The 121896-nt window shown below is 39.7% G+C and overlaps 8 protein-coding genes and 1 long non-coding RNA gene across 19 annotated transcripts in view; 4 read left to right on the top strand and 5 right to left on the bottom strand.

Annotated features, from left to right (window-relative positions):
• The window catches only part of cfi (complement factor I), a 16854-nt gene extending 1774 nt beyond the window's left edge, over positions 1 to 15080 (top strand). Inside the window, exons 2-17 of one of the 3 annotated variants that reach the window (XM_080868935.1) lie at positions 3191 to 3387; positions 4373 to 4526; positions 6940 to 7003; positions 7097 to 7253; positions 7399 to 7595; positions 8453 to 8554; positions 8640 to 8762; positions 9441 to 9476; positions 9567 to 9587; positions 10166 to 10314; positions 10999 to 11102; positions 11365 to 11469; positions 11934 to 12109; positions 12920 to 13021; positions 13093 to 13241; positions 14386 to 15080. In XM_080868935.1, the coding sequence (XP_080725061.1) occupies positions 3191 to 3387; positions 4373 to 4526; positions 6940 to 7003; positions 7097 to 7253; positions 7399 to 7595; positions 8453 to 8554; positions 8640 to 8762; positions 9441 to 9476; positions 9567 to 9587; positions 10166 to 10314; positions 10999 to 11102; positions 11365 to 11469; positions 11934 to 12109; positions 12920 to 13021; positions 13093 to 13241; positions 14386 to 14454 (1905 nt within the window). In that variant the 3' untranslated portion in view covers positions 14455 to 15080. Of the gene's footprint in view, positions 1 to 3190; positions 3388 to 4372; positions 4527 to 6939; positions 7004 to 7096; positions 7254 to 7398; positions 7596 to 8452; positions 8555 to 8639; positions 8763 to 9440; positions 9477 to 9566; positions 9588 to 10165; positions 10315 to 10998; positions 11103 to 11364; positions 11470 to 11933; positions 12110 to 12919; positions 13022 to 13092 lie in introns of all 3 variants that reach the window. The other 2 variants (XM_080868934.1, XM_080868936.1) reach the window with 2 other exon arrangements.
• On the bottom strand, positions 12289 to 41883 carry LOC308388471. Its single transcript, XR_013970108.1, has 4 exons — positions 41767 to 41883; positions 40138 to 40363; positions 39853 to 40030; positions 12289 to 12427 (listed from the first exon to the last, which is right to left on the bottom strand). It is a non-coding gene; the product is annotated as an uncharacterized lncRNA (long non-coding RNA).
• Positions 41884 to 47433: 5550 nt separating this feature from the next.
• On the top strand, positions 47434 to 50850 carry LOC308402407 (dickkopf-related protein 2-like). 4 transcript variants are annotated; one of them, XM_080891224.1, is made up of 5 exons: positions 47434 to 47604; positions 47774 to 47943; positions 49536 to 49692; positions 49770 to 49922; positions 50004 to 50850. In XM_080891224.1, the coding sequence occupies exons 2-5, from the start codon at positions 47776 to 47778 to the stop codon at positions 50336 to 50338; spliced, it is 813 nt and encodes a 270-aa protein (XP_080747350.1). In that variant the 5' UTR covers positions 47434 to 47604; positions 47774 to 47775; the 3' UTR covers positions 50339 to 50850. The 4 variants fall into 4 exon arrangements, with proteins under 4 accessions (XP_080747350.1, XP_080747351.1, XP_080747348.1 ...); XM_080891225.1 differs by having other exon boundaries at positions 49800 to 49922; XM_080891222.1 differs by having other exon boundaries at positions 49770 to 50850.
• A 4500-nt stretch (positions 50851 to 55350) lies between these two features.
• Positions 55351 to 58130, top strand: LOC308402420 (GTPase IMAP family member GIMD1-like). Its single transcript, XM_080891270.1, has 3 exons — positions 55351 to 56724; positions 57433 to 57689; positions 57813 to 58130. Exons 1-3 carry the CDS (start codon positions 56559 to 56561, stop codon positions 58083 to 58085), a joined length of 696 nt encoding a protein of 231 aa, XP_080747396.1. The 5' UTR covers positions 55351 to 56558; the 3' UTR covers positions 58086 to 58130.
• A 138-nt stretch (positions 58131 to 58268) lies between these two features.
• On the bottom strand, positions 58269 to 70366 carry aimp1b (aminoacyl tRNA synthetase complex interacting multifunctional protein 1b). Of its 2 annotated transcripts, XM_080891204.1 has the most exons (7): positions 70212 to 70365; positions 64073 to 64167; positions 63772 to 63885; positions 61176 to 61361; positions 60891 to 61090; positions 60366 to 60537; positions 58269 to 58542 (listed from the first exon to the last, which is right to left on the bottom strand). In XM_080891204.1, the coding sequence occupies exons 1-7, from the start codon at positions 70241 to 70243 to the stop codon at positions 58376 to 58378; spliced, it is 966 nt and encodes a 321-aa protein (XP_080747330.1). In that variant the 5' UTR covers positions 70244 to 70365; the 3' UTR covers positions 58269 to 58375. The 2 variants fall into 2 exon arrangements, with proteins under 2 accessions (XP_080747330.1, XP_080747331.1); XM_080891205.1 differs by lacking the exon at positions 63772 to 63885 and having other exon boundaries at positions 70212 to 70366.
• A 4660-nt stretch (positions 70367 to 75026) lies between these two features.
• sgms2b (sphingomyelin synthase 2b) lies at positions 75027 to 84100 on the top strand. Of its 5 annotated transcripts, none has more exons than XM_080885559.1 (7): positions 75027 to 75135; positions 79174 to 79908; positions 80524 to 80641; positions 80723 to 80780; positions 81591 to 81686; positions 81851 to 82017; positions 82561 to 84100. In XM_080885559.1, exons 2-7 carry the CDS (start codon positions 79391 to 79393, stop codon positions 82732 to 82734), a joined length of 1131 nt encoding a protein of 376 aa, XP_080741685.1. In that variant the 5' UTR covers positions 75027 to 75135; positions 79174 to 79390; the 3' UTR covers positions 82735 to 84100. The 5 variants fall into 5 exon arrangements, with proteins under 5 accessions (XP_080741685.1, XP_080741686.1, XP_080741689.1 ...); XM_080885560.1 differs by having other exon boundaries at positions 75049 to 75125; XM_080885563.1 differs by lacking the exon at positions 75027 to 75135 and adding an exon at positions 75175 to 75270.
• Positions 84101 to 84601: 501 nt separating this feature from the next.
• LOC308405677 (uncharacterized protein) lies at positions 84602 to 88039 on the bottom strand. Its single transcript, XM_080896376.1, has 8 exons — positions 88023 to 88039; positions 87371 to 87413; positions 87167 to 87276; positions 86428 to 86585; positions 86207 to 86330; positions 85925 to 86032; positions 85784 to 85833; positions 84602 to 84792 (listed from the first exon to the last, which is right to left on the bottom strand). The coding sequence occupies exons 1-8, from the start codon at positions 88035 to 88037 to the stop codon at positions 84771 to 84773; spliced, it is 630 nt and encodes a 209-aa protein (XP_080752502.1). The 5' UTR covers positions 88038 to 88039; the 3' UTR covers positions 84602 to 84770.
• A 2137-nt stretch (positions 88040 to 90176) lies between these two features.
• On the bottom strand, positions 90177 to 113350 carry LOC308405667 (uncharacterized protein). The gene is made up of 10 exons (XM_080896368.1): positions 113021 to 113350; positions 112601 to 112669; positions 111882 to 112021; positions 101865 to 101973; positions 101407 to 101642; positions 98423 to 98490; positions 95469 to 95554; positions 93860 to 94095; positions 93417 to 93523; positions 90177 to 91598 (listed from the first exon to the last, which is right to left on the bottom strand). Exons 1-10 carry the CDS (start codon positions 113265 to 113267, stop codon positions 90308 to 90310), a joined length of 2589 nt encoding a protein of 862 aa, XP_080752494.1. The 5' UTR covers positions 113268 to 113350; the 3' UTR covers positions 90177 to 90307.
• Positions 113351 to 114655: 1305 nt separating this feature from the next.
• LOC308399689 (uncharacterized protein) lies at positions 114656 to 120159 on the bottom strand. Its single transcript, XM_080887058.1, has 7 exons — positions 119806 to 120159; positions 118829 to 118897; positions 118535 to 118667; positions 118243 to 118325; positions 117799 to 118040; positions 117168 to 117274; positions 114656 to 116005 (listed from the first exon to the last, which is right to left on the bottom strand). Exons 1-7 carry the CDS (start codon positions 120047 to 120049, stop codon positions 114880 to 114882), a joined length of 2004 nt encoding a protein of 667 aa, XP_080743184.1. The 5' UTR covers positions 120050 to 120159; the 3' UTR covers positions 114656 to 114879.
• Between the last annotated feature and the right edge of the window lie 1737 nt (positions 120160 to 121896).

A 121896-nucleotide genomic window follows, 5' to 3' on the forward strand; every position in this document is an offset into this window, starting at 1 on the left:
TCAGGTTTGGAAAGGTTGTGTGTGTTTAAGGGGCCAAACCAAATGAACCTTTATTAGCAGTCATCCAGTAGCAGCATAAACAAACAACATAAAGGGGGTTATAGTCCACAAAAGAAGGGCATGGATTAGTTACTGTGGGTTGTAGTGCGGGAGAAAACATTGAGATTGGGATAAAAAGTCTTATCCCCAGAATTATTGTCCAGGACAGACCTGCTGGCCCCACCCCACAGGTCACTCAACCCCAGTGACTATCTTTGCAAGTTGCCAACCCCTCTGGAGATCCATTTTTATTTTTGGGGTTTTGCCCAGTCCTGCCTGAGCCCCAGGAAAGGGTTTCAGTTGCCTGCTTGTGAACAGGGTTATCTAGCTACAAATTTTGTGTCACTGTGGGTTTTTTAAAAAAACAAAACAAAAAAACAAAACAAAACACTTAAACATGCAGACATGAGGCTGGAGCAGTCAGGGAACCACTAACCTTCCAATTAGTGAATGACCTGCTCTTTCCCTGAGCTACAGCCACCCCAAACAAGGAGAATGAGGAGTACAACCTGCATCTCTACATCATGACATTGAGGCGGTCAGGCATCTGATCGGGATGCCTCCCTCCCTTGGCAGGTTTTCCAGGCGCACAAAACTGGAGGGAGTCCTCACTGGGTGGCTGTCTCTCTGGAGTTAGAGCAGGTCATCTACTAACCAAGGCTGGTTGTTCGATCCCTGCCTGCTCCAGTCTCCTTTTGCAAGATACTGAACCCCCAAACTGCCTTCCAAAGTGTTCATCAGATTGCAAATCTGTGTGATTATCTTGAACAAGTGCAAGATAATAGATGAATTAATGGATTTGTAGTAGGTTTTCCATACATTCATAACATTTACACTCAAAGTACAACAAATGAAGACCCTCACTGAAATAAGGTTATGACCAAAGACAAAGTTTAATCCATCTTTGAAAAACTGACTCTTCATTATTTAGTGATGTAGCCAAGAAAACTTTAGGGACAATGTTGATGACTAACCAGTATTAAATACCAATAGAACCATCACAAGTTTAAGACCAGCAAACCAGTTGGGGGGCACCAATCTACACTTTTGAGGGTAGGGTAGTTTGACTGGAATATACTGAGAGGAGACCCAGCTTTTCAGTGATATTTCCAACCTTGGAAAATTTGGAGCATTATAAAGGTCATAAAGGTAAAATACAGGGTCTATAAAAAGAATCACCTGATTCCAAAGAGTTTTAACTTCACAGCCGTTCACCACTCATTGAAAAACGTACTTTTAGAAAAAGAAGTTTTGTGAGTTTCATGTAGTTGTCACAGTCTGGCTGAGGCAGACTGATTCTAAAAAGGGACTGAAATGCAGAACAAAACAGAATGTGAAATGTGACATGGATTAACAAAAAACAAGCTGTTTATTAAGGCTGGCAAAGAAGTACAAAACAAAAGGAAAAGGCGAAACTAAACAATAACCTAAACTGGGTGAACTAAGATTAAAGCATGAAAAAACCTTGAACATGGGACCTGGCATGGAGACATGGAAAAAAAAAACCATGACGTGAACATAGCAGACAACCTGACTATGGCTGTATCCCAATTCAGGGTCTGCAGCCTTAAAGTACGCAGCCTCAACAATCCTCAAGGCCGCGTACTTAAAGACCGCTAAGGCCGCAAGTGCGAGGCTTGTGAAATGGGACGGTCTAGCCTCCGTTGCGCTGCCCAGGTTGCCTAGCAACCATGATACTAACAGCTGGAAACGTGTCATACAGCTTTGTTTGACAGACATGAAGGAGAAAATCTTTTGTTCATTTGTTTGTTTGTTTCTACATGAGCTTTGATCATTCTCTGTAAGATTAAGCTCAGCTATTGAACGGCGTATATTTTAAAGTAAAGGCTTTAAAACCAAGTTAGTACAAACGTCACTAACGTCACTAATGTCACATGACTTTGCCGACATGTTGCCAACAGTAATGTTTAATGTTCTTCGTTATTAAACATTTGCACATAAATAAGTGACATCATATTCAGTACTTACTTAAAGTTTACTCTTCGGGCGACCCTCGTCCACCATTTTTTTCGGCAAAATTATCCACACCCATCGCTGATAGGTTTGTAGCTTGAACCCATCCGCTGGAACGTTGAAGACAATATAATTACACTGCAAAGCAAGACACAAGTAGGCAAGCTTCTTCATGTTTCTCGTGCACGGGAGAGAACCGGACAGGCACCGTTCCTTCGCTTGACCCCAGTTGCTCTCGTCCGTTCTCCCGTACCACTGTTCTTTTATTGAGGTTACATGAATATGCATAAGTTCATTAACATATGACGTCTACATACACACAAAGAGTACCTTGCCTGTGTGTGTGTGTGTGTGTGTGTGTGTGTGTGTGTGTGTGTGTGTGTGTGTGTGTGTGTGTGTGTGTGTGTGTGTGTGGACTGCTGATCAAAGGGTCAAACATCCTTGGTCAGGAAGAGGGTAGCCTCCCCCTCACCCTAGATGGTTCATCCTAGATAACACGGTGAGGAAGTCCTGCAGTTCATCTAAACAAAGAGCACTTAGACTAGAACAGACGCAACTACGTTAATCCTACCATAAAACAATAAGACACGGTATGACCTCTCATGCTCCCAAAGTGCTGTCTAATACACACAAAGTTTGCAGACTATCAAGGATCAAAACCTCTACCAATCTACAACTAATTACAAAACTCTAAGCATATATAAGTAAATATTTCTAAGCATAAATGACAATCAACAATACAAACCTAACAATCGCCGTGCTATGCATTCTGGGATATGTTGGGTCACGAAGTCTACAGGGAAGAAGTAAAACTGAACACACTGACAACAGACTGGGACTATCAAAATAAAACGGGAAACAAATCACAAATACACAGACCTTACACTAAGAGGCAGACCGAAAGAATATAACACATGGAACTCAAACTATACTAAACATGAGACACCACCGAAAAACTAATCCCTCACCAAAAACATGACTTATTTATAATCATGATCAAAGCACCAGAGAATAAGAAAATAATCCATAATGCAAAAATAAACCAAAACATAAGAAATTCAAAAAGCTGGGTCGAAACGACCCAGAACCGTGACAATTGAAATTTTTTATCACCCAGTGTTGCTTTGGGTAGATACTACCACAGTATAACTATACTATGGGTTTTTTGCTTTACCAGGTAAAACCATCAGACAAAAGTGACCGAGCACACGTAGATGATCAGCCCCATGTGACTGAGCAGATCGAGCAGACTGAGCAGACGGATCAGAAAATCCAGATACCAAACTTACCAACCCCATTTCCCACCCTACTGGCTACTACCAAAGCCCCAGAGACACCTGAGAGCAATGAGTATCTGGAATCATTTCAATGTTGGTATGTGGACTTGTGTGCTTAAGTGATTTAATTTCACCTTGGTTGGAGTTATCTTTTGCGGCTCACCTGCAGTGCTTTCCTCTCTTGATTTTTTAAGGCAAATGTGACCATAAACAAATGAAGACAAAGGAATAATCCAATTTAAACAGCTGTGCTGTAGAAGATTTGTTCTGTAGACTGAAAACATATTTATTCCTCCTGTAAAAGTTGAACATTTTAACATGGGCTGACTCCCTTTTGGAGCTTAAAGTGGACTTAAAGTGGAATTAACCTCCTAGGACCTGCGTCCACATATGTGGACATCACATTTTGGGTTATTTAGACTAAAATACTCAATTTTGCTCTACAAGGGCCTGATATCCACTTACGAGGACATTATACTGCTACTGTTCTATCACAATTTTAAACGAATATCCTCATATTTTTCTTAAAAACAAAAGTAAGGTAAAAAAAAAAATCTGGTAATTCTTTGTTTTTACATTCATCAGGCCCCAATCCGCCCAAATATCAAAGAGGAATTAAAAATGCTGTGGAAGAGTTCAGGTCTTAGGAGGTTAAAGTGGAATTAAATTTTTTCCAGTGATTGCAGATGGGGCACTTGGTTTTACTGTAGCTACTTATTCCTAGGACAAGCCATTTTTATTTTAAATGTTAATGTTAATTTTTCAGCCCTGGAGATTGTGAGATTATTTATTTCTTCCTGATATTCTGTGTGTGTGTGTGTGTGTGTGTGTGTGTGTGTGTGTGTGTGTGTGTGTGTGTGTGTGTGTGTGTGTGTGTGTGTGTGTGTGTGTGTGTGACGTTTGAATGCTCTTGATAGAAAGATAAGCAAAATAAAAGTGACATGAAGGAAACACAAAAGGTTATTCTGTTATTCCATTCAAAATGTGATTATTGTGTGACTGCAAATCACACAATAATCACATTTTTGCATGATTATTGTGTGATTTGCAGTCTGCCTGATCTGTTGGTCTACATTTATTAGGAAGACTCGTGCATCATGTGATGTGGCTTTTTGCCTTCCATGGGAGCGTTGCGTTGAAGGAAAGTGCACATGTAAACCTCCTTATCTGTGCCCCGTTGAGAATGTGAACCCAGTTTGTGGCCATGACAACAGGAACTACCGATCCTACTGCCAGGTAACTCATTATAGTCCAAGGTATGACTGCTATATCTTCAGTCAGGAACCAGTCAGGAACTAAACTAGCAGACACTGATATTAGACAAGAAGGCCTGGTTGTTAGTCCCCGCTCTAAATCATCCCTAAGGTCTTCTATCAGGTTGAGGTCAGGAATCTGTGCATACCAGTAAACCATACCGGTAATGGAAACCCATTTGATGAAGCTCTCCATGTTCCTGAGCTGGTCTGAAGGCCAAATGATGGTTGGAGGTCTGTAGCTAATGAATCAGCAGAGAATTTGCACACTATGCATCCACTGACCCAGCTTTGTGATTTTACAGGACCCAGCATTTTGAGTTGCTCTCTTCCACTTTGTTATAATACCACTAACAGGTGACTGTGGATCATCAGGTGACCAATCTTTCACAAATGTTTTGTAGAAGCAGTCTGCATGCCTAGGTGCTTAATTTTATACACTGGTGGCCACCTGAATTCCATGATTTGGATGGGTGAGTGGATACTTGGCAATACAGTGTACATGCAGTGAGACAAAAACTGGTTCATCCCAAAGACAAAACTCCTAAACACAAACTTAACAATGTACTGTATGGCATACAGCGAGGAATGCCCAGACCTCTACATCGGAGAGACCAAACAACCACTTCTTAAATACATGGCACAACATAGAAGAGCCACCTCCACGGGGCAAGACTCAGCAGTCCATCTGCATATAAAGGACAAAGGACACTCTTTCGGAGATGCTAATGTTCACATTTTGGACAGAGAGGACAGATGGTTTGAAAGAGGAGTGAAAGAAGCCATCTATGTCCACTGTGAGCGACCATCTTTGAACAGAGGCGGGGGTTTACGACACCAACTGTCTGCCATCTATAATCCAGTTTTGAGATCCTTTCCCAGACGCCTTAACGCCCACTCACATCCTGGGCCATCTGACCTCACGAAATCACATGATAAGGTGGGGCCAGGTTTCACAATGAGCTCACCCAAAACCCTGGCTGATTGTGACCCACACCCATTTTCACACCTTGGCTCATGTGATTAGACAGACGATCAATAGGGATCCATGACCGTCGTGGGGACACACCCATAGGGCTTAAAATCTGTGGCTCTTCACCAGGGCTGGACTGGGACAAAAAATCGGCCCGGGCATTTTGACTGGTGACCGGCCCACCAGGTATTACAGGAAAAACCATAAAGCCTTTGAATGAAAACAAACGCTGTTGTCACAGTGATGTACACTGTCTTGTTGGTGTATATGTATCAGTCTAATAAACTTAAACCTACACCATCCTCCCTATTCTGGTATTTTAAACAGTACCTGAAAGTAGACTGCTTGGTTGAGTTTACCTCCTAAACTATCTAGAACACATGGTGAAAACCTGAAATTAAGACAGAGAAGACTAGAGGTGAGACATGATCATTACTGATTACTGATGACAGATTTAGATATATTTTCATAAAGCATTCATTTACCACATCAATAAACAGCATGGCAGGGCAAAATATTTTTTCTAACATGGCAACCTTTAAAAAGTGAAAGGAGAAAGGACAAAATGTTCCTTTTCACCTCAATACGAGACGACTCCGTTTTTTACGGGACAGTTGGAAACTCTAATAACTAACCTTACAAATAAAATAAGATAAAACAAGTTAACATCATAGCACCCGCCCGGCAGTATATAAACTCCGTCATGCTAGCTAGCACGCAGTACGAGTTATTGTAACTGACTGTAAAAAGTCAGCATAACGAAAATAAACTCCACCTAAACTTGGTTTATATCTGACCCAGATAGACTGCAGGTCATAACTTCTTACCTGAAGTTCAGTTCACCACCTCGGGTCTCTGCTCCTCCTGCCTTTCCGTCATCCACCTGCCAGCGTGTTGCATCTGCTGGCCTCCACCACTTGCTAATGTTACTGAATCTGTGGAAGATCCGCAATAGCCACCACCAAACAACTGAGTTATTTTACACATCTCCCTTCATCTGGCCAATCCACCACTTTTCAGTGTTTATACCGTTACGGAAAAAAAACGAAAAACCACCATCGGGCATACCGGTCAAATGCCTGGTATGCCCGATGGCCAGTCCAGCTATGCTCTTCACCAATTGCTCTTAGAACTGAAGAAGCTTCTCGTATGAGCAGTGAAACGTCTTCAAGAAACTCTAAGAAGTCCAGACACTTATCCTTCCAAGCTCTTTAGACTACAATGACCTGGATGACTGAGAACCTTCACAGACATGCATTTTGTTTTTAAGATTTCCTAAGATTTCCTAGCTAAAAATCAAAATTAATCCTGACCTAACCAAGACACAGTCGATCTTCTGTATGTTACAAGTTTACAGAACATTAGATTATATTGCACATTTAGGTGCCACTATTTTTAAATTTCTATTTAATCTCTTTTCCAGGTGATGGCGCTCTCATGCCGGACCAGGAAATCCCACATGTCCCACTTTGGGGATGACTGTGATGGTTCGCTCTTTCTGATGCATTCAAAGCTTTGTGATTCTTTCTGAGATTCCTACAAATTGTTTATGTTACTTTAACCTCTTTTTCTCACAACAGTAAATGGTCCAAAGTTCAGAACTTCAATAGATGAGGAAACCGGATTAGTCAAGTTGTTTGTTCCTGACAGCAATGGTGGGGAGGAATTACTGGTGTGTAAGAAGATGTGGAACATGGCTGCTGCTAATGTGGCTTGCAAGGAACAGAAGAAACCACTGTGAGAGAAATTACACAAACTAAGAATATTAAAGCATGAACATATAGGATAAATATACATGTTTATCATCTGCTAGTCAATCAAAATTTAATTCAGCAAATAACCACAGTATTAGAGTCAGACACTTCTAACATTGTGTGTACAGGGGTGCAGCATCCAAAAACACAGTGGATTACAACACCTTGACAGCTTCCACACAGCTTCCACACAGATGTGTTAGTGTCTACTGCCAAGGTTATGAAACGTCCTTAGCTGAGTGTGTTATCTACGACAAAGTGGAGGTTACAAAAGGATCGTTAGTTGCTACTGCAACCTGTTACCAGGAATCAACAGCACCAACAGGTCAGTATGTGGTAATTCTACTGTATTCTTGTCTGTGGTTAGAAAACAATGTACTCCTACAAATTTGTAATTGGTAAATTTAAACTGTAAGAAGGTTTTCAGGGTGCTCTTAAGCTACTTGTACTTATCATAAATGCATTTAGAAATAACTTAAAATTGTTCCGAATCAACACTATTAAGAGAATGTGTATGAATTAATGTCTAAAAGTAAAAGTTTATCAGACCGTTATGCCTTCTGCCTGCCTTCGGTGTTAGGTGCTTCGAACTGGTTCAAATATAAGGAGACCACAGAGCTGACCTAACACATTTTGCAGATATAACACCTCTCTTGGAAACCTTTCAGTGTCCCCCACCAGAATAGCTCGAAAAGGTGCCTGGGAAGAGGGACGTTTGGGTGTCTATGTATAGACTATGCCCTTGCAACCTGGACCTAGACAAGTAGCAGACGATGAATGGATTGTTGGAAAATTCAGTGGAACTTCTAGAATAAACTAATTAACTGAAATAAAAAAAAAAACTCACCTCAAACGTCGTTAGTCCTCTGCAAGTGCAACTGCACTCAGCAGGGACTTCTTGTTGGGTATAAATTTGGATCTTAGACATTTATTTGAGCTTTCTCAAAAAAATTTAGTTGCTAAATAAACATTTCTGTATTCACAATCTAAACTGTCAACCCATCTTTCAGCTTCTGAAACCCAACATGAACATTTTTATCATCATCAGGCTCATATGACTCCCTGAATTTGAAAATTTGGAGACAGTGATGCTCAGTCTTCATTAAAAAAAAATTTTCTTCAACAGAATCTAATATTTTCTCATCTAGTCTAAAAGAAGTTTGTCTCTTCTGTCTGTTTTAGACCATCCCTTCACCTGTGTGAATGGAAAGCGTGTGGCTCAATACCAGACGTGTAACGGAATTGATGATTGTGGTGACCAAAGTGATGAGATGTGCTGCAAAAGTAAAACTACACAAACACAATCAGAAATTATCTTACCTTAGCTTTGTGCCCCAAGTTTTACAATGTGAATCATTGTATTTATCAGAGTGCAGAAAAAATGCTTTCCACTGTAAAACGGGAGTGTGTATTCATAAAGAAGCACTCGCTGATGGCAAGATCGACTGCCTGGATGGCGAGGATGAATCAAACAAATTTAAGTCAAAGCAAAGTAAGGCACAACATATCTTTACTTCCACACAGTTTAAGAAAAACAGATGTTTGCTCTTAGAAAGTTGTTTTGTTTTGTTTTGTTGCAATTTAGTTTCTTCCACTTGTAAAACTGGTTTCACTTGGGTTCCTGATCTACCCAAACTTTGGCAATTACATAAAGGCTAGTTACATCTTGGAACAAAATTGGTCCAAGAACAGTATACCAGCAGAAATTCCTACTATAACTTACTGCTACTTACACAGCCAAGTTTAACATGGACCTTTCTTGAATATGTCAGCAGTATTCATCTGACTTAGGTAACTCAAAAGTTTATGTTGTGACACAGTGTAAGTCTGGAATACAAGTTGCGAAAATGCTCCTGTAATCTGAAAGCTCCTTATGATTACTGTAATATACATTTTTGCTAAATTTATATTACGTTAAACTAAATTTAACTGTGTCATCTAATCTTTTACGTTTAAGTAAAAGATTAGATTAGAAAGATTAGATTTAACACCTGTTCACACTGATAGTGTCATGTGGTTTGCTTCATATAACTACAATACAAATAGTTGTCACAGTTAGAAAAACGCTAACTTCTGGTGAATGACTTTCATAGCTGAAAGTCCACAACCATCAGGTTTTTTTTTTCCATGCACCCGAGTCCTTATAGCAATATGTTTCTGTTTTCTGTAGAATCACTTTCACTGAAAGGTCTGCCCAAAAATTCAGGTAAATGAAATCCTCACAGCAGCTGTTTGAATATTTCACTGTTTTAATTAGTGATGATGACAGTAATTATTTTTTCTTCCTGTATTTCAGAGTACATCTCTCCAATGAATGGTATGTAGATTAAAAGTGACTTATCAGAGGTGGTGGCACATCTTATTTTATATACAATGATTAGATAATCTTGATGCTATAGTACACAATGACATTTTTGACAACAGTTTTCTTCTAGCTACAGTTTAGGAGACCTTTAATCATTGGCATAAGAGAACCTCAGAAGTTTACATGGATTCCAAAGCTTCATCTAATCCAGTTGGGATACACTGGACAGCCAACTGCAATACAGAATTAGTCACTAGTATTAGTGTGTAACCCCCTCACATACTATATGATTAGAACAGTAGGAAGTCTACCTATTGCAGAGGTTCCCAAAATGTGGGCTGAGCCATTGCAGGGGGGCGCAGTATGAAAAAATAGTCACGAAGATTTTTCTTTTAAAACAAACGGGGGCCTAGCAAAAACAGTTTAGGAACCTCTGACCTATAGTAACCCTCATTTCAATTTGCACATGTTCTTTAAATCAGTCCTGAGGGTACAAGATCACCTTATATACAGGTATATCTAGTCCCCAGGGTATGAATTTCAACAAAACTCTGCGTTATATAGCTTTGTGTGTTGTTAACTTTGTCCAGAAACAAAGGCCAACAGAAAAGCCCTGGAGGCCAATCTGGTCTGTGGCATTCCAAATGCTACCACAGTGGATGATGAGGAAGTGGTGCAACGAGGAAAGAGTACCCATGGAAGAGTCAAGAGGGTAGTCGGGGGAGTACCAGCAAAGCCGGTGAGCTGGAATCAACATAACTTTTTGAGTACAGTTACCGTTCCTGCTGCTACTATGTGGTTTTGTTTTGTTTTGTCATTCTTACAATGTAGCATAATGATCTCCCTCTGATGCTAAATACCCAAAGGGATTTTTAAGGTCCTGTAGATCCTCAGATGCTCCACCTGTTTGAAGCCCTAGACCTCTTGCCTAGTGTATGATAGTGTATGATAGCCCTGTTGGTTAAATCCAAAATGCTATGTCATGGCATGCCTACCTTGCTTAGACATACAAATTTAAATCAAAACATGATATACTCCCAAACCTAACCAAATCACTTTGGTGGCTAAAACTAACCAAACAACAAGTCACATAGACTAAAAGAAAAGAAAAGAAACCCCAGTTTCTCTCTTGACAGTTCTGTTACTCTAGCAGACGTCCACAAATTCAAATCCCAGCTGAGTATCATCACACGGAGTAAATTTGAAACCATTGGGAACATAATGAAGAATTCCATTACCGTTCCTCTCAAGAAAGAGGATAATGTCATGTCTGTTTCTGTGATGACATTGTTTTCATAGAAGGTCTTGATTATTTTAGCACGAAAATGCCACACCCCATTTGGCACAACTGAATGATAACTGTCATCATAAGTAACAAGCAACACATGAATAACCTGCCACATATCTTCCTGTTGGTGTGTAGACCCAAATCCAGTGGCAGGTTGCTCTGGAGGAAAACAAGAGGATTGACTGTGGAGGAGCTTATATCGGAGGCTGCTGGGTCATCACTGCAGCTCACTGTGTCAGGTCGGACAAATCTCTCACACCACTCCCCCTTCCTAACATCAACACATTGAAGGTTTTAAAACACTTTTTTAAGACTAGGCATTGCTTTGAAAGTCCTCACACATTAGGTTTTTTCTCTCCTGGTACCTTCACTTTCAAAAGTAGTGTAAATTTGATACAATTTCCAGAAAGATTAAGCCCATGCTCTGGTCAGTGCAGTTAAAAGTCATGCTGTGCCTTGGAAGTCAGCAATAACCATATTTTTCTCCCTTGCTGTTTACAGACCCAACCCCCGTGCCTTCAGAGTGAAGTTTTCCCTCTGGAAAAAATCTCGAGCTCAAGACACAACTGACATTGTTCCTGTTGAGGACATCATTATCCACCCAAAGTATGAACAACACTATCTATACATAAATGTACTCCATTCATTTACAGGTACATCTTTTTCTTTTTTCATTCTAATAAAGCAGTTTTGAATGATCCACAGTTAGAAATACCAATTTTTCTTATACTGGGTCTTAGTTAGGACACTCAATTCATCCTCTATCAGGCAACTTCCCCTTTATTCGGTGGGTAGGTAGGCTTCTGCACCTGAGATGACCGTATTTGGGATTCCCATTGTGGGTAAATGATATCATAAAGATCCAATGACAGAAGAAAGCTGAGTGAAACTGAATGTTGAGAGAAGTCTGAAGTCTGAGCTCATGACTCGCTGAGATTACTCGTATTTACATATGAACATCCATCACTGGAACAGCAGATATATCACAGAAATAAGAAAATGCTAAATATGTTTACTTTATAATCAAATATGTGTAATAAAATAAGAACAATTTTTTTAATGTCTCACAGTTATGTTGCCAACACATATGAAAACGACATCGCTCTGGTAAAACTCCAGAAGCTTCCATTCACAAAGAAATGTTTGGTGGACAATCCAGCAATAAGCGCAGTCTGTGTTCCCTGGTCCACACACCTCTTCCAGCCCAACCACACCTGCAGTATCTCTGGGTGGGGACGAACTGCAGGTATGGATAAAAAATCATATTTTCCTGTTGCAAGAAGAACAGTAATGTTGTTCAATCCAGGTTAAAAATGAAAGGGGATCATCTTCTTGATGCATTCTCAATCATCCAGGTAAGTAAATCTCCGGAAGCTGATTCTGTTCATCTGGACGTAGCGTTTTGTGGGAGAAACGTTTCGTCACTCATCCAAGTGACTTCTTCAGTCTCAGCTGACTGCAGGTTTCCCCAAATCCAACTCCAAGTCCAATCCATTAAAAGCTCACTCGTTCACATCCACTCAGGGTCCACAAAGCAGGATAACAAGCAGGGGTCCGGGGAAGCCTGTAAAAGGAGAGGAGATAGATGTTAGATAGAAGCAGTAGGAAATACAAAGAAATCACTAAGCAAGCCGGAGCTACACTGACACAGGTTAGCCCAACGATCCCTTGAAGAAACAGACACCATTAATGCTGAAAGGTATATCGGCATATATATGCTTTAGAGCAACATGCTCTCTCATTCAGGTTCCATCTTTTTCAGGAAAAATGTACAATTTACCAAAACAGTGCCAAGCAGAACCCTGTAGCTATTACAACAGCTTGGCTTCATTGTAAAACAGTGCAGGTGCTAAATTGGCCTGCTGACAGTCCAGATCTTACACAAGCTGAATATATCTGGAACATCATGAAGTGAAAAACAGGACAAAGAAGACTTTTATCAGACAAGAATGCAACAGTATTGATCTATATCTCCATCTACTTTGTGAAGTTATGTTTTCCCATCAGCTGGTTTGATTAATGAGCAAAGATGAAATATTCCTGTCGTTGTGTCCAGAGGGGAGGTCAGCTTCCGTGTTGCTCTGGGCCAACGTTTCTCTGATCGACAATTGCGGCAGATTCTATGGAAACCGCTTCAAACCAGGCATGATGTGTGCAGGTGAGTGATCTATGCACAGCCGGACTACTGCAACCTGGACATAGTACAGATGGAAATGTGTTTATTTGTAGGTGATGTGGAGGGCAGCGTGGACTCCTGTCAGGGTGACAGTGGAGGTCCTCTGGTTTGTGTGGATGAGTTAGGCGTTTCCTACCTGTGGGGCATCGTCAGCTGGGGTGAGAGGTGTGGACAGCCAGGATTCCCTGGAGTTTATACACAGGTACAGTACACAAAGACAATACTATACTATACAAAGGAGAAATTTATTACAAATACTGTGTACATATGCTGCAAGTGTCAGGGATCAGCTGTGTGACAACCCGGATTTGGACTTGAGTCAGAACACAATAAAGACTGACTCAGTATATAAATTCACGGGATGATGAGGAAACAGGCAACAAGTGGAGACAAGGCTGAAATCAATAACTGACTAATCAGAGGAACACAAGGCACACAGGACTTGAGAAATTTGACAGGAAATGACTAACACTGAGACCTGGACTAAAACATAAGAACGTCACTCAGAGCCAAAACAACAATAACAGAGACAAGACAGGAAGGACAGAATAGAAATACAAAAGTAAACAGGGAACTAACAGCGTAGTAAATAAAATGCTCTACCCAGAAGATGAAATAATACAGAATATCGAACCGAAATGGAAGTTCTGGGTCCAAACATTTACCGTATGTGAATTCTTTTATCTGAATTTAGAAGCATAAAATTAGAGGTCTTTCCAAATTTTATGTCTTCAAGACATTTCTGTAGTTTAACTAACTGGTGTGTGTTATCTGGCTTCATGCACAGATAGAGCTGGGTGTCATCTCTATAGCAGTGAAAATGAACCCTGTGCAACTCCATAATTAACCTTTGTGTGAAGAGATCCCTACATTTACATGAACAAATCGGAGTCTATTAGAAACATCAGGGTTTTGTTTTTGTGGTCAAATAAGCCTGAAGTGTAATTTTTGTAATTGGCTGTAAACATGTTTATTTCTGCTGTAAAATTTGACTTTTTAAAACTGGAGTCAATGGGTTTGACTCATTTTTAGATCCTCACTTAGACGCTTGAAGAACTGTAGCTTTTGACTATTTCAATTGTCCATGACCTTTTGTTTTACTATTTTTTAATGGTGTGTTTCTTTAATTAGATACAAATGCTTTGTATAACGCCAAATAGTTTTGACAGTTTGTTTTATTTTTAGAGCATTATAAATAGTTACTTTTCTTTTCTTTTTTTCATGTATAGTTATTGTTGATTTAGTGACTGTTATGTATTGTGGTATATTTTGTATGACTTGTATAGTACTTATTTCACATTTTAGGATTATTAGAAACAGTAACATTGTGTGTCTCTGTCTGACAGGTCGCACATTACTTCGAGTGGATTAGGCTTCACATAGGTTGGTCTGCAGTCACCAAATTCAACTCATAATATGGAAAACCCACAGCATGTGGCCACATTTCAATATAGGTGTGCCATTTTATTTTGGTTAAAACTGCTCAGTGAAAGATGGTAAAAGACGCATTCACTGTTTGATGTTACTGCTTGGACCTACTGTTTGTATTGGTATTAAAATACTACGTTCTATCCAGTAAAACACCAATAAAATCTGCTTGTAAACATACTAATGAGACTTAATCTTTACTTGTAAACATCTCTAAACTAAATTTGAGCCTTAACACACACTTGCTGAGGTTTACTCAAGTTTCTGGAATGTCTGATTGCTCTAATAGCATCTTGTTCTTAAATGGGAAAACAATGTGGAAAGATAAAAAAGAGAATAGAGCAAAAAAATAAAACACAAGGGGCTGCCAACTGCACAGACAGAGAAGAACTGAACAGACACACAAACAAATATGTGTATGTGCATTTATCATGAAGTAACAGGGACTCCACAGATGGAGCAAGCACAGGGCCCAAGGTACCTGAGAATCCCACCTGGCAAAACACCTAGTAGAACACCCCCAGCCTCGACCACAACCCCCAAAGGAGCACGTCAGGAAACATGCCAAAACATCCAGCCGTGTGCCCTTGCACCACCAAGCATCACCAAACCCTGGATAACATGATATAGATTTCCTTTTTATCCCTTTGTAATACAGTTCAGTTTTTTCTATATCTGATGCATATCTGGATTTTTTCAAATGGGTTTTTACATGTGATAAGTGAAGACTTAAAAGATATTTTTTTAAATTCCCACCAAACTGCCAAAGAGCTGCTTTTGCTAAGGTGTTTAAAGCAGGCGTGATGCTTAATACAGGAGCTAATATAAAGCAGATCGCTTTTTCACTGAGTGCTTGCTTTATGTCCAACCATGAGGTGTCTAACAAGCTTACACAACACAGAAACACAGTAATCTGTTTTATAAGAAGAGTGTTAAAACTCGTTCATGATGGGGGTGGGGGGTGTTTACATAAAATGTTTTTAAATGCTTGAGTTTACTGACTTATATCAAGCCGTAAGGGGTTTATTCGGGATCAGTGAGAACATATAGTTGAATTTCAGCAGAACACTGCACTAAGGTCTAGCAGGACAAGCACAGAGATGAGTCCACTGTCAGAGGCCATAAGAAGATCATTTGTAACCTTCACTAAAGCTGTTTCTGTGCTGTGATGAGCTCTGAAACCTGACTGAAACTCTTCAAATAAACCATTCTTCTGCAGATGATCTGTTAGCTGTTTGACAACTACTCTTTCAAGGATTTTTGATATGAAAGGAAGGTTGGAGATTGGCCTATAATTAGCTAAGACTGCTGGGTCTAGAGATGCTTTTTGAGTAAAGGTTTAACTACAGCCAGCTTGAAGGCCTGTGGTACATAGCCGATCATTAGAGATAGGTTGATCATATTTAAGATCGAAGAATTAATTAATGGCAGGACTTCTTTGAGCAGTTTTGTAGGAATGGGGTCTAAAAGACACTGATGGTTTGGAGGAAGTAATTATTGAAGTTAACTCAGAAAGATCAATTAGAGAAAAAGAGTCTAACGTAACATCAATGGTACTAAGAGTAGCTGTAGATAATATTACATCTGTGGGATGATTACTGGTAATTTTTTCTCTAATGATAAAAATTTTATTTGTGAAGAAGTTCATGAAGTCATTACTAGTTAACGTTAAAGGGATGGTTGGCTCAGTAGAGCTCTGACTTTTTGTCAGCCTGGCTACAGTGCTGAAGAGAAACCTGGGGTTGTTCTTATTTTCTTCAATCAGTCAATCGGCTTCCGATTGACGTAACCAGGTGTCATTACTGCCGACGTGAATTATAATTTTACTGAATTTACGTTTACCCTTAACCAGCAGTTTTACGTTTCCCTCAGTGTCGCCTGCTCTGGCCCCTGCTGGTGTCTCTAGCTTCAACATGTCTGAGAACAGAATCGCCAATTACCAGAGTTTGACCCCCAGTGGGTTTGTCGCTGAGTGGGGAAAAATGGTTAGACACATGAACAGGTTGGTGGTGTGCCTGGGGCTTCTGTTTAAGACTATGCTTCCCCCTCACCGTTTTTCCGATCATTATAATATAATTCTGGTTACTCCAAGAACCGTTTTTTAACAATGTTATGATGATCAAACTGATGATGGTATCTAATACAACTGCTGATCTACCCCAATTCAGCTGCTATATACGTGGGGAAAAGAAAGTTTTCAGGGTATATACGTGAGTAAAATGTTATTCATACATCACCTATCAAGACAAAGATCACAAAGTGATTCTCAACAACAACAAAACATTAAGAAGAAGAAAAAAAGAGTTCACTACAACCAAATCTGAAAAGATTAGTTTTTAGTTGCTTCTTAAAAGAGACCACTGAGTCTACAGATCTCAGGCTCAGAAGGGAGAGAGTTCCTGAGTCTGGGGTAACACGATGAGTGAAAAGTTACCCCAGAGTTCGTGACAGCGGATTTAGCAAATGTTGCAAAATGATCTTGAGCTTATAAATCTGCCACTGACACAAGCAAGTACTTCCTTTTTTTTCTTCATTTAATTGGAAAAGTTGTGAGCCATCAAACTTTTAAAGGAGTCTAAGCATCTACTCAGAATCTGCAGCTTTAGGTTTGCAAAATTGTATCTTAACAAACCGCAAGACCTTTGGAACAACCACCAGACAGGCAATACCAAAGTGGAGATATTTGCCTATAATACACAGCACCATGTTTGAAGAAAACCAAACACAGTATATCAGCACAAACACGTCATACTAACTGTCAGGACAATAGTGGAGACATGATGGTTTGAACTTGTTTTGCCCCCACAGGACCCTTGCACATTGCAGGCAACCATCAATTCCTCTGTAGTATTCTTAAGTATTCTAGAATCAAATGCGATGCCCTCTTTCTGACAGCTAAAGCTTAGCTGAAACTGGATGATAGTAATCCCAAGTACAGCAGCAAATCTACAACACAATGGCCACGATGACCTCAACCTAATTACAATGCTACGGTGGGACCTTAATACAATAAAAATGTCTGCAAACATAAATTAGCAAAGAAAACTGGGCCAAAATTCAGAGAGACATAGGGAAAGTCATAAAAAAAAGAATTAGTTAAAGCTCTTTCTGTTAAAGGTGGTTCTCCAAACTACTGAATCATGGGCTATACTAAGTTCTTATTAGTTTAGTCCCAACTGATGGCCTTTAAAAAGATGTCTCATTCCCCAGCTGTCACATACAACATATGGATTGCATTGGTTACAGATGAATTTCTAAACTACTGAATGTTCCAGTAGGCACTGCTGGGGCAATCATCTGGAAGTGAATCAGACCTGGAACTAGCAGGTACAACAGTTTCAAATAAAACAGCAATGCAAGTATTGCACTCAATCACAATGGTCTGTATGGACGCTCACTACGCAAGACCCCATTGTTAAAGAAAAAGCATGTTGAAAGTTGGTGCTTATATAATTGAAGGAAGGATGAATGGGCCAAAGACTGTGTCACTCTATGATTAATGTTCACATTCAAAGGGACTCGCCACACATAACATATCCAGGTAAATTCTGATGTGGGAACTGATCTCATGATCTTTAGTTTACAAATTCAAATACAAATTCAAATTTTATCTGTCACACACACACAACCATACACAGTATGACATGGGGGTGAAATGCTTGTAGCTGTACAATGCCCGACCATTAAATGACAGAAGAAAAGTTTTACAATATTTACAATTTACAGTTTACTACAAAAATTACAAATTAACTTAGGAATTTACAGTTAAGAATGTGCAAATAGAAGAAGAGATTATAAAGATTATAAAGATTATAAAGTATAGGAATTATAGGATTATAGGAAATGTGTGGTGGTGCGTGTGGTGACGTGTGTGAGAGTCCAGTCTTATAGTGACGTGTTTGGGAGAGTCCAGTCGTACACCTGGTTCAGGCCCCGAATAGCCTGGGGGAAGAAGCTCCTCCTCATTCTCTCTGTTTTGGCCTTAAGGGAGCGGAAGCGCTTCCCAGACCTCCATTGTTGGGATGGGAGAGGTCCATCATAATCTTCCTAGCTTTGGACTTGCACCGCTTGGTGTAGATGGACAGCAGGTCAGGGAGCTCTGATTGAATGATGCGTTCGGCTGAGCGCACCACTCTTTGCAGATCTCGTCTGTCCTGCTTGGTGCTGTTCCCAAACCAGGTGCAGATGTTTACAACCCTAACATTGATGCAAGTCTCAGTGAGTGCTTAGACTGGTCAGTCAAATTAATAATAATGGATTGCATTTATATAGCGCTTTTCTAGGCACCCAAAGCACTTTACAATTCCACTATTCATTCACTCTCGCATTCACACACTGGTGGAGGCAAGCTACTGTTGTAGCCACAGCTGCCCTTGGGCAGACTGACCGAAGCGAGGCTATTAAATGCATAGAAAAATGAATGACCACTGCTAGTCATTAAAATTAGGTCAAATTAATTCACAAGTCTATCCAGTTCTTGAAAGATATTGTGCATCTCTTCTCTGTTATTAGGTACCTCATTATATGACATCAGTCCACTAGTATAATAGTCCTACTCCAATACTAGACTAAAATCCTTGTTTGTTTCCATTCTTAGCATGGAGCCCCATTCAAGATTACAGGAAAGGTATGAATGGGGTTTGAACCCATGAGCTGCGATTTACCAAAGACCAATGCCTTATCACTTGGCCACCATGCCTCACTACACATTCTGCTTCACATACACTTGCACCCATATATAGACTCCTTCCCTTGAAATTTTAGCATCTCAGATTAAATCGCAGGCCAGTGACACGTGAACATGACACTGAGTGTGGGGATAAACATGGGGACAAGATAGACTGGGGAGACAAAACGACAAAACACAGAGAGATGAACATGGGAACAGGAAGGGAGAAACCATAAGCCCCTTTTCCATTAGAACAGTTGAGGCAAAAATTATTAGCCCCCCAGGACTCCTAAAACTCTTCCCAATGTTTGCAACATTGATGAAACTTGATATAATGCAACATTCACCAGTGCTATTTAATAGCTTTTGGTACATTTTGTAATATAAAATGTATTCTTAGGCTTGCTTGACATCAAATATAGCAAAAGAAATGCAGTGTTCAAAAATATTAGCCCCATGTGAATATTTTCTTTCAAAACACACCTACAGTAACCTACAGAAACCACACCTGTGCAGTCAATTGGCTTCCTTGCAACATTCAGTCAACATAAAAAGGAACGGGACACTTTAACACATGAGAGGGACTACTGTTATTCACCGTGCCAGAAACAAAGGAAATAAGTCTGGAGCTCAGAAAGAAGGGAAGGCTACACTGGCATTTCCAATTGATTCACAGTGTCTAGAACTGCTATACGTTGCATCATTGCCAAGTACAAGGAGAAAAATTCTGTAAGAAACAAACCTGGCTGTGGCTGTAAGTGCAAGATTTCAAGAACTCTGGATTCAGAGATGTCAGCAAGTGTAACAAATGCGTTAAATACTTGTGAATTTGACCCAAAACACCTTTTCTTTAAAATTAAATATTTCATTTTGCATCTCAATCTCCTACCTATGTTATCTGAGTCTGTGTGTGTTCGTGTTTTTGTGTGCTGCGTGGTGACGTAGGCGCGTGCACGTGTGTCCCGGTCACAGCTCCTTTCAGCGTGGCCGGAGGTAAGTCACTTGCCACGTTGCTCTCAGCTAATTAAAGTTTGTTTAGACCCCAAGCTGCAATGTGAATATAGCCGAACTGCTACGTTTTGTTATTAAGAGACTCGTTCGGGGAGAGGTGTCCTGGCAGGCGCGTGACACAAACAGCTCAGACCTTTACTTCTGTGTTGCAGATGTGCAGTAAAGAGCCAAAGGCCCAGTGCTGTCTCCTGCCTCTTACTTTCACGCCAGAACACAACGCATTGACAGGCGTAACACTTGCAGACCGGTTACACAAGGAATCCTGTACATCTGCCAAGACCATTGTTGCTGACCTGGCCGACTCTTGCTGACTCTTCTGGAGTTGTTTCAAGGAACACAGTTGTGAGGGCTCTTCATGGTGGTGGGTTTCAGGACCATCAGTCCAGAAGAAGTCTAGGCTTAGGTTGTCGCTGAGTCTTCTAACAAGACAATAACCCAAAGCATACACCAAAATATTCCAACAGTTCCTCAAGGATACCAAAACCAAGATCCTGGAGTGGCCCACACAGAGCCCAGACCTCAATCCTATTGAGAATCTGTGGCGAGTGCTCAAAGTGAATGACCGTGCTCGGAAACCATGCAATCTGGACCAGCTAGAAGAATGTGCAATGGTGGAATGGGCCAAAATATCTCAGGAGACCTGTGCCAACCAATCTCTAAGATATTGTTGTCAGTTGTAGCTCAGAAAGGGTACAGTATCTTAATAGCCATGTGGCTACTAATTTTGGATGTCTCATTTTTGCCCTTTTTTGTTTCAACTCGGCGTATCAATAAAATATCCTGATTGAATTTAGGGACATTGTTATTTTGGAAACAGATACACTATAAGAACGCTCTCATTGTTAACATTTTCATATTGAAATCAAGAGTGTTGTCCAATGTCATGAGGGGGGATAATAATTTTGGTCTCAACTGTACCTACTCAGATCGACTCGGCATGGTTTGCCACTATTTTCAGGGTTTTCCATTAGGTTATAGTACCTGATATCAAGTACTTTTTAATACTTGCTCACCTCGGGTTCCAACTGATCCGAGCAAGTACTAAAATGTGACGTCATAGACTGAATGCCAGCGATTGGCTTACCAGCAGCATCACTCGATAAGTCATGAGGGCATCTCGTTCATGAAAATTAACACCGTCCTTTTTTAAACCTGGCAACAGGGGAAATGACTATATGGCTATAGGGACAGTACTACAAATTTATTAACTGAACAAGACAGGGAAGGCAGACAGCCAGGAAGACAGAACACAAACACAGGACTCACAGTCCAATCCCAGACTATATGAGTCTTCTAACATTATGTTTCTCAACATAAACTTTTTTCATGTTTGATAAACATCGCAGTCACTCAAAATAAATATTACAACTACATTAATGTTTAAAATTATAACTATACAGTTTGGGGTTTTTTGCAGGCCAATAAAAATGCCATGGGGAAAAAACACTCTGAGGCACAGCATCTTGCACATAAGCAAATTTGTTTGAGTAGACCTTTGCTTTTTCCCTCTTTTGAATATTTACTATTAATCATTAAAAAGCATTTCTTATCTGATTACTTGACTGAATAATTGATACTAAATTAGAATAAACTCTTCATAGCACATAGAGTTCATAGCAGGGGCCCACAGAACTTTCAGGATCTGAAGACTGTTTGTGTAAGAATGGGCCAAAATGACACCTGAGCCACACAAGTCGATGCCAGTTCAGTAGACAGCAGTTTCACACTTGACCTCAACACCTTAACAAATTTTGTAATGTGGGATTGTATTTTCTAGCAGCATTACAGGAAACATTACAGATAACATTCAAAACTACAAGTAAAAGACCTGAAGTATTTTCAACTATCAATTATCAAGTTACAGCTGACTCTCAGACAGTCTCAAATGTGAATACCATGGTTCAGCATATTGCATCTTCACATCTAATTCTTAAATATGTAATTATGCGACTTATGCCTAACTTAATTTCTCAAACAAAGAACTAGGGGTGGGCGATATATCAAATAAACTCGATTTATTGCAAGTTTTTTCTATGTACGATGGTTTAAATCAGCGGTCCCCAACCCCTGGGCCACGGAACGGTACCGGTCCGTGAGTCATTTGCTACCGGGCCGCGAGAGTGAGACTCGGATGTTAAATGTATGGTTTTCAGGGTTTTTATCGGATTTTAGCGTTATTTTGTTATCGTTTTTTTTCCGTTAACTCTGTTTTCCCGGGTCTTTTCATGTGTGTTATGAATAAATCTTATTTTTTTGGGTACCGGTACTAGTTTTATTTTGTTGTATTTATCCGCGACACCTTAAAGGCCGGTCCGTGAAAATATTGTCGCGCACAAACCGGTCTGTAGCGCAAAAAAGGTTGGGGACCGCTGGTTTAAATGGCTTTATCGCAGCCATTAATTATAAGTCGCCATGGAAATATAAGCCGTCTTGGGTCAACAGACACAACAACACTGGACTCAGTGGTTGCTTTTAAAAAACAGCTAAAAACTCATCTTTCTAAACTTGCTTACTTTTACTTACTTACTTACTTTTGCACAGATATAACCAGAGCCTTGTTGTCTCCTCTCTATATATACTGTACTGTATAGTTTGTATAGTGTGCTTCTTTTTAAGTCAAGCTACTAGAGGTGAAGTGACTGTTCCCTTAAAGTTTGTTTTCCCTTCTATCTTATATCTGTATTTTATCTGTTTTGATTTTATATACTGTTTTGTTTGTTTGTTTGTTTGTTTGTTAATTAGTTAGTTAGTTTATTTGCTTGTTTTAATCAATTTTAAATCATGCTTTTTAGTTGTTCTTGTTTCTAATGTCTCTGTAAAGCACTTTGAATCACCTTGTTGTTGAATTGTGCTATACAAATAAACTTGCCTTGCCTTGCCTTGCCTTATACCCAGGGACTGCTCTGATCCTTTCTATTGAAGCTTGATGGATTAAAGCAGGGGTGTCAAACTCAAATACACAGTGGGCCAAAATTCAAAACTGGAACAAGGTCGCGGGCTAACATTAATATTTACTGAAAAAAAAAATCTTCCTCCAGATTTAAGAATGAATCTCTTCTTATGGACTCAAACAAGTTTTTCTGAAAAACTGAATATGGAACAAGCAAAGCTTAATACTAAACAATATATATATTAGCTGTATAATACCAGTAGGCCAGCTCTAATAATAATTTGGTATGGCTTCGCGGGCCAAATGTAATTAGGCTGCGGGCCAAATTTGGCCCGCGGGCCAGAGTTTGACACCTATGGATTAAAGACACAGGGAGCAGAGCTGCCTCAGAGAAGAAGGGGGTGCAGGGAGAGTACAACCTGCAGTTTGGGAATTAAAGAATAATCTTCTCCTGTGTCTTCCAGAGAATTATATCATGCCTTATATAGATCCTTTGTACTCTACTGCAGCACTCAGAGCACTTTATACATTACATGTGTGTTCGCAGGTCAATAAAAAATGTACATAGGACAGTAAAATCCTGAGGCACACCATCTTACTTTTCAGCAGCAACAATTTTGTGCATCAAAGCATACTATTGCTAATTAATAAAATCATTTTTAAAGGAACAATTGATACTAAAATATAAGAAACTGAGAACACAAAATCCTGAGCTCATAAAATGGCTCAAGGAACCAGATCTTAAAAAATTGACCAAAATCAAACCTGAGCAATGCATGCGACCAGGGATGGAAATTACCACATGCCACTGTAAATTTATGAAGTGGTGTTTAACGTCTTAATGCATGCTCAATCATCCAGGTCAGTAAATCTCCAAAAGTTGATTCTGTTCATCTGGACGTAGCGTTTTCAGTGTAGCTGGATTGGTGGTTTTTCGTTTTTATGGGCCGATGGGGTTTTTTTTTTCGTTTTTTTCTTCCGTAACGGTGTAAACACTGAAAGGTGGTGGATTGGCCAGATGAAGGGAGATGTGTAAAAATAACTCAGTTGTTTGGTGGTGGCTATTGCGGAGCTTCCACAGATTCAGTAACATTAGCAAGTGGTGGAGGCCAGCAGATGCAACACGCTGGCAGGTGGATGACGGAAAGGCAGAAGGAGCAGAGACCTGAGGTGGTGAACTGAACTTCAGGTAAGAAGTTATGACCTGCAGTCTATCTGGGTCAGATATAAACCAAGTTTAGGTGGAGTTTATCTTTGTTGTGCTGACTTTTTAGTCGTACTGCGTGCTAGCTAGCATGACGGAGTTTATATACAGCTGGGCGGGTGCTATGATATTACTGATGTTGAACTTGTTTTATCTTATTTTATTTATAAGGTTAGTTATTAGAGTTGCCAACTAAAAAATGGAATCATCTCGTATTGAGGTGAAAAGGAACATTTTGTCCCGGACTTCAGCTACAATGAAAAAAACACACAAAGCTGGAGTTATTCTGTGTCTTTGCTGCACAGCTGCCTCTTCTTCTCTCATTCTCTCCCCCCTCTCCCTCCTGTTTCTACTTCAATCATGAAACTGATCAATGATCAGCTGATCGGCTTTTCTCTCTTGTTTGTTTATCTCCCACTTTGCGCCAGAAAGAAGAAACCAGCAGATGTCGCGCTAAACAACAGCAGCACGTTTAAGCTTGATCAGCTGTTGTTAGAATTTATTTAATATTAATTTCTACTATCAGCTGATGTTTGATGGAGCCACAGCTGTAAAGCTGTTGGTCATGATGTCGGTTTGGTTATCTGGTGAGAGGGAAACATGAAGATGAAACCAGGAGATGTCCTTACTGGATCATCAGAGCTGTGATGGAGAAACAGGTTTACCTTTTAGGTCACATGAATGAGTTGAAGGGAAGTTATGAACTGTTTCTGAGAGACAAATAACACCAGGATCCTTTTCTAAGTAGCTGACAGCTGGTAACTGTGCAGGGGCGGGTCTAGCAAAGCGTTGCCAGGGGTCCATGTAGGGAATTAAAAGGGAAAGGTGGGCACAAAGAAATACTTTTCTTTGTTATGTCATTTAAAAACTTTGAATAAATAATTGTCTGAAAACAAATGTTTTCATCTGATGTAAAATATAGAAATCCATTATTGTACATAGTAATGTTTTTGAGGGTCCCAACATAATTTCTTCAGAACTAAGTACTGGATATGATGCCAGTATTTTCCCACATTTTCTAGATACTGCACCAGTACTTTGTGTAAAATGCCATCAAAAAGTCAATTAAGTTTTATTCTTTCTTACCTGTCTTTCTGTCTCCTTTCACTTTTTAAAGGTTGCCATGTTAGAAAAAATATTTTGCCCTGCCATGCTGTTTATTGATGTGGCAAATGAATGCTTTATGAAAATATATCTAAATCTGTCATCAGTAATCAGTAATGGTCATGTCTCACCTCTAGTCTTCTTTGTCTTAATTTCAGGTTTTCACCATGTGTTGTAGATAGTTCAGGAGGTTAACTCGACCAAGCAGTCTACTTTCAGGTACTGTTTAGAATACCAGAATAGGGAGGATGGTGTAGGTCTAAGTTTATTAGATTGATACATATATACCAACAAGACAGTGTACATCACTGTGACAACGGCGTTTGTTTTCATTCAAAGGCTTTATGGTTTTTCCTATAATACCTGGTGGGCCGGTCTCTAGTCAAAATGTCTGGGCCGATTTTTTGTCCCAGTTCAGCCCTGGTGTACACGACTACCCAAATGAGTCACCCACTGCTATGTTTAGAAAAAACGTACAAAGGATTGATGTACTGACCTGATTTTCTGGACCCAAAGACTACCTTCAACTACTAGACCATGTACAACAACAGCCACATAGAAAATATCCTTTCACATGTAGCATGTGTAAGTTTGCCCCATGAATACTAAAGGTATGGATCAGGATTGAAGACCTAGACCCACGCCTTTTCACTTGGCTGCCATGCCACATTTGGCTTTACTGCAGTCACATAGTGACAGTCATGGAAGTGCTTCCTGAGGCCTACAGCTATCATTGCTCCTCCTGTTTGGTCATCAGGAAACTAGCCTGTCTACAGACATCAACTGCAGATTGCACAGTCTTTAATTCAGTGTACTGTTAGGCTCACACAGGGATCACATATGCAGTGTAGTATGCTATGATTTCCTTCAATATTTTGACCCAAAACTCGTAATATAAACACGGCAACTCAACTTGTGTAAAGTACTTTCGACTGGGCGTTGTGCACCTGGAGTTGAGTTTTTTGACCAATGCATGAAACCATGTATTAAAAAATGTCAGCTATTATCATCGTAGAACTTTATTATATGGCACCCGTTCTTATGTTCTTATGTTTGAGTCTAAAGGCTAATTTTTAGCACAGGAGACTCCTTTTTCCTTCTGATTTGTAAACTCTCTCCATAATCTTTAAATATTACTTAGTGGCAGAAGACTTTTGCTGCATCGATGTCTGTGTTTAATATCATCATCCAATATAATTTTTTCATATCGCACAGATCACGGTTTCATTTCCTTCCATTTTCCTTGTTTGTCAGTTGAGACCTTTTTCTGGTCATCAGTTCTTCCTGCGACAACTGCAACACATCTGAGGGGTATTTTCACTATCAGCTCTTTTTCTTAGTTATAACAGAAGGAGGACTTTGCCTCAAGTGTCTCTGAAAAATGTTTGCTATCTTGTTTGAATTTTCTTCCACAATTTATAAAGTATTTATGAAAACCCTTGAATGAGTCTGTGTCTCACTCACTCGCGAATATATTGTTTTGAAAATAACTGACCAATGGAGCAGCAGAGAGGAACTGCAACATGCAAACAGAAAATAACAATATGTAAAGAACAAACTAACCTCACAACATTTATATGCAGCTGGGGCTTCCTGTTTGAGACACCTGACTAAAACTGAAACCTCTTTTGGTTTTGAGAAACTTCTGCAGCACAGCAGCTTCTCACTGACTCTAAAATATCTGACAATGTGAGGACAGTGAACTTTGTTTCTGAGTCCCAATTGAACCACCCTACCATGTTTTACTAGGGACTCTCCCTCTGACTCACTGTTGTTAACGGTTAACTTAGCAGGTCGTGAGTCACTTCTTCTTCCCTGTTTGACAGCATGGAATTACCTCAGTACCAAAATACTTTTTTCTTTGCAGTAAAATCTAGCATTTCAGTAAGCTGTTATTACAAATGTAAAACATCAAAAGTATCACTGACACACACAATAAATGTTGCCTTAGATTTTTTCTAAAAATGTGACACAAACACTCTCTCTATCAAGTAGATGCCAAAAAAGGCAAATAAATCTACAAGAAACTGGACAAGTGAAGGACAAAATAATTTTGAGGCCTAAAAGATTAACTACCGTAATTGTCGGGCTATAAGCCGCTACTTTTTGCACAAGCTTTGAACCCTGCGGCTTTTAGTCAGGTGCGGCTTTTCTATGGATTGTCCATGATTTTTGTCATATCGTAAGACGATTTGTTTTGTTTGTTCCGCTGTTGTACGGCACTACGTTGCCTGGCAGAAGGATCGGGGTTCAAGAGTGGTATGTTGGTCACATGTCCATCCGCCAGGCAACATAGTGCCGTACAAGTAGCGCGAAAAACAAACTTCAAAGTAGCGCTACGCGTTCAGCGGGAGTCGTGGATGATGAACGGCGATAAACTTGCGAAAAGCAAGTTGTGCTCAACTCTACCGGTGGATTCTGACAGCGTGGAAAAGTGTGCAAACATCCACGATCACCAACGGATTTCGAAGGGCTGGACTGCTGCATGATGAAGAGGAGGACACCGCCACGGCCCTTCAGAGGGTGTTCGACTCCGACACTGACAATGACAATGAGGATTATCTTTGGTTTTGAAAGTGACAACGAAGGAAAGAAGCTGAGAGTGGATGACGAAGCCATCCTGAGCCTGTTCGTTTCCGACACTGGAGAAGAGGACTTTGGTGGTTTTAGTGCGCAGGAAGATGGTGGTGAATGACTGACTTTTCTTCTTGTTAAAGCCGTGTCACTGCACCTGAGCCTAAAAGGTAGTCCGAATCTATTTTTCTGGTGTGCTGTAGGTTACTGTTATGTACTACATGTGCAAATATGTACCCATAACTTGTTTTTCAAAATATTAATAAAAGGGGTGTGTCTCCAAACAGCCATCTCTTTCCTGACAATTCGCTTTGTGCATATTCTCTTACATATGATAAGTCAATATTGAAACACCTGGTGCGGCTAATGTATGTACAAAACAGGATTTTCCCCTGATTTTAGCTTGTGCGGCTAATATTCAGGTGCGCTTTGTAGTCCGGGAAATACGGTATATACAGGAAGATTATCTGAAAGTCATGTCATCAAAAAAATGGAAAGAGATCCAACACAGACCTGACACAGGACCTGAGAGATGCACCTGGCTCTTCAGTTGATCCAACTACTGTTCACTCAGAAACAATGTCAGTGAAAGTCCTTCTTAAGGAAGAGGAAACGGGGAGACAAAGCTGAGGTGTGCTAAACCACCCAAGAACTGGACTGAAAGTCAGTGGCAACAGCTCTGATGGAGTAATGAATCCAAACCTTGAACCTTGTGTTCAAGTTTTTCTCAGAAGGTAGGGAGAAGTTCAAGTGAGAGCTACAATAGTGAATGTCTGCAGCCACGTGTACAAAATGTCTGAGGAACTGTCATGGTTTGGGCTGCATTACAACCAGTGGTGTTTAGATCTTATAAAAATAGATGGAATTATGAACACAGAAAAGTAGCATCAGATTTTGATCCATCATGCAATGCCAACTAAAAAAGTTCTATTTTTCAGCATGAAAATGATGCCAAACACACTTCCAGTGCAGTAAACAAAACCCAGGTAGAAAAATACACAGTCACTGTCACGGTATGACAGTCCTCCGCGGCTGACCTCCTCGCTATGCTTGTGTTTGTTGTTTCTGTTAGTGTCTCCCTCTTTTTTTCTGTCTCCCTGTGTTTTTGCTTATCTCTCGCTCCCGGAGAGAGAGTTTAGGTTGCGTAAGTGTCTAGCGCTGGAGGTAATTGCACCTTGAGGTAGCTGTAGCTCAGGCGGCAGAGCAGGTCATCTACTGATTGGAAAGGTGGTGGTTCGATTCCTGGCTTCCCCTAGTCTGTATGCCAAATATCCTTGGGCAAGATACTAACCCCAAATTGCTCTCCCTTATCTTGTTAGATTTGATTTGTCCCAGCTGTGTTCCCCATCCCCATATTATTCTTGTGTGTACTCATGTCCTCTGTCCTCTTTTCTTCAGTGTCAGGTTGTCTGTTGGTCTCGTCATGGTTCCATACTTACACATCTCAAGGGTTTTCCATGTTCAAGTTTTTGTTCGTCTTTTGTGTTTAGCATTTAGTTTTTCCCAGTTCAGTTCTACTTAGTTTCTCCCCAGTGTGTTTTGCTTTTTGTTTTTGTACCTTTTTTCAGCCTAATTAAGCAGCTCGCCTTTGGTTATAAGTTTTCTTCTTCTTCGCCTTCATTAGCTGTGCGGCTTACCATCAGAAGAGCGACCTATTTAGCAGTGTGGCTAAGCTCCGGTCGACACTGGATCATTGAGTCAATCCTCGTCAGTACAGCCGTGATTAATTGTGTTTGAACCTCGCTTATTGTTTAGAATTGCCTGCCATCATGTGTGTTTTTACATCAGGAATTGGGAACGGAGAGTGTCTTTTTACAAGAGTGGATCCGCGGGAGAAGTACAAGAGAGGAGCCACAGGTCGGAGCACAAGAACAGGATTGTTTTGGAACTGTTTTACACTACACAGACACTCGCAACGTCGAGAGAAATTTCCGGGACCTGCCTCAGAGAAGCCACAGAATTAATGAACTGTATACAGTGGGGCAAAAAAGTATTTAGTCAGCCACCGATTGTGCAAGTTCCCCCACTTAAAATGATGACAGAGGTCAGTAATTTGCACCAGAGGTACACTTCAACTGTGAGAGACAGAATGTGAAAAAAAAATCCATGAATCCACATGGTAGGATTTGTAAAGAATTTATGCGTAAATCAGGGTGGAAAATAAGTATTTGGTCACCTCAAACAAGGAAAATCTCTGGCTCTCACAGACCTGTAACGTCTTCTGTAAGAAGCTTTTCTGTCCCCCACTCGTTACCTGTATGAATGGCACCTGTTTGAACTCATCATCTGTATAAAAGACACCTGTCCACAGCCTCAAACAGTCAGACTCCAAACTCCGCCATGGGCAAGACCAAAGAGCTTTCGAAGGACACCAGGAAAAGTATTGTAGACCTGCACCAGACTGGGAAGAGTGAATCTACAATAGGCAAGCAGCTTGGTGTGAAAAAATCAACTGTGGGAGCAATCATCAGAAAATGGAAGACATACAAGACCACTGATAATCTCCCTCGATCTGGGGCTCCACGCAAGATCTCATCCCGTGGGGTCAAAATGATCATGAGAACGGTGAGCAAAGATCCCAGAACCACACGGGGGGACCTGGTGAATGACCTGCAGAGAGCTGGGACCAAAGTAACAAAGGTCACCATCAGTAACACACTACAACGGCAGGGAATCAAATCCCGCAGTGCCAGACGTGTTCCGCTGCTGAAGCCAGTGCATGTCCAGGCCCGTCTGAAGTTTGCCAGAGAGCACATGGATGATACAGCAGAGGATTGGGAGAATGTCATGTGGTCAGATGAAACCAAAGTAGAACTTTTTGGTATAAACTCAACTCGTCGTGTTTGGAGGAAGAAGAATACTGAGTTGCATCCCAAGAACACCATACCTACTGTGAAGCATGGGGGTGGAAACATCATGCTATGGGGCTGTTTTTCTGCCAAGGGGACAGGACGACTGATCCGTGTTAAGGACAGAATGAATGGGGCCATGTATCGTGAGATTTTGAGCCAAAACCTCCTTCCATCAGTGAGAACTTTGAAGATGAAACGAGGCTGGGTCTTCCAACATGACAATGATCCAAAACACACCGCCCGGGCAACAAAGGAGTGGCTCCGTAAGAAGCATTTGAAAGTCCTGGAGTGGCCTAGCCAGTCTCCAGACCTCAACCCCATAGAAAATCTGTGGCGGGAGTTGAAAGTCCGTGTTGCTCGGCGACAGCCCCAAAACATCACTGCTCTCGAGAAGATCTGCATGGAGGAATGGGCCAAAATACCAGCTACTTTGTGTGCAAACCTGGTAAAGACCTATAGTAAACGTTTGACCTCTGTTATTGCCAACAAAGGTTATGTTACAAAGTATTGAGTTGTATTTTTGTTATTGACCAAATACTTATTTTCCACCCTGATTTACGAATAAATTCTTTACAAATCCTACCATGTGGATTCATGGATTTTTTTTTCACATTCTGTCTCTCACAGTTGAAGTGTACCTCTGGTGCAAATTACTGACCTCTGTCATCATTTTAGGTGGGGGAACTTGCACAATCGGTGGCTGACTAAATACTTTTTTGCCCCACTGTATATCCTTCAACTTACTTACTGTAAATAAATTCACTGTTTTTTCCTGTTTTGGGGGGGGTTTTTTTTCGCTTTTCCCCTACCCATCCTTGACAATGAAGCACTACCAATCATAGATTGGCCTCCCCCAGAGACTTCAACATTACTGAAGCAGTGTGGAATCCTCTTGACGGAGAACAGAACAAAAGGGAACTATTCCTAAAGACTACTTAACCCTCTGGAGTCTGGGGTATAATTGGCCATTTTTTAATTGGCTTGCCTTGTGTGGTATCACTTTTTCCAATGCAGTTTTTTGTACAATTATTTAAAACTACTTACAGAAGATTTATGGCATTATTTTAGTGCCTCTATTCTGAGCGCACCTAAAAGAAAGTTTGCAAGCACAAATGTTGCATGTTGAGGAGAAAATTATTTTGAGCGAACAAAATTCATTGCTGCGTGCAAAAATCGGTTTTTGCGATTATCCATATACACACACAATAACAGCTCCTCTCGCTCAGTTGTTGGCATTTGCTCTTCCTCAAATCTGCTTTGTGCGCTCACAGACATCGGCGGACATGCTCTAAGTGTGTCGTTCGCTCACAACATCTCTGCTTAGTGCGCGCTCAACTCTCTGTACACCGTTGTAAGTGTGCCACAAAACCAAACAATCACAGACTTGGATGCAAAAAATTCTGATTGACTGCTTTGTTCTCCAATCACCTCGCTAGCTACTGTAGCCAAACCCAGGCAAATATCCCAGAATGCATTTTGTCCAAAACTCAAATGAGGCAGTTAGGGAGGAACGCAGAGTGGCGGAGTTTGAAATATTACTCTTTCTGGATCACAAAATAATCTTTTAAGATATTTTTTAAGGCGAGAATGGTGCTGTGTAAACGGTCCAGTTATGAAGCTGAATTTTAATCTTAGCACAACCGATTTACTCAGGAACAAATCAAACACTGGAATAAACCAAACATGAACATTTAAGAGGTACCTAATTGATTTATATATCATGTATATATCATGTTTTGTTTTGTTTTTTTTCTTTGTTTGTTTTTAAATTATTTATTTATGCAAGTTTCAATTTTTTTTACACATTCACAAACAGCGGGACAGAGGAACACAGACAATAAAGACAACAAAAAGAAAGTCAAAACCAAAAAGCAGGAAAAAACAAACAAACAAAAAACAAAACAACAACAAAACGGAGACTCAGGTCGTTTGGAGTGGAGGGCCCACTCCTGAAGAAATTCTATGACTCTGTTGTGGCTTCTGCTATCTTTTATGGCGTGGTCTGCTGGGGCGGCAGCATCTCTGCTGGGGACAGGAAGAGACTGAACAGGGTGATCCGAAGGGCCAGCTCTGTTCTAGGATGCCCTCTGGACCCAGTGGAGGTGGTGAGTGACAGGAGAACGGCGGCTAAGCTGTCATCCCTGATGGACAACATCTCCCACCCCATGCAGCAGACTGTGACAGCACTGAGCAGCTCCTTCAGTGGGAGACTGCGGCACCCACGGTGTGGGACGGAGAGATTTCGCAGGTCTTTCCTCCCCACTGCTGTCAGACTCCATAATAAAGACTTTAACTGATCAAGCACACACATCCATACATATGCAATAATACTAAGTGCAATAATCCTTTCTGTCATCGTTGTATTTTTACTCAGTTGTATATAGTATTTGTATTTGTATTCTATTTTTATCTTATTGTATATTTATTTTATTTTATTCTACTGTATATAGTATTTTATTTTATTTTATTCTATTCTGTACAGTTGTGTACTGTATTTATTCTTATTGTATTCTAATTTTTGCCTCATAACTTTTGCACTGTCCACTTCCTGCTGTGACAAAACAAATTTCCCACGTGTGGGACTAATAAAGGTTATCTTATCTTATCTTATCTAAACAGCAACAAAAAACAAACAAACAGACCCCACAACACGGCCAGCACTTATTGAGAACAGCAGAGAAGACAAAAGCAAATGGTATACATGTCAAAACACCAATCCACATTGAAGATCGAATCCAGAGATCGCTAGGAGGAGCCGATTCATAACAGTTATGGGCAACAGCTCAGAATGATAACAGTTAAGACAATGTGGTCAGGACCCAGGGTGTGGACTGTCCTTGTTAATGTGGTCTATAAAGGGACCCCATATCTTCCTGAACTTCTCCATGGAATCAGACGTAGAGAACCGAATTTCTTCCAGGTATAAACAGTAGGGCTGAACGATTATGGAAAATAATCTAATTGCGATTTTTTTGCCCCAATATTGCGATTGCGATGCGATATGCGATTATTTTTTAAGGTCTTTGTCTTCTGTATTATTAAACAAAGACAAGCAATACATCATATAGTATGGCCAATACTATATTACATTAATTTTAAACTGTTCTTTCCTGGAAGACAGACCTCTGTTATGATGACATGAGGTGATGCATGAATTGATGACTGACATTTTTATTTAACTTCTTCAATCACAACAGTATATTTGAACATACACAATAGTTTATTTTTAGCTTACAAACATCTGAGCATAAAGTGCTGACAAGGAACCCTGGTGTAAACATTAAAATGAAAGTCAGTGCAATGTGCAGATTGCAGAAATATACATAAAAAAAATCGGTGGCTTTACCACACTCAGTTTTTCGACATCTGTGAACTACTAGACAGTCATTAAATTAAAAAATAATATTAAATAAATAAAACTAATAAATAAAAAATGCACACATCTTACTGATCTCTGCAGTCAGTAACATTACACATAAAGTGCAAACATAATAGCAATTGTATAAACAATGAGTATGGCTCAGCTAGCCATAATCATCCTAGCTCACAGGTTTTTTGCTAGGAAGACCAGCATTAGAATTAGAATTAGAATTCAACTTTATTGTCATTGCACATGCACAGGTACAGGGCAACGAAATGCAGTTTGCATCCATCCAGAAGTGCTTTAGTGATATAGATATATTACATTATATATTAGCAATAATATAGATATGTGAGTATATTACAGAAATGGGTCTATTATGGTATGTTATAATGTACACGGTATGAAGTATGTTGTGAATATTCTATAACTATAAGTATGTACAGGCTGTAGTGAGTACAAGCTATGTACAGGATATGAACAGGATATAAATATGAAAAACTATACAGAATATGAAATGAAATAAATAACTTTACAGAATCTGGGATATACAGCTATACAGAAATGGGAACTATGCAAGTTGTAAACAGTTGTAGGATTAAAGATTATCGAATGTACAGAATGATTATTTACACAGAGCATATCTACTTTTGCTGGCTTTAAGGATGAGCGAGTGCAGGTCACTATATTCCCTCCAGTGCTGAACAGACGCTCTGAGGGGGCACTTGTGGCTGGCACACACAGATATTTGCGGGCCATCTTGCACAGTCGTGGAAAGTGAATGTTGTGCACCTTCCACCAGGCTAAGGGATCATCCTCTCCGTCAATGACAGGGGTCAACAGGTAACTATTCAACTCTGCCTCCACGACATCTTCAAGTGGCAGAGGCAAAGCTGAAGAGGCCGCACTGGTCCTCAGACGGTCGGGTAGGCCGGAAGTAAACGGCCGTGAAATTGGACGGTCTAGTTCTGATTAGCGTCACCGCTGTCTCGGTGGAGCTTAATAAACTCAGCCGTCTGCTTCTTGCTATCTAAAATATAACAGGACACTGGTGTAAATTCTCGACTGTCTCATACTTCTGTTTAATAAGTTTTCTGTTTGATGTTTAGTCAGCTGTGTGAAAACCAAGGAGGAACCCACCCGGGGGATTAATAAAGTTTTATTTTATCTAATCTAATAACTTTAATCTCAGCCAAACCGATTTACTCACGAACAAACAAAACACTGAAAAAAGCCCAACAATAACATTTTTAGGTTGTCTAAGTGAATTATATATTACGTTTAACCCGAGCAGCGAAACTCCGCGGTGATCTGAAAATGATGTGCCGGGAGTTGTGCCGTTCTCGGCCGCATCAGTAACCCTCGAGCTCCCGGCTAGCTATCGAGCTGGTGGGTAGCAGACGCCTCCAAAAACGTCGAAGCACTTTTGCAAATATGCGATATCTCGATAAACCGAGCAGATATTTGATGTTTACACAACTACTTTCTCGCCTGAAAATATGTTAAAAGTTTATTTTGTGACCCAGAAAGATTAGTATGAGTAATTTTAAAACTTAGTAGCGGCCGCCATTGTTGGAAACTGGAGTTTGGCTGGGCCGCGCTATGAATTCTGGGATGTGGTAGGCCACGAAGGACACACCCGACCCATCCTTCAAATTCGGGGAAAAGGAGGACGCATTTGTCGGCTACATTTGGAGGAGTCTACGAATTTGGACAGCCTTCGACGCGTCGCTGTGATGTAATTGGTCTACAAATGCGGCCTCAGGAGGATGCAGCCCATGAATTTGGACATGTCCAGAGTATAATCGCAGCCTTTGCGGTTAGAAAATTGCACTTGATCATGTCGCGATATTATCGCAAATGCAATATATCGTTCAGCCCTAATAAACAGGAGACCATCTCCTCGAGCCACCTCTTGAAGCAGGGAGGGGAGGCAGATTTCCACTCCCCCAGAATCAGACGTTTGGCAATAACCATACCAAACATGAGGGCCTGTTGCACAGCAAAGGGAAGTGCCAAGGAGTTGCTGTAGCAGCCCAGGATCACCATAAGACAGTCAGGATACAGTTGCCTGTAGTAAACAATGCTATAGAAACTAAAAATATAAAAAATCCAAAAGGCTGTAAGCGTAGAACAGAACCAAAAAAGATGGCCAAGAAATCCGTCCACAAGTTTACATTTATCATATTTGGGGGAAACGTTAGGAAAAATCTTGTTCAATTTGGTTTTGGAATAGTGCAGTCTATGGACTACCTTAAACTGAATTAACTGAAGCCGGGCGTTAACAGAGCATAGTTTTATCGGGCTTAACACTTCAGCCCATAAATCGTCAGAGATAACCAAACCAGTGTCTCTTGACAAAGCCTCTTTAATATGGCAAGAGGGGGCTGCCAAAGAAAAAAGATTAACAAGCTGAGAGATTAAGTGTTTTGAGTTGGGAGGTTCGTTCATTATATTGTAAAAGACATGCTGTACGGGGATGGTATCTAAATTTGAGAATGCTTGCTTGACATAATTCCTAATTTGTAAGTACCGAAAAAAATGACTTGTAGGGAGGTTGTACTTTGTCTGAAGTTGAGCAAAAGAAGCAAAATGATTGTCAATATAAAGATCCTCTATAGCAGTCAACCTTTTAACAGGCCATTGTTTGAAAGCAGCATCCATTGTACTAGGCTTAAAGGTAGGATTGTGGCAGATCGGGGCAAAAGTTGGCATTTCCGGGAGGTTCAAGATTCTCTTGATTTGATTCAATATTTTTATAGAGTTGCAAAGAATAAAGTTATTACATGATGGTGTACTTTTAATAACCAGTTTTGAAAATAAGATCGTTGGCAAGGATGCTCCAGTGCGCTCGATAGCGGTGCTAAGCTCCATTTCGAGCCATTTAGGGCTGGACCCGCATTCCACAGCATCACCAACTATATGCAGATTCCAGAAGACCCAGGCTCTGGCATTACAGGCCCAGTAATAATGTTTGAAAACTGGAAGGCCCAGACCACCCTCGTCCGTGGGCTTTTGCAAGTGAGACTTCGAGATGCGGGGGGGCTTGTAGGCCCAAACAAAAGGCATGATAATGGCATCCAACGCTTTGAAAAAGGAAGACCTGAGAAAAATAAATTAATACAATTAATAAAGAACCTTGAACCTTGAAATAGAAACGTTCTGGAATAGGTACGTGAATTTAGGGAGCACAACCATTTTGATTATATTGATACGGCCAATCATTGAAAGTGGGAGACGTTTCCATTTATCTATCATACACTTGAGCTCATCAGTTAGAACCGAATATTAAGCCTGAAGAGGAGTTTTGAGTTCCTAGGGATGTTAATACCCAGGTATGAAAAATAATCCTGGGAGACCTTAAAGGGCAAACTAGACGACTTTAAAGGACTCCCACAAAACAGAGCCTGAAACTGCACCGTTATCATTGAATTGTAAAAATTCTGCAATTTTAGTAGATAGGTAATCCGTAAAACAGTCATTTAGATATAAAGAGGGGTTGAATTTCTCCCCAATGAAGTGTCTTGCCCAAGGACACAATGACCGAGACTGTCCAAGCCAGGGCTCGAATCGGCAACCTTTCGATTACAAGGCGACCTCCCAACTCTTGAGCCACGATCGCCCATAACTAAAAAACTGTGATAAGTGGAACTAATCACTTTCGAAATAAGCCTGGAATCAATAAGAAATAGTTAATTCTACTGAAACTGCCATGGACAGGGGAGAAAAAAGAGTATTGCTTTTGTAACGGATGCTGGTGCCTCCAAATGTCAACCAAGCCCAAAGATTTAGTAAGAGTATTGAGTACAGAAACAGCTCTCAAAGTTGGGGCCAGGGACACAGAGGACCTATCCAACAATGGATCAAACTAACAATTAAAATCACCACCGATAATGATATTATGGTCATTGTATTGTGAGACGAGATTGAATATTTTACTAAAGAAGTCAGGGTATATATCATGTTTAACGAAAGACCATATATGGATAATCGCAAACACTGAAATACATTTCTTGCACACAGAAATGAATTTTGTTCACTCAAATTAAACTTCTGTTTGCTCAAAATAATTTTCAACATGCAACATTTGTGCTTGCAAATTTTTTTATGTGCGCTCAGAATAGAGGCACTAAAATAATGCCATAAACATTCAGGTGTCACAATAAAATGCCACAAAAATTATTTGTGCAGTTCCTATTTCCCATCCACAACACGACGGAGGAGCAGATCACAGGCATGACACAATTTTTCAATGGGTTGGTGCACTTTCCCACTGGTGAGAAACATGTATGTTTTTTTTCACTTGTCCTTTAAAATTCAAATTTTTACCAATTATTTCTGCACGACACATGGTGAGAATATTCAGGAAAAAACATGGTGTAAATTATTTATCATAACTCTGTCTTTACTTGGTCTATCAACACAATTAAAAGACTGTTATACAGTTTAAAGTCCACACTTTCAACATAGAGACTAAAGCATGATTCATCTTGCTGATATGTCATCTTAAATTGGTAATGTGATTTTATTGCGCCAGTACCTCAGTCGACACCAGAGGGTTAAAGAAATTATAGGAAAGCTTACCTAAAAGAGTCCAAGCTGTGTTGAGGAATGAAGGTGGTCATATCAAACTCTGTATAAACTCTGTATGTAAAATGTTTACGCATCTTTCAAGTGATTACTGCACCTATACCCATTGTCCTCAAGACTTTTGCACAGTATTGCATATATATTTCAAAATAAAACAAATACAACGAAAACCCCCCCAAAAGTTGATTCTGTTCATCTGGATGTAGTGTTTTCAGTGAAGAAACGTTTCGTCACGCATCCAAGTGACTTCTTCAGTCTCAGCTGACTGCAGGTTTCTCCAATCTTATAAACAGTACATTTGCACAATGGGTGAAACTAACACTACTGAATGAACAACTGGTTGTGACATCAGTTCATTTATCATTAATATACAAATTGTCATGACCACTGATCAACAACCGCTACGTCCAGATGAACAGAATCAACCTTATTGGATTTACTTATCTGGTTGATTGAGCATGCATCAAGACAGCCCAGTGGAAAACTGAAAGCACTGCCTCCATTCATGTGATTGTTAGAAATCTTAGGTTTTTAGCTAATCCATCTAGCTAAAATTCTGCACAGAAACAAATGAGAAACAGAATAAATATGTTTAGGGAACTAAGTAATAGAAAATATAAAGAGATAATTACCAACTAATAAATGAATAAAAACAAGGTTAATAAAAGATTGACAAGCACATTACACCACAGATGTTACATTATGCAAATTATTAACAGCATACATCCCCTTTCAGTGCATTGAACGGGACATCCCTTTTGGCAGGTTTGGACTTCCATACCTTGCGCCTGTTTTACCGGTCTGTTACGTTTCCAGTTGTATGGCTCGCTGTGATTTGAAAGTCATATAATAAAACGGGTTTTTTACTTGTCCTAGAGATGTGTCAAAGCGACGAGGGTGTCTGGTCTTTAAGAGGTTTTCTGAGACTTTATTCAGAATGTAGTCCCCTTAAAAAGTTGTACGTTTACGAGACAAACAGGGATTAAACATAAAACGACTGTTAAAAAATCCCATACCTGGTCCAGTCGGCGAGTAGAAGTGAATCACTCAGACTCGTGAAAGGTTACAAATTTACCCAGAAACACCGAAAATAGTCGGCTTGCTACTCCAGAAATATGACTCGTACTTACAAGTCAAGATGCGGCTACGTCTTTCCTGTTCACAACCACAGTGACTCGGTTCTTTATCTTCCTCCTCTTCCTCCTCACTCTGTCTCGCTACATATGGGGCTGCAGACCGCTTCCCGTTTTCTCACCAAGGAGACACACTCAAAGTCACCCCGAGCATCTGTGGAAAGCATTAATGAACCTACAAAAAAAAAACCCCAAAACAATTTAATCCATAAACGTTTCAGTTCAACAAGATTTAGGTACATTTAAAGTTATTCCAAGTGTTTTATGATGGAAAAAACCCACCGACTCCTTAATAAACAGCCTGAGGATAAAGTCAGTCTGAGCTCTCCAGATTAACTCAGCAGGCAGCAGCTTTCCACCCTCTAACGTTTCACCTGACCTGTTTACACAGTTCACTACACCTATGGGAGTGTTCACACCCGATCCCCCTAGACCAAGCCTATTCAAATGGCGGCCCGCGGGCCAAATGCGGCCCAGAAGCAACCTGCGAGTGGCCCTGCCTGTGGTCCTGGCAGAAACACAGAGAAAATGCAAAAAATTAATTCATTAATTAATTTTAAAAAAATTAAAAATTCCTACAGCGTAGTGTAGACTGTGAATGCAACACTCCTAGTAGCCTAGCAATATTTAACCCACAATGCACCGTGATGTAAACATGTTAAACAATTATCGTAATATATGATGCGACAACAGCATGTCTTTCTCACTCCAAAAGCACAAAATTGACAATGAAAACTGTCGGTTTAACCCTGCCTGGACTGACAAATACTTATTCATTTTACCGAGTTTAATAATCTTACAACCGGAGTTGTACCATGGTGAGGGTCCTGTACAGCCCAAGAGAGAGCTGCAGCATCTTCCCTTCGTGTTTGCTTCTTGGCGAAGAAGAAAAGGCCTTTCACAGATTCTGAAACAGTGAAATACTGCATGCTGGCCGTGGTGGATGCGGTGAAAAGTGAGTGTGACATCTGCTATTAAAAACGTACCCCTGTAGGACAGTTCAAATATTCGTAGAGTTGAAGTTCTGGCGTCAGACGAGTTTGAAATGCTGTTAGATGACCTGAAGAAAACTGATGTAATGTCTATAGCAGGAGATCACAGACAGAACTGATAATGCACAGTTGTGCGTATATGTCCGTTTTTTGGATGGGAAATTGCTCGGCTTACTACCGTTAGAGGGACACACAGCTGGCGAAATGATGTTTGAGAAGATTTAAGCTCTTTTTGAGGAAAATGGTCTGGATATGAAGCGTGTCTGTATACTTGTGACGGATGGGGCTCCATCCATGGCAGGAAAAGTGAGTGGTCAGCGAAATATTTATTTTAATTTGAAAGGGAATTATCAAAATGTTTTTTGTTATTATTATTATTATTTCAAATGTGCAAAAAATTGTTTAGTTACAGCTCCCTTTTTTTTAAATGGACCTTTTGGTGTGCATTTGTGAGAGGTCACCAGATTTACAGGGGAAAAGGAATAAAAAAAAACTTGTTTTTCAGTACAGTTGTGTGGGTTTGAAATTGATCATGATCTGCTGCTTACTGGCTTCAAAAAAAATATCTGGCCCAGATAAATTCCTCGGTTTGAAAGTCTGGCCCAACTAACTTCGTAGTTGAATAGGCATGGTCTAGACCAACAAGCCTTTAAAATGAAGGAACAAAAGGCACAGAACAATAGAAACATTCAAAAACAACTGGGGAGACATAAAAATGACGGAACCAACACAATAACATTATAACAACCAAAAAGTGAAGTAAAGTTTCTACAAAAAACACAAAGGCTGCAGACAGACATAAAGAAGTAAAATAAGTACAAAAAACTGTGAAATAGCCATAGTAATAAACCTGGCAAATTATCATTTTATATCACTGGTTAAACAAGGACAAATAGTGTGCAACTGAACCATCAAATACCTGCAAGAGTTCCGTGGACTTGTAATTGTTGCTCTTGTCAAAGAGCTTAAAATAAAATGTAATGTTTTATGTCTGGGTAGATGTCTGTGCAGAGGAGAATGGTGGCTAAGCTTTCATCTCTGTTGGAAAACATCCCCCACCCCATGCAGGAAACTCTGACAGCACTGAGCAGCTCCTTCAATGGCAGCCTGCAGCACCCACCATGTGGGACGGAGAGATTTCGCACACTCTGCTGTCAGACTCCACAACAAAGACTTCACAGCTGACCAAACACAGACATCCACACATGTGCAATAACACTAAGTGTATTTTTTTCTGACAACATAGTATTTTATTCTATTGTATATATTATGTTATTTTTGTGTTATTCTATTCCATTGTTTTTCTTAGTTTTTGCTGCTGAAACTGCTGAAAAGAGCTAGATACCAGGGCTAGTGTTGGTCTAAATCCACTGTTTATTTATATAAGTGATATATTGACCCAAATCAACTCTATCAGGGCCAGCAAGGCGAGCACTGCTTGCCCATTAAAGGATTTTTTGACTGTTCCCTTATTCACAAGCAGTTTGTACAGTGGGAAGCACCATCCTTGGTTTGGTAGAGGTTTTACGCTTGATGCGCTGTTACAACTCCAAAAGTATTTGTATCTTCTCATCATAGAATTGGACTGTAAATATTTCACTTGTTAGGCAAACATCTAAACAATAGTATGATGTCAATTTTTTAAGATAAAATGCGATAAATTTAAACCAAAGGTAAGGCAAGCTTTTTCCCTGCAACTTAAACAGGGTTCTATCCCAAAAGCTTCTCTCATCAGGTGTTTACACCATATTTTAAATTACTGGCATTGCAGCTGGCCACTTTCTCTGGAAGCAAGCTTAACCCTGCTTGAAATCTGTCCTGCATGTTGATGTAATTGAAGTCTCTGTGTCAAAAGAATGGATTTAGAAAACTTAGAAGCCAGCAGCTCTTTATGGTTAGTTGCAAAATGTGGATAAACCTCTGGTCTTTGACATGAGCCTGATGGGAAACCAGAGTATAGACAAGTTGCTGCTGGCTGTGCAGTTACTCTCCATCGAGCACAGGCACCTGCAAGGTGACTATTGTAGGATATCTTGGACAGATTAGACATGCTGGGCTCAAATTTCTAAGAGTGCTGGTGAAATGGCCAGGGCTGGTACTGGTACTGGTCCTCTGATGGGAGGCTGTTGTTTGTCTTTTGTCCTTCATAATTTTCTGATATTTTCTGTTTATATATCTAACCTACAGTGCATTGTAATGTTGATAGATAAATGGGACTTCAATACAACCCCAGTGCCAAAACAGGTGGAATTTTGTGTACAATTCAAATAAAAACATACAAATTATCAAACCTTTATAGGAGTTTATACGATAGAGTTATAAAATAATATGATTATTAAATTCATATTTCATTTACAAAAGAACATTAAAAACATATTAGAGGTTTAAAAGAAAAATATTAGCTAATTTTGAATTTGATGGCAGCAACACAAAAAAGTCAGGAGAGAGGCAGCAAAATGTTCAAAACTACTAAGGAGAATCGCCTGAAGCAACATTTTGTAAATAACTAGGTTAACTGGGCAAAGGTTAATAACATTTATTGCAGCAGCTGGTCTCCTCAGTCCCCAGATGCTTACAGATTCTTGTTGAAATGTTTGGTTTTTGTTGTTAAGTGTGTGTAAGTGTTAAGTGTAGAAGTCTATGTGAAAGCAAAAGATATAGAGAAAACATCAGGGCTCAACCAGGCAGGATCTCAGATATCACAGACACATGATGATTCACTCACTGTAAATAAAACCAGTACCATGTTTAATCTTGGCCCTCGTGTCTGTTTGTTGCAGTTACAGATGTCATCCTAAGGGTGGAGTCATTGTTCTGTTGCTTTAACTTGCAACGGTGAGCAGCAGCAGCGCAGCAGCAGCAGCGCAGCAATGCAACAGAACATATTACTGGGGATATAATTTTTTTCATACAAATATGTAAAGAGATTTGTCTTTATGACCTACCAAAGGCAACAAATAAAACACAGTTTTCTTGTTGAGAGTCATCTGGTAGAAGTACACAGTACATCACAATTGAGCTGCTGCTTAACCTCCCAGCTCCCTCTTTCATAGTGTCCAGCTCCGTCGCCTCAACCACACAGAATATTTCCTGTAGTAACAACGTGTCTGAAGCTACTACTTCCTGCTGTGTGCTACATCAGAGAGAGAACAAGAGTGGAAAACATTCTCCTTCTACCCACAGCTCATTTGTAAAAGCATGAAATTCATTTCTGAATAAAGCTTTGAATCAAACCGAGGAGTCCTCCTCTCACTGTTCCTGTGTGGTCAGTTTAACTTTTTCAGAGACAAACAGAGAAGTTTGACTCTTTCTTTTCCTCCTCACGCTAAACCTGCCTCCTCTTCTGTGTTTGTGTATATGTTGCATGAATGCTCACTTGATGACTTCAATTCAATTTTATTTATATAGCGCCAAATCACAACAACAGTCGCCTCAAGGCGCTTTATATTGTAAGGTAGACCCTACAATAGCTGATGGGGGTCTACCTTACACCTACAACAACTTCACAAGAAAAACTAGTATGTCTTTTGTTTCTCTGAAACTTTTACTTCTTTATAACAATCAACTCCTCTGAGTCTTTTTTCATTTATTTACCTACTTTTGGTTTCTGAGCTGAAGTAGCCTAATAGTGCTTAGTGTATAGTTATTATCTCCAAAGAGTAACTAAACTGTTTTATTAAGAACTCAATTAATTGGACTTTAACCGTTTGTCACTCCAATGCCACTTCCTCATGCTTCTAAATCTGGCTGCTCCTCTGAAGCAGTGGAGTCAAGCATAAGGCCCAGAGACCAGGATCGACCAGCAAGACTCTAAACTGGCCCACTGGAAATGTGTAGGGGGGCACAGATTGTGGATTTTGAACTGTATTTTTAACTATAACTGCATTGGATTTATGATATATGGATTTCCTGTTTAACCTGTTATGTTGGCTCTACTGGGACTGAATGAACATCATGTTTTACTCAGGAAAACTTGTGAGTGATACCATAAACTCACCAGGAAGGTGGTCACTGTTTTACTCCTGCCGGTTATTGCCTGGATCATGAAGACTTTCACTAGAAAGAGGACTGGGATCCAGTGGACACTTTGACTTTGCTGATTATCTTACATTCCAGGGAATTAACATCAACAGGCCAAGAACCTGGAGGGTGAACCTCTAGAACAAGCAGAGTCCTTCACGTACATTGGCAGTGTGATAGATAAGCACATTTAACCAGATACAGATGTGATTATCAGGCCCAGATGAGGAAAACATCTGCCGACACACCAAACTGCATCAACACTTCTGACATGGAGACCTACAAAACCTGCCATGGACAAACTGAACATGGCAGTGCCTGAGCCAAACCCTTCCACCCCAAAACCTCAGCAACACAGCAGGTAGCACAATGGAAGAAAATAGTCTGAGATGAAGGTGGGATGACTTTGGTACTCCCTAACAAAGCCAAAAACACTAGAGACTCCCTCACTGGGAACCCATGAAGAAAGAGAAAGCAGGGACAACCATGAAACACTTTCCATCCAGTCAAGACCTTGTTCCAGACATCAAAGTGACAGAAGTGGGATCAAGACAGGTAGTAAATAAAACACAGACCGAGCTGGTGGGCAGGTGTAGATAGACCTTGTTCCATGAAGGGAAAAGGGGCTAGACTAACCTGAAGTGTTTTCTCATTCCTGACGCATAACATACTGACGATTTGTCATGTCCCGAGGCGGCCCATGGGAACGCGAAAGGTAACCTTCTGCATCCCTATGATATGTTCCAGATTGGGGATGAAATCCAATAGTATGATGCTCCCGACGCTAAGACATGTTCCAGCCTTGTATTCCAGCCCCAAACCTAGCCTTAACGATAACCTTATCCCTAACCTTAACCACAACATCGTGTTAGAAAGTGTTTCCAAAGCGATTCATGGTGAGAAAGTAAGATGAATGTACACGTGTAGATTCAGTCTTCTCATGTTTATTCCTGTTTCCGCACGTGTAACATAGGAACGTGTTGGGTGGCCGAAAGCGTAACATACTGACGATTTGTCACATAGTGTAGCATGTTATGCTTTTGGAGTGAGAACGTGTTGAATTTTTCATATACTTCTATACATCTTATCAATATAAGAAATGCAAGACCTGACCCTCCTGCTGTTAGTGAACCTCCAGCTCCCCCGTCCCTTCGTATGTATAATGTGTTTTTTTAATGTTTCCCATGAGGTCTGTTAGACTAGTGATATCTCGCATACAGCTTCACTTTAAGACATAAGTGTGTGTGCTAACAGCATCTTATTAATGTGGTTCGGTTAATTTACTGTAGACTAACTGACATTTCAGTAAGGGGATGTGTGAGTGTAATGCTGATCCTGTAGGTGTGTTAATCTGACGATTACAGCATCCAATCTTATCAACACAATAAAAACGCACGCACTCATGTGTTGTTCCTCTTGTAGGTGTGGAAAGGTTAAATGTGTCTGAGAAAGGTCATGGAGATGGAGAGATAAGTAAAAGGTTTGTGTGTGTAGGAGATAATAATGGATTGCGTTTATATAGTTTACTTACTATATACTTTACAATACCCCTATTCATTCACACACTGGTGGAGGCTACAGTTGTAGCCACAGCTGCCCTGGGGCAGACTGACAGAAGCGAGGCTGCCATATCGCACCATCGGCCCCTCTGGCCAACACCAGTAGGCGGTAGGTGAAGTGTCTTGCCCAAGCTCGAACCGGCAGCCTTTCAATTACAAGATGAACTGCCAACTCTTGAGCCACGATCGCCTCAATGTACAAGCTGTTGTCACAATTCCACTTCAGGCTGAAATATTTTTATTCCTACACACTGTTAATTACTCCTGAAGATAAGCCCTTTGGTCACTTTATCACCAGATTTAGGTTTAATGAGCTTTTTATTAAAAGAACCACTGATGTGGAGACACAAGAGTGCAAGCGGTCGGTCTTTCCTGCCATTTCAGTGATATATCAAAATGAGAGCTCAGATTACTGAGATCCTCACCACTACCACTTCAAGGAATTTCACATACAAGTGAGTCAGAAGGATAACCTAATCCATAGCCCCATCAATCATATTGAATGGATATGTAGTTTGATTAAAACATCTGCTGAAAACACATTTTAGAAGGACAGCATTTTTTTGTATTTATTTTAATTTTTTATTATATTTAAATTTGCATATTGTTTTCAATATGCATTTCATTTCATTTCATATGTGTGTGTGTGTGTGTGTGTGTGTGTGTGTGTGTGTGTGTGTGTGTGTGTGTGTGTGTGTGTGTGTGTGTGTGTGTACTTTTCCACTTTTTTATACCCCATGTTTCAGGTTTCCCAGTAAAACTTCTGTTTTTCAATGGGACTTTTGAATGGCAAAAACAGCAAACTCACCATATGGAGCTTTACAGCTAAACAGTGCCTCCGCTGTCACCCTGTCACCTGCAGCCGTGGATGCAGGTGCCAGGGTGGGGGTATCGATGTAAGCGTTGCAGGGGCGGGTTAGGGCTCCGCGTGACCAAGGATGTGGGAGGATCGGATTTGTATAAAGTGGATCAGGGTCCGGGTTCCTCTCACCTGTCCTGCACTGAAGGACAGGACTGAAGCGAAGGCTCGTCTTCTTATTCTTATTTTCGTGCGCTCCTGGGAGTTGGTTTAATTTAAAAAAAAAAAAGGAAGCAACGGGAAATTTAAACCTGCAGCAGCAAACTGCACGGGACTGTGACGATTTTCTTCCATCCATTAGAAAGTCTACAGCTGACAAGTGAGTGATTTTTTTGCTGGTTTAAATGGAAAACATTTAGACCGCTACTGTCTCTTGTTTATTCTTGTGGAGATATTAAAGTCCGTATGTTTAAGAAAGGATGATGATAATGGTATGTCAGTACATGAAGTGATTTTATTCACAGTGTCTAATGAAATCTTGATTGCAGTCATGAGCCGCTGGTTGGTGCTGCTGGTCAGTTTCGGGATCGCGCTTTTGGCGTGTTCTCGCTGCGGGCAGGCGCGCGTCGGACAGAATTCCGTCAGTACGGAGATCCTCGGGGACAGTGACGCGCTGCCGATAAACAGGAGCGCGTGGGAGCCGAGAGTGGACCTGACGGTGAGTCTGTTACCACGATGCGTGTTTCAGTCTGAGGGGGTTCACAGAAGTCTCAACAAGTCTGTGCTTTGAAGTCAATCAAATCAAACATTTGCCTCTCACACAATTTAAAGTCCCACTTCATGCAAATGTAATGGCAAGTAAGAAATGAGTGAAAAATGTATTTTTATAGGAACTTTCTAGTTGGATAAAACAAAGGGCTAATCAATTTAAAAGCCAAAACAGCATTGGTTACAAAAGCACATTTAAACAGATGACTTTTTAGCTGCTTTTTAACCGAGTCCACAGATCTCACTATTTACATATATAAATATGACTTTTAACTAATTTACTACTAATTAAAGTTAATTAACAACTTTAGCTAAACTTTTAGCTACAATGTTTCTAAACTAAATGGACAGGGGATTTTTGTTTGTTACGATGTATTTTAATATGTAAATTTTATTGACCAAACTATTACAATGTTACAAAGCTCATTAAAATTTTATTGGCCTTTAATCTTTAGTTGTATCGAAAACGTTAGTTTAGTTGACTCTTTCCTACTCCCTGTAAAGTTATGTGCTGCTGACAAAGCACTTTTGGACTCGGGTCCTTTTCATTGTTAAATAAAACACACACACACACACACACACACACACACACACACACACACACACACACACACACACACACACACATATATATATATATACAGAGAGAGAGAGAGAGAGAGAGAAATGTTTATTTGCAGTGTTGTTGCAATGTTTCAAAAGCTTTATTGACTGAACATTATTGGTTACATTGCTTCAGTTTGACAGGAGTTTTGGTCTTTTTTTGTTGTTTCAAACGTTTGATTGGTGGGAATATTACAAGTCTGTATTCACTTTCAAATTACAGGTACCATCTGGGTTACCAGTCACTTATAATATTTACATGTTTCTAAACATTATCATCAAGAACATCACATTGTTTCAAAAAGTTCATTGGCCTTTTTTATCAGCAGGATACTGTTTCAGGTGCACTTCTCAGCTGTTATGATGCTGTAAGCTTTCATGATAAAAAAAAACTATGATGATGTTTTAAAATTTCTTTGGCTTTCAACATCATCGGGAAGGATAATAAAAGGTTTCTTTGGTTTATCAACTGGACTGTTTTGCCCCAATGTACAGTTTTAAGTTGTAATGTTGAGGTGTACTTTAGAAGAGTGCTACAAAATTAAACGCTGATAATTCTGCGTTGAGCCTATGATGTCGCCTATGCAAGCCTATAATGAGTCGATGACATTTATGATCCATTGACAATCAGAGGAAAACTAGCCAGAAATGCATATTCGGATTTCAGGCCAATCACAATATTTGAAGACTGTGTTTATGTTACATGTAGTTACTTTTTCAGAGAGGTCTGCAGTTAAGACTTACCTATGGCGTAGATTTAGTCCAGAAGTATAAATCTCACATAAAGTGGCTCAGGGCACTGCAAGTCAGAGTAGTTTAAGCCCTCCGTTTGTTATTTCATGCTATTTTTTCACCAGTACGAAAAGATCACCTTAAATTACAAAACGAAAACCAGGTTCATTTGTTACTCTGTAATAATGTTTGTGTGTCTGTCTGCAGGTCTACCAGTGCATGAGTGACCTGGAGTGCAGAGAGGGGAACTACTGTCACACCTCCTCAAGACGTCCTGCCCACTCCCACTGCAAGACCTGCCGCAGAAGGAAGAGGCCCTGCCTCAGGGACACAATGTGTTGCCCCACCAACCGCTGCAGCAACAGTTTAGATGCTCCTCTACAGAAAACTTCAGTTTAACATTAATGACAATAAACTATTCATAATTAAAATTTTATCAAGTGTATTATCTCTATGTTCTTCCTGCGGCAGATATTTGTGTTCCTGATGTGGACGGCTTTGTGTCTGAGAGGATTCCAAACACTGATGGAGCGCTAAGCCCGCTCACCAAAAAGAAAGGCGGGAGGCAGGAAGCCAAAGGATCCCCTGGCAGAAGTGAGATTAGTGTTATAAACCCGCAGTATGTTTCCCCCTGCCTCCTTCATGTTTCTCTAAGGGTTTGTGTGTTTGTTTCAGGTCAGGTCGGGAATCCTTGCTTGCGCTCATCCGACTGCTTGGACGGTCTGTGCTGCGCCCGTCACTTTTGGACTCGCATCTGCAAGCCCGTGCTACGTGAAGGACAGGTTTGCACGCGACACCGACGCAAGGGGAACCACGGTCTGGAGCTGTTCCAGCGCTGTCCCTGTGGGGACGGACTCATCTGCCGGACACTGCGAGAACCCGGTACCCAACTAGCTGCAGTGTCACGGTTCAACTTCTCGGCAACCTCATCTCGCTACTCCTCAGGACTGTCTTCAGGCTCTGCATCACCAGCCAAGGCAAGGCTTCATGTGTGTCACCGATCTAAATGAAGTGGACAAACCGAAAGAATGACTAAGGACTAGTGAGTTGCTGCTTTTGCCAATGACTTACCTCAGAGACAGAAAATGAAGACCTGTGGAATGAAGGGAGGGGTGAATAACATAACTTGTTAAATGCATGACAACACCCGTGGCCCCTCCCCCACTACATCTTACAGTGTTTCTACATGCTAATGCTAATTAGCGTCCTGCCAGGCTGCACTGACAGGCAAACTCAGCAGGAAGTGAAACTCTTTGTGGTGCAGATCTTGTTTCCTCATTTGTGTCTAGACAAGCAGAAACCACTTTGAAATCCAGTTTGACCCCATTTGCACCACCACGAAAAGAACCGGTGTTTGATCCCTAATGCATATCTGCTGCAACTGCCTCCAGCACATGTATTCATGTGCTGAGATTTTGAAGAAACCTGAAATGAAAAGGTTTTGTTTTCATATTCCCAAAACAAAGATAACATCATTACTTCGTTACTAAAGAGGAAAAATAGTTATCAAACAAACCTGTATTAGCTAAAACGTTGAATTAAAACTAAGAAGGAATACTGAACTCAATCTTCAAACACTTCTCCACAATTTCAACCTGTAAAGAAAAAAGAAAATAAGCTTTTACAGGTGTTAAACTAGGTGATGATTTTCAACTGAAGCACTCAAGAGGTGCAAATATTACTCTAACCCATTGGACTTCAGAGACCCAAGCGCTAAATTTTCTGAAAAAATACATTTGTAGTTATATAATGTTACAATAAAATAATGTTCCAAAACAGTGCCTCAGATATGTTAACCTTCTCTTCTTTTGTCAAATCAGAGGCATCTAAAAAATAATAATAATGTGCTTGATGCTGGAGCACGAAATTATACCAAGAACCTCCAAATTTAATATTTTCTTTAGGAAAATTTATAGTAATGATAAAGTAAGGAACCAAAAATTCCAAAAAAAAAAGACAAAATAATTCAATAAAATAATTCAAACAGTTTTTTACACAAACACATTTAAAAACATCCTCAAGTTTCAGGTCTGAGGCTGTCGAGAGGAATTACTTTCCTGTAAGTGGTGTCTGTATATTTTTGAGTTAATGTTGGTGTAAATATGTATCAGATTTAATTGGTTGTAGCACTCTGCTGATTTTATACCAGCAATTATAAAGGAAATTGTAATGTAACATAAAACTATTTGTCAATCTAAGTTGAACATAGTTGAACTCCTTAAGATTTACCTTTTAAGCTATATGGCTGAAAGTATGCCATGTTTGGAAAGTGTAATGTCTGATAACAACCCACAAGATTTAAGTTGTCATTTCCAATCATAATCAGTTATTTTTTCTGTTTCATTATTGTTGGGATACTTGTAAGATGCCCATTTCTACTGGATTTGTTATTGTTTACTAGCAGTTAGCTTGTAGCAAGTGGTAGCCTAGATCATAATAAATGTAAGTTGTGACTGTGATTGTTGTTCTTATTTGTTTTTTGTGTATCTAAACAACAAAATGGGCTTAAGTATATTTGTTTTGTGTGTTAATCTAAGATGTGTTAAACTGTTGTGGCTTTGTATAGAGCTAATGCTGCAATTTTGGTTAAAAGTAGCGTTTAGCATACTTTAGACAGAAAATCTATCATTAGGAGTTCTGTTCTGAACTGAGAAAAATTAAAGTTTTTAAGTAGAAAGGAGACCAGTAAGAAGGATCCCTAGGCTCTCTGGTCACTTGAACAATACAATGCAGTAAGATTGAACTTGAGTACATAAAACTAGTGGTTAAATCACATCCTTCTCATGCTTTAATATCTGTTACAGAGAGCCCTGCATCTGCTCAGACCACATGCTTATTTAATGTTTTTCCACTTAGCTGATGGGCACTGATAACACAAGCTAAAGTGGGAAAGGAATCATCTCCAAAGGTTTGTAAAGAAAGAGGTTAAGTGAGGTCTGATCTGATAAAAACCGTTTTAAAGGTCTACAAGAATAAAACTACAATCTGATGGCATGTGGGTATGACCATGTAAGGATTTGTTTGTTTGTTTGTTTCCTAAAACCTTCCTTCCAATTGATTGTGATCTTTTGAAGGTCTGGACAGGACAACAGAAAAGAACATGTGTTGGTTTCATTGTGGCTGGTAGCTGCTGGGCATAGCTGTTCTCGCTCTGTGTATGGTTGTCATAAAGATAACAAACACACACAGTGTTTTCCATACCCCTCCAGCTGTGTTTCCCAGCTTCCCTGTTCACATATATTCTGCGTGGGTGATTTATCTGCATGAGCGTCACGTTCCTCGTTTCCTTCCTAAGTTTTCCTTGTTGCTCTCATGATAACCTGATTCTTAGCTCTTAGCTTAGTTCCTCCAATCACCACTTGAGGCTGACTCCAACAGAGAGTCCATCCCAAAGAATCCATGTTAAAATAAACTAAGCATTTATGGTTTTGGCCTAGATCTAATCCTAATCTGCCCCTTCATACTAACATTACCAGCGGGTGATTTCTTTGTTATTATAACTTACTTTTTAAAATTGTATTAAGGTTTAAACTTTGCATTATTATCCGCATGGTCAAAGTGAAATAAAGCAGGATATAAGACAACATCTAGTCTACTATATGTATATGTTTGGACCAAACCGGTAAAAATCCCCTTTCTTCTACTGTATTGAAATGTAACTACACAATTAATCAACGAATTAACTTAATGTAAGAAAAAGAAGCGTAATTGCAACAATATGTCTCGGTTTTTCTACATGACAATGAAATGCAGCTGTAGTAAATGAAAGAAAGTGAAAGTGTTTACAATTACAAAACCATCATTTTGGTGTCATATGAGGCTGCGGCTATGGGGCAGGTCTTTATTGGTAAGAAAAGTTGTAAATCTGTTAAAAGAAAAAAAAAATACAATTAAAAGTTAAAAATTTATGTCCTCCTTCACATTTTCCAAAGTCGTCCAACAGGCTAGATTGGAGTGTTTGCCAGGCCACTACTGGCCCCCAAGTCTAATGTTTCACACCGCTGGTGTAAGGGCTCACTGTTAAACATGTCTGTATTTTCTCCAATATGTTTAAATTGACATGGCAGTAACACCATAAATTTAATGTTTTGAGTCAGTTTTTAAAATTAATTTTGTGTTAGTTTTGGTTTTATGGCAACCAGTGTTGGGACTAACGCGTTATTAAGTAACGCGTTACAGTAACTACGTTATTATTGTGGTAAAGAGCACGGTAACTAATTATGCCAAAACCAGGAACGCGTTACTCGTTACTGGGATTTAGATAGGCTCATTATTCGTTACTTCGTGTGGTGGCTATCGCGGAGCTTCCACAGATTCAATAACATTAGCAAGTGGTGGAGGCCAGCAGGTGGATGAAGGAAAAGGGAGGCAAGAGGAGAGACCCAAAGCGGCCGCCGGTCCGAGTATCAGGTGAACTGAACTTCAGGTAAGAAGTTATGACCTGCAGTCCATCTGGGTCAGATATAAACCAAGTTTAGGAGGAGTTTATTTTCGTTGTGCTGACTTTTCCGTACTGCGTGCTAGCTAGCATGACGGAGTTTCTATACAGCTGGGTGGGTGCTATGTTACTGATGTTGAACTTTATTTTGTTCATAAGTTATTAGAGTTGCCAACCGTCCCGTAAAAAACGGAATCGTCTGGTATTCAGAGAAAATATTACGGGTTTCTTATTGAGGTGAAAAGGAACAGTTTGTCCCAGACTTCAGCTGCAATGAAAAAGACACAAAGCTGGAGTTACTGTGTCTTTGCTGCACAGCTGCCTCTTCTTCTTTCATCCTCTCACCCTCCCTCTCCCGTTTCTACTTAAATCATGAAACTGATCAATGATCAGCTGATCGACTTTTCTCTCTTGTTTGTTTATCACCCACTTTGCGCCAGAAAGAGGAAACCAGCGGATGTCGCGCTAAACAACAGCAGCACGTTTAAGCTTGATCAGCTGTTGTTAGAATTTATTTAATATTAATTTCTAGTATCAGCTGATGTTTGCTGGAGCCACAGCTGTAAAGCTGCTGGTCATGATATCGGTTTGGTTATCTGGTGAGAGGGAAACATGAAGATGAAACCAGGAGATGTCCTTACTGAATCATCAGAGCTGTGATGGAGAAACAGGTTTACCTTTTAGGTGACATGAATGAGTTGAAGGGAAGTTATGAACTGTTTCTGAGAGACAAATAACACCAGGATCCTTTTCTAAGTAGCTGACAGCTGGTAATTGTGCAGGGGCGGGTCTAGCAAAGTGTTGCCAGGGGTCCATGTAGGACATTAAAAGGGAAAGGGGGGCAGAAGGAAATACTTTCTTATTCTCATTTCAAATGTCTAGCTTTTAAAAAAATAATTATCTGAGTCTTGCAACAAACAATTGATAGATTGATACATATATACCATCAGAACAGTGTACATCACTGTCACAACAGTGTTTATTTTCATTCAAAGGCTTTATGATTTTTCCTATAATGGTGGGCCGGTCTCTAGTCAAAATGCCCGGGACGATTTTTTTGTCCCAGTCCAGCCCTGTATGCAGCTCATCTGCAGTCTGGTGTTACCTACATCTTCCTATTCAGAAGGCAGAATTTCCGAGTTCTGAGTACAATCGAAAGCACCACGACTGCAGTTTTTGTGTTGGATGTAAAAAGCAGGCTAGGATAGAATCAGGCGTGGGATTTCTCTCGTGGAAATATGCACATTATTTTTTCCTTTCTATTGGTAGGTGGCACAGTGCACTTGTGGCAAGTAAGCAAGCTAGAAGACTGACAGTCTTGCTGGGTATCCAGTTACGGAAGCAACACATTAACAAGAGAATTCTGAGTAAAACCAAAGTTACTTTCCCTAGTAACTAGTTACTCTGAAAGTAACGAGTAACTTGAAGTAACTGAGTTACTTTTGATAGAAGTAACTAGTAATGTAACTAAGTTACTAATTTAAAGTAACTTACCCAACACTGATGGCAACACACCGTGAGTACTTTTCAGTCTAAAGACATAAAAATAATACATGTAACGAATTGCAGCATTATACTGTAATTTGCAAGTGTTTACAGTGTAAGTACCATTTTACAATGTTATAGTAAGCTAAGTTAAATAGTTAAATACTTTAAATCTACATTACAGTAACTATACGGAGGTTCACTGTAATTCCAATTACCGTGAACAAATTGTAAATCAGTGATGAATGAGCGATGTATTATCAATGAGCTGCAGTCTGTCATAAAATGTCTTTTCATTTGACTTTTTCAGGAAAAACTGAGAGTAGATGATTGCTCTGTGGGACAGTTTTCCCTTAAAACCTGCTTCATTATTTACAAGTCATGAATTCTGTTTGCCTGTTGGTTTTAGTTGATGCAAGCTGACAGAAGATTTAATCACAACAGGTAACACAGGGAACATCAGTGTCAGGAATTGCACGGATGTTTGTTGCTTTTATAACCCAATAAAACTGCAGCGAGGCACAGATAGGACCGGCAAGTTATAGTTTAACCAGTAACCACTCCCGTAAATACACATTCAACCTCCCATATCAAGCATATGCAGTCCTTGAACCTTTTGCCTCTCCTGGTAAAGTAAAGCAGGTAAGACTCACTTTTGTTTAACTACAGTTTCAAAGCCTTTAAGTTAAAGAAAATATTACTGTTCATGACCCTATGAGACCTCTTTCTTAATGGTTAGTTAGTGTAATGAGGTTTTTTTTTACAATTAGAATAAAATAATGTCTCAATAAAACTTTGACTAATGAATTTTATAGCTCCACTCGTTTGTCCTTCGACTTCTGTTGGATGCAAACTGGATCGGTCTGGGATACTACTCAGTCCTGACCTTAGCTTAGTACTGACAGGTGCAAAGCTCGAAGAAAGCCAGAAATATTTATGTACCTATAAACTTAATGTATGTGTTGTTATTTTTTTTATCAAGAAACCATCCAGCCTATTATAATAAGATTAAATAGGAATAAAAGTTTTACATAAAATCTCTTTTTGAAATGTATTTTAGTTGCTCTCGCCCTGCCTTTAACCTTTGTGTGTTGCATCTAACACTATGAAATTAAACAAAAAAGCTTAAAATCTGTTGATTTAATACCTGATATTTGTATGAGGTTGTAAAGTATTTATATCAAATCTCACAATATGACATTGAATGAGAAAAGTCTTTAGAAATAAAGAATAATCAGTGTTAAACAGTGTGTGACTTTTATATTAAACACTGTGAGACGTGTATTCAGAAGACTTTGTTTTTTCAGATGGCTCTCAAAGCTGAACACGGTCAACCTGGAAACAGCCTCTTTGATTTCCTCAGCAGGTGGGTTAATCATCATGGTGATGGCAAAAGGGACGTGCTGGTCTTGAACGTGGTTTTGCTAGGCGGCCCTCAGAGTGGGAGGAGCTCTGTGGGGAATGCTCTTCTTGGTCAGTCCTTCTACAGAACTTTCTTTTAAATACATTTTGCTTTATGTCTCTTTTGATGGTGTATCCATAGAAACATTTCCCAAATTGCCACTGAGTCTGGACTCCATATTTTGAAGTTTGGCCACACCCATGCTTGTTTGTTTAGATCCAGTGTCCTGTACAGGTGCAATGCTGGTGCAGACTGGTATACCAGAACTGAAGCACAAACTCCTTGAATGGGCTTTGCCACACAAGAAAGCTACAGTATTTCACAGTTCAGACACTTCAGTTAGCCACCTGTTTCAGAGTCAACCTTGCAGGCAAAGAGGCCATGTCCCTAGCGCCAGTGCCTTTAACTGGAAACATAGTATAAAAAGGAAAAATAGAAACCAAAATTGTTCTTTGTATCAGGCTGTAAACATATTTGTTTCTGCTGTAAAGTTAACATTTTAACATGGGAGCCTTTGGAAACTGACACTCTTTTGAAATCAGCCTCAAGTGGACATTAGAGAAACTGCAGGTTTAATTTTTTAAGCCCTGAAAGTTGGTTCTTGTTCATTTAAGAAATATGATGAACATAAGAAATGTAAAATTATGGACAAGCTCTATTTAGAATCACCTTTCTCCTTATAGCACATACACAATGATAAATTAACTTAATCATGTAAAATCACTAAACGTGATTTGCTAAGGATGAAAAAAAATACTACAGATTTTTGCATCTGACAGGTGGAGACGAATTCCAAACAGGAAGAAGCATCTCAGGTGTGACCACTGAGTGTCGCCTCCTCTGGCGCACTTTTCCACGCTTTTTCAGAAGACAGGGGGTGGAGACTGACATGATGCTGAGAATTGTTGACACGCCTCCTGGAGTGCCTGACCCACTGAGCATCCACCAACTCTGCCCTGAAGGCGTGCATGTGCTCGGCATCGTTGTGAGAGCCGACCTGCCGCACGAAGGCAAACACCTGCAGCAGCATGCAGAGGTACTGCGCTCTGTGACTCGGATATCAGGCCCCTGAGCTCATGGTCATCTTGTGTTATTTTTAACAGCATTGTCTGCATCTGCTAATTGTGTTTGTTTTCTGTGTTTGTATTTTGGCCTTCAGAAGCTCCTTGGTCCAGAATGGCATCAGCATTCCATACTTATCCTCACGCATTCTGACCACCTGAGAGAGACGGGGCTTCAGCCTTCAGCCTACCTTGCCCAGCCCTTTACTGGCTGGCTCAGAAATCTGGCTGGGGAAATAAGGGGCGGGGTCTGGTTCCTAGATAACACCAGTGATTGGTCGTCAGTCAGAGGGCGACCACTCAGAGACCAAATTCTTTGCCTCTCAGCCAAGAACCATCACAGGGCTCTGACCATCAGGACCTCTGTCTGACACCATGTGGGGCCTTTATTTGGTTAATCTTTAAATCTGAAGTCAGCTTCTTATCACATAAAGTTATTTGTGGAAAGAAATTATGTATTTCTTTCTTATGGCTGCTTTATTATTCACTTAAAGTGTTCGGTATTGCTTTAACTGCTTTGTGTTTGAACAGAGACCACTGACACCACACAGTGACAAGTTTGTTAAACTCTTCATTTACAAAACACCTGAAGAAACAGGTGCTTAGTCACAGTAAGCATGTACCGCAGTGCTGCACAGGATTTTCACAGTTACACAAACTTCTATCTGATGATGCAGTTGGTGAGGGAGGGGGCCCTGCACAGCCCCTTGCCTTTCACCTCAAAGCTACATCCTTTGTAATTGGCCACGCCCCTGCCATCGACCTGCAGGTCCGGCTGGAGAAGCTCCCAAACTTTCTCCTTGGACTGCAGCTCCTTGTCCGGCTCACCTGAACACGGGAAGAGAAAGACAGTGAAGGAAAGTGAAAAAAACCCAAATGTTTTTGTGGTGCAGATACAAAACAAGGACTTTATCTCCTACTTTTTAATTTAACAAATGTATTTTATTCACAGGCACAACAAACTATGGCTTCTTGCAACTAACTATCAAGGTTTTAACTGACAACGACATGATTGGATTTCTTCCCGTCCGGAAAATGATCATTACTTTGTTAATGTTTAGTAGTAAGATGCAAATCTGTGTCGTTGTTACACCAGAGCCCAAAAAATTTAATCTGTGTCTATATTCTTTGGTTTATAACATATTTTAGAAATTTGCATCAAGATGAATTAAAGTACATCTTTTATGTCTTCAGTCATTCACGAAGAGTCAAATGATTTGATTTCTTTTAATTCACATAAGGAATAAAGTGAAAAAAGATCATGTCAATCAATTATTTCTAGCTCTCCAGATACATTACTATAAATCTCTATTATGGTTATGCATCCTCTTTCTGAATGTGTGAATGTGCGAGTGAATGTGAGTGCGAATGGTTGTCTGTCCCTGTGTGTTAACCCTGCGACAGACTGGCAACCTGTCCAGGGTGTACCCCGCCTCTCGCCCTATGACAGCTGGGATAGGCTCCAGTGCTCCCCGTGACCCTGAGAAGGATAAGTGGAAGCGAATGGATGGATGGATCCTCTGTCTGACACAACCTACTTTAACTCCTTTCTCTTTAAGCCCACTTTCGAATGATTGGTTGAATTCTTTGCTGAGTGGCAGCTTCCAGTGATTTTTTCAGTTATACTTGTTATTGCTTTGCTTCTTTGGGTCAGAAAAGTATAGAAAGTTGTGGACATTGATGTTTACTTTATTTTTAACATTTTTAGACAATAACTTTTTAAAATGATATGATGCAAGTCACTTGCTAATCAGAAGGTCGGTGGTTAGATCCCTGGCTCCTGTTCTAGATATCAAAGTATTCTTAGCATTATACTGAACCCTCATATGTCCACCAGCGTTTGAATGTTGGGTTAGGGAGAAAAAATTTATTTACATGAATGTATGTGCAAATGAGGCTTGTTGTAAGAAAGCTAAAAGTACTTTTATTGCACCATGTTTATTCACTCATGAGCTGCTGTAACTAGAATCAAATGGCTGAACTGCCACCTCAGCATGCAAGTGTGTTGCAGCAGGGGCACATGGAAAAGTTGCAGGACAATGGCCCTTGAGGACTGGAGTTTGAGACCCCTGCACTATTTACCGAAAGTACCTGCTGATTTACCCGCAAAAGACATTATGGAAAAAACTAAGTCTAATTTAAAAACAAATTGATCAATTTCAGCAGCATTTTCTTCTTTATACTCATGCTTGAGAAGATGGTATCAGAATCTTTAGTCAGTTTAAGCTTTAAAAACTGTCGGCAGAGAAATAAATAATAATGGATTGCATTTATATAGCGCTTTTCGAGAAGCTCAAAGCACTGTACACTTCCATTATTCATTCACACACTGGTGGAGGCAAGCTATAGTTGTAGCCACAGCTGCCCTGGGGCAGACTGACAGAAGCGAAGCTGCCATATCGCGCCATCGGCCCCTCTGGGCATCACCAGTAGGCAGTGGGTGAAGTGTCTTGCCCAAGGACACAAAGACCGAGACTGTCCAAGCTGGGGCTCGAACCGGCAACCTTCCGATTACAAGACGAAATGCCAACTCTTGAGCCACGATTGCCCTGCGTCTGTTTAATCTGAGTTACAATCGCTTCTATAAACTGCTTTTAAAACTCTGCTTAACTCAGTCACTGTGTTCATATATTTTAATGCTACATTGTTACCAGGGTAGTTGAGAAAAGTGACCCTGTCTCCTGGGGTGGAGCCTGTGGGCGGGACTAACAGTTCAACACAGTCATCCGAGATGCAGCAGCAGAGGAGGCGGGCCTGGGAGACCACGCCCTTCAGCTTACAGGCCTTGACGTTGCATAGCAACACAGCTAAGGAGCCCTGAAGCTACAGAGAGAAAGAAACTATTTTGTTTTGTAAGCATTAAATAGAAGTTATTTAGTAGAAAAGTAAAAAATACTCGAAATGCTAAGCAGTATATGTTAAGGGCAAATTATACATTTATAATTTTTATTAAGTAATAATATTTTTTTAAAAAAAAACTATGTTAATTTAAAAAATTAAAATGCCATCAATATACTTACTGGAAAAAAATTTCAGTACTCTGACAAAAAATGTAAATGTAAAATAATAACAATAATATTTTTTATTAATATTGTATTTTCATTTAGTATACTGTATATAGCCTATTTAAAGCAATAACAAAGTTGATGATAGTTTTCAGTATAAAGTCACATTACCTCCTCAGGTTTTGCTTCCTGTCCCACCTTACTAACCACCGTCCGGGAGCTGTTTTCTCCCATGTCCACCTCCTGCACAATCATGGCTTCGGCCAGCGGGTGGACGCGGGCGCTGAGGATTCGTCCCACCCTCAGGTCAAGTCGTGACACGTCAACCTGTGACTCCATCCCCAGGGAAAGAAGGTCCGAGGTTGAACGAGCTGAGTAGACAAAGAGAGTCAGTAATTTTATTTATATTTTTTGCTATCTCATTTTATTTGACTTTGTCTTTCACTCTACTCTCACCTTTCCTCTCTCCTCTCCTCCTCCTGCTGTGTTTGTCTCTCCGCTCATGTGAGGAGGAGGAAGAAGGAAGAGGATTGACCTGAAAAGCACCTGTTGCACCAGCAGGTGAAGACGGTTGATTGGCAGCTGTAGTAGAGGTAAGGTTAGGGGTCTGTGGAGGCGGAGCCGTAGGGAGCAAACTTTTAGCTGAAAGAAAGACATGGCAGTGCCTCATCAGCAAATAAATGCAAAGACAACTTTCTTTGCTAATATTGGTTCTATATATTACTACATTCAATTTTAAATGAAACCACTCAGATGCAGCTGAAGTGGAGACTTTCACCTTGAATTCAAAGGGTTGAACGAAAGGACTGCATGAAAATATGAGGCAGTAAAGTATTTTCAACACAATCCCGTCATTTCAGGGGCTCAGAAGTAAATGGAGAAATTAAATAAGTGAAAATACAATGTTCATTTCTAATTATTGTTTGAAAACCCTTTGCTGGCAAGTCTTGAAATTATTGACATTGCAAGAAGTTGCTTTTCCAACTTTTTAATGCTCTACCAGACCTTTACTGCAGCAGCTTTAAGTTGCTGTTTGTTTAAGGACCTTTCTGACCTTTCTTTCCAAAGTTTAGTCTTCAACAAGTGAAATGCTCAGTTGGGTAATAATCAGGTACAGATTCTGTACCCTGATATATTGCAGTATTTCTATTTTCTTAATATCTTAGTTGTATTCTTGTATTCTGCATGATGACGTGCTTTATTCTATGTTTTTGGATGTGATCTGTTGTATATGTGGCCACACTAAGACAAATTCCTGTCAACTGTCTACAATAAACATGGACCATGTCTGACAACACCCTTAAGTATGACAAAAGAGTGCAACAACAGTGGCATGGTGGCCAAGTGGTAAGGCGTTGGTCTCGTAAACCAAAAATCATGGGTTCAATCCCCATCCATGCCTTCTTACAAAGGATGTCTTCCATGTTCAGCGTCTTGTAATGTTAATGTCACATGAATGCTGAAGTTTCACTGGTAGTAATGATATATCCTATGATGTCCTCTACAACCTAATGTGACTTTCTAGTCTTCTTGAATGGAGCATTCTGGTATCGGCAAAGTAAACAGTTTTTGTCTTTGACATCAGAATTTCCAAAATCTTTGCAACCAAGGTGAGCAGAAGATTGTCTCTGAATGGAAAACGCAGTAAAGCTACAACCAGATGGAATAAGCAGGAGAAGAACTTGAAGTTCCACCACTCAGGCAAAATAGTAGAATATCCAAAAACATAGAAAAGTGATTTCAAAGGCACGATGTTTGTTTGCTGTTCTAATGTATATTAATTTCTGCTGCAGCAACCAGGTAATGGGGTCAAAGTTGGAGTAAACAACATTGTGCTTCATCCAGGTGTGGTAGCCAAGTAGTAAGGCGTTGGTGTCTTATACCAAGTAGAATGGGTTCAATCCCCATCCATGCCCTTAGTGCTTCCTTGAGGTGTTGCATGCTATATGCCACATCACAAGGCATTACTTAAGTTACCAAAGTTGCTGTCTTGATTGTTTCATAGTTTTTAAGCTTTGCTGCAAATGAAAATCTCTGTTAGGCATCACCAATGTTTAAAGTCACTTGGTGATGTTCAGAGACTACTGTCTCTGTGTTGCAGAAAGTAATCTTATAGTTAGAATTCTTGAGGAAGGAAAGGCACCAATGAATGTGTTATTGACAGTTAATAACAGAAAACATGGCTCAGAAAGTAATCTAACCATACTCGAAGACAAGTATTGGTCCAGGTAGTGATTTAATCCTCTGCATGTGCTCCTAGTGACAGAGTTTAAGCATTAAAATCCAACTGTACTAAACTTAACTGACAAGGCACCCGAGAAGGGGTAGTGGCTGGATAGATGATGCATTTTCTCCTCATTCCCAAAGCAGGCATAGTGGCCAAGTAGTAAGGCGTTGGTCTCGTAAACCAAAGATCATGGGTTCAATCCCCATTCATGCCTTTAGTGAGAGTTTATAACAATACTGAATGTTTACTGACTGATGTGTCCGTGATGATACACTACCCCAGTTTCTTACCCAAATATAGTAGTCAATGAAACTTGTAATACAAAAAACATTCGACTAATTTAGACTTACAAAGAGTGAAATCTGTTTCTTAGCCCTATTTAACCCACACCAAGGATTTAGGATAGTATACACACGCCCGCCCTAAACTGGAAAGTTTAGGTGGGAAGGAAGGTTCCATTTCCAAAGAAAGTGGTGGCCATGAAAATGAAGTAGTGTAAACATAGCATGGCTGCCAAGTAGTAAGACCACAAATCTTTTGTCTTTTAAACCAAAGATTGTGGTTTCAAGCCCCATTGATGCCTTTACTGTATAGTTGAGCTTGCTCTGGATTTGACATTGGCTACAGCTGATGTCAAGTGATATAACATGTCTACTTGAAAACAATAACTCTATTTTACTTTAACTAATTGTAGATTTAATGAGACACTTTCCTTGCTTTTCTGTGAAAGTCACCACATGTCACAGACAAAACTGCAATTTTTGACCTGTCACGATTTCAATGTCAATCTATTATGGTGCACGGCAGTATGAAAAGTGTATGTACCGGCACGTCTCCTCTGTTTATCCTGCAGCTGAGTTTTCAGCTGTTCAATGTCCTTCTTGAGTTTGGCATTTTCCACCAGCAGCTTTTTTTGCTCTCTGACAGATGCCTGCAGAACTGAAACACACGAATAAGCAGGTTTTATCACACCCACAGTGGGTTCATTACCTCTTGATACCTAAGTCTTCAATTGATTATTAGTCCTTCATTTACAAAATTAGAATAGCTTCAGAGTTGGTGATTAACTCTATCATTTGGCTGATGGATAACTGAATAATAAACAAACTCTGCTCTTCTGTCTTACGAGCTTTCTCTCTGGTCAGCAGAGCGTGGGTTTTAAAGTAGTCTATGATCTGCTCCCCATCCTCTGGATCCAACTTCATGACAGCAGCCTCCAGACTGACAAACAAAACAGACACACAAAAATAATTACTGATGCTGATCTGGAGGAGTAGTCGGATTTCATTTTCTCAGGTACAATGAAATGTCATGCAGGTTATATAAAAGAGACATGCGCAATTGGGATAGATTCTTTTGCAACCATTAACTAGATAAGTGTTTCAGAACATCAATTGATGGTCCTTGTAAACATTCCAGATGCACCAGTTGTTATTTAGTTACCATTGTTGTTGTTTCCAGTGCCAAAGACTGGGCTCCCAGGGAGGCTAACCACTTCAGGCCTGTGGTTTTAACTCGAAAGCAGTGGAAGGACTGTGAGAGTCATGTTTTTCAATTTCTTGAGTTCCTTCAATACAATTCAACCTGCACCGCTGAGTAAGAAGCTGGAAAGCTGGAGTCCATCGTCATCTGACTACATAGACTATCGATTACCACACCAACAGATTGCAGTGCGTGAGTTATGTGTCTGAGGTGATGCTATGAACCACAGGGCCGCATCAGGGAATGGTCCTCTCTCAGTTCCACTGGACTTGAGACACAAAATACTAACTGTCGCCTCCAGAAGTTCTCTAATGAAACAGCCATCATTTGGATGTCTGTCTGAGGGAAATGATTTAACGTATATGGGTCATCAGATGTGAACAACCTGCACATCAACACCAGTAAGATGAAAGACATGGTGGTTGACTTCCAGAGAAACCCACCACCCATCACACTGGTGAACATCTATGGCTTGGACATTGAGGTGGTTGACACATACAAATTTCTAGGTTTTCACCTTAATGATAAACAGGACTGGTAACACAACACTCATGCTGAAGGGCCAAAATCAGCTCCATCTGCTGACTTTGGCCCTTCAGCCCTTCAGCGTGTGTTTTCCTGTTAGTATTTTCTTTTAAATATATATATATATTCTAATTTACTTCATCTCCTAATCCTACAATTTTCCGATTGTAGGATTAAATCAAGTCTATATCTACTTAGGACCAGATTAGCAGACAATAATAAACTCATTATAGGCAACATTACAGGGAAGAAAAATCCCGAGCCACACCTCGTAGTGACTTCACTAATGCCATGTTGTTGTGTTTGGGGCATTTACTCCTTTGTTCCAGTAAAGAGAAATCTCAATATGTTAGCTGTCCAAGAGGTTGTGAATATTTTTCATCTTGGAACTGACTGGAATGGAGATGAATGGTAAGAACTGTAAAGAAGCACATGGCATGATGGCCAAGTGGTAAGGCGTTGGTCTCGTAAACCAAAGATCATGGGTTCAAATCCCATTCATGCCTTATACCTCGTATCTAACAAGATTGAATGCTTCAAGGACCTTGTCAATCTGCTGTGTTTGTATGTATATACTGTCTACCTACTGGAATCGATTGGAGTTGGCATTAAACTGATTACCAGTTTCAGATTTGACTGAAATTCTGTTTACTAAATGTCTCTGGAAAGAAAATTCTATAAGAAAGTCAGTGTTGGCAGTACATAAATGTCCCACAGTCTTCAATGGGACATTTAAATATAGTGCTTCCTGTTGTTTGAAAAAGAAATGAGATGCTAGCATTTTGAAGCAAAACAGAGCCCATTCCTGGGCTCATCGCAGAGGATGGAAACTTCAACGGTGAAATCCACACAGAGGCCAGTACCTGACCACTGATTCTCACAACCAACTGCAACACAAAAGTTGGGTTATCGGGAACTTACACTATCAGACAGAGCACGCTCCCTCTGAAACAGAAGGAGACACACACACATACATATTATACGAGCGTTTAAAAGATGTGGTTTTCTTAAGTGGGCCTTCATTAATGCAACAAAGATGAACAGGAAAGATCCTCAGAAGAGTGGATAGCAGCAAAGCTGTTACAGTATATTCATAGATTTAGGGATGTCACAAAAGCTCCTGGAGGGTAGTCCAAAGATTCTGTCCTTGTAGTGTCTCTTGTGAGGTGCAGAGAACCCAAAAGGGTCCAAAGTACAGAGTGGTAAACCTCCATGTAGCTTAACTACTTAATGATTGACAAACAGGAGATGATGTCACCAATGTGCTGATGAAATGTTTATATAGATGATATCTTACAGGAGGGGAAGTGAAGGGTTTGTCTTTGCCTAAGGCGAGCACATAAACACACATTGTGAGATGTCAGAGTTAATCAAAGACAGGTTGTTTTTTGTGGGCTTTTTGGATCAAAACTGAAATGAGTCACCACACAACACTTCCTGTTTGATGCCAGACATCAAACTCACTGCCCACCTCTGCATTATGAATAGTTTTATTCAAATATATCCAGAAATCTTCCTCGTTTGTGTAATTTGAGCTCAGGAGAAACTTATTTTTACTGTTCTTTCAAATGTAAATGAATTGTGTTTATATGGGACCTAAACATCCTCTATGAATTTAAAAAGGCTCATATGATTTGAATATTTCACGCTTAATTTGCTTTCTTTGGCAACTCAATGCCATAAAAGTCTAAATGATAAAGATAAAGATATCTTGGTCCTTGCTCTGGGACATTGTGCACTTTAATATTCGGCACATTTGGGCAATTTTGAGAAGCTGCGGGTTGGTTTCTCACACAAGAGGATGCTTAAGTACACCGCTCACTCTAACATTGATTTGTAAAAAATTTTGAATTTGCATGTTTAGTTTTCATTTTATAACTTTGAAGGGTTTGCATATGCAGTGGGCTGAAAATCTGAAACATGTTTTTTGGCTTTTAGAGTTTAAGGCAAAAGAGGTTAAAAGGAATCTGGCAATTGTTAAGTGAAGAGCAAGAGACATTTCAAAATAAGCCTTCCTGCATTTTCTACACATCTGCAAGATCATTTTCATGTTGTTCACGAATCTATATCATTAATGTTATTTATGGGGAACTCATATCACAAAAAAGAGCTTCAGCTGAAGCAAAAGGCCAGAAAGGTGCAAAGAGTCTGAGTGACAGGCGAGAGGTCAGTGTGAGTGTGTCAGCAGCTTAACTAATTCATTTTAAAATCTTGGTCCTGACTCCATCATTATGTTGCCTTGATTGTATTTATTCTTTTAAAAAGCAGCCTAAGACTCATTTATTTAGATTGGCTTTTAATTAGATTTGTGCTGTATGTTTGATTATTGATATATTTTATGTATTTCCGTTTTTATATTACTGTGAAGCACTTTGTGGTTTTTATCCTGTGAAAAGTGCTATATAAATAAATTGATTTGATTTTGATTTAAGACATTAAAGCACAGAAAAAGCTGTCAGGTAAGTTTACACAGATATTATCTGTGGAGAAAAAAATAGCTCAGAGAAGCCAGACTTTTTGCATAAAGATCGATGTAAAAACGCCTGACGGAGCTCTCCACTGTGGCGCGGTCAGCATTTACATACACAAACACACTCCAATGTCACCGACACATTTATCTCTGTAGTATTAAAGCAAATATCCCCTTTAACAGCTACTGTTATTGTAAGTGATAAAGAAGCAAGTAAAAAGAAACATGCCGGCAGCAAAAGTCTTTGTAAACCAGTGAGGTAATCTGGTTAATTATATGATAACTGATGAAAGAGAGGTGGCATTTGTGCTTGTGACTGCAGGGAAGAAATGAGTGCTGTAACAATGTCTACATTAAAATCAGGGGAAGTTCTGCTCTTGTGCTTATTTGGTCACAGTTATAGCCAAGCTGCAACTTGAAAACGAAGCCAAACCCTACAGTTTTTAAATGTCTCATGGTCCACGTTCAGTGTGTTTCGTTTTGCTTTCCCTTTGGTGTCATGTTCATTTGTATCAGCTGTGTTTGCCCTTCTGTGCATTTAAGTCCTTGGTCTTCCTTTGTTCATTGTCAGGTTGTCTGTTTGTCTACCCCTGTGTTCCCGGTCCCTAGTTTTTTTCCACTGTCCCTTTGCTTTGCTCTTAGTTTAGTTTTTCCTAGTTTAGATTAGCTATTTGTTTTGGTTTCTCTTATTATGTACCTTCGTCTTTTGCCTTAATAAATGGCTTGCCTTTTGTTATTAGGTTCCTGTCTCCACGTGTCGCCTGGTTCCTCTTAAACAAACACAGAGTTTGCTGCCATTTTCTCTCACCATCACAAAGGTTACTAGGTTAATACCTATCTGAATTTAACTTCTTAGTTATATCAAAAATATGGAATTATATTAATGTCATAATAAATATGCAAGCAAAAACATAATCTGAGCAAATCATTTTATTTCACCAATTATATTCAACAACCCACTTTTATTTTCTGTTTGACACATTTTTATATTTATTTACTCACAAATCCAAATAGACTAGGATATCAGATCCATAAAAAGACTAGTTGGTTTATATTTTATATTAATTTAATTCTTTTACATAGGATTTGGTTTCATAATGAATTTTATATAATTGTTTTATTTATGAATAAATAAAAAAATCAACATGAAAGAGGGAATATGTGCTACACATCAGTTTTGAGGATTTATTGACATTTTGAAAGTGCAGTATGATAGTTTACCCACAGCTGTTTGTATTTCTATTGTGCAGCTGTGGATGTACTGGTTTATCACCAAGCTTCATTTTAACACTGAGAAACATCTTAAAAAGTGCAGAATTCAAGGGCCCATTTTGAACAAGTCCCTTCCAGTCATGTTTGTGCAGTTACATGTTTTTGCTGCAGACAGAGCAACTTTTTGTTGCCAGGTTTAAATATTTGTATTTTGGTCAAACATATGATTGCCAGATTCTGTTGCACACTTCCTTTGCAGGTCCTCGTTATGGGTTTTCTTTTTGTTATGTTTTGTTTTTTTCATTTTTTAAATCATATGAGCTATGTAATACTGTAAAACACATTAATGGGACAGCACTGCAGAGGCTTCAGAACTCACCTCAGAATCCTGTGGTTTAAATATTCCTTCAGTGTTAAATAATCCAGTGACAGTTGTCAGTATTTCCACTGCTGCTCAGCAGACCTTTAATGATTAATTCAGCAAACTTTAGTTTTCAAATTCTAAAAAAACTGTTTAAAACAGCGCTGTCATAGTGTAACTCAGTTTAAATCAGTAACCTGAAGTGTCCATCAAAATGAAAAATCACTTTACTTTGGGCTCTGCAGGATTCCTCTCCAAGTGCAGAGATACCTGCAAGAGCGTAAAACTGTAGCAGCATGTGCAAAGCAAACACTTTCACATGTGCGATGGCTTCGGTGTTGACATGGCTGCTGAGTTCTACCTTGTGAGGAATTTAATTGCGCCCGTGAAATGAAATTATTTGCTCGAATTATGTTTTTGCTATGACATAATGTCATATGACATTTTGACATTAATATAATTCCATAAATGGACCAAAGAAAACTTCATTAAGGATCCACCTACACAAAAACACCCACAGACATCCTGTGTCCACACTCTGATGGCTCAGATCTGTTTTGGTGAGAAAAGGGGGGCCTGACCAATATCAGCATAGGCGTAAAAATAACTGACGTGTGAAAGGACCTCTGAAAACAGCACCTTGCACCACGTTGAGTGTCTTTTTGAAACTGGAAAACTACAATTAATGTCCATAAACACAAATAGACTCGACAGATTCAATTTCATGACCACCAAACACATACAGCAGCTACTGAACAGCTGACATGCAGAGAGACACAACAGCTGCAGCGAGGCCTGCTGCTAAAAATATCACCGAATGGCACACCACACACTCACACATGACAACGCTCCTATTTAATCCAACAAAATAATGGAGAAGAAAAGACGTGAAAGGAAAACAAATTTCTGCATCTTTTAAAGGGAAAAGAGCTGAATACCATGGAAGAATTTTAAATATTAAACAGCAAGACAATGATGAGGTTTTAAAAAGACCCTAACAGCCCAAACTTTTTATACTCCCAGTTCCAAAAAAAATGTTAAACATGCCATATACAGAACAGTTTCATGTTTAGTATATGACAGTTCCTCAGCAGCTTTACAAATAGATTATACAGATTCAGCCTTTACATTTCCACTCACAGATCCATGTTTGCAACTGCCTACAGAGCAAAGTGAGGATTTGCGGAGGATTAAAAGTCACTCAGGTGTTCGTACCTGGGGTGAAACAGGTTGTCGGTGTTGTCCATGCTGCAGGATGTTGTTGGTCAGCCAGCCGCTCACAGACAGAAGCTCGCCGAGAGTGTGTGTTCGCCTCTGATATGCTGTGTGTCAGCTGTCAGCTTCCATCTCCAGCTGGAGGTGAAAGGTCAAACACCTCCCTATTTAAATCCCACAAGACCCGAGAGGAAGAAATGACTGGAGGTTACATTTACACTCAAGTACTGTACAGTTTTGAAATACTTCAGGTGTTTTCATGTCTGATGTTGATCTCAGACACACTGACTTTGAAGACTATGAATTGTAAAAATGTGCGTTTTGTCACAATTTCAACTACACATTTAAATATAAAGCATGGCTGTCACAAGGTTGTTGTGGCTCACAATAAAAAAATTCACAATAACAATGTTATTACAATATACATCGACGTATGAATGTGTGAAAAGGGTATGAACCCTTCTGGGTCAATTTGCATCTGTATGTTTAGAAGAACAGTAATGTGTGGCCCCCAAGATTCACCTCATCTATCCATCTGCATTAATCTGAGACATGGACCTTTCTCAAAACCGACATTAGCAAATTGGAGGTGTTCCGAAAGCGTTCCCTTCAAGCAAATTCTTAGGGTGTCCCTTTCTAGACCACCTAAGAAATGAGAAGGTAGCCCCTGATCTAATGACCAGTCGCCAGTTGTAAAACAAACACAGCGACGATGACTTTGATGGTTTGGCAACGTATGACAAATTTATGGAAATTGGATCAAGACTAGCCCAGTGGAAGGTGTAATGCTTTCCGCCAAAGAAAACGTGAAGAGTCCACATGAAGGAAGACTTTTTAAAAAAAGTAATACCTTCCATCGAGGAAGCCCACATCATAGCCCCCAATCACAAGAAGTGAAAGCAAATCATGAATGAGGTCCAAAATCCAGCAGCACCTACAGCAGCGTATTGGTTTCGAGGACATCTTCCTTACCCAACTAATAGCTAAAGGACAAATGCAGGAGGAGCAGAAGAAGAAGAAAAGAAACAGAAAAACAGAAAAAACACCTGTCATTCAGTTCAAGGACTGTAATGTTCAGAGTGGAGGCATAGGCACCCACCCCCCAATTCCTCTTAGTCAGCGGTCCCCAACCCCCGGGCCACAGATCTTCTTTTTTGGTACTGGTACTGGTTTTATTTTGTTGTATTTATCCGCGGCACCTTATAGGCCAGTCTGTGAAAATATTGTCAGACATAAACCAGTCTGTGGCACAAAAAAGGTTGGGGACTACTGCTCTTAGTAACAGATGCATAGCAACAGATACATAGTAACGATAATCTTCTTAGACTTATTAGACTTTAGATTCCTTTAATTGATGACATCTCAGAATCTTGGCAGCCAATGTCCTTTCCTCTGACATTAGCAACAATGCCACTACAATTTCTCCAGAAATAGCAGTGTGGTTAGAAGATACATACTTCTGTAAACTTAAAACACTGAATAATAGCAATAAACCATTCATTACAATAATTTAAAAATACTGATGGTGCTTTTATATTTCGATGACCATCACTTTTATTTACAGCAATGCTGGAGAAAAATATTTCGATATTAGAAGTTGCAGTGTTGTAATTCCACTTTTCTCCACTAGATGGGGTTAAAAACAAAATAACTACTTAAAGGACTTCCAGTCGAAATGCGTGTTTGGATTGCAGACAAAACATCAATATCAGGGTTTATTTCATATTCTTTATTTTATTTTACTTTAAAATAAGCACCAGCCTCAAAATTCATGTCCATAATGTGTATTAATAGGATAATTTTGACTTTTTTTTGCAAATGATCTCACATTTGCTGAAACATAACTGTCATGGTCCTGAGTCTGAGGACTCAGTGTTTTGTGTTTCCTTATGCTTTTGTTCATTCCGAGTGTGTATTCTGTTGTTATTTTGCCATTTGTTAGGTTTCTGTTCTTTGCCTGCCTGCTCCCACTTCTCTGTGTTCCCTCTGTCTGTCCATGGTGTTATTGTGTCTGCTCATGAGTCTGCCTGTCAAGTTCAGTGTCCTGTCTGGTTCTCTGTGTCTGTTAGTTTCCTGTTTTATTCTGAAAGTTCATGTCTCATGTCAGTGTGTTCAGTTTTACCTCTCCCCTGTCTCGTTAGCCTAATTGCTCCCAGCTGTGTCTCCCTCCTGTGGCCCATTCCCTGATTACTCCCCGTGTATTTAAGCCCTGTGTTTTCCTGTGCTCTCTGTCGTGTTGTACTGTCACGGCTGCGCAGCAGTCGTGTGGTGAATTGAGAAAAGGATCCAAAATGCAGGCACTGGCTAGGGTGCGAGTGAATGTTTATTTACAGAGGTGATAAGGTGACAAAAACAGGAGGAGCAGAGCGGGGAGAAAACAAACCTAAACTGGGGAAAACTAAAGAACTCAACTTAAACCAAACACGCACGGGAGGAGGAACAAAATGCACAAAGAAAGATGGCGGAGGGATGCAGACTGAACACCGGGTTACACAGAATGATGCAGACGGACATGGAGTTAAACAGACGACGCGACAGAGAGCACAGGAAAACACAGGGGAGTAATCAGGGAATGGGCCACAGGAGGGAGACACAGCTGGGAGCAATTAGGCTAACGAGACAGGGGAGAGGTAAAACTGAACACACTGACATGAGACATGAACTTTCAGAATAAAACAGGAAACTAACAGACACAGAGAACCAGACAGGACACTGAACTTGACAGGCAGACTCATGAGCAGACACAATAACACCATGGACAGACAGAGGGAACACAGAGAAGTGGGAGCAGGCAGGCAAAGAACAGAAACCTAACAAATGGCAAAATCACAACAGAATACACACTCGGAATGAACAAAAGCATAAGGAAACACAAAACACTGAGTCCTCAGACTCAGGACCATGACAATAACCTCCAGATACAAACATATTAACTCTAACAGCTGGCCCTGTGGTCACTGTGTATATATACTGAGAGGATCTGATTCAGTTCAGTGTGTTTGGTTTTAGTCAACAGTGAGCTCGCTCTGGTGGAACCATCTGGTATTACAACCCAACGAGAAATGAGACAATTTCAATAATAAATCACTAACAATGATAATTATAATAATAACAAAAACAATTTCATTGGCCTGTTTTTATGTTGTTACACTTGCATCCTGTGACGTACGAGATCTATTTTAAAATATGGTTACTCACATGTAAGTGCTTGCTTGGGTATGCTCCAGAATATTTATCAGATCTCTTACAGTACAGTGTCTCACACCCCTCGGTGAGGTTGTTACTAATTGCAGAGTCCCGACTGACACATACAACTGACTCGTACAACTGAGCGAGCATTCTCAGTTTTTAGTGTCTTGCTGTTCAGATATGTCACTTACCTCACTCACTAACAGTATTTAAGAGCAGGTTTAAAACATGGCTCTTTTCAAATGAGTCTTTTTATTGATTTTTTTATTTTTATTTTTATTTGTCATTAGATAGCACTTAACACTTCATTTGTATCTTTGCATCTTTAATTTGTAGATTATCGTTTTATGAATTGATTTTGATATATTTACATGCTGTACATCACTTTGGTGTTTGCTGTTTAGATGTGCTGAATAAAATGAGTTGACTAAATACTTTAATCAGTTCACAAATTGTTTTTGTGAATTTTACGAAGTTTAGCTTATTGTCCATATCCACATTTTTTTCCTATTATATGTATGTGTTTTTGACGTATTTATCATTTATATGCCTCTAACTTTTAAAATGGTTCATTTTTGAATGCATATTTTAAAACTGATTTACTTAAGGCAGGGTGTCAAACATAAAGCCCAGATGCCAGACTTGACCACACTCCACTCAGGCCCACCGGAAGCTTTTGAAAGTGTAAAGGAAGACACATTTTGGGCTTTTAACTGTGATTTCATATTTTACAGCTTTTCAAAGACCTCCCCGTGGCTATTCGTACACATTCCTAAACAACTGCAAAGCACACTCTGCAACTGTTTCTAACAGTTGACTGGTTTTGCAATGAGTACACATAAAAAGGTTTATTAACAGAAAGTGTCTGTGACCTACCAGAAATTTTTCTGTAATTTACAAATTCTTACAAACTTAAGCTAAAAAAAAGTCACAGTGAGAGATTTTGTTTCATTATCTAAAGGAGAATTTCTTTAACGTTTTTATATTAAGATATCACAGAGATTTAAATGTGTCTGACCCCCCCATCTCTGATTTATGGTATAAATTTGGTCCAAATACATGCAGAAAACATATTAGTGTAAAAGATTTATATTAAAATAATAGCAATGTCAATTTATTCATATACGATTAATACTTATAAAAATAAAACCTATAAATAGTCCTTTTTTTTGCCTACATTGTTTAATCATTGACTTCAAGATTAAAAGTGACTCAGTGAATTAAATGTTTGTTTTTCTGCCATGACCGGCTTTTGTTTCTTTACCTGCATACCTGAGGTGTTAGGAATGCTGACATCACTTAGACAAATATTGCCTTCATTCATTACCTAATTAGGAAATGAAAAATGTTTCATTGGTAGCCTCATTCTTTTTCTCATCATCACAACTTTGATTCTGTCAAGCTGTAAATGTTTATTTTTAGTTTTATTATTTGTAACTTTTCTGGTAAAAACGAGCTTCCGTACATCCGTCTCTCCGTTTGACGGAAGGTCCCGCGAGAGAAGTCGATCTCAGGTGAGTCACGGCCCGTTTCGAGTTGAGTCAGCGGTGCAGGCGCGATGCAGGCGGAAGCAGCATCACCATATTTGGAGTCAAACGAGGGACATGTGGAGGCGGGGCGCAGTTTCTCACCAGCACAGAGAGGCTCGTGCAGATGAACCTTGGTGTCACTTAACCAGGAGACGGAAGAGGAGGAACAGGAGGAGGTGAAAAAGTGGAAGGAAAGGTGACAAAAAGTTAGTCTTGTTTTTGTCCGTCTTCGCGCGCACAAACTGCAGTTTTGTTTTTCTTTTGTTAAAACTTTTTTAACAATTGTTTTAACCTGTTTTATACCTAAAACGAACGGGAAACGCGCGTGCACCTTCCGACAGGTGTGTTTGAGTTCCTGTTTACGTTGCACCAGTTAAAATGTGAGACGTACACTGGCTTACCGAAGCCGTGGACACGAAATGTAACTTTTAACGTTAAATCGGAGTAGGTTTTCACGGTTTTGACATGTTCACACCATTTTTTTTGTGTGAATTTGTACTTGTTCTATCAGAGAGTGGGGTTCAAACACCTTTTAAATGATAAGCCAGTTAATCGATATCAGACTCGTCAAAGAGTCACGAAACGTTTGTTTTTAGTTGCTGGAAATTATTTAACGTGAACTAATTTTAACTTCTGTTTATCAAAGTAAAGCTTAAAATTACTTCCTTCTTACTTTTGTTAATGTTGTGCTAATGGGATTTTCAGACTAATTAATCGATCAGTTGTTGATTGGCTAATAAGTCATTAATTAGCAGAAAGTTAACTCAAAGTTCGTGGCTGTTTGCTGTTTTGTGGCACATTTTTAAACATGTCATTCCTGCCTTTCTGTTGAGTCTTTGATTCAACGCTTGCATATTAGATGTGTTTTCATTGTGTTTAATTCAGCTGGTATAAAGGATTAATTGGCAGGTATCAGTACAATACTTCCAGCTTGTCTCTCTAGCCACTTTAACAGATACCAGGCTGGACTCCTTTTTGCCATAAGTTCCTTGTGGCACAGATTCAAGGAGGACATTTAGCTTCACACAGTTGGTGCAGATTTATTTGGCTGCACATCCCAAAGGTGCTCTGTTAGATGGAGATCTGGTAATTGTGCAGACCATCTGAGTACAGTAAGTTGGAATGAAAGAAGTTTGAGATGATTTAAGCTTTGTAACACAGTGTGTTTTCCTGCTGGAAGCAGCCATCGTCATAAAAGGATGGACATGGTCAGGTAAGCTGTAGTGTTTACATGATGCTCATTGGATTATAAGGGGCCCAAAGTGTGCCAAGCAAGCTGTGCCCCATACCAAATCACACCATTAGGAGCCTAAACTGTTGATATAAGGCTGGATGGGTCCACGCTTTCCTGTTGTTCACCCCATATTCCGACCGTACCATCGAAAAGTAGCCTCAGATTCCCGTTCTTAGCTGACAGGAGCGGTGCCCTGTGTGGTTTTCTGCTGCTGCAGCCTATCTTCTTCAAGTTTCCACATGTTGCATGCATTCATAAATGCTAAATGTGTGAAAATCCCAGCAGATCAGCCCATCTTGCATAAACAGCAATGTCACATTCAAAGTCATGAGCAATTTATCAGGTGTACCTAAAAAAAAAAAAAAAAAAAAAAGTGGCCAGTGACTGTAAACATTATGTTGCTCTAAAAACAAATGAATCATTAATCAGCTGGTCAGACAAATAAGTCTGATAGAAATGTGACTGTATTTATCAGTTCCAGCACATTAATGAGGTTATTTATGTGTTTTCTATAACACTATATTACAATATTACGTATTTGTGTTACTTTTATTTGTTTAAACGATGGTAAGTTTACTCATTTGACATTTCAGTGAGTACATAGGCTGTTATGAAGCCTGCTCTTCTCACAGTGTGACCATTGGTTCTGTTTTAAATCCTTGTGACTGAATTTTGTGCTTTTTTTTGGCTAAACACATTCTCTGGTGAGTGAAAGATGAAAATATTCTTTATCTTACTATCTCAGTGAGGTAAGTTGGGCGCTTTGCAGCAGTGTAAAACTCGTGTGTCCTGGGTTAATGAATCAGCTCTAACTTGGTGAAATTGAATTCTCATGCCTGTAACTCGATTAGACTTCGTTTCTGCTGCTCTGTAAACAGGATGTAGCTTGGTAGCTGAGCAGAGGCCACTTTTCTGCCAGTTCAGGGCAGAAAGTGGAGCTTTTGACACAATGACGCTAAAATGAAACCAAACGGGAGCAGAAAAGCAAATAAAGGTTCATTCAGGGCAGAGCAGCTGATGGTGGGCAGCAGGAGTTGTGTTTGGGACAAAGTATGAAAAGGTAGTTATTTGGATTTTTCTGTATTTGCTGTTCGTAGGGACACAGTTACTCTTTTTTTTTTTTCTTTAGGGTTTTTGTTTTTCGCAACATGATTGGTTCCCTAAAAGTATCAGGGGTGTGGGATGTTCAACTGGATGCTTAAATCTTACTGGTTGGTGACAGAAGTGCTACACAGTTAAATGTATTCTATAAACACAGTTATCATTTCAAATATGTTACAGTGCCACCAGCTGCTAACTGGGGCTGGGGACCTAGAAACTGCAATGACAGCTGTAGTCACTTTATAGAATCACTTTATTGTATTATATTCAACTTTTTCTACTTTACTACTTTTTTTTCTAAAAAAAAGTTCAACTTTTCAAGCTTAAAACTAACTAATTATCATTTAGCATCTTTCATACAGCTGTGAACAGTTTATTTTCATGGAAACGTCTTGCCTGAGTAATTCTGTCGGGTGAGACTGGTTAGAAAACATTCACATGGCGATGCTCACACACAGGTGATGTCAGACATGCACTCCTGTGTGAAGTGTTGGTAGAAAGGCAACACACTCAGGAGGAATTTATCAGCAGTGGGTTTACAAGTGCACATTTTACTTTAGAAGTCGATGAATAAATCCTTATAATTTCAAATAACATGTAAGTCAGTATCAAACTATGAACTTGGATTCATTGAATAGTCATGTTCGTTTCTAATGCTGGCCCAGTTTTTATGTTTTTAAACTGAAGTTTAATGATCATTTTGTTATTTGTCAAACCACGCCTTGCTTCTTGAACGAGGAAGGGCGTGGGAGGTTTATCAGCACATTATCAGCAGATACTGATCCTGAAGGTGAAGACTTGAAATGGCGGTGTCTGTCCCAGGTGGCATGCTGTCAGAACGTGTCAGCAGCTGTGGGTTCACACACTGTGTTTGTGTGGGCGTGTTGGCTTTGCAGGGAGTGTCATCCTCAGGTTACTAAAGGCCAAATTCTCTGGAGTCATGTGGGCTTCCGGGTGTAGGTGTGTATATACCAGTATTACTGACATTGTGGGGACGTAAGTCTGTCTACAGTCACTCTGTGAGGACTTAATGTCCTAAGAGGGACCAGAATGACTTGCTGTGACCCTGAAATGGATAAACAGAAAAAGGTTGGATGAATGGATGGTAAAGGTCTGCTTTTAAGAGAGTTACATGATAGTGTGCGAGCTGGTATTACCAGTATTTTGGGGACTTGAGTTGTAAGGGAGACCAGAATGAGTACCTGTGTTGTACAACAATGCATTTAAAGATTAATCTGTACTTCTGTGTTGAACACATGTAGATCCTCCACACAAGCAGCTGATAGTGTTGCCAGTGTGACTATTTCAATTTCACCACCAAAGCAAGAACTGGCAGCGGAGTTCGTCTTTTTAAGTTGATCCGTGCACTTCCAGTCGATTTGAGAAATGGCAGCAGAAAAAGAAGCAGAGAGAAATTTGTAGTGTCAATACAAGACCGGTTTCTGGGCTGAGGTTATGGAGTAGGTCTAATGAAAAAGTACAATTTTCACTTTATGCAGTTTAGTAAAGATCTGGGCTAATGGTGATGCCGCTAATATAAGACAAACCCACACTGCAGGTGTAGTGTGATACTCAGTGAGTGAAAGGAGAGTTCTTGAAAATCATCGTTGTTCTGAAGATTCAGCTGAAAAACTTTATCTGATGGATGAGAAGGGCAGATGCTGTAAGTTCATCTGATTATTGTTATCTAAACTCTAATGTAATCTGATTCTGACACGCTCAACATGCAATGTCTATCTTAGTTTCTGTTTTTGTAACTTACGTTATTTCACTGCAGATGTACGACGTAGTGAAACTGTTTGGGTTATGTAGGTGTACTAATGCGAGTCTATATAAGATCCTTACTGATAACTCATAACAGAGTTGTAGTTGTAGTTATTTTTTTTACTCATGGTCTTCTTTTTTTCAGGTTTATGCCGGTCACCTGCTTTCTCTGTGACGTCACTGCAAATACTGAAGATCGCTGCTCTGTCGTTAATACCAAATGGTTTGCAGACCAAGGAGCTCAATCGCTGCTGACAGTCGGACTTCTTCATTATTGACACAGAAGCTCACTCTTGTGAGTGATCAAAGAACTCATTAAACTTTTTCACATAAATCAGAGAACTTATTTGCCAAAGACTTCAATGGCAGCATCAGAACTGATCCAGGAAGATGATAAAAACTGCATAGAGGTGATTTCGACAGATCCGCCTTCACCTCCTCAGTCTACGAAGGTGCCCAACCATACTCACCACATCTCCCGGACACCTCATTCTGAGGATGTTCTCGATGGTGACGGCAAAGGCAGGCGCAGAAAAATTACTGAAGTGCTGAAAGAGAACCAGCTGATAAACTCGCTGTGCAACAAGATACAGCAACGCTGCAACTACGACAAGATCACCAAGGAGTCCGACGACCCTCTCCCTAAAGAGTGGTGGAAAACGGGCGTGTCCTTTATCTACGCCTTCTTCGCCCTCGTCTTCAACGCTGTCATAATCGTTATCATCCATGAACGGGTGCCTGACAAATCTGTGATTCCGCCGCTTCCTGACAAGTTCTTCGACTACATTGACAGAGTGCCCTGGGCCTTCAAAGCAACAGAGGCCTGTGGCTTGACTCTCTGTGGATTGTGGCTCGTCCAGTGGCTGGCACTTAAACACAGGTAATACTAAGGATTGAAGGTGTACTAACACTCGTACTGCACCCAAGCCCAATTCCCCTCCCTTATGGAGTAAACGTCAGTGTGATCTTTTAAACTCACATTCTTGCAGAGCACGAGTTTCACAGTGTCGTGTATTACGTGGTTTAATTGTAGTTGACGGAGCGTTAGTGAGGCATGCTCCAGTGCATTTAACAATCACTACAGGGATTTTCCGACAGAGAAAGTTTTCCCACATCTCCTGATCGCAAAGGTGTTTTGATCTGTGGCAAAGGCACGTCACTAATTCCTAACTTGTTGTTATTGTCAGCATTTCTGGTTATGCTAGTGAATTATGTTTAATTACCTCGTGGTTGTGTTAGAAACACATAAAATGCTGGGAGTTTTCTATCTTGGGTCCCCACTCTCTGTTGTAGTCAATTTTATTTCTCCCTCAGATTTTTGCAGTACTTAATAAATGGACTGGTTCTTATATACAGTGTTCCCCCAGTTGTCCCCGGGGTTACTTAGTGCTTTGTCTCATTCAGCTGTGAACGGGGTTCAGTTTCTTGCCAAACTGTCCTTTGACACACGGATTGGAATCTCACTGAAAAAACACTTTTATGTTATTGTCTGCAGAGCGATCGTGGCTCGGCGGTGTTTCTTCATGATTGCAACGCTCTACCTGTATCGCTGCATCACCATGTACATCACCACCCTGCCGGTACCTGGAAAACACTTAGAGTGCGCTCCAAAGGTATGTAAAGGTGCACCTAAGTACTCACCTGTTCACTAGTCGCCCTTCTTCAGTTAAAGATCGTTTGTCCTGTCCATGCAGCTCTACGACAATGTGACGGAGAAAATGTGGCGGATTATCCGGATGGTCTCAGGAGGAGGTAAAACTAGATTTATAAAATATGTACAGTAAGTGTTTAGTATTTGGCTTGTAGCTGAACACTGACTCACAGGAAACACTAGTGTATTCAAGCACCGGACACTGCTGCATTGCACTGTGGCATACACAGCGGAGATTAGGGCATCTGAGATTGATCATCAGTGGGTTTTATTCATGCAGAAGGAGTACTGATGTAACATTTATGCTCACTCACACCAGGGAGCCTCGTTCCCACCACCAACAATTATCAACATTAGCTAAGGTTACATTAGACAACGAGTCCACTCAACATTAATGTGCAGAGTTTCTTTAAAAGTTCTGCATCGTTCTTAATCACGTGAAATGAATGAATATAATATAATATAATTATTTAACGGGGCAGCACGGTGGCACGGTGGTTAGCACTGTTGCCGCACAGCAAGAAGGTCCTGAGCTCAATTCCACCATCAGGCCGGGGTCTTTCTGTGTGGAGTTTGCATGTTCTCCCCATGTCTGTGTGGGTTCTCTCCGGGTACTCCGGCTTCCTCCCACCGTTCAAAGACATGCAGCTTGTGGGGATAGGTTAATTGGATAATCCAAATTGTCACTAGGTGTGAATGTGCGAGTGAATGTGAGCACGAATGGTTGTCTGTCCCTGTGTGTTGGCCCTGCGACAGACTGGCGACCTGTCCAGGGTGTACCCCGCCTCTTGCCCTATGACAGCTGGGATAGGCTCCAGCGCCCCCCGTGACCCTGAAAAGGATAAGCGGAAGCGAATGGATGGATGTGATAATTATTTAACATAAAACGCTGCATTTCTTTGTGTCTTCAGGTTTGAATGTGACCGGCTCTCACATCTTGTGTGGAGACTATTTGTACAGCGGTCACACCATCATGCTGAGGCTGTCCTACCTCTTCATCAAGGAGTGTGAGTAACCACACACCTATTTATTTTTACATGATCACACACATTGATATGCAACTTATCACGAATAAACTCTTAACTTCACATTACCCTGATTTTACTACTTAGCCGTAGTATTAAACTAATTTGTGCATGTTGCTTTATTAGTATTCCCTGTTTGTGTTCAGACTGCCCGCCCAGGTTCTGGTGGTATCGTTGGTTCTGCTTTTTCCTGAGCATATTTGGACTCATCTGCATCCTCCTCGGCCATGAACACTACAGCATCGATGTGGTGGTTGCATACTTTGTCGTCAACTGGACCTTCCGGTGGTACTACGCCATGCTGGAATCACATGTGAGTAGACACACACTGAGTTATGGCCTCGTAACACCATCTCCTGGCTTTATTCAGTGTTCTGGGGTTTTAGGATTCTTTCAGCTGCTTCAATTAGTCAGACAAGACCAGATGAAAACATACAATCTCATTTTTAAACCAACACACCTCCATAACAAATAGAGAAGCAGCAGCAGCATGATGGGCAGGCAACAAAATGTTAGTCATGAAGCACGAAACACTTGCAGGAATAACGAAAGCATTTGAAATGGAGGAATCAATTTAAATGAGAAGGCCGATAGGACATAGTATATATAATTTGTTATACATTTTTGTATACACTTTTTGTTTGGAATGTGTTTGTGTTGGGCCATCTTGTTTTGGCCTATTGTTATTTCACTGTGTCAGGTATTATTACATTAAGATAAAGATACATAAAGAGTTTTAAACTCATAGCATAGCTGCATCTACTAAAAATCTCGGACAAGTTCAAATCTGAGTGACTTCAAAATTGACTGAAAACAACAACTGTTTCTTCTTTTCTAACTTGTGGTGCTCTGTCAGGTACACAATCAGGAACCCAACAAGTACCTGACTAGAACCTGGTGGAACCGGATCTTCAAATTCCTGGAAGGGAACGTCAAGGCTACTGTTCCCGTTGAGTTTGGGTGGCCAGTGCCCATCCCTACTACCTCATGCAGACGGAGATACAGTATAGTGGACAGGTATGATAGTTAAGTGAGGACAAAGAGGAGGGGAGATAAGTCACCTGATGACAGCAGCATCTGTCCTCCCTGACTCCTGAAGAGGACGGATGGACAGAGGTGGACATGAGACTCTACCTTCAGGTTATTTATTGGAATCAGCATTTTTTGTACTGAGGACTCACAGGAGGAAGAGACGGTGCGTTTACATTATTAGCTCTTGCTCTTTATCAGAAACAACATTTTTAATGTCTTCAGCATCCATGACGTAAACCTGCCAACAAGAAAAGACACTATTTTTTTGTAAGCTAGTCTGAGAGTGGTGCCAAAGCTAAACTTCTAAGCTGTGTTGTATTTTTCAGTCTGGATTGTTGCTAACTGTGTTAATTATATCTTTGGGATATACTTAAGGAAAATGAAGCTGCACATACAAATGGTAAAAAAAGACTAAATCTAAACTAGCCGTGTTGTTGTTTCTGGATGTGCAACCTAAAACAAAATAAACTAAACCCTTAAGTATTACAGTTCCTTCTGGCTGTGGTGGTTTAAAGTGGTTTGACTTCAAATTCTCAGTGCTAGCTCCAGGTGGGTCCTCATCAGTGTCAATTAATTTGTTTTTGTAGCTTTATGTTCTTGATTGTTGTTGTTGTTGTTTAAGTTATATTTTCAAGTCTTAATGTTAAGTGTTAAGGCACTGAGTTAATGGTGGGTGTTTTTTGTTTTTTAAATGCCATATCAATCAGTGAAAGAAAACCTTACTGCAAACTTTGATTCTACCTAATGTACCTAGCATTAATAATGAAGGTCGTTGTGCCAGAAAGCTCCACAGTTTTATAAACATGTTTCTTCACATTTTTCCAATGTTGACTTGAACACACTGCCACAATCACACGTTTGCTTTGATAATAAAAGACTTATTTTGAGCACAGAACTGTTTACTATGGTTAAATATTTCTGTTTTAAAGATGAACTACTACATACAATTCACATATACATCTTCTCTGGAGGAAAAAAAAGCTCCTGTCTCTTTAAGACCCACATCCTTAAATGTCCACTTTCTTTTGGCCAACTGTTTGTCAGCTGTATTTTTTCTTTTCTTCTGTCACCTTAAATAAACTGTAGGTTACTCGTGAAAATGCTGCAAAACTGAACAAAAGAAGCCTCAGACGTGTCAAAAATGTGAAAGTAAATTCCATGTGAATGCTTGTCATTTCAATTTTTATCATGTTTTCATCCAGATTTGGCTTAGGACTTGTTCTAAAAAGTTTTGTTATATTTATTTATTCTCTGTAAGTCACAAAACCAGCATTGCAGTATCAGGAAGAACTGAGTTGTTGTGTTGTGATATCAGTGTTAATTGTTCTGACCGTCATGGCTTTTAAGTTAAAATAAAAACTTAATAATATGCGAACTAGGCAGTTATCAGCTGTAAAGTCATAAATCTTTCAGGAAAAGATTGCAGAGGTTGTTTGTTTAGTGACATTATTGTTTAGCGTGTAACGATCATAACTTAAGATAAAGATTTATGATTGGAAAATACGAATGAAAGTGTATTGATGAATGTTCACCATCATCCACGTAAGGAAATCTCAGAAAGTTTATTCCTTCTGACAAAGCGTTTCTCTCACTGAAAACACTACGTCCACTTTTTGGGACAAATTAAACTACTTAACAGTTTAAGCAGAGATAAAAAGTAGGTAAGTTGAGCAGTCATTTCATAAGGATTCAAGTCATTTTCTCAGTGGGTTTCAATTAAAAAAAATCTGAGGATTTATTTTAATTTTGACTATTTTAAAGTTTTGGGTAGCCCCAATAAGCCTGCATACACAATAATGTTACTGCTACATGCCCATAGTGGTGTTGTTTGGTCTGTTCGTGCTGTTGACATACTGATAAACTACATTTAGTTAGGTGCTATGATGATTAACCTAAGATATACCACCACTCCTCATCGTGTAGGAGGAGTTCACAGCCAAAGAATCAAACACGCAGACAGAAAAGTCACGCATGCTGTTTTATTACATTGTAGTTGTTTGTCATTGTCTGATTATCCCCCCCCCTTCAGAGCTCTCATCCAGCATTCAGAGTCCAGCTGCAGTAAACAAACAGAAAAGATTTGTATGTATTTCACAGAAAATAGTTTTACACACGTGGTTAAAATCTCAGCTTTTATGAGATTATTCACAGTAATTATTTCATACTAAACCCCAGTGTATCACTTTTATAGTTTAAAGAAACTTTAGGTTAATTATTAACACTTCTCTGCAGCGCCCCCTGGTGTGTAAATGCCAGTGTTTATTATTCGTTTCCACGTACAGACAGGTGCTCACTGACTGAAAGCAAACTCAGTATAATACAAAAGCAATGTAATTAGTACAAAACCATTGGAAAATTAAAATTATTTAAAACCAGTTGATGTATGTAATTAATAATAGTGTCATAACAATCTTATTTAAATATTATTTGTTTATTTGGCCATTAAATATATTTATTTAAAAATAACTGCAGCTCACTTCCCAAATGTCTCAAAAACTGTTAAATATATAAAACTGAAAGTTTTACTGGGAGAATCAGGATCTGTACATTAAAAAAGTCTCAGTGTAGGCAAGTAGGGGCAGGGATAGCTCAGTAGGTAGAGTGGTTGCCCCATGATCGGAAGGTCGGGGGTTCAATTCCCCTTAACAGCTACCCTGAGGTACCCCTGAGCAAGGTACCGTCCCTACACACTGCTCCCCGGGCGCCCAATGGCTGCCCACTGCTTCACTGAGTGAATGGGTTAAATGCAGAGAGCAATTTCCCCACGGGGACCAATAAAGTACAATAAAGTACACACTTTCTTCTAAAGTTAAAATATTCCCATAAAACTCCATATCTGAGCACACACTGATAAAATAAATACATTTATTATTAAAAAGGGAAATAAAACACTGTTCTATTTTATTCTTATATTTTTGTGTATTACATTTTTTGAATTTTTGGCATATATTCACTCACACTAATTCCAAAATCCTTCAAATATCATCATGTCCTATATTTATGAATATGACTGGACTGTCAGTGACGGATATTAAAAAAAACCCGACCTGGAAGTGCTTCCTGATATCTGCTGGCTCTGCTTCCTCTTCCTTTTACCCTGAAGATTAAAAAAAGAAGCAGAAGCTTTCAGGCACAGACATGCAAAGGGAGAATTTCTGATAAATAAAATGAAATAAAATAAAACATACATAATTGTCCCGGGCAGACCATCCAGGGTAGAGCTGCATGTGGAGGAGTCTCTCTTTCTGCGCCAGGTCGTAATATTTGGACTGCTCGGAGTGGGACAGAGCGTGCCACTGAGGAACAGAGACAGGAAGTGCTTATTAAACAAACTCAGAGTTGCATAAATCAAACATCAAACATTAAAAATGGTGAAAAGGGCTACATCAGCCAGCAACCAAAGAAACCCTTTGAAACTGTGTTTGTGTTGCCCTGCTCCTGCGTCACTCTGACATCATCAGGCTTCTCACCCTGCGGCCCAGGATGCGGTTGATGGCGGCGCTCTCTCTCTCCTGGCCTTCCTGCAGCACTTTGTGTCTCATCTCCTTCATATAGAGCATGAAGGCGTTCAGAGGCTTCTTCACAGGCTGCCTGCTGCCGAGGGCGAGAGGCACGAGCGCACAGAGTTCATTCACACCACTGGTTTCCATCAGAAGCACTGCTCAACTTTAGTAACCCACCACAAGCTCACCTGAAGGCACTGTTGCTGTGGTAACAGGCGTGCTGCCCGGACTGGGCGGAGACCTGCTGGGCAGCAGCAGCAGCAGTGCTGATTGGCTGGCTGTACAGAGAGGAAGAGGGGAAGTGTCTGTCGCTGTAGAGGAGGAGAGGAACGAGAGGATGGACGGACTGCAGAGAGACAAGGAGAGAGGCTCAAACATTTAGTTTAAAAAAAGAAATTGAACGATTACAAATCCGAAAAAGTTCATTTTAAATAATTTATTGTACTATTAATTTATTTATAGTTGAGAAAATGGATGGTTTAATTTAAATGGCAGGTAACAGGATGTTCACTAGTATAATGAATACATTTATTTCCTTTTGTGTATTATCGGTGCTTCACTCCCAGCTTCCTCGAGGCTGCTGATTTCTGCCCAGCAATTTCCTGGTGTCTCAGTCTTGATCGTAATAGAAACAGAAAGCAGCAGCTTGTAGCTTTTTCCCATGTGCCTGATGTGTTGAACACACTGTGTTGAACACATCAGGCACATGAAAACAGCCTGGGGATAGTGGACCCCGAGCCTGGACTGCATTTAACACTGATTCTGTTAGAAAGGGAACATACTGGCTTTAAGGGAAGGTTTCAACACACACACACACACACACACACACACACACACACACACACACACACACACACACACACCTCATCAGAAGTGAATCGAGGCCTCATCCTGACAGTGTGAACAGATGGGGATAAAAACACTCACAGTATCAGCAGCAGTGCTTTGAGTCTGTGGCGTGTTATTTTGCCCCCTGCTGGTCGTATTGAGATACTGCTGCTGCTCAGCTGGCCACCAGTCGTACGCCTGCAGTTTAACTGAAACAGAAGAAGGAAACAAATCACTTTCGAATGTTGTCAGAAAATGTATTTTTTGATGGTCTTACTTTTATCTATGTTTATTGATTTTTACCGCCACAGCTCAGCCCTGCAGAGTTTGGATTTAGTCCCATCTCCTGAAATAAGATCAATAATCCACAGTTTACAGTGACTCAGGCAGTCAGAATGAATAAATGTACATTTCATTATCATCTTAGCATGCATTACACTATATATTACAAATGATCATTTACTGGTTATTGCTCTATCATTAATATGTAACTGTCAACACAAAAAGGTAATCAAAGATTTATAAGCGCTTACATTTGATTGACACTTTTACTCTGTTTACTTTCATCTGTTAAAACTGTTTTATTGTTATTTTAGTTACATTTATATTTGCTCTAAAAGTCATTGAGTTGCCATGAATATCTTTATTTACCAAACTGTTATCATTTGTAGATGAAAATCTTTCAAAAGACGACTATGATGAAATTTACCATTCAAAACATAAAAAACATATTTTTTTTACTTTACAATAAAATGAAGGTATATTAATAAGTTTTGTAGAAATTACCTTGTACTTATGTGATATCAATATGACTATTTATGACAATGACTTTACCGTACAACAGTTTTGAGTCCCCAAATAAGGACCAAAGAGCCGGTAATACACCCATGATATCCTTTGATATAATTCAATTAAAAATCCAATAATAACAATAATCACTAGAATGAATACTTACCTCTATGCCGGGCATCTGTCTGTCCTTGACTGTAAGGAGGGAATATACGAAAGAAACCTAAAGTAAAAGTAGATTTAGAGATTTGTGGATAATTCAGATGTTAGCACGGAGAAGAGTGGCAGGACAGTCTTTGAGTGTGATTCATCTCTACTGTAGAGATGAACTCGTGTCCATGATGTTTATAAACCCCTCGACCTCCCCACCCCCCAACAAACAGCTATTTTCTTCCCTCAGGTTCTTCCAGTGCTCTCCTCATAGTTTTCTCTTCTACACCCACAAAACCCCCCAAATGTTCAGATTGTAAACCATCTACAACCTCAATCACCTGAGAGTCAGGGCTGGTTGAGCTCTTTATTCCTGTGGCCATAATACTGTCTTTCATCAGTCTACTTCATAAATCGAAACTGCCAAAACAGGACGAAAAGTATTTCCTTAAGATATTAAACTGTTAGTTTTTCACAGGAAAACAGTTTTGTTTTTTCAATTTCACTCTTTTTTTTTAAATTTACATTTGCAGGCCCTAGAAATGCCCACACAATACGTTCCATTAACAATAAAAAACATTTATATTTAGAACATTTTTGTGCAGGAACACTCAGATATAATCCTCTTTTGTATTTCACCACGACCCTTGACTCCTCCCTCTCTGGCACCCCCAGGTTCAGTGTTGGTGTCAGGGGTGAGGATCCCTCTGGCTTTGCTGGCACAACTGTCAGAAGTGTTTTGCTGTGATGTGTCCGATTAAATTATCACCAATAGAAACCATCAAAGGAAATAATGAGGCATATTTTTTTTGTTTTAGAAATATATCCAACACATATTGTTTAAAACAGATTTTAGTGAAAGCACAACTCCCCCCAAAGGCCAAGGGCTAGGTTAAAGCTGATGCCAGCATTGGTAATGTGATAGTGATGTGATAGCGTCGCGTAGTGTATTATTCTTTTTGTGTCACTTGAGATTTTAACATATATTCATGCAGTGTATGAATAAATTTATTTATTTTTCACATGGGTAAAACACATTAGATGTGTGCAGCTCGTCAGGAAAGTGTTCACAGGAAAAAGAGTTGAGGGATGGGGGGAACAATGCAGGGTGGTGGGGAACTCCAGCCCTCAAGGGCCCATCCTGCAAGTTTTAGATATCACTCTAGGTCAACACATCCCAACCAAATGATTAGTTCATTACCTCTGTAGAACTTCAAGACATGTTGATGAGGTAATTTTGAATCATTTGGTTCAAGGAGACATCTAAAACCTGCAGGACACTGAGTTCCCCCATTCTGTTCTAATGAGTGCTTCCAGCAGGGTAACACACACTGCTACAAAGCTCAGATAATCTCAAACTGGTTTCTTGAACATGCTCTAAATCCAAGATTTGCATCATGCTCGTGCAACCAGCAAATCTGTAGGAACTGTGCGATGCTTTAATGTCAATATGGAGAAAAATCTCTGAGCTATGTTTCCAGCACATTGTTGAATTTCTGCCTGGTCGAATTAAGGCAGTTCTAAAGGCTAAAGGAGGTCCAACTCAGTACCAGTAAGCTTTTTGTTTATTTTTTTATTCAAGGAAGCATGTTACTATCTAAATTAAGCACACAGTTCACACAGTAAGATTTGTAACATTTTGCTGTTCCAAACAAGTGAAACCCCAAAGCCTACCTCGGAATCTAACAAGACTCATCTGGAAAAAAATCATACTGTAATTGCTAACACTACAGCAATTGAGGCAAGGTGGCACTTTAACAATTATATTTATCCATTCATCCATCCTCTTCCTCTTCTGACAGTTAGGATAGACCCCAGTCAGCACCCACAAGTCTGAACTGGTTTGATGGATGGATAGAATTTTTTATGGATAGAAAGTCTGGAGTTGAGGATTTGCTCAACAGAAGAACATAAACTACTTTTTTGACTCCACCTTAGTCGGCAGTGTCAAGTAACACAAGTTGAAAAAGGAAAATTAAAATGTTCATCTACATATTTGGTAAAAAAAACCCCCAAAAACGAAATAATCTCCAAAAGAAATAATCAATAACTGAATAAGTCACTCGTTTTTTGTTAATACACAGAATTTTTCCTTTTCTATTTCAGGGAAAACTCACCATAGTGAGGCCATCATAATCACATTTACATTTAACTATCCAAAAATAGTCTGAAAAATTTGTTAACACTTCCATACTTTTTTGACTTAAGAAAACAAACAAATATAAAAGGTTGTAGCACATGAACTTGGGAAACTAAAATGTTTAACTGACTGATTTTTAAGACCCTGCGCTAAAATGTCTCTTAGAGCGTGGACTGAGTGGCGGACTTGTGTTCTTCGGGCTGGTGGGTTTTCATGTGCGATTTTAAACAGTGGCTCTGAGTGAAGGCTTTCTCGCATAATGTGCACTGATACGGTCTCTCTCCATTGTGGATCCTCATGTGAATCTTCAGGTGTGCCTTGCGAGAGCACGCCTTCCCACAGATCTCACACACAAACTGTTTGATGCCCGCATGGATCTTGACGTGGGAGTTTAGGGCAGCCCTTTGTTTAAAAAAACGTCCACATATGGTGCAGCCGTATGGAGCCTCACCGCTGTGCACTCGCAAGTGTTTCTTTAGTTCGCCGTTGCTCACAAAACCTTTATTGCATGTGACGCAGACAAAAGGCTTCTCGTTGCTGTGCGTCTTCAGGTGAGCCTTCAGGGTCTGATTTGTCGTGAAGGTTTTGCAGCAGATGTGGCAGAGGTACGGTTGGTCCCTGGCTGTGTGAATCTTCTCATGAGTCTTCAAAGACCATTGAAGTCTGAATTGCTTTCCGCAGATGTGGCAGCAATACTGCCGCTCACCAGTGTGAGTCAGCTTGTGTCGGCTCAAAGCCCTGCGATCAGCGACAGACTTACCACAAATCTTACAGTGGTATCGCTCTTTCCTGGTGTGGGTTTTGGTGTGAGCTGTGAGCTGTCCCTTAAGAACAAATGATTTGGGGCATATATCACATTGGTATAGTTTCTCCTGCACATGAATCAAACGGTGAATCCTCAGGGCAGACATTCGAGGAAAGGTTTTGCTACAAACGTTACATTTGAACAGCTTGTTTGCTGTGTGAAAAGACACATGGCTCCGCAAGCTCTTTCTGGAGTAGAAAGACTTCCCGCAAATTGAACACTTGTAAGTTTTTTGGTAATTTTGAAGATGGTCCTTCAACTTTTCCACAGAGTCCAAAGTCTTTCCACAAACTCCACAAACACTCTGTGGCTCATCCACGTGACTCCAGATGTGTCTCATCAAACTGGCCAGGTGAGTGTACCCAACTCCACAAACTTTACAGGAAACTTTACCCTTAAACCTCTTTATCCAACACTTGGCTACTTGCTTCTTTTTTGTTTGTTTTTCTTTTTTTCTTTTTGGCAGTTGCAGCTTGGGATCAGGTTTCCAGTCATCGTCTCCATCCAACATCTCATCTTCATTCATGCCATCACTGGAGTTAACTTCGCTGTCACTAGCATCTTCTTCAGTTCGCAGGTCCTGGTTTTCTGATGTTGAGTTGGTGGCCAGAACATCGACTGTGGTGTCATCGTCATGCTGAGTTGGGCTGCCGAGGAACATAAATTTGTAGTTACTTTGTGCAAATTCGAAATGACTTTAAGACAAAGTCTTAAGTGTTCACTGAATCCCAGTTACAGCGGTCCCTCGTTTATCGCGGGAATTACATTGTAAAAATAACCCACAATAGGTAAAATTCGCAAACTGGTAATCTTTATTTTTTACAAATATTATAGATGTTTTAAGGCTGTAAAACCCCTCACTACACACTCTGTAGACTTTTCTCAGACAGGCATGAACATTTTCACACTTCTTTCACACACTTTCACACAAAGTTCAAACCTTTGTAGAAAAATAAGTCCAGTATTATAGAATGAAACCAAAGATCAAAACCTGTTTTCAGGTACAGAACATACGAATAGAGCAGCTGCCAGAGAATTCATCATTAATGAATCAATGGAAGAAGAATGAGTTGAGTAAAGTTTGACTTATCTGACTGTTTGGTTTTTGTTTGTTTTTTTGCTTAATGCACCTTATAATCCGGTGAGCTTTATGGTCCGAAAAATACGGTAACTTCTATCCTCCTTTAGCTTGTCCAGAAGTCCAACTTTTTGTGCATCTTCCTCTGCCTTTTGGTGTGCTACTGCAGGTGCCTTTGACGTCGACACTGTTGTGTTTGCTTTCTTCTGCTAGCGAAGATTTATGTAAATTTGACAAGCTGAACACATCCTGTACTGTACTGGAGACATGGTACGAGAGTGATTGACAATGGTTTACAGTCGATCAGGACATAGGACAAAATGCGCTGTGAAAAAAAAAAGCATGCAAAATTGCACCCAAAAAATCTGTGAAACAGCGAGGCCGCGAAAATGGAACGCATTATAGTGAGGGACCACTGTAATCCAATCTCGAAAAACACTTGATATTTAATGGGCTTTAGGTACATGCTGTTGCAAAACAAAAATTTGCACAAAAAAAGGATAAGAGTTTTCCTCCCAGGAAAGCATATCTTGCTCTACAACCTTTATATACCTTTCAGCTTTCATAGTTCGTTCCAAAACAAGCACACTGCCAATACCGTCTGCACTTATACACCCCGTTACCATCAGACAAGCTGGCTTTTGAACTGAACGCTGATAACACGATGGATGGTCTCCCTGGCGGACGCAACGTTCATGATCACCAACAATAATATTAAATTTGGACTTCTTCGAATGACTCTTGGCCCACATGACATGATGGCACCTCTGGGCCATGTTCAAATATGACTTATTTTTGCATGACGGAGCTTTAGCTAGTATCTGCAGATGGCACGGAGGATTGTGTTAACTGACATTGTCTGAGGGCCCCAGAGATCACTGGGATCCAATAAAGGTCATCTGAATTGTCCCTTACAAACTGAGACATTTAACGTCTAACACTCAAAACGGCTTTATTTGCTGTGAAACACGAACACTAAAAGCAGGAAACAAAACACAAAACTAGGAAACTAGGAGATTAGACTAGATCTCAGATTTATATATCTTAATTAATTAATTAAATGCATTAATTAAATTGCTGAAAAATTTCCACCTGTAAAACTGTAAATTGCGAATTCTAGAGCCATTTTCTTTTCTCAGATTTCGCCATCTTTAATTTTCAGTTGACTCCTGTTAGTAAAATGATGTATGCATTTCTTTATATTAATCTAATTAAGCATAATAATCAAGTAAGTTATGGTGTCATCTGGCTACAATTGATTTTTTTTCATGCTGTTCATTTAATTTTTTATTGTTTCAGAAGATGTTTTTGTAAAAGCCTTTGTAAAAAAAAAATATCAGTAGCAAATCTCTTTAATTTCAGTTGTTTTATCAGTTTTTTAAATTACCTGGAAAGCAGTTTAGCTTTAACACTTCTTAGTGCCTCGGCATCACTGGACGGTGGATCGACATTTGTCTGTAAAGAGTGAAGGGTCTTCTCCTCCTCCTTCCCTGTCTGTAAGGGTTAGTTCCACAAATTATTTTTACAAATTTATTTGCAAAAACAACAAAAGTACAAGTTTAGATTAGATTTTTTAAATTCAACCGTCTTTTCAAAAATTCTCTTCTTCTAGTCAACCCACAACTACAGACATTTACAAGCCAGTAAGAACCATATTTCAAATGTTACTTCCTTGCTAGAAAGTCACCTGACTCAAAAATATCGACAAGCTAGGAGCAAAGCAGATTGTGAAAGCTGCTGCTCTACAGAAAAGCAGAAATCATGTGCTAACAAATGTAAATGTTGTGTCAAAATGTCTCATATGAATTGTCTATAACTGCTTCAACCTACCTTTGGCCTAATGTAGAGGGCCGAGTTTCCAACAGCATTGATGGCGTTGTAGATCGCCTCTGGAGTTCTCGGCTCTATTTGCAACAGCTGGAGCCTTTTGTGTGAGCTTGATATGAGAAAGTCCAAATGTTCTTCAGAGCCCAGCTGAGGGAAGGTGGACCTCAGCAACTCCAGGAAGTCGTCCTCTTGCAGACCACGAGGACACGTCAGATTCTGCACCGGACATTTCTTAAACACTGAAATAAAAAGAGTTCAACCTTTGATGGATCTAAAGCCTGAAAGAAACTAACAGTTATTTAACTAACAGTTATTTAACAGTTATTTGAGTCTATAAAACAAAAGAAAACAAAAAAAAAAAATTAGCAGAGTGATCAACCACAGTCCAAGAAGACCTCATCAAACGACTACTGGTCACTGAGAGGTTTTGTAAACTTGCATTAACATAAATCAGTGACAGGACTCACACAAACACACTTCTTTGTAACTTATTAAGGCTTCAGCTACACCAGCCTAGAGACTCCCTGGCAGCTTCTGGTTGCTAGGTAAAAATGTGCATTCCCTGACTAGTTGCTAGTTATCCAAAATCAGTTGCTACACCTTCGATTTCCTTGTAATTGCTTTGGAGTTTTGCCTAGCGATTTCTGATAACCTCAGGCAACCACTTAGTAACCAGCTGTGGAATATATACAGTGATGTGGAAAAGTGTTTACCCCCTTCCCGATTTCCAGCTCTGTATTCGTATAGCGCTTTGCTAGTCCCTAAGGACCCCAAAGTGCTTTACACATCCAGTCATCCACCCATTCACACACACATTCACACACTGGTGATGGCAGCTACATTGTAGCCACAGCCACCCTGGGGCGCACTGACAGAGGCGAGGCAGCCGGACACTGGCGCCACCGGGCCCTCTGACCACTATCAGTAGGCAACGGGTGAAGTGTCTTGCCCAAGGACACAACGACCGAGACTGTCCAAGCCGGGGCTCGAACCGGCAACTTTCCGATTACAAGGCGAACTCCCAACTCTTGAGCCACGATCGCCCATCTAAATGACGGTGTTGTTATTAAGGGGGAAAATGGTCTGCAAGTCAGAGTTCCAACACAAAAACCACTGCTGAGCAAAAGGTACATCTCAGTTTTGCCAGAAAACATATTTATAAGACTGTGGCATGACATCAAAAAGGCTGTTCATGCTCGAAAACCCTCCAATACAACTGAATTACAACAATTCTGCAAAGATGAGTGAGCCAAAATTCAGCGCTGTTAAAGTTATCAAGAACATTTGATTGCAGTTGCTACTAAGTGTGGCCCAACCAGTTACTAGGTTTAGGGGAAATCATTTTTTCACACATTTTGTATTTTTTTCCTCCCTTAATAATAAACACCTTCATTTAGAAACTGCATTTTGTGTTCACTTGTGTTATCTTTGTCTAAAACTATGTTTGATGATCTGAAACATTCAAGTGTGACAAACAAAAAATATATCAAGAAAGGGGCAAACCCCTTTTCACACCACTGTACATATATTTTTATTTAGCAATCATAGTTTGCCAGTCTCTAGGACTAATCGACTAATCATTTTAGCTCCATAATGAAGAACATGACCGTACCAGTGTTCGAGAGCGTGTCAATCTGAGAGTCCTCAAGGATGCGGATCCGGAAATCTATAGGAGTCTTTGCGTCATTGTATTTCACCCTATCAAACGCAAACACGCAGAGAAGAAGGAAAATACATTTTTTAATGGCTTTAATTGGCTGAAAGTGTCACAGCATTGTGTTTTCAATTTTTACAACAAAACGTGGCCAAAATGTATGACTGGCTCTAGGTTTGGTGCAGCAGTGCTATACGTCTTTAGAGCCAGCAAATACACAAGAGCGCACAAGTGATGCCCTCTTTAGTTTGATTACCTTTTTATTTTTTACACTTTATTTTTATTGACAGTCCTGTATATCTTTTACAAAACATGCAGACCCCCAACAAGCACAGAGCATCTAGCCTAACAAACAAAAAAAAAGACATATCCCTTTATGGTACAATCAGATCAAATAGGTGAATTACAGAAATGACACATGGTACCAGAAATTATAATATTTTTCCATTTAAGTAAAGATCCCATTTTTTCCAGTATTTCTCAAATTTATCGGCAGCAAGTCTTAGTGAGAAAGTCAGTCTCTCCGTTGTGTAAATTTTCTTGATAATGCCTATGCAGTCCAAGAATGACGGTGGATCCACGTTTAGCCATTTGCGAGTTATGGCTTTCTTTGCACCAGCCAAAAGTATCAATAAAAGATATTTGTCTGAATTCCTCAGTCCTTGTGGAAAATCACATAGATAAAACAGTGAAATCAGGGGCCAAGTTCAAGCCCATCACGGTATTGATTTCTTTGATTACTACTAGCAAATAGGGAACAATCTTAGCACATTCCCAAAAAATATGAAAATGTCCTGCAGATACACATCCACAGTTTCTCCAACACTGAGCCTTGTCGGGGTCTTTACTTTGTTTACTCTTAGTATTATGCGTGACAAAAAAACGCACTGTTTTTCCATGCAAATTCCCTCCATAGATGTGAGCTTGAGGTCATTACCACAGCCTTACATATATTGAACCAGTTGTTGTCATGTTTTATTATTTCAGCCTCTTTTTCCCATCTAGCTTTGATATATGTTGTGTCATTATTCCTACATCTTTGTAAACATTTGTATAATCTGGATATGTGTTTCTTTGGTGCATTCCCCTTACAAGAGTCAATGAAGATTTTAACCAAGCCCGTGTCCTCCTCTTCTAGGAATTTTATGTTTCTGTCGTAATGGTGCCTCAGCTGGAGGTATCTAAACAAATCCTGTCTTTCCAAGTAAAAACTTCTCTGGAGTTGCTGGTAGTCTTTTAGTACATTTTTATCTGTAATCTTCCAGTAGCCTGTTATACCCTTATGTGACCACTCTATAAATCTCTTATCCATGTTTGCAGGTGCAAAATCCGAATCGTAAGCAGACTTTTTTCAGTTTTCTTATATTTGAGTATCCTATAACATGTCTCTATGGGCACTTTCATTAGTGCTGGGAGCAGGTCTGCATCTATATGTCCTTTAATGAGTGGTTGATCTCCATTTAGCCTCACACATTGGATCACACCACCCAATCATCACTCGTAACTGTGCAGCCCTATAATAGTCCTCAAGACATGGCAGAGTGAATCCACCTTTGTCCTTTTGCAGTTGTAATGTCTAAAATTTTATTCTTGGTTTTTGTTTGGCCCAAATAAAATTACAAAACGCCTTTTTCGTCATCAAGCCTGACAGCTACTGATTCGATATTTTTCATTTTATTTATTAGATGGAGAGCCCGCCTCACGTTATCATGAGTTTGCCTATTTCGAACAAAACCTGTTTCTGTATCAGTTAGTTCTGAAGTTATAAATTCCAACCGTTTAGCTAATATTGTTGCAAATATCCCATAGTCGATATTCAAGACTGATACGGGTCTATAGGAACCACATTCTGTTCTATTTTTACCCAGTTTGGGAATTACTGAGATAACTGCTCATTTCCAGGATGGTGGTATCCCCCCCCCCCCCCCCCGTAAGCACATGGTTAAAGCAATCCCTCAGCAGAGGGGTTACTACTCTGAAGTGTTTATACCACTCTGCCGGGTAGCCATCCTCATCGGCCATCTTATTACCTTTCAATTTTGAAATAGCCTTGTTAATCTCCTCCGCAGTTATTGTTTGTGTATCTTGTATTTTGTTCTGTTCCTATCGATGGTAAATCAAGTGAGGAAAGAAATACATTAACAGAGGGCACATCTATCATGTGTGGTTCTGCGTACAGTCGGGTATAATAGGTCACAAAAGATTATTTTATGCTTTTCATGTCATGACATATCTTATCATTTGCTGGGTTTTTAATTTTCTGAATAAATCTGTCAGCCTGCTGTTTCCGTATCCTCCAAGTAAGGAGTCTCTTAGATTTGGGACCATTTTCATAATAATTCTGCTTAATGAGTTTAGCCCATCATATAACCTATTAATATCTGTTGTGTTTCTTTAATTTTTCATATGTTCTGATTCTAGGTGTTTCAGTCTCGTAGTAAGGTCTTTTAGATACTTCTCTTTTTCCTTTTTTTAATATGAGGACCACAAAATTAGCTTCCCTCGTAAGAACTGCCTTCGCTGCATCCAATAAAATACTAGGAGAAATATCACCATTGTTATTGTACTCCATGTATTCCTTAAATTCTTCTTTTACAAACTTTTTGAATTCTACATTATTTAGTAGACTAGTATTAAGCCTCCATAAAGTCTCTTTGCGATCTGAATCCAAATGGAGTGTCAGGTACACCCCTGCATGGTGCGAAATATCTCTCACCCCTATATCACAATTTATAATTCTATGCTTATCAAAGTGTCACATAAAAAAATAGTCCAGTCCTGAATACATATGGTGGGAATGTGAAGAAAAGGTATATTTCTTTTCCAGTGAGTGTGCATCCCTCCACACGTCAACCAACCCCAATTCCTTAAGCATTCTTTTAACATATAATGCTTCTGGTTAGTTTGATTACCTTTTGATATATTTTGCTCGATCAGCTGATGGTGTTGCAGGGTTGGATCTGGAGTTGTCATCTTGTTTCTGGAGAAACAGACACAGCAGAAAAATATCTCAAACTTCACCATCCCAGTGTTTAGTTTCCCCAACAGAAAAAAAACATGCCCCAACTGACATAACATTTCATCATTTGAAAGCTTTAGCTTCCAAATGATTCAGTCTCTATGGAAAAACTTACACAATCGCAAAAAATCTCCTGGACTGAACAAACAACCCTAAATGTGTAAAAAATTTGTTACCCTGTTGATATAACAATACCAGATGAATATGCACTAATTGGTAAAAATACAACCCAATTGGTATGAAAATAATCAGAACATGTCTGAACAGGCAAAATTATTGAATATTTGTTCTGAAAATGCCATTAAGAGACCCATCAACAAACGGATCAGACTTCCAACCGTCAGAGAGGTGAAAACATGGCAAGAGGGGGTCATATCTGTTCTGCGAGATTGCTTTGAATAAAAACCCCGGTTCTCTGCAAAGCTACGCAACCTGATGAAAATCAGAGACTCTACCTTTAAGTCCAAAAATAGAGAAGTTTACACTACAGCCAGAGCAGACCTATCACAGGCCATCAAAGAGGCAAAGCGGCAGTATGCAGATAAGATCAACACACATTTCACAAGTACAAAGGATACTCTGTGCATGTGGCAGGGCATCCAAACAATCACGGGCTACAAGCCAACACCTCCGGTAGGGGTGGGCGATATAAACGATATACGATAGAAACTATATAAGTTTGGCCAACGATAGAGATTTTGACTATACCGCTCTATTGCAATAGCGCATGTTGATGACATCATCAAGCTGCGCCTGTTTTGGTTGAAAGCATCGCAGCGGCTACAACCATTATCATCTGCAAATTATGCCGGGCGACAGTCATGGCAAAGAGATGAAGCACTTTTGAAATATGGGGAAAGCCAAAAACTGCTCTTCCTCCACTTCCGTAACATTGATTCATTAATGTTGAATTCTCTCGCAGCTGTTCTATTCCCATGTTGTTGCAGTATATTAATAACTAACCTCGTATTGTGGATGAATAATCTCAGTTGTTCTCCTGACTGAAGTTTAGCCCGTGTATAGCATCCTGCTATGCGATTGCATTTGTCCCTGATCACCAGAATCCCTCACGTTAACTTTTATTGCGTGGAAAAAAAGTTGGTGTTCGTCCTCCAGCTTCACTGTGCTAATGTTATGCTAACATAGCTGTGTCGCTAGCAGTCGCATAGCACAACCAATTATATACCAGGTAGTCCAACTTCAGTAACCCTGCAAACGCCACTGCTGTTTAGTTTTCTGTCTTCATTTATGTTGGAAGTGGTAGCAGAGCTGCACGTTTTAATTAGTTTCAAAAATCTCTCAGTCAGAACATGGTATGTCATGTTTGGGTGGAAGCTAGCGAGCTAACTTCCTGTTAACTTGTAACTCCGTCAAATTTAATAAATTCTGTTTTCATTGATGCATGGATGTTAAACTTAATTGTTACACTTGTTAAACAGCAACGCTGATGATTTTATTAAAGACGAAAGAATTTAGACCGTTTTTAGCTCTCAGTGTTCGTTTGACTTTGGGACCTGAAGCGGACGGAGTTTTGAACCCAGATTACTCCGTGAAGCTCCTCACTATGGCAGCCGTAATGCTCTGACAATCCATCAAGCAGTGCGGCTTACCAAACATGTACTAAAACATTTTTTTAACAGATTTCTGCACGCCAAAATCGGTTCGAGGTCAGTAAGCACAACCAGAATTCATACATAAGGCACACTCTCGATTTTTGAGAAAATTAAAGGATTTTAAGTGTGCCTTATAGTGTGGAAAATACGTTATACAGAAGAAAATCATATATCGCGATATATATCATTACCGCACGTGCTTCAAATTATATCGCAATATGGATTTTAGGCCATATCGCCCAGCCCTAACCTCCGGCATGCAGCAGTGATCCCTCACTGCCAGACCAACTAAATGACTTCTTTGCATGTTTTGAAGCAGAGAACAAAGAGTCAGCAAGGAAGATGCCCCCCTCCCCCAATGACCAAGTACTCTGTTTGTCCACAGCAGATGTCAGGATGACACTTCAACACCTGGTGGACTGGTGTCAGAATAACAACCTGTCTCTAAATGTTCAGAAGACTAAAGAGATGGTTGTTAACTTCAGGAAGAGGTCAACGACCCACACCCCACTGCACATCAACAGATCTGCTGTTGAGATGGTCAACAGTGTGAAGTTCCTGGGTGTGCACATATCAGCTGACCTCTCCTAGAACCTGAACACCACCACCATCATGAAGAAAGCCCAACAATGTCTTCACTTTCTTAGGAAACTGAAGAAGGACAGTCTCCCTCCTCTCATCATTTTACCAGGGAACCATTGAGAGCGTCCTGTTACATCACTATCTGGTACGGGAACTGCACCCTCGCTGAAAAGAGGTCTCTGCAGCGGATAGTGAGGACAGCTCCCAACTATGGCAGACACATCATCCGACGTGAGAACAGCATAGTGAAGGACACCTTCCACCCCTCACATGCACTGTTCTCCCTCCTTCCATCTGGCAGATGGTTTTGCAGCATCAAAACCGTAACGACCAGACACTGCAAGAGCTTCTTCCCCCAAGCAGTCAGAGCCCTCAACTCACTACCACAAAATGACTGATATACACATACACCCTTATGAACACCTTACAATACTCATTAAAAGACTCAAAAAAAAAAAAAAAAAACTTCCACAAATCCACTACAAACTGGACCTGAAAACAACATGCTTATTTGCACTCAGTCACATAATTCTGTATACACTGTATACTTTGTATACTACTGTATTGACAATAAAGCTCTTGGATCTTGAATCTTGAAGAGAATGCAGTCCTTCCCAACAAAACATCACTCCACAAGTGTCAAAATGCCTCTTATGAATTGTTTAGAACTGTATCAACCTACCTTCGGTCTGATGTAGAGGGCCGAGCTTCCTGCAGTCTTGATGGCCTTGTAGATCACCTCTGGGGTCCTTGGCTCTACTTGCAAAGGCTGGAGCCTCCTGTTTGTGCTGGATGTAAAAAAGTCCAAAGGTTCATCAGAGCCTAGCTGAGGGAAGGTGGACCTCAGCAGCTCCAGGAAGTCGTCCTCCTGTAGACCAGGAGGACACCTCAGATCCTGCACCGGACATTTCTTAAACACTGAAATACAAAGAAGTCATTGTGAAATCGTGAAACCAAGAAAAAAAAGGCACTTTCATGATCATTTGTAAAACCTAAGAGTCCACCTTGAGGTCCTGAAATAACGATGAATGTCACTCTGAAACAGTTTGCTGGGCCTCTTTACATTCCAACACATTTAATATTGGTAAGAAAATTTAAAAAAAAAAAACATATCTGAAAAACAAAGAACATGAAGTATACCAAGGTTAGAGAGTATTTCAGTCTGGGAATCCTCCAAGATGCGGATCCGGAAATTTGGAAGGGTCTGCGTGCCTCCAGTCAGAGCTTTGCTGGGCCTCTTCACTTCAAACTGATTGTAGAAACAAGTTTATTTACAGATAATCTCTTGATAAAAGCTCAAAATATACATTAGACAACAAACAAAATAGAACTGAGAGGTCTGAACACTCTGACTTCTGGCCTGGTTAGATACAAACTGAACCACAAAACTTTTCTAAAAAGCATTGATGCATGCTCAATCATCCAGGTAAGGAAATACCAAAAAGTTGACTCAGTTCAGATGATTAGAATCAACATTTCGGGATGAATAAAAAAGGTGAAAGTCTTTGCTGATATTTAACTCGAGTGAAAAAAATGGTTCACCATCCCTTTATCCTAATGGTAAATACAAAAAAAACCACTTAAAAGTTTAATTCTAGCCCTTCTGAGTGGGATGTAGACTCAGGATTTTAGCTACAAGTGCCTGTGTTTGAAAGTGAGATTTCCTGAAACAGTAGCGGTAACATCTATTCTTGCAAAGAGAACAACAGTCTCACATGTTGTCTATGTCAGAGTTTGGTACATCTCTAAAGCTTGTGATGCAAATGCTGAGTTGGAATTCTGATCCATACAGAAGAACATACTTCTCTTTCCTGTTGTAGCATCTACTAAAGTTCAACCAACGTATTGGTGGGGCTGAGCAATCAACTGATATAAAACATTTCCTGATATATCTGTATTGACATTTAGATCGGCTGATAAATTAAAATTTTAAAAGTGAAGAGAAAACAGTTGTGTTCCAGGTCAATGAGATTTAGTTAGACATTTTCAGCAGCTACACCTCCAGCTGGAGGTGGACAAGGGTCACGGGAGGGCTGGAACTTATCCTAGCTGGGCATAAGGCAGGGTACACACTTGTGTGTCCATGCCACCCACCCAGTGGGGGTGATGACAACACCCCATCGGCCTTTTATGGTTGAGCGTCTGTTTATGTTTCATGTGTCTAAAAATATATATAACAAATTTTCAAAACAACAAATAATGGTGTTGGTATTGGTCAGACTCTATATCTATATTTTTAAATGGACTGAAGGCTGTGTAAGTTCTGAGATTTTGTCTTTGTAATTCTATAAATTCTTTTAACCATTTGAGGTTCACATCAAGACAATTGCAATTAAAAAAATATTTCTTTGCATTTTTATTCCTTTAGAACAACAGTAACAAAGTTTAGATTTTTTTTTTCAAACATAGTTTGAAACGCCATAGTTTTTCTTTTAAACATAGGCCTCTACCAAACGGTTGAGATTTTCATTAATGGTAAAACTCTGAATACAAAAATATTTTTAAAAGCTTAATAAATCAGTTATAAACTTCTGTAACTTAGCAGCAGACTAGACAGAACAGGTACAAGAGAGTTGTTGTGCTACAGAACCAACTGCAATTTAGAGGTGTTAGATGTCCTTTATTTCTGGTGATGCGCAACAAAGCACTGCTGGTGGGCCTTTCAGGCACAGAAACACTTTGCACTTCTGACATTTCCACCTTGACAGTACCTTTGGACAGTGGTTATAACGGCCTTGGTTTTCACAGTGAAGTGTCCCAAGTTGTCATAACTTTTGACAATTCAAATGTCCCTCTTGAGGGACTAATAAAGGTTTATCTTATCATATCTTATCATAAATCGACAAATTAATCATTTGGTAAAGTGTTTTAAAAAAATATTTGAATCTCATAACTAGAGATGGCACGATACCACTTTTTTATGTCCGATAATGATATCATTAATTTGGATATCTGCCGATACCGATATGAATCTGATATAGTGTATTTTTTAAATCAACAAAATAATTTTTTTAATATCTTGCTTTGTATAAGTTCATACTCAAGTTTTAAAAAAAACTAAACGCTAAAGCTATTCTGTTAAACCTGTATGCAAAAACTATTTCATAATTCAGAAATACTGATAAATCTAATAAATTTAAACCTACACCATCCTCACTATTCTGGTATTTTAAAGAGTACTTAGCGGAAATATTAAGCAACCTAACTAATAGGGTTGCCAACTCCTAGCAAAAATAAATAAATAAAAAATAGGGAACCACCTATGCGCCTTATGACGCAATCAACTTTAATTTAATGCACGTGTAAAAAAAAATGCAGAGAAATCAATTATATTTCAACAATAATTAAATTAAAAATTAATTAAAATAAATAGATTCAACATCTTTCTTCAACAGAATTGCAGACTGCACAGATGGTACCTTCCCAAAGGAAAAAGTACTATACCTTACTAGGGTATATTAAACTTAATGTATATACTACATACTATATATATATATATATATATATATATATACCTATATATATATATATATATATATATTAGGGGTGCAACGATATTCGTATCGATATTGAACCGTTCGATACAGTGCTTTCGGTTCGGTACGCATATGTATCGAACAATACAACATTTGTAATTTATTTTATCAATTTTCCTTCTGACAATGCTGTCTGTGTTGAGCGCTCAGTGAATCTGTGTTCGACTACTCCGCCTAGGCTGCACTGTCGAGCGCAGATCCACTGAGCGCTCAACACAGACAGCATAGTCAGAAGGAAGAGCGCAGGGCAAGCTAGCGAGACAGAAGTTAAGCTCTCCTTGCAACAGGCATTGAACCTCATTCAGATCTGGCGTTTGGAATTATTTTGGTTTTCATGTGACGTATGACCCTGAAGGTAAGCGAGTCATGGACTAAAGTAAAACAGTATGTTGGATGTGCCATGCAATGCTCAATTACATTGGTGTGAACTAGTGTGTTAGCGCAGTTAGCTCGTTAACGTGTTGGCCGTCTAGCCCCATGCACGGGGCGATCGGCGGTAGCTCGTTAACGGAGATTTGCCGTGTTGTGGCGTTAAGGTCATTTCAACGAGATTAACCTGAAAGCACTAGTGGGAACACAACGAATATGACTGCACATTTATGCCGACATCATCCTAGTGCAAAGACAAGTGGAAGCAGACAAAAAAAAGCAAGCATGCTACTAACTTTAGCCGAGTCATTTAGACAGCTGTTAGCACATGATTCTCCTTATGCTGCTGAGAATATAGCCCAGAAGAAGCGGATAGTATAGCTTTTATTTTGGAAAGAGCCATTTCTCTGTAATAAACTCTTTTCCAAAGATGAGTGATTCCTCAATCAGATACAGGGCTTGCAATATCGCTAGCCCGACGTCCCGGAGCTAGCGATTTTTCCAGTCGGGCTACCAAAATCTATCTCTTCCCTGCCCATCGGGCTATTGTAGGAAAAATATATGTCAATGCTTTTGCATTCTTTGTAGCTGGGTAATTATGTCATTGGCATCGGTGAGCCACTGTCAATATGTGACATATTGAAGTCGCGTTTGAATTTGCGCTTGTTTTTTTGCTTTCACTTTGCAATCGTGCGAACTGTGTATAGAGAGCGACAGCACTGATCTGTGAGTGATGATAATTTGCGCACCAATTCCTCTGACATCGTCTTATTAATCGTTAGCTTACTATGCAAACATGACAAGTGAAATCTCCCGCAGCAAGCTTAAACATGTGAGAGGTTGATCGCGCAGAGAATCGCTGAGCTTATGTGAGTACGTGTGTAAAAGCATTTCAGTTCTGCTGAGCCAAATAAGACAGGTCAGGATGAAGAAGTGACAGCCAAAGAAAAGCTTACCACAAAACGGAGAAGTTATGACAAATCAGACTATAAGGCAAAAAGAAAGTGCAACTTTATGGTTTCATGGACAAAATAATTTCTGTGGCTGCGATATGATGAGCTAAATAACCAGGGCTGCACATAAGTGGTCCGCAGGTGCGCATTCACTGTCAAAATAAAAAACACGCACAAGGGTTAGGGTTAAATTTAAAAACTGTACTTTTGAGTTAAAATATATATTTATAATTTAAATAAATGACAAATTAAAAATGCATGAACATTTTTTGTATCGAAAAAATATCGAACCGTGACACCAAAGTATCGAACCGAACCGTGAATTTTGTGTATCGTTGCACCCCTAATATATATATATATATATATATATATATATATATATATAATGTTCTTCCTCTACACCCCCCCCCCCCCCCCCCAATTTTTTTGCACATGTCGAGGAGCGTGTCAGGCTACATTTCACTGTGTGTTATACTTGTATAACTATGCATGTCACAAATAAAGAACCTTGACTTAATGGTTACTATATACGGTAATGGACTTCTATACATTTTACATCAGATAAGAACTTTGGGTGTAAGATTCAGATAATTATTTATTAAAAGCTAGACATTTTAAATGAGAATAAGAAAGAAAAGTATGTCTTTGTGCCCCCTTTTCCCTGTTCATGCCCTACCTGCCCCCTTGGCTAAACTTTGCTAGATCCGCCCCTGCACAGTTACCAGCCGTCAGCTACGTAGAAAAGGATCCTGGTGTAGAAAGTAATATTAAATAAATTCTAGCTACAGCTTATCGAGCTTAATGTGCTGCTGTTGTTCAGCCGCTGGTTTCCTTTTTCTGGTGTAAAGTGGGTCAAAAACAAACAAGAGAGACGGAGTCACAACAGAAAAGCCGATCAACTGATCACTGATCAGTTTCATGACTGAAGTAGCAGCAAGAAGAGGCAGTCGCTCCATATATCGGTTGTTAAGCTTAACGCTGGAATGCTTCACAAACATTCAGAGATGAACTTACACACTTGCTTTACTTCTCTCTGGGATCACTTTCTCAGAGATGAAGTGCTGGTTTGGTAGCGAGGCTACAAATGCTCGACCAGACTGCCGAGAGGTCTCACATTTCTCAGCCACTATGAGTTACCCCATGTCGCAAGTTTTGTGAGGTGCTTTCGTGATATTTAATGGATCGGATTACATTTTTAATTTCTCTCCGATATCCGATCCAGTAATTTAGATCAGTATCGGACCGATACGATGCATAATATCAGATCGTTCCATCGTTACTCATAACATTAGCTAACTCAAACTATTAGATCATGGGTAGGGAGCGTTAGTCCTCAAGAGCTGGTGTCCTGCAGATTTTAGATCTCACCCTGGGTCACTACACCTGAATCAAATGATTAGTTCATTACCAGGCCTCTGGAGAACTTCAAGACATGTTGAGGAGCTAATCTAGCCATTTGAATCAGCTGTGTTGGATCGAGGACATCTAAAACTGCAGGACACCGGCTCTCGTGGCCTGTAGTTTCCTACCCCTGTATTAGATCCTTAAAATCAAACCTCCGTCAATCTTTTGATCCATTGGGGTGTGGTAAGCCATCAAACGCCCCTATTTGAAAATAAGGATATTACATGGAATTGCTTGTATGGCCAAAATTGGGTAAATGATGTAATTTGTAAAATCAAAACAAAAAAACATTAAAAAGTATAATTTTTAGGTGTTGAGTTTCGAGTGAAAGCAATTTTAGCCATTTTTTGCCATGATAGAGGCAAGAACAATGTTTAGTGAATATATTTTTGATGTATTTAAGAAGCTGAAAGTTATTAAAGCTGAAAAAAATCAAGACCCTTTCATTCCACTTGCATTAACACAGCAAAAATGGTAATAAATAAATAAATAAAAGTGAAGTGGCTACAAATGGCCAGCACAAAGCCCAGAGCTTTAATGCATAAAGTGTATAAAAATCTTATTGATTACAGGGTAACACATTAATGTTAATAGTAGAGCTGGGCGATATGAGATTTTTTCATATCACGATATGTTTTTTTCATTTCAGGCGATAACGATATCTATCACGATATAAGCCAAATAACTATATTTGTAAGATTTAAATGTGCCGTTGCTCACAAGTAAAATGTGAAATAATCAGCAGCTTGTTTTTATTTAAATATTTATTTCCCATAATAAGTTCAACAGGGTAGATGTACTTAAGGAACATGAGACTTTTTCAGATAAATAAAGGCAAATATTGCAAACTACACAAAAGGCAGCCGCTAAAGCGTTTAAGTTTCAAAATAGGACAAACGAAACAGACTAAATTGTCAATTCCACTTAGAAACAAAATATTAATTCTAAAAATAAATCTTAGTTTGTTTTACAGAAGAACAGACAAAACTGACTAACTTTTGTCAATATCAAATAAACTGAGAACTAAAAGGAAATTCTCAATCTCTCCTTGTTGTATAGCTGAGCTTTTCAAACAGTTTTAACAGTTACTTTAGTCTGACAAAAGCCGAATGACGAATTAGCGCTTCCAGTCAGAGACTGAGGCTACGTCCACACGTACACGGGTATTTTTGAAAACGGAGATTTTCCATTTTCGTTTTAAAAAATAATCCCGTCCACACATAAAGGCAGAAATGAAGGTAAACGCTGCTATGAACATGCCAAAGCAGCAGGTGGAGCTAGATTCCTAACCGTGCAGAAATGTTGGCCAATCAGAAGTCTAGAAGCCTCGGTGGGAAAAAGTAAACAAAGCTGCGGCATAGAAGCAGAACCGAGTCGTAAGTGTGGAGGGACAGTAACTGTGTGTATATGTAAGCATTTAAACACTGCAGAGAGTAGAATTAACAGTAACAGTATTGTAGAAATTCATTTCACCGAAACAATAACGTGGCGCACAGTGTGACGCATGCACCAGTTTATTGTATTTCCAGACTTGCTTTCGGCACAATTTACAGTGCACGCTACTCTATTTTTGTCAGACTTGAAATAGCCGAAATACCTTCACACTACGGAACTTCTATGGCTCTTCCGTTCGACAATCTCTCCGGCATTGGAACCATCATCTGTTTTCTCTTCGGTCACGCTCGGTTGATTTTTCTAGTCGGCACACTCATTTCCTCCATTACGAGCTGGCTCCATTACCCGCTGGCTGCTTCCCAAACAAACACACGTGCGGCTTGGCACTTGTGCTGTACGTAACAAGTCACGCGACGTGACGCTGCGGCTGTGATTGGTTCGGCTCTGCGCTACTTAATTTGGATTGGCTGACCTTTTTTTTTTTGAGGACAAGAGCGGCGAGGTCTATCGCGATAGCTTAATTTCTCTATCGAGTAAAAGTTATATCGCGATACATATCGTTATCGTTCTATCGCCCAGCTCTAGTTAATAGCAACTCTAAGCTTTTAATTTTGAAGTTTCAAGTATAAAACAATGCTGTTACATTTACACTGTAATGTTTTACTGTAAGTATGGAAACAAGTAAACAACATTTTGAAATAACTTTAATTGGAATTCTGTACACTGAAAAAAAACAACAACAACCCAAACACACATAAAAAAAAATAAAAAAACAACAACAAATAGCCAATTCCTTCATCTCTCCATTAAATGTCAAACATCGCATTGACCCGTAATCCCTGCTCGTCAGCACATGCTTTTAAAAAGAGCTCCATGTCCTCTGCAAACTGAAAAACAAACAGAAAGAAGTCCCTCTACACAAAAACACTGCAGATGACAGGCCAGACAAACATCTATTGATCTGTTTGAATGCCTCCTCATTAGGGCTGGGCTATATCATATCGTTCACGGTAATACCGGTGTAATGTTGGGCAACGATAAGAAAATGAAACATCGTGACAGAATATGGGTGAAACGTGCATGCGCGGTGCCTTTGTTTACATACGCACATGGTGGCGACGCAGAATGAGAAGAGTGAAAGTGGATCGTTAAATGAAACAGATGAACCAGAATTGGTTTGTAAATATGCTGCAACTTCAGTGGTGTGGAACTGGTTTAGCTTTCATCCGTCAGATACACAACAAAGCACTATTTTTAGTAGAGCATGCTGCATGTTGATGGGTTTTTTTTTTTTGCACTAATAAAGTTGAGGAGTTGTAAAGTATTTTGTCTGGTGTAAATTATATCGTCAGTTATATCGTTATCGCAAATTTTCAAATGTATATCGTGATAAATATTTTTGGCCTTTTTTTTTTAAGAAGACTAAGACCACAGTGAGGGCATTTCATTTTCATGGACTTCATTTAGCACAGAGGGTAGAGCATATGCATGGTCTACCGAAGATTCAGAAAATGGTTTAGATGTTGGAGAGAAGACATTGAGAGGGATGCGGGGCACCTTGGAGAGTGCAGTGGGGAGCAGTCCTGATAGTGGTGGCTGACTAGCTATTGAAACATTATGTTGACATGACAATAAATGCCTTGCCATATCCCCACGCCGTATGATTGTCATGTTACAGACAGGACAGTGAAAGTGTCCTGTTGTCCTACATGGCAGCCTGCACCGGCATATCATTTTGTCTGTAAGAGAGAAAAAAAACACATGTAATTTAAATGTAGTTATATGGAATGCAATCAATTTATCTAACAATCAGAGTGTACATGTTAAGAAAAATATCCAAGCCATCCTCAATAATGAAAGCAAAATGGTGTGGATCACAAGAGCTGTCAAGAAATGTAGTGAACAGGAACAAAAAATGTATTTAATGAAAACACATTTTTCTCTTGCTGATGAATGCACTGAACTGTACAATGTGAAAAGCAACTTTTAAGTCAACAAAGAGAATGCAGAAGTACTAAAAAGAAGTGCATGTTTATAACTTTAACTATAAGGTATATATAATACTAACATACCTTTAAAAGGCAAAGCATTTTTAATGTGTCCACTTATATGCTCCTCAATCACTGCCCTGACAGTAGGGCTGAAATTGGGGCACAGAGGGCAGTGAAAGAGTCTTCTGCAACATGTTGTGCATTCCTGCAATTCTGGCTTTGAGGCAGAATTCCAAATTGATATGTGCATCTAAAACAGAGAAAAACAGATAAACACCGTATACACATTTAGGTTCAGGTTTTAGCAGAAATAACACGTTACAGTTAGCATGTAAGAGATTTGGGGAGAAAATTCTTTACAAAAAACTAATTTACAAGACACTTTTATTTGTGACATATGTATCTATTGACATATAATAGACAATTTAACCGAGGCTAACTAAAATCTGGGCAACAAAAAAGCAGATGTAATGTAATAACCCTGATTTGAAAATGTAGGGAGTACAAAGTACATGTCATGCTAAAATGTAAGAAGCAGAAGTATAAAGTAGGCACAAGAAAGTGTAGCAGTAAAGTACAGATACCAGAAACTTCTACTAAGTACAGTAATGACGTATTTGTACTTTGTTACTTTCCATCTTTGATGCCAACAAAAAAAATCATATTCTAACGCAAAATGTGTATTTTTTGCCATCTCGCCCACAGAAGCCCTTAATCCAGCTCTCTTACTTTAACCAGGGCCCGTAAACAGACATATCTGTGTTTCTCTGCCATGGATAAAAAAAACAAAATTTAAAAATGCCCGTTGCTGTAACGCAAAGTGCCAACATGATCAATGTAAGCAAACTAGATGATTCCTAGAATTATGAAATTGCTAACGGCAAATTTATATATGAAAGACTCTGTCCCAACCTTTACGATCCACTTGCAAGGTTTCCACTGTATCCATGCAGGTCACGTATTTCTGCCTACTGTGGAGGTCACGTGTTTCCGGTTACTGTGGAGGTAATATGGCACTCCACAGCGGCTGCAGCCAGACCCTTCTCGGGCTATCTTTTTAAGTCACGGTGCCATTTGGTGGATTTTTTTGGCAATACAATTGGTAGAAAAGACTCAAAAAGGTAGGTCAATTTACCTCATTGAAATGATATAGGGCCTCAAAATGTACTCTACCAATTGGTTGACCAGAACATTAAACCTTGGAGAATACATTCAGATGACCTTCAGGTGGATCTAGAGAGCTAAGTTATAAGATTTGAACTGAAGGCTGTTTGAGGCAATTACAGCTTATGTAGACACACTTAGTAATATGTCTAAATACTTAATCGGTTTTGGACTGTGTTGCATTTCTGCCAGGTTTTCACTTTATGTCTCAACTCAAACTAATTAACAACCAATTACTGCAAAATTTTTAATTTTCAGTATAAATCACACGAGAGCTGACTTGAATAATTTTAAGTTTTGACATTTTCACATATCTAAGATAGATATGTGAATTTCAAACCTTACAGGTATTTGATGATCTGGTTCCTTAAGTTGTTCTTCATGCTGTGTGGAGCTTGTGTCTGGTTGCACAAATGGCATCTCCACCCCCTCCTCTTCCACATTATCGTACACCGGGAGACCTGAGATCACAGTGTCCTTCACATCTGGACACAGAAAGTCAGTTTTAACACAGTAATGTTTGAGTTTTACATCACAGGACTGTTTGACAACTAAAGTAAATTTTTACAACATCTGCACACACTTCTACAATTTTTATGCATGCACTGAAGCAAAACCCAATTTAACCTAAATTTCACAGCAGGAAATTGCTGAGCTCTAAACAAAAACATACACTTTGCCTTCTTATATGCTGTTTAGTGTTGCACAGCTGTGCTGAGTGCAGCTGTAACTGTTCTGTTAGCATCTTTGTATCACTACACCCTGTAAGAGGTGCAAGCTGATGCATTTTGTTGCATTTTTTAATGTCTTTAACTCACTAAAATAAAGGCTTTTTACTACAAACTCAATTCTAAAAATGTTGGAATTCTACATCAAATATGAATAAAACAAAATGCAGTTCATTTGCAAATCTCATAACTTCGAACCAGCACTAACACTCAGAGAGCTTCCAACTCCTCTTTTACTTCTACTTCATCTGCTTTTGTCAGTTCAGTTACTTGTACTGCTGGTGTTTTTTGTATTTTACAACACAAAATCTCCAATGCAAAACCTCACAAACACACCTGACTGTTGCATGTGATGCTCATTCTCCTCGAGACTGGCTTCCATCAATACGTCACAGCTGTGCAGCTCTTTAAAAGTAAAACACTTTTTTTTTTAATTATGAGGGCCTAGAACTCAAAAAAAAAATATTTATAGTGAAATATTCATGATAAGGTAAATGTAAAACAGATTCCGAGGTGATTAGCTGTTTTGATCTTTTGACCTTCACTAAGTCTGTCCGTTTCTACATTAAGTGCTGTGTAGAGAATGTGAAAGTGACCAAAAGCACCCAATTCACAAAAATCTTTATTTACGTCATAAAAACAATCTGTGTATCATTCGTTTCAGATGTTTTGATCTTTTTCTTTGCCAGTTAGTGAGCATAAATGTGTAATTTGGTAAAGAAAGTTCGGAACACCCATAACCATAACTTTGCTGACCTGTCCTCTCAAGCTTGACCCGAGGCTGCAAGAGCTCCAGCAGTCTCCTCTGCCGGTCGATCTCCTGCCTGAAGCCCGCGACCTCCTCCTCGTAGTCGGCTATCGTCCTCTCCACCACTGCTAAGATCTCCCGGGCGGCTGTGCTCAGTTTCTCAGTGATGATTCCTCTCAGTATGTCGCTCTTGGACATGTTAGCGACGCTGTCGAGTGGCTCCAAGCCTCCGCTGCTGCTTGTCCAGCAAAACATGATTTTCTTTGTTTGTTTTTTCAGTTTTGATGTCGAACGCGTTTGAGACTGTTACGGTGCAGCCACATAATGCGTCCGGGGAGAAACAACAGCTGTATCCTTTTCTGACCACTCTATCCGGACAGCCTTCAGTGACAATTCAACAACTCAACCAGTTTTAGTAATGTAATAATTATTTTACAAAGATTATTCTCCAAATGTTTGCTTTAAAAACTTTTTTTTATTATTAGTTAGTGTCCTTTATATTTCTGTTTCTAATTAACACGGAAAATGCATTAATAACCGTTTCAATTCAATATCAATTAACAAAAAGCGTGTTCATTCAAAAGTTTTCTCTGCTTTTCTTTTAAACAGATATCACTGTAAAGTAAATTTTCTTAAATTTGTCAATTAAAAAAACGTAACAAAGGTTAAGTCAGAGTAAAAAACTCCCCTTAAAGTTTCTCTTTGTTTCTCCTTTTTGTCTGGCTTTTATCAGTGGATGTTTTTATGTTTTCTGATGTACTGCTCTTCTTTCAACTTTTAATATTTCCTTCTTCAAGAGACTTTTATGGGAGCTAGTTTCCACTAATGAGAAAAACAATCTTTTTTGTTTTACATCCACTTTTGTAATTAGCTCAAAATTTTGACTCAATATCTTTAGAAGAAACAAGTTTCAAGATGACATAACTCTAAATTTCAAACATTAACATTGACGCACCATCCTGTGGTGCAAATTGGTTTTCCATGAACGTATAACCTGGTATATATATTTCAGCTGATACCTCATCAACACTGTGCCTCTTGATGATGTTTTGAGCATAACAAAATATACAACCCCCCCCCCCCCCCCCCCCCCCAAACTTATTTATCTTTTTTGTGTTTTCTTTATTACCGAGGGCACCACTGAAATTTTTGTTATGTTCTAGCAACATAATAGCAAAAAATAAATACATCTTAAAGATGTAAATGTTGCTTCTTCTCTTTTGTTGACAGCTTTTTTAAGTTGTACAACTTTTTAAACTAATTTTAATTAAGTTCCACAAAATCCCCCAGAAATCAAATATTTTTTCATCTTTTAGATATATACAAATATCTCTCTCTATACATTTCCTGTCTGTCTTTGCATGTGTAATATATATATATGATTTTGAAAACATGAAGTCAGAATCAAGACTGGTTTTTTTGCGTTAATTTTTTTAAATTAACGCAAATTTGTTTTTTTCTTACTGACTGACTGAAAGTCTACTTTCATGTTTTTCCTTACGCTACAGGGTAAGATAGTGTCAGTTATTTCTGTGAATCTGCTGGTGTGTTTTTAATCATTCAAACATGTTCCTTACATTTTGATTTCTTCCCTTTAGATTTGGCTTAATTGTCTTTCAAAAAAGCAGAACTAGTCATCTCTTTAGGCTTTTCAGTACTTATATCCAGAAAAACAACCAATTATGCAGTTCTTTCTTAATAAAAATTATTTATTCATTAAATAATTTTTATTCATGTCCTTCTCTCAAGACCCAAGTATTTATGTCATGAGCTTTGTTACCAAAGGAATACCTCATTTAACACTTTTTCTTTAAAAGAAAAAAAGTCAAGAGTCGTACAAGTTGCATAGGAGGGAATCGAGCCCATGTTAACACACTGTCTGGTTTTCGGGCGGGTCACTGTCTTTTTTTTTGGCCTCGTGGATCTTCACGTGTGACTTGAGAGTACCGCGGTGCGAGAAGCAGCTCTTGCAGATGTCGCACTGGTACGGTTTCTCTCCATTATGGGTCCTCATGTGGGTCTTCAGCTGAGTTTGGCGAGAGCACGCTCTCCCACAAATGCTGCACACAAACTGTTTGATGCCTGAATGGCTCCTGACATGGTCGTTCAGGTGACACTTGTGCTTGAAGGAGCGGCCGCACTGGGAACAGCTGTACGGTTTCTCGCCGGTGTGCATTCGCATGTGAGCCTTTAGACTACCTTTATAAATAAAAGCCTTTTTGCACACCAAGCAGATGTGTGGCCTCTCATTGCTGTGAATCTTCATGTGAGTCGACAGAACGCTGTTTGACATGAAGCTTTTGCAGCAGATGTGGCAGAGATACGGCCGCTCCCTGACCGTGTGGATTTTCTTGTGAGAATTTAAAACGTGCGGGCATCTGAAATGCTTCCCGCAAACTTCACAACTGTGGGGTCGCTCCACTGTGTGAGTCAGCTTGTGCCGTCTCATTGATCGAAGATGGGAGAGAGCTTTCCCGCAGATGTTGCAGTGGTATTTCTGTAGGCCAGCGTGCTCCTTGCAATGAATTTCCAGCTGCTCCTTTAGACCAAATGATTTAGCGCAAGTTTCACATTTGTATTGTTTCGCCTCTGTTTGCAGAGACATTTGGTTATTAGAGTTGTGATATTTTGGGTCATTTGTAAGATGTCCCTTTAATGTTTCCACTGATTCAAAACGTTCTCCACAAATTCCACAAACAGCCGGTGACTCATCCACGTGACTCCATGCATGTTGAATCAAGCTGTCCTGGTTTCCCTGGAGTCCACACACTTTACAGGCTATTGTACTTGTCTGAATTGTCTCCGAACTACTTTGGAGCTCTTTTGCCTTCGAACGTTTTGCCACCTGCAGCTCTGGGTTTAATGCCACGACTCCATGTTTGTCATCACTAGACCCATTTACAGCAGCATCTTTTGTTAGCAAGAGCTGTAGTTGTGATGCTGAGCTGTTGGCCATGACATCCACTTTGGTATAGTCTAGTTGTTGAACGGAGCTGGTAAGAAAACAAAGATTTTCATAAATTCATTTATGAATATTGACTGAAAAATACGGACAAGCCAAGAATTATAACAAATTGCTTGCAAACCTCACATTAATATAATAATCAAAACTTTATTTGAAATCATGATATTTAAAAGCTGTGAGGAGCTGGCTATTATGTTGGTCGATAATAACGTATTTTTAATATCAAGAATATGGAGCAATTAAATGTTTTAAATGTTGGGTACAAATAATTTTAAGACTATAGAAATAGCTAATGAGTGTTCCTTCAGTAGGTTTCTTTTTACTGATGGTTGCAGTTCTCAATGAGGGTAATGAATACAAATTAAAATTTAGTTCATTTTGTGAATTTATTATAAAATCAAGAATATTTCTTGGTCATGGATCAGTGTTTTAATTCATTCCAGTCGTTTTGCCTTCAAACATAATTTTTTGTGTAGATCATTTTTATTTTCTATGATCTATTGTAACAGTCTATTCGGGCACGGATGGACTGGCCCGTATAATTATATCGACAAAGAATTAAATTACATTCAACTATTAGTCCACAGGCTCGCCAGCCCAATAGGGGAAATGCACAATATGCAAGACTACCAGTCCAGGCCTGTAACCCTTTCACACATAGTGGTCACTACAGTGAAAGGTCAAGTCAAAGGCTGTTTTCTGTATTTGTGTCAGTGTTGATGTTACACTTACACATGAACCACTACATTGGACGCTGATGTGTCACTCTATACCCTGTCACCCACTGGTCGTTTAATGTTACTATAGGTGTATGACGTGATACATTGTAATTATTGTTATTTAACCCTGTCATGCATGAATTATGACAACCTCAATCAGGATCTTTTTTCATCTTTTCATGCCTAAATATGAATAAAAATACTTAAGAAAAAAAAATCCTGATTGAGGTTTTCATTTGGTTTTATGTAAAGAGTAGAGTGTCATCTGTCAACTGTTTGACATTGTGTTTGTAAATGTTTTGCTTTTACATACAAGCCAGCAATTCAAACGGTTGTGTTTGTTAGGGGATCTTTATCTTTATAGGGTGGTATACTTGCTAATATTTCATTAACAGCCTGTAAAAAGGACACACTGTTTCATTGACCTTTAAACAAAATAACTCAACATTTCTTTTTCAGTTTTTAATTCACCTTGAAATGGCTTCATCGCCTTTCATAAGCACTCTGTCACTGTGTGTTAAAGGTTTATCACTTGTGGGTAACAGGTGAAGTTCTTCCTCCTCGTCTTCCTCTCCTGTCTGTAAGATAAACAAAACAACTTTACAAAAACTCAGAAAGTACTAACGTCATTTAAATCAGTTATTCTTCTTGTTTTAGTTGTTTGCATTTTAGTCAATCAGAACATGGTTTTAACGCAGGTCAAAGCCATTTGTTTTGGCTCATCTGACTGTATCTCAGACAGACACAGTGGGAAAAGCTTATTTTAGGACATATTTCATCACCATTTTTGCCAAATAAACACAAACTTCCATGAAGATATCTCAATACTAACAGAACCAAGTTCAGAGCAGCAATTCAAGTTACAGTTGATCTGTTATTACAGTGGAAATGTTCTGCTCTGTTCAGTGGTGTGTTCGTGCTGTCATTTGTTTTGTTTCCTAAAGAGTCAGCTGGAAGCAGAAGAAATCAAACGCACCATAAGAGGTATTTAGTTTTGAACACTTATTTGTAATTTTTCCTTTAATGTTTTACCTGTTAACAGACTTTTCATGACTATAACTATATCTGTGGCAGCAGTGAGGAAAACTACTCTAGTGTCGACCTTAAGTTTGACATAGAGGACAGCCTTTTCAAGCCCGGTGGGCTTCGTGGTCCTGTAGATGTCTTCTGGTGTCAGGGTCTTCAGCATGAGCCTCTGGAGTCTCTTACTGTGGTCAGACTTGAAGATGTTCAGCGGTTTGTCCCCGGCCAGCTGAGGGAACATGGACTTGATCATGTCCAAGAAGTCACCCTCCTTTAGATCACGGGGACACTTCAGGTCCTCAAACAGAGTTTTTTTAAACCCTGAAAAAGAAGAAACCATCGTGAGATCAAGACTTTGCAAGCAGTGAGGAAACAATGGTTATCCTGGCCGGCAGCATCTCAGAACTCTGCAAGTTCATCTGCAAGTCCTTGAACATTTAAGGTTTTTAGTATCGTTAGGTCTGGCTATTTGGTTCAGGTGCTAAGATAGGAACTTCAAATGTACCCATGTTTGAGAGCATACCGTCTTGAGAGTCCTCCAGGAAACAAATCCTGAAATGTAGATGTCTCTGTGTGTCACTGAGCCAATGTCTGCTGGACTTCTTCCTGTCAGGAGAAATGGTAGTTGTGTTAGAGCACTACATTCAGGTCAGTACTGGCAAAGGTGAAGCCGTGGTGCAAATGCAAAGTTTTTTGTTAAAACACAAAGCGTCACAATGTAAACTAACTGTAACATCCAGACTGTTGACATAAACTGTTGAAATAATTTCCCCCAGGGATCAATAAAGTATTCTGATTCTGATTGCATTTGTAACCTTGGTATTTCATAATCCGGGTGCATCAGATTTTCTCTTTTCTGCCTGGAACTCATCGACATTTGGGCCATCCGCTGCTCATCTTCATCTTCATCACGACGTAGCAGACTTGGACTTCCAGGACCCTCCATACCTGGAAACATTACACACCCTATTTTACTATTTACTACCATATGTAAGTCTGAACATCATCTTTAGTGTTGCAGCAAAAACGTATTGTCCTTAGAGTCGTTCATTCACTCATTCCTCCTTTTTCTCAACATTTAAGAAAACAAGCTTTGACAGAAAACAAACCCGGCAGATGTGTGTGCTGCTGATCCTCTTTGTCTCCGGTCATGACCACCACCTCATGGATGTCCAGATCTGTGACAAGAGATTACTTTTGTCAGTCAGATCTGATCAGTTACTTCATGTATGGCCAAACACAATATTGCTATGAACAGCTGAAAGCAACATGTATTTTTAAAGAGCAGCTTTAAAGTTGGGATTTAGTCCTGTTTATCACTCAAATAACTGCAGACTGTGGAAAATCTGACATCCTAAATTCTTAAAACTGATAGAGCAGGCTTCATGTGAACTGTGAAAACTTCACCTTTATGTTTTATATGTAAGCTCATTTCCAACATTGAAAAATAAAAATTGCTGATCAGAGCCAAGTCCAAATTTCAAATCAGTATCTCAAAATTGCGACTAACTCCTGAAAAACTGTAAATTATGAGTCATTAAGTCAAAAATGTTTATAATCAACTCAAGTTTTGGGTTAATTAAAAATGTTGACAAGCCGACTTGAAAATGCAACTTACTTCTGAATAACTAGAAATTTCAGTTATATTCAATTCAATTTTATTTATTCAGTGTCAAATTACAACATTTGCCTCAAGGCGCTTTTTAATATATGAAAAAGACCCTACAATAATACATAGAAACCACATCACACGCACTTTGGTGACAGTGGGGAAGGGAAAGCTGCAAGTTATTAAGTCAAAATTTAAGAAACACAAGTGAAAAGTTTGAGTTTTAGTAGAATTAATTTTTCATTAGCTTCAGGGGGTGGGCTGCCCATAAAGTTAAAGGAACCCCAAAAGCGGTGATTGTCTCACATTATCCTGTGAAAGCTGACTAAACGCATGCCGACTTGTTAATCCATTTCTAAACAATTGTGCGGACATTTTCTTCTTGCACTGTGAAGTCACTATATTCACCAGCTAGCGAGGAAATATTAAATGAGTCATTTTTAAATGAAGTTCGGCAAATCCGCCTCTGTCACTGACCTGTCCTCTCAAGCTTGACCCGAGGCTGCAGGAGCTCCAGCAGTCTCCTCTGCCGGTCGATCTCCTGCCTGAAGCCCGCAGCCTCCTCCTCGTAGTCGGCTACAGTCCTCTCCACCACTGCTAAGATCTCCCGGGCGGCTGTGCTCAGTTTCTCAGTGATGATTCCTCTCAGTATGTCGCTCTTGGACATGTTAGCGACGCTGTCGGGGGACTCCGAGTTGCCGCTCTTCTCGAGATAAAACATGTGTGTGTTTTCACGGGTCCGTCTCAGAGGCGAACGACACTGACCGGACGGTGTTCTTATTGTGCTGTCGCAAAATGTGTCCGGGGAGAAACGTTATAAAGAAAGCAGACTGAAACACTGTATACACACATTTACTATAAAAAAACAACAACAACCCGTCTGGAGCATGACAGTATCTATCTATCTATCTATCTATCTATCTATCTATCTATCTATCTATCTATCTATCTAGATAGATAGATAGATAGATAGATAGATAGATAGATAGATAGATAGATAGATAGATAGATAGATAGATAGATAGATAGATAGATAGATAGATAGATAGATAGAGGGAGTGCAGAATTATTAGGCAAGTTGTATTTTTGAGGAATAATTTTATTATTGAACAACAACCATGTTCTCAATGAACCCAAAAAACTCATTAATATCAAAGCTGAATGTTTTTGGAAGTAGTTTTTAGTTTGTTTTTAGTTTTAGCTATTTTAGGGGGATATCTGTGTGTGCAGGTGACTATTACTGTGCAGAATTATTAGGCAACTTAACAAAAAAACAAATATATACCCATTTCAATTATTTATTTTTACCAGTGAAACCAATATAACATCTCCATATTCACAAATATACATTTCTGACATTCAAAAACAAAAGAAAAACAAATCAGCGACCAATATAGCCACCTTTCTTTGCAAGGACACTCAAAAGCCTGCCATCCATGGATTCTGTCAGTGTTTTGATCTGTTCACCATCAACATTGCGTGCAGCAGCAACCACAGCCTCCCAGACACTGTTCAGAGAGGTGTACTGTTTTCCCTCCTTGTAAATCTCACATTTGATGATGGACCACAGGTTCTCAATGGGGTTCAGATCAGGTGAACGAGGTGGCCATGTCATTAGTTTTTCTTCTTTTATACCCTTTCTTGCCAGCCACGCTGTGGAGTACTTGGACGCTTGTGATGGAGCATTGTCCTGCATGGAAATCATGTTTTTCTTGAAGGATGCAGACTTCTTCCTGTACCACTGCTTGAAGGTGTCTTCCAGAAACTGGCAGTAGGACTGGGAGTTGAGCTTGACTCCATCCTCAACCCGAAAAGGCCCCACAAGCTCATCTTTGATGATACCAGCCCAAACCAGTACTCCACCTCCACCTTGCTGGCGTCTGAGTCGGACTGGAGCTCTCTGCCCTTTACCAATCCAGCCACGGGCCCATCCATCTGGCCCATCAAGACTCACTCTCATTTCATCAGTCCATAAAACCTTAGAAAAACCAGTATTGAGATATTTCTTGGCCCAGTCTTGACGTTTCAGCTTGTGTGTCTTGTTCAGTGGTGGTCGTCTTTCAGCCTTTCTTACCTTGGCCATGTCTCTGAGTATTGCACACCTTGTGCTTTTGGGCACTCCAGTGATGTTGCAGCTCTGAAATATGGCCAAACTGGTGGCAAGTGGCATCTTGGCAGCTGCACGCTTGACTTTTCTCAGTTCATGGGCAGTTATTTTGCGCCTTGGTTTTTCCACACGCTTCTTGCGACCCTGTTGACTATTTTGAATGAAACGCTTGATTGTTCGATGATCACGCTGCAGAAGCTTTGCAATTTTGAGTAGTGATGTGACGTTCTGTATCGAGGCTTCGAAGCTTGTGTCGAGTAATTGAGGGGGCGTTTCCGCGATGCGCGTATCGAGGCTTGCTTCATTTATGGGAGGGGCTGAAAATGATGACGTCCGAAGCCTCGCTGCCCGGCTGTACCACGTGACTGGTTCATGAAGTGGTTCGAACTTTGCCGCGAGCTATGACAGAAATATAAACCCCTCAGACTTCATTCAAAATGTGGGTGTTTGATGGAGAGTTG

Source organism: Rhamphochromis sp. 'chilingali' (genome assembly GCF_963969265.1).
Source record: "Rhamphochromis sp. 'chilingali' genome assembly, chromosome: 1".
In the NCBI taxonomy this organism is placed as follows: domain Eukaryota; kingdom Metazoa; phylum Chordata; class Actinopteri; order Cichliformes; family Cichlidae; genus Rhamphochromis; species Rhamphochromis sp. 'chilingali'.

Excerpts from the sequence above, each read along its gene's own strand:
- LOC308402407 (XM_080891222.1), top strand. The coding sequence starts at position 47,776 with ATGAGCCGCTGGTTGGTGCTGCTGGTCAGTTTCGGGATCGCGCTTTTG. Across the intron at positions 47,944-49,535 it reads AGCCGAGAGTGGACCTGACG|GTCTACCAGTGCATGAGTGA; the intron begins GTGAGTCTGTTA and ends GTCTGTCTGCAG. Across the intron at positions 49,693-49,769 it reads CACCAACCGCTGCAGCAACA|TGTATTATCTCTATGTTCTT; the intron begins GTTTAGATGCTC and ends AATTTTATCAAG.
- LOC308402420 (XM_080891270.1), top strand. The coding sequence starts at position 56,559 with ATGGCTCTCAAAGCTGAACACGGTCAACCTGGAAACAGCCTCTTTGAT. Across the intron at positions 56,725-57,432 it reads TGTGGGGAATGCTCTTCTTG|GTGGAGACGAATTCCAAACA; the intron begins GTCAGTCCTTCT and ends TGCATCTGACAG. Across the intron at positions 57,690-57,812 it reads ACCTGCAGCAGCATGCAGAG|AAGCTCCTTGGTCCAGAATG; the intron begins GTACTGCGCTCT and ends TTTGGCCTTCAG.
- aimp1b (XM_080891204.1), bottom strand. The coding sequence starts at position 70,243 with ATGGACAACACCGACAACCTGTTTCACCCCAG. Across the intron at positions 60,538-60,890 it reads AGGAAGCAAAACCTGAGGAG|CTTCAGGGCTCCTTAGCTGT; the intron begins GTAATGTGACTT and ends TTCTCTCTGTAG. Across the intron at positions 58,543-60,365 it reads CACTTTTCTCAACTACCCTG|GTGAGCCGGACAAGGAGCTG; the intron begins GTAACAATGTAG and ends TCCCGTGTTCAG.
- sgms2b (XM_080885559.1), top strand. The coding sequence starts at position 79,391 with ATGGCAGCATCAGAACTGATCCAGGAAGATGATAAAAACTGCATAGAG. Across the intron at positions 80,642-80,722 it reads ACTTAGAGTGCGCTCCAAAG|CTCTACGACAATGTGACGGA; the intron begins GTATGTAAAGGT and ends CTGTCCATGCAG. Across the intron at positions 80,781-81,590 it reads CCGGATGGTCTCAGGAGGAG|GTTTGAATGTGACCGGCTCT; the intron begins GTAAAACTAGAT and ends TTGTGTCTTCAG.
- LOC308405677 (XM_080896376.1), bottom strand. Across the intron at positions 87,277-87,370 it reads TGCAGGGCTGAGCTGTGGCG|TTAAACTGCAGGCGTACGAC; the intron begins GTAAAAATCAAT and ends CTTCTGTTTCAG. Across the intron at positions 86,586-87,166 it reads AAAGCACTGCTGCTGATACT|TCCGTCCATCCTCTCGTTCC; the intron begins GTGAGTGTTTTT and ends GTCTCTCTGCAG.
- LOC308405667 (XM_080896368.1), bottom strand. The coding sequence starts at position 113,267 with ATGTTTTGCTGGACAAGCAGCAGCGGAGGCTTGGAGCCACTCGACAGC. Across the intron at positions 101,643-101,864 it reads TGAAATACTCTCTAACCTTG|TGTTTAAGAAATGTCCGGTG; the intron begins GTATACTTCATG and ends TTTGTATTTCAG. Across the intron at positions 94,096-95,468 it reads TGACACGCTCTCGAACACTG|TGTTTAAGAAATGTCCGGTG; the intron begins GTACGGTCATGT and ends TTTTTATTTCAG.
- LOC308399689 (XM_080887058.1), bottom strand. The coding sequence starts at position 120,049 with ATGTTTTATCTCGAGAAGAGCGGCAACTCGGAGTCCCCCGACAGCGTC. Across the intron at positions 118,898-119,805 it reads GGTCAAGCTTGAGAGGACAG|ATCTGGACATCCATGAGGTG; the intron begins GTCAGTGACAGA and ends CTCTTGTCACAG. Across the intron at positions 118,041-118,242 it reads CCTGGAGGACTCTCAAGACG|GGTTTAAAAAAACTCTGTTT; the intron begins GTATGCTCTCAA and ends CTTCTTTTTCAG.